This window comes from Pararge aegeria, chromosome 21, assembly GCF_905163445.1.
Source record: "Pararge aegeria chromosome 21, ilParAegt1.1, whole genome shotgun sequence".
Classification (NCBI taxonomy): Eukaryota; Metazoa; Arthropoda; class Insecta; order Lepidoptera; family Nymphalidae; genus Pararge; species Pararge aegeria.
Window position 1 is genome coordinate 2102544 of NC_053200.1, and position 131941 is coordinate 2234484.

The 131941-nt window shown below is 37.4% G+C and overlaps 6 protein-coding genes across 7 annotated transcripts in view; 3 read left to right on the top strand and 3 right to left on the bottom strand.

The window, feature by feature from the left end:
• Window positions 1-52478: 52478 nt before the first annotated feature.
• Window positions 52479-72139, bottom strand: LOC120633405 (uncharacterized protein K02A2.6-like). Its single transcript, XM_039903611.1, has 5 exons — window positions 68197-72139; window positions 56248-56417; window positions 54924-55044; window positions 53096-53312; window positions 52479-52641 (listed from the first exon to the last, which is right to left on the bottom strand). The coding sequence occupies exons 1-5, from the start codon at window positions 72137-72139 to the stop codon at window positions 52479-52481; spliced, it is 4614 nt and encodes a 1537-aa protein (XP_039759545.1).
• Window positions 72140-82571: 10432 nt separating this feature from the next.
• LOC120633265 (dolichyl-diphosphooligosaccharide--protein glycosyltransferase subunit 4) lies at window positions 82572-84807 on the bottom strand. The gene is made up of 3 exons (XM_039903443.1): window positions 84738-84807; window positions 84446-84581; window positions 82572-82673 (listed from the first exon to the last, which is right to left on the bottom strand). The coding sequence occupies exons 1-2, from the start codon at window positions 84796-84798 to the stop codon at window positions 84451-84453; spliced, it is 192 nt and encodes a 63-aa protein (XP_039759377.1). The 5' UTR covers window positions 84799-84807; the 3' UTR covers window positions 82572-82673; window positions 84446-84450.
• A 482-nt stretch (window positions 84808-85289) lies between these two features.
• Window positions 85290-87651, top strand: LOC120633373. The gene is made up of 2 exons (XM_039903576.1): window positions 85290-85522; window positions 85929-87651. The coding sequence occupies exons 1-2, from the start codon at window positions 85388-85390 to the stop codon at window positions 87378-87380; spliced, it is 1587 nt and encodes a 528-aa protein (XP_039759510.1). The 5' UTR covers window positions 85290-85387; the 3' UTR covers window positions 87381-87651.
• A 698-nt stretch (window positions 87652-88349) lies between these two features.
• LOC120633024 (nucleoporin SEH1) lies at window positions 88350-105756 on the top strand. The gene is made up of 9 exons (XM_039903056.1): window positions 88350-88542; window positions 88931-89087; window positions 89944-90097; window positions 91047-91154; window positions 91776-91889; window positions 93558-93716; window positions 95375-95535; window positions 96584-96731; window positions 105302-105756. Exons 1-8 carry the CDS (start codon window positions 88408-88410, stop codon window positions 96724-96726), a joined length of 1131 nt encoding a protein of 376 aa, XP_039758990.1. The 5' UTR covers window positions 88350-88407; the 3' UTR covers window positions 96727-96731; window positions 105302-105756.
• Window positions 97273-120088, bottom strand: LOC120633025 (serine/threonine-protein kinase MARK2-like). Its single transcript, XM_039903057.1, has 15 exons — window positions 119950-120088; window positions 118704-118912; window positions 116920-117048; window positions 115857-116029; window positions 115045-115103; window positions 114164-114293; window positions 112565-112740; window positions 104681-104832; window positions 103745-103971; window positions 102745-102850; window positions 101689-101850; window positions 100110-100309; window positions 98582-98665; window positions 97946-98006; window positions 97273-97595 (listed from the first exon to the last, which is right to left on the bottom strand). The coding sequence occupies exons 2-15, from the start codon at window positions 118836-118838 to the stop codon at window positions 97524-97526; spliced, it is 1866 nt and encodes a 621-aa protein (XP_039758991.1). The 5' UTR covers window positions 118839-118912; window positions 119950-120088; the 3' UTR covers window positions 97273-97523.
• Window positions 120089-123092: 3004 nt separating this feature from the next.
• The window catches only part of LOC120633352, a 14165-nt gene continuing 5316 nt past the window's right edge, over window positions 123093-131941 (top strand). Inside the window, exons 1-5 of one of the 2 annotated variants that reach the window (XM_039903546.1) lie at window positions 123527-123554; window positions 123677-123922; window positions 126439-126549; window positions 127481-127844; window positions 131746-131899. In XM_039903546.1, the coding sequence (XP_039759480.1) occupies window positions 126493-126549; window positions 127481-127844; window positions 131746-131899 (575 nt within the window). In that variant the 5' untranslated portion in view covers window positions 123527-123554; window positions 123677-123922; window positions 126439-126492. Of the gene's footprint in view, window positions 123255-123526; window positions 123555-123676; window positions 123923-126438; window positions 126550-127480; window positions 127845-131745; window positions 131900-131941 lie in introns of those variants that run through there. The other variant, XM_039903545.1, reaches the window with a different exon arrangement.

A 131941-nucleotide genomic window follows, 5' to 3' on the forward strand; every position in this document is an offset into this window, starting at 1 on the left:
GTCTCATGTTACGGGCGTTGTGACAAAACCCAAGCATAACGAGGGATTTCACGCGTCCAGAGTGTAGCGTGAGTTTAGGGGCGCCTAATATCAAGACAATGTACTCCTGCATTAAATATTATACTAGCATTTTGATGATTTGTATGCGAGCCTCTTGCACTTGTATGCAAGACAATTGCACTTGACTGCCAACACTTGCACTTGTATGCAGGACACTGGCACTCGCAAGCAAGGCACTTGTATTTGCACTCGACTAGCTAAATAGCAAGCATAAAATAGCATCAGTCGCAAGAGGAAGCCTTGGTTGCCCAGCATTAGTGAGTGGAATGGGGTCGTGATTGCCGCCCAGTTTAGTCTCGTGAGAGAAAAACGAAGTATCAAACCATGTTGGCCAACCTTTACTGGTTGAAGAGGCACGTTAAGAAGAAGCTAAATAGTAAATACGTTAGGAGCGTCAAAGCTTAATGAATGCGCCCATCAGTCTCAAAACTTACCAACACCAATATTTGGTTACTGCGCATGTTAACAAAGGTGGCATATTATATTAACCTAAACTTAACTGGGAAATTTATTACAAAAGCTCCAAGAAAACCTTCACCACGCAACCCAATCATAACAATTTTATTTAAAATGTTATATCCATTTCTGTTCTCCAACGACACAGTTATTTTATACAGTAACAAAATGCGCAATGTATGTAGAATACTTCGATGCGAAGTATGAAAATGAGTTTCTAAGTCATTGCCAGTACCCGCTAAATATGAAGGGTACGAAGTTTGGACAGCTCGTCTGCGCCAAGACATGCACGTAAATGCACGGAGCCGTGATGATGACACGCTGTATGAGACAAAAGATTGAGTTATGCTTCGCCTATGCATTATTAAATATCAAACTTTGTTAACACCTATATTTACGATCACTTGTGATACGTAATTACATGCTAGTGGGTATATTTGACCCATGTATTAATTTTGATCGAATTTCTAGATTGGTAAATGCAACTTTCCTCTGACTATAGTTCCCTTGCCAGCTTCTTCTAATTAGAATCTGCTTACTAGTAGAGTCACTACAAACAGGTCGATGATTTATTTGAAGAGATGACAAATCGTAGTCTATCCGCAAATGCCAAATCAATTACTTTTTAAAAATATTTATATACTTAAGTGAAGTATGTAAATACGAAATACATATGTAGTATATAAATGAAAAACATTTAGTGAAGTCAGTCGTTAAGCTGATAATGGAACGTCTCCAGAGTGTCTGTGTGTTTGCCTTATTTAAGTCGGCTCGTCGGCTTCTTCTCAGTAGAATTTGTCTTCCGACCTGTTGGTAGTGTACACAAACAAACTCACAAAAATACCTTTTTTTTATTCCTATACAAGTAAGCCTTTGACTGCAATCCAGGATGGTAGCTGGCCAAACCAGACAAAAAAGTCTGAAAAAAAAGAATTTTGAATTTTAGAATTTGATATCAGCGGATGCTGTATATACAAAAAAATTATCATTAGGGTATTTTTGACCCCGTTGCTAGTCTTTGAGTGTTATACTTTCGACCTGTCTGTTAGGAAGTCTAATATTAGTAGTACCAAGTTATGATTTATGGTTGCGAGAAAACTAATATATAAGTTACGGTGTATAACTTTCGTTTAAGTAAACCACCGAAGGTAGATTTTTTTGATATTACCTAAAAGAACTTTGGTTTTTTGTATGTTTTTGTCGACAGTTGAATGTAAGTTAAAAGAAGTTTATTGTTTATTGTTCGTTCGTTACACAAAACATGTAATAACTAAAAATAGATCAAAATATAAGTAACAACATGTGTTGTTCTAAGCTACAACCCAAAGTATGTGTACACAACTTGGAATTAAATTAAACAAAAAGTGAAGATAAAATAAAAGCTGAAACAAAACAGTAACATTATATATATACATATATTATTTTTTAAGTGTTTCTGTTTTGTTTCTGCTTTTATTTTATCTTCACTTTTTGTTTAATTTGATGAATTAATTTATTTCCCTAAAGATTTTGTGGAATAGCGCTTAAAATAATGAGCAGCAAAAATGATGGGATTTTCGTGGTCATATTTATATAATGTAAGTTAAGCTTAATTTCCTAAACTCCGCGAACAGCAGGAGAATCTGTATAGTGTATTTTATAATTACTTCAATCCGTATACGCCACACCAACCAGATACTCGACAATGTACCCTCTACCCACGTTTCGCTTCGAAACCGGAGCATCCTCAGGAGATGTCGACTATACAATGAATAATTCTTAAGTCATATTTTTTTTTTTTTAGATACAGTAAAAAAGCGTTTTAGTTCCTATTCTAAAAAGTAAACATCCTCTGATTATTTAGTTCAAAACATGTCAAGTTCAAGTCAATTCTGTAAAAGTGAAGATTATTAATTTTGAATTTTTTGAGAAATCGAACCGAGATTTCTATCGACCTCCCTGGCGCCGTGTTTAGCACTGTAGTCTTACGAGTGGAAGTTAAAAGGTTCAAAACCTGGCAGTGACAATTTGGGAATCTATATTTTCTGAACTTTCTCTGGTCGATTTTGGTAGGAATTGGCCGACGCTAGTCACCACTCTACCGGCAAAGACATGACGCCAAGTGATTTAGCGTTCTGGTACGACGAGATTGTAACCAACGACTAACTTGCAGGTGAATAAAAAAAGGTAGAAGAAAGAGGAAGAGGTAAGAGGTGTGAAAACCTCTTATAAGAAAATCATAAAAAATTAACCAAAAAAAATATATAATAATCTACACGAAGTTATCTTCGGCAATTTGGTATCGAAAAACCCTACCCTATCCTAGCTCGTAAACCCTTTCCTTGGATGCAAATAGTACGATTTTGATAAGAAAATTCATTTTGTATCGCTCATTCGCGACAAGGATGACAAAATAAAAAAAAAAGTTAATTATAAACCTAAGTACAGAAATAAAAATGTAGTTTAGTTTATAATCAGAATGGCGGAATGTACCTAACGTTATAGTGCTTATTCTTTTCGTTTTGAAAATATTCTTAAATGACGTTAAAAAATGCTCTTCTCTAAAATCTATCTTCTGACAAGTTAGGTTTAAAAAGAATAAAATTTGTTTACGCCAATTCCTTACAAGTGAACAAGTTTTTATTATTTAGTCATATTAAATACAGAACTACGGATGCTATATCATAGTAAGGAGTCTGCCATATCTCTCCTAAAACCTTAAAGAAGAACAGCCATGAAATAAAATTTAGAACAAAGTATTTAAACATAAACGGTCTTAGGCTTAGACTATCCTGTAAACTATAGTTATACGAAAATTTCGTTTGAAGTCCATCGGTGTGTGTTTTTACAGGAAAAATAAACAGATAAAACATTATATTTTTTCTTTTATAAATAAAGCTGAAATTGTTTTTACAGTGCAAGTTGAATCGCTATGCCCGCTTAAAATTGTCATTACGACTGTAGAAATAATTTTATTGCTTGCCTCCTCGCTTACTCTCAAAAACCTCATTAGTTGGAAAATGTAAGCATTTTACCTGCATTGCAGTGCAGTAATTTTAATGTAACTTGTAATAATTACGGTGGTTCTTAGAGCGAAAGGCGGCAAAATAAAATAGTGGGACGTTTTTCTTTACCGTCGGGCGTTTTGCTGACACAAATAAACTAGCTTTGTTTATAATGCCCGTTTACATTAAATTGCTTACTTAGTTATTTCATATTTTGTATTATAAAGCGGAAATCTGCCGAAAAAAAAAATACAAGCAACGAAGTAGTATGTAGTATGTGATTATTAAAAATCTGAATAATATAAGTCAAGGCAAAGTCAAAGTCAAATATTTCTAAGTCCTAAAAAAGCGACAGGAGTCATTTTATTTTACCTGTTAGGGCTGTATGAAAAAATCTATTAGCAATGGTTTACTCAAAAACTAATAGCTTTTCAGTTTCAAAGATAAGTCTCAGTGACAGTAAATAATGTACCTCTAAAGCCTACGAAATATTATTTCGGTTTTCATTTATACGTTGTATACAAACTTGTGCATATAACCGTTCTTTCTTTAAAATGCCTCTAATATAGCTATCCGTTTTATTTACACGCTGTCTTTACGTGGACTAAGTACATGGTGTTTAAAAATGCAGAACTTTTAAACCAACTCCGGAGATTTAGCAAAACATAAGAAAAATCCCGCTTTGTTTCCACACTCAGACGGCCGACTGTTTACTAATTAATGTTGCCCGCATGTTAACGTGTAGTGGCGCCATAGTTTTAAGGATATTAGGGATAATCCTTGAAAATTGTTTATGTTGGCAAAGAGCAACTGCTGAGTTTCATGCCTGCTTCTTCTCGGTAGAATCTACCTTCCAATCTGGTGGTAGAGTCAATACAAATAGAGACAATACAAATAGAGTAATAAATAGTAAATAAAATTTTAATTTTTATCTATACAATGAATAATAAGCTGAATTTGCTATAATCCGCAAAGTCAAATCCTTCTAAACTTCTATCTCATATAATCTATATTAATAATAGAAATCTATTTTAGAATAGTACCTATATTAGGGAGAATGAAGATAAGACCGTGAGCTGTCTTTTTCTTTCTTTTCTTCTCTTTTTAATTTAATTTATTTAAAAACGCTCTCCAGACAGATTTGGAAGACCATTTTTGCATTAGACAGCCCACTTTTTCAAGGAGGTAATAGTTGTCTTCATACAAAACAATATTTGAGAGCGACGGTTGGCAACTTATCGAGTATTTTGTATGGGGATAACGAGCAGCCACCGCTTAGTAACTGTTTGAAAAGTAAGTGAATAGAGCGGCAGTCAAGTATTAAAAGGGATGTTAAAGAATTAGTACGATCATGGTCGCCCTAAAGTTTTCCCGCACACTCGTCGCCTGCTGTTCCCACTTTTTATTTGTAATTACTTGATGTGTTTCAGATTGGAATTAAATCTCGTCGCCGTCCTTCGTGCACCGTGCGTCGTGGGCCGTGCGTCGTGCGTCGCACGTCGTGCGTTGTGCGTCCCTTGATTTCCCTGGCACAAATTATTGCACGCCTCATAAGCGAAGCGTTGAGGTTGTGCTCTACTCTCGACATTTCAAAAAAAGCAGTTTTCTCGAAACTGAATTGATTTTTTGTTATTTATATTGCACTTACAGGTTAATTTGAGTACACTAATATCTAGTCAAATAATTTGTCAGGCACATAAAATACATTTCAATAACAATTTTTTTGTTTAACATAGTAAATAATAACATTAAACATAATCTTTTCTGGACGTCCGTGTATGGACGGGTGTATGTGGCACCAAAATTGGTCGAAAAAATGATCGTATCGGAATATTTTTTTTTAATTATCTAAAGTAACACACGACATAATTTCTTAGTTAATATGAGCGTTCAATTCACTGTCGTTAAATTTCCATGTAATTATTGTAGCTAATATTAATTGTAACTTTCAATGTGCAATCATTATGACATTCCCGTGTCTTATTTACAAAAAATGAATAATAATTAATGTGAAAAAAAAAATTTGTAATGAGCATTGAAAGTTTCAGTTAAAAAAAATTCAATTTTATTGTGAAAAAAATGAGATTATGAGGCGTGCACTTTTGGATTTTCCAAATTTTTTTCTTTTGCTGTCGCCTTTTTTAGCCTATTACTATTATCCTTTTTTATGCTAAAAAATTTAATATGAACCGTCACAGTTTATGACTTGAATTACTAACTAGCGTTATTGACTGGATCAGTGCAAGAAAGAAATCTCTGTAGGTGTAGTCCATATACCCGCATTTTAGCAGCGTGGTGAGCCGGTGCTTTAAAGACAATTTCTCCTTTACGCTTCAAAAGTGCTTATAGTACTTTCACCAGTCAGCGTTGGTAGGCTGATGATGATATCGATATATCTAAACCAACATAGTCATAGTAACATAAAAAACACGTTGCCGTAAAAAGGCACTTACTCTTCAGCAATAAAAAATTATGAAGGCCATACGTAGTTAGCAAGTACATTAAAACTATGAACATAATAGTAGTTCAGGGAGAAAATTGTCTAGATTATTAAGAGCACTAATGCCACGGAACCCGAAAAGCTTGCGCGGCAAATTGCGGTTTTCAATATTGTGAAACTGTTATTATTATTGCACATGCTATCTCTGTTAAGGGGAGGCACTGATCTAAATTATTTTAACAATAGATATCAAAGTTCACAGCTATTCTACTAGCTTGATGCCGTGCACAGACAACAGTAAGCGTAAGTTTTATTATTAGTATAGAATATACATATCTATGCTAATAATAAAACTGTAACGGGTTGCATTATCATCAGTAATTATTAAAAGAATCGACGGTGCTCTTTAAACGATATTAAAGCCAAAACTAGGCAAATCCAGCACAGTTCCGTTGGAAGAAGAAGTGAAAGTGTTTGATAATTTTTATACATAACTGCGTCAAAGTAAACCGATTGAAATAATTATTTTGTACTGGATAGGCTTTAATGTCTCTCCTGTTCAAATTTCGTTAAGATTTCATGATTTTTTTTTTATGTAGATCACAGCACTCCTCAGAACGCTGCGTTTACCGGTGCGGGGTTGCCATCACAACACCTTTAGCTGAGACTAATGGATACCAAAATCACCTTCAAACTTCCACCCCCCCATTCGTTTACTAACTTGGGTCAATATTGCATGCCTAATATGTGGTGCTTCTATTAAGCCACAAGCAGCATTATTAAAAGAATTAATTAGACTTAGTAGCAGTACGTTGCGTAATGAATTTTGCGCGAGCGAAACCGCATGGCACATCTAGTAACAACTAAAATGTATTGCCCTTAACAACGACAAAGTTTCATGCGACGAGACTTGGCAGTACCCAGTCGTCGGGTTAATTCGCCGATTTGTCGAATATACGGCCTTTTAGCTGATCGCTGCCGCCCCGACTGTGCTTATCACTTGGAAACCATAGAGTGCGAGAGTTTAAACTCGAAGGGCAAACTCTACTTTTGTCTGTTGTGTTAATAATAATAACAGAGGTAATAGTAATAGAACTTTTGGTGGCAGAGCTCGTTCAGGGAAGTGCTACCATGTTTTTTTCTGCCTCTAAGCAACGTTGTTGCAAGGCTGTGTTCCGGTCTGAAGGGCGTGGTTGTCGGTGTGGTTACAGTCTCAAGAGGCTTAACATGTACGCCTCAGGTTGGTGGACACAGGGCAGCACGTTGCAGGACGCGTTCTTTACATGCTCTGTAAAGTGTACGTTTTGATTAAAGTCGATAGTTTTACACTTACCATCAGAGCATCTGCTTGGTCAGTTAATTATTCCTATAAAAACAATTTAAATAAAAACAATGCACAGAAGTTGCAGGCCGAGCCAGTCAGAGGCGTGCACTTCATACATACCCAAAGCACTGCCTACCCTACATTTTTTATATGACTAGGACGATTTTCGCATTTTATGCGATCTACCTGTCTTATGCATACTGTTAAACTATCGAGGAATAAGTGGCAAAGTAAAAGAAATACCAAAGTGATCTTAATGTTGTATATTTCCGCTAACACGTGTTGCCAATACTAAGGCAGGAATAGGAAAGCATTAGGACGTCGAATGTAGTACCGTGAACAAATATCAACATTTTACTCCCACTTCAATCCTAGACGTACTTACTAAACACAGACAAATTAGCAAAATATGGAATACGTACTTTGTAGGTAATGAGCATACAATCACTTTCCTCATAAGTATACATTAATATATTTGTTTCAATTAATCTATACCTATAAATCATTATCTATTTGCATAAAAATTATGATGTCTAACAATACCCTGGTTATAAACACTGTACATGCCACTGGAGTTAGTCACATATAACCACCGAGAACAACCGCTTAACGTGCTTTCCGAAGCACGGAGGAGACCATGTTTTTTTTTTAAATCTGAAACGTGGACAAAATAGCACGCAATAACTAGACATCCGTAGTAATTAAACCAAAATACAAACAAACCCTTTGCTGACCCACATTTTTTATTTATTTCATTTAATCATAAATTTCAATCTTGTTTTTTTCTGAGAGCGAATTTAAAATTTACGTTTATACCCGCGACTATCGGGTCTAATAAATCAACGCTGTCCATTCAGTGAGTTTCCGCTCGATTTCCCGCAGAAATTTATCGATATTACAATCTTTTCAGTTATCTGGTACAAAAAAATGTGAAGGTAGGAAAAAAATACCGGGAAAAAAAAAAGTTCATACATAATTATTGTGTTCGAAGTCAATTACGATGGCGGGTGTAGATAATAAATAAAGGGTTGAGAAATGAGGCTTTACGTTTTGTTATCTATGCATTTTAAAAAAAACGTACTTCTTGAACGTTGGCGTGCGGTGAACTGATAGTTATCGCCACGTAAGGAAAAAGCGTTATATGCCCTCCATACTGATGTGATAGACGTCACAGGTTTAAATTAAGGGAATGTTGGGCATTGGGCAAGACACGTTTGCTGGTTGCAACCAGAGAGATGGACTAAATAAGTGACGAAATGGGTTCCAAGCAATAAAAAGACGAAAAGGGGACACTAAAGAAAGATGTGACGTAATATTTTCCATCCGAAGTGTTGACCGGTCTGGATGGAAGAGGCTCGCGACAGAAAGCTTCGGCGAAACTTGAATTAGGCCTAAGATAAATGACGCGAATGTGAGATAGCTTTTTACGTACACGTTGTCAAAAATTGGCAAACACCTTTCATCCAGAAAAAAGTACCGTTCTTGATGTATGTACAGAAAAATATCTTTTAGAAAGGGCAACCCGAATTGATTGACAAAATCTACATTAAAGCGGGTGAAGTCGCGGGCAGAAGCTGGTTTAATTATAACTGTATGACAACTGTACTAAAACCATAATTTTTGAATGCATCCATTTTCGGATTAGACGCCAGTCCTTTGAGAGATCCAATTTATATGCAATTTGGGGTCCCTCTCCGCAGCTCGTAGGGGGTAGATTATGGGCAAATCGAGTTATACTCTCGTTATAACTGACGAATGAGATGGAATGGAGTTACGTGCGGAACCACCCGCCGGTTTATTTGAAATATGATTTAAGTTACTGCGGGGCGCATTAGGCATTCATTTGTGTTTTAATGTTTACTCTCTTTAAAAGGCAGTTAAAAAGTAACGCCATGGACAAAAATTATCAGGAGAGAGACTGGCTTGATATGCGGAAAGAAGAAAATCCTTTACGAAAATAACATTGTGTTGTTATTTATTATCGGGTTATACCTACTTTTCATTCAAAATCTCAACTGGTTTTGATAAAGTTTATTTGTTCGAATGGTGTATTAGTTGGGTGTGTTCCTAGTTATGTTTTCTGAAAATCAAATGGGTGTCAAACGAAAGGGTTTGACTAGTAGAATACTATACACTACGACAAATTTCAAATCCAAGATGGCGTCCACAAAAAGGTGTATTACATTTTTTTTCACGTTATGAGGATATGGGTATTAAATGAAAGGGCTTGACTAGCAGAATAATATACAACACCTATACAGAAAGTCGGGTATTTGTTAATTTTTCAAATTTATATACGTTTAATACTCTTTATTTCTATTTTTAAAAAGCTGCCTACCTTATTTAAAATACAACTGAAACGCTAAATTCAAATAATACACTACGACAATACACACATCGCCATCTTGCCCCAAAGTAAGCGTAGCTTGTGTTATGGCTTCTGAGATGACTGATGAATAACCAGGCACTGAAAAACGTTCATGTTCATCACACAAACATTTTCCACTTGAAAACGAACCCACGGCCTTGGACTCTGAAAGCCGGGTACGTACTGCGCCAATCGGCCGTCGAAAAATGATTTATTTACCACTCATAGTTTCAATTAATTAACGCGAAGCATAAAACCAGTAATGAATTCGTATCGAAGGGGTCCGCACTACGCAAAACGCTGATTTGATTGCACTTGTGCGCACATTGCTCCCGAAGGGATGTATGTAGGTCAGCTGAATACATCAGCCCTACGCAGGGCGAGACTACGTAATGCGCACTTTGATAACGCAGCGAGAACAGCCGAGTCGCGCGACTCTGAAGAAGTAAAAATAAACTTGTAGTGCAGTTTACTAGGCTACATAAAATTGGTTATTCATTTACTTTAGGATATAAAGTGTCTAACATAGGAAAGTGGTTTTTTTTTTTTTTTTTTGTTACTAACATTATATTTATTTATTTTAATATTTGTTTCGTGTTTAATTATTAGTATTTTATTAATTTTTATTGTTAATTTAATTTGTGCTTCTTTTTATGTTATTTTTAAAAACTGTTAAGTACACAATATATGCCTGAAATAAAATTTTATTATTATTATTATTATAAGGGTACTATTAGATCATTTTATAACAAACTAGCTGTCCCGGCGAACTTCGTACCGCGGATCTTTTTTTTTTTTTTTGATGAATTTTATATGTATTTTAATACTTATTATCCTATTCCGGTCTAAGAGGGATCCAAAAATCAAATATCATAAAAATTGGTCCAGCTATTCTTGCGTTATAAATGGTGTAACTAACACAACTTTCTTTTATATATATAGATTACCACATGAAATCCTTGATATTTATATAAAACGTAAGCTTATAGAAAAATCCTATGTTAATATTAAGGACTATATGTATGACAAAAAAGCTTGGGTATGAATTTTTCTTACTTCATAGCTAAACATTAACTCGACTGTGCAGATGGTGAAAACATAAAAAACCTAGCTAAGTTTATTGTGGGCTCTTCTTAGACCAGGGCGCATTTAGAACCCTCCTAGCTTTAGCTTAGTTTTAAGTTAACGAATGCAGTTATCACCATCACTAACATTAGTGTAACATGTTAAATGTATGAACGCTTCATAAGTGCCTGTGATAAGGTCTTCATGAATAGAACATTATTTAATTTGAATTTGAATTCTGTTCATCAGTCATTGATTAAATTATTTAATTATTATTATTATTATTATTAATTAGAATGGCCGGAAGACAATAGTCATCATCATCATCATATCAACCGATAGACGTCCACTGCTGGACATAGGTATTTTGTAGAGGTTCCAAATTCCACGGTTTTGTGCCGTTTGAATCCAGGGGCTACCTGCGACGCGCCTAATGTCGTCCGTCTTCCTCGTCGGGGGTCGACCAACGCAGCGCTTACCGGGGGCTGCCATTCCAGCACCTTGGGACCCCAATGCCCATCCCTCCTCCCAACTATTCCCCCCCCCCCTCATTGCCACTTCAGCTTCGCGACTCGTTGAGCTATGTCGGTAACTCTGGTTCTTCCACAATTCCAATATAATATAAGCCAATGGTAAAGATGACTAATTATGAAAAACTGCCACAAGATCATAGATAATATAAATAATATAAATATAATCTTTGACAATACACACATCGCCATCTAGCCCCAAAGTAAGCGTAGCTTGTGTTATGAGTACTGAGATAGCTGATGAATATTTTTATGAATATAATACACATAAATACTTATAATATACATATAAACACCCAGACACTGAAAAACAATCATGTTCATCACACAAACATTTTCCAGTTGTGGGAATCGAACCCACGGCCTAGGACTCAGAAAGCTGGGTCGCTGCCCACTGCGCCAGTCGGCCAGATGTCTATGTCCGAGGTCTGCCAACGCTGTGGTTACCCATGCGACATTGCATTTCAGCAATTTCGCTTGTCCGAGCTGTTTCCCGTCGAATGAAACTTCAACACGTTGAGCTATGTCGGCAACTCTGGTTTTTCTACAGATCTCCTTATTACATTTGGTCAAGTAGAGGTACTCCGAGCATAGCTACCTCCTGCGCCCGTCGTATTACTCTGAGTCTCCTTAAGAGACCCATAGTTAGTGACCTCGTGTTCTGCCTACTACGGATATAAAATTAAGAACCCCTCCTTACCGAAGTAATCATGAGTAGGCATCTATACTAGTATTGTTATACAATATTCATTCCATAAAGATTGCACTTTCGTGCATATTGTTCCCTAAAGGGTCGTATGTAGGTCACCTAAATACGCGAGCCCTTCGAAGGGTAAAAGATCATATTATCGACCCCCGTGAAATCAAATTGTATGTTATAACATAGTTTAAAATTATCCGGCTTAATATTTAGTTTAGGACTTCATATTAATTATTTGGATATCTGGTTTTTTTAATAGGATATTAGAAAAACTCCTTGCAGCCCATTATATTGGTCCATCATAATCTGCAGCCTATTAAAAACTCACTGCTGTGCACGGACTTCGCTTCTTACAGGAAAAACGGTTTTAGAGCATAAGCCCACCACGCGCTCCAACGCTGATTGGTGGGCTTCAACGAATATTACCACAAGTAAGAGATAATAACCAGGACCGATGGCTTTACGTGCTCTCCGAGGCAAGCTACGTGCTAACTACTATTAGAGCAAGAGGCAGTTATGGTCTATAGTGTATTATCTAGATTTATATTTGAATTACTGGCCTATTCAATATCTATGTTAATATTAAAAAATTAAAAGTATTCTCTCATTCTGAACTAGAAAATCTAGTTTCCATCTTTAAAAGCGGATTTAAAAATTGTATAATTTCACTGATTAATCACGTACGCCGCAAACATGGAGGTAATTCCAGTTTTTATAGAAATATGCGATCATTTTTATATAGAAGTTTAATTATAATGGACTTGCGCAAATGCATATGAAATGCTTCGGTATTTCTAAGTGCTATTCTGACGACCTCCCTGGTGCAGTAATGAGGGATTCGGTCTGATGAGTGGGACGGGTTCGATCTCTGACAGGAACTATTTAGAAAATTATAACGTCTGAATTTTGTCTAGTCTGGTATAGTAGGAGGCTTTGGCCACGGCTAGTTATTCAAAATTCTAAATTAATAATAATTAATAAGCACTTTTGAAACGTCAAGTCAGTCTGTTTGTAGTGACTGCCACCGGTTTCGAAGGCAGATTTCACTGAGAAGAGCCGGCAAGAAACTCAGCAGATTGCTCATTTCCAACTTACAAATACGTGCCACCAAACGTTTTACTGTACCGGATGCCATGTATAAACCGATTAGGGGATTCTTAATATTACTATTATAGTAGTTATATTAACAGCCCCCCTAACAGCCTAATTCTATGTTAGAATACTATGCCTACTCCAATGTTGGTCTATTTACCACCAGCTGAAACTGTAAACATAGGCCTACTTGTAGTAGATGAACGAAAGTTTTTTTGAATGAATGAATGAATATATATACTCTTATCGCACTCAACAAAAAGTACATATAAAAAGAAAAGCATAACCAAACAACGTACACTTTGAATGTAGTTATCAAATATCTCTTAACCACCGCACTCAAAAACAAAACACAGAAATGGTGTTTGTTGGTTTGTTTGCTTCGTTTAGCTCAAACACTACGCCGGTCTTGACGAAATTGACACAGAAGGCTTGTAACTCAGAGAAGACTGTATATGATTGATTCCAAAGCATAAAAAAAATGTTACCGATATAATAACGCGGCATAACAGCGAAACTGAGTTGCCAAAATTCTTCAAAGAAGTTTTCGTCCTGGAAACAGGTAAAGATACTTTCTAGCCCGACATATTAAGAAGTGTCCAATAAGTGATTTTTTAAAAACTGGGACAAACGTGGTTAAAGACGCAGGAAAAAGCCAGTTTAACCCTAACTAAATACCTATTATGAATGCAAAAGTGTTTTTGCGTTTTTGTTTGTTTGTTACGCCCTAACTAAGCAACCGTTCAAAATGATTATGTGTATAGACTAGATGAAAAGATGGAGAGTAACATAGACTGTACCGTGCCGTGCCGTTTGGTGACGGCATATCAGAATAAAGTTGTCACCATCCTTCTTCTTCCCGCGGGTGTCGTACGAGGCGACTAAGGGAAGATATCGAAGAATGGCCAGCGTGATCAGTGCTACTACTACCATATATTGCGATCACCAACCGGCCTGCCCAGCGTGGTGATGATGGGCAAATCCTCTAGTTGGGAGAGGCCTTTAGTCCAGCATTGTACCTTAATAGGCTAGGCCTTGATGATGTTGATGACTACTTTTTATCGGGCAAACAAATGGTTCGCAATGGATTTGTATAAAGCAGGAAGAAACGCGGACGAAGACAGCGGGCAACAGGTAGTATTTGTGTATTACACACTTAACATTCCATCATCGTACAGGTACGTCAACGGATCCTCTTTTACGGTATTGATTTCATTTTCGATATCAATAACGCTCCAATGAACAGTAACGCTTTTGAAGAATGTATTTATTTGTCTTACATAAGTCTTATATACCGTCGCATGATCCGAGAGCTGGTGGGGAATTATTAAGAAAATATGCTCTTTCAAAGTCAATTTAAAACAGTAAAGATCTATTTTAAATTGACTATAAAAAGACCCTTATATTCAAATCATCTTATGACCTTATATTTAATAGCAATTATTTGAATTGACAGTCACATGCTTACATTTCATTCATCTGTAGAGATTATATTTTTGCAGTTGACCATTTCTATTACTGTCGCATTAAAATTTTTACACATCTTTATTGCAAGTAAGCTTATTTTTTTAAGGTTGTTTAGGTATGTGTGTATCATCTACTATTTATTAATTTCATATACATCCTCTTTTATTCTAATGTAATCCTTTTTTTATCAATAATTGGTACGATAGGTACGTTGCAATATTAATTCATTGTGACGAATTTAATTATTGGTATTTTCTGAGCAAAGAGTAAATACATTACTCTTTGCTCAGAAAATACCAATAGTTAAATTCGTCACAATAAATAAATATTGCAATTAAGGTTTTTCTAACGTGAAATAAGCTTATAATATAAAAAATTTAACATGTTCTAAACTTATGCGGTACTAGGTGTTGCCCGCTACTTCATCTGCATTTGTAGTTGTTATAACATATATTAGAGTTGTGTTTTCTGGAAAAAAATAATAATTGTATCTCTAAAAATAACTGTTTATTTAGGTGTAGTAACTCGCGTTAACTTCTAAATTAATTCATATACGATTGTAATAAATTACAAAGTATTTTACTGCTCTATAAATACCCTTGATGATAAAGTAATTTTTTTATACCCTTGATGACAAGGGAATTTATTTGAATAATAATTAATACTGTGACACGAATGTTACCCACTTTTGTAACAGTCTGTCAGTTTTAACAGTTGTAACAGTTTTATTCGGTCTAGTAAAATTTTAGAACACTTAAGCTGATTTTGCGACTTAAATATGATAGGTACATTCCTTGCAGACTTTATGGTAGGTAATAATACTTGTATCATCCATAGTTTTCTCGGGGCACGCGAGAAATGGCAATTTTCATAAAAATAACCACATCTAATACATCGTGAAAGACACCGATTTAAACCATTTTTTTTGGCTAAAAAATGGTTTAAATCGGTTGGTTACCTCCCAAAACTTTCCCACCAGCTCCTTAGTTATAATAAGCATTTCATTCGACAACATTTTTTCACTACGTTTCACTTCAATTATGTGTTCAGAAACTCGTTATTCACGTTCAATGGAGACGGAACAATGAAGGAGAATTCTTATTACTATCAGAAATATCAATTATTATCAGTTAATTGGAGTCATCTGCATTCTTTTTGAACAATTGAAATAATTTTTTGAACATGACCTCAATTTTTAGTAAAATAATATGCTTTATGCTTATTTTATCATATGCCAATATCAAATAATATATATTTTAGTCTAAAAATGTGGATGAGCTAACAGAAGTATATTTGTACATCGCAATCGTTCATCATCATCGTTATGGTCACTACAGAGCATGGGCGTAGCCCACCACGCTGGTTAAGTGCACTACCTCCCGGTTGTGGTTCTAAGGTCTCTGGTTTGGATCCCCGGCAGCGAAAATTTAGGTATTTGTCATCATTATCGTCATCATGTCAACCAAAGGGCATCCACTGCTGGACATAGGTTTTTTTCAGCGAATTCTAAATAATCTAGTTTAGTGAGAGGCTTCGGATGTGGCTAGTTACCACCCTAACGACAAAGACGTGCCGCCAAGCGATTAAGCGTTCCGATAAAACGTCGCGTAGAACCTGATTAGGGGTATGACTTTAATATACTATCATACCCCAAGTTAACCCGTTACTATCTTAGTGCAGTGACGTACTAACGTGTAGTGAAATAAAAAAATTACAGGGTCGAATATAGTATCATTTACCTGATACCATACGCAGATATAAGCCATAGACCACTGCACGGGTGTTTTAAACTGCGCAATTGTAAGCTCCACGTGGAACAGTTACTTCACCTCTCGGCTCGACTTGATATTTTATATAAAAACCCAAGTCTGCCTTTTCACCGGAGATCTGCGAGGTTATGCGAGCTATGCGAGACACACGCTAGGAATTTAATTATAAAAAACATTTATGGGTTCAGTGTGACCCTCTTGCTGTTGCTAGTTACCACGTGCCGCCAAGACGCCAAGTGCGTGCGTGCGCCAAGTGAGCCACGTGCCGCCAAGCGATTAAGCGTTCCAGCACCGTAGGGTTAGCCCGTTACCACCTTAGACTGCATCGTCAAGTACAACAAGGTCGGATTGCAGACAAGGACTTAGCGTGTAGTGAAATAAAAAAACATGTACAGGGTCGAATATAGTAACATTTACCCGGTACTATACACATATATAAGTCATAGGCCGCTGCAGGGGTGTTCAAAACTGCGCAATTGCAAACTCCACGTGGAACAGTTCATTCCCCCTCTTCGGCTTGATATCTTATAAACAAACCCGAGGCTGTCGTTTTACTAGAGATTTGTATGGTTTCATGGACTATGTGACATTTTAGCTATAAATTTATAACATTTGTATAATCATACAAAACCTAAATATTACTTGCTTTATCGATGAAGGAAAACATCGTGAGGAAACCTGCATGCCTGAGAGTTCTCCATAATGTTCTCGACGGCGTATGAAGTCTCCAATCCACTCTTGGTCAGCGTGGTGGACTGGGGTCTGAATCCATCTAAATCTTATAAAGTTTGCTATATTCACAGTGCTACAGTCACAGTTTTTTTACATTGTACTTTCCGTTTTATTAGAAGTCCTTCAAAAATAAGAACATTCAACTTTTAACTACTGGAAAATGTGAATAGAATTATATTGGCCTCTTGAACATTGTTTTAGGGTTCCGTTCGAAAAATACAAAACCAAGCACTATTAATGTCACTTGATGTCTGTATATCTGAATATTGTGGATTTCTAGCACATAGACAATGTGTTACGGATTTTTTTTATTCCACTACAAGTGAGCTCTTGACTGCAATCTCACCTGGTGGCAAGTGATGATGCAGTCTAAGATGGTAGCGGGCTAACCTGTTGGAGAATGTGGTAGTAGTTCATACCCCTAATCGGTTTCTACGCAACATCGCTATCGTTGGGTGGTAACTGACCACGGCCGAAGCCTTCCACTGGACTAGACCAGGGAAAATTCAGAAATTAAAATTTAGAAGGCTACACACCCGTGTAGCCTTCTTAATGAAGGTGGTTAGTTACCGCCCTACTGACTGATCCGAGCCCCCAAGTTGTTCAACGTTTCGGTACGATGCCATGGGGAAACCGATTAGGGTTAAGGATTTTATATAACTGCCATGCCTGTAACACTCCGCCTGGACCATGAGTTTCTTTGCGGGCACCGTGGGGTGTCCCCCTATGAGCTGCGCTCTCTGATGCGTCTAGCAATCTTACACCGACATGGTAAACTCCATCCTGAGTGACCTCAAACGATTCAATACTTCTTATTAGATTATACATTTTTAGTAATAATTATTATAAGTGTGTAAATTTTATAGTTTAAATTTATCTATGTGTATAGGAAGAACAGCCTGTCGATGTATCAAATCGCAGAAGCATGACTGTACTTTTTTCAAAAATTGTACCTTACGAAACTGTTAATTATAAGCATATAAAATAAGATAATGCAAGAAAACTAAATTAATATATAAAAAAAAAAACCCTAATAAAGTAGTGGTGTGTAGTAAAATAAATAAATTTATATCGTTCTGCTGGTAAAATTATTTTCTCGCCTCTTCATTATCTAACTTCATTCTCAGATCCCTTACCCGTAAAGGTTCCAATATACAACGAGACACGATATTTTTCTGCATTGATATTTTAAGTGCTTAAACACGCAAATAACTTTGGAAACTTGAACGACCCCCCGAAAGTGACGCTGAAGTTCTAACCACTACGCTATCACCACTTTTGCTTATTCCATATGTACGGCACCCTAATAGAGCGATGCCCAACTCGCGCATTTTAATTTATTTTTATTCCGGAGCAATAAAGTTTTAAAAAAAGGTAAATGTAATCAATTTTAAAAGTGCTCGTTCGCAGTCGTGCCCGCCTGTCGTAGTTTAAAGCTTGGCGTGTCTGAGACGTACAGCGAATTTGTCGCAGCCCCTGCGTGATAAGGCGACATAAATAATTTTCGGTGTTACAATAAAATTAAGCCCGAGTTGCCACAGTGCAGAACATTGTTAGAAAATGTCTTGAATATTGTGGCTATGATTTTGAAAATCTAGGATATTTCCCGATTAAAAATACATGTCAAGAAATTACCAGCACGGGCATATAAAATGGGCAGGATACTGTAATCTCCCCGGGAAAGCATAAAAATTTACCTTTCTGACAGCAAAAGTCAAATTCAAAATTCAAAAATATTATATTCACGTAGACCTCATTACAGGCACTTATCAAGCGTTCATGCATTCAAATGTAACACTATTGTTAGTGATGGTAATAACTGCATTCGTTAACTTAAAACTAAAGCTAGGAGGGTTCTCAACGCGCCCTGGTCTAAGAAGAGCCCACAACAAACTTAGCCAGGTTTTTTTATCAACTTAACAGCTTTACCAACTCTCAGAGCACTGGCGCGCAAGTGTTAATAATATCCAAATAATATATGTAAGTGTAATAATAAACAGTGCTAAACTTCTCCTATTCCATGTTCCCGTACTTTAGCAGGTGGATACGTTAATTATATCCCTTGTCAGGGGTTATAATCGGAGGATATAATTTTTTTCTCCTGCCTGTGCTAGCCCTGCAGACTCAAAAATTATACAGGAGAAGGTTTATTAAAACCCCGCGGTATTTCCCGCGATGAATAATCCTTTACGCGTATTTTTTTTTTACACTTAATTTCACAGACTTGTTCATCGCGAGCTACACCGCGGGGAGCAGCAGATATAAATCTAATTAAGCAAGCGGAAACCATGCATTTTTCTGAGAAAAATGTAACCTAGGTGTTAATCAAGCGTATAATCTAACATAAATCAGTAAATGACGGCCGACTGGCGCAGTTGGCAGCGACCCTGCTTTCTGAGTCCAAGGCCGTGGGTTCGATTCCCACAGCTGGAAAATGTTTGTGTGATGAGCATAAGTGTTTTTCAGTGTCTGGGTGTTTATATGTATTTTCTAAGTATTTATGTATATATAATTCATAAAAATATTCATCAGTTATCTTAGTACCCATAACACAAGCTACGCTTACTTTGGGGCTAGGTGGCGATGTGTGTATTGTTGTAGTATATTTATTTATTATTATTTTAAATGTTTAATAGTTTGCGTGAAAGTGTAACCAACGCCAATACATCCATTCTACCATACATCAAAGGGGCAAAAAAGATTATTTAGATATTAATATCTCCCTCTTTCACTTAGTTTGATATGTAGATACTCCGAGCGTTGTTTGCAGTATTACTCGTAGATTTCTTTGACGAGGTTTAATGTGATGAAATATAGTCACCCTACTACTATCACTTGTAAATATACATTCCAGAATAGTCTTTATTCGTTGCACGATAAGACTTTCAACTTTCCAGGATACCGACATCCGTGCAGTTTGAAGATTTCAAACGAACAAAAAAAAGCAACATTTTCGCGTGCCTGTTTCACTTTTGCAGTATTTTCAATTTGTGTGAATTACTATTGTTTCCGTGTCTCGCTATGAAATACTTATTCAGCAGTTACTAAGTGATAAAAGATGGCTTTTAAAGTATCCGGTTAGATGGCAAAGCATAATACAAGTTGTAATAATGTATAATGACATTTTAAAACGACTCCAAAAAAATTTATGAGTTAGAGAACCATTCGGAAAATTCTGTTTTTGTATTGGATAGAAGCAGGCGTTACTTTGTGGCAATCCGTGATATATTATGAAAATTAAGCTTCATTTGCTACACTCCGCGAAAAGTAGGAGATACACTTTGTTCATTTATTGTAAACTAACATATGACATTTTGTGAACAATAACATAACTTAACCACTAATGAATGAAACGATGATCACTGTAAAAGTATGAAACTGCGTAACAGTGATCACGCCCACCTCCAAAACTTAAAATTTACCACTGTTCACTGGATATTTATCCAGAAATCTAAATACATTCAAAAAAATATTAATTGAAAAAAAATAAGATTTAAAAAAATCAATGATCAAAAGGGATACATGCAACATATTGAATCGTGTAAACACAGCATTGGAAAACAGAAGAAGAAACTTAAACATCTTAGTCGTATCACGAGTCAAAGAACTAGCTTTGTTGGTACACTGCACCACTACACTAGGTAAGCAAGTGCCGCCAACATTGAAATAAGAATTTGTCAAATAAGCAAATATTTGCGCAACATATCACAGAGCGTTCCAATCTGTAATAACAAACAGCTCATGGCAGCCTGTGTCAATATGTGGGATGTTTCTTTAGTTAGCGATGCCTCGTGCGACTACATAAAGTGCTTCTTTGTATCTGTGTTTATTTTTCTGTATTATTTATACGTAACTTATATTAGTGTCGCAGCAGGGTGCAGAATAAAAAGATGTTAAGACTAATATACATTTATTAGTCTAAGAATTACATTAATAAGTATTATAATATTAAAACTAAACTAGTGGCTAGCTATTTACCTACTTTTATTTTACGTGGTATACTGAGCTAGTAAGTTGTCATTATTTTAGTTGATAGATCCATCCATACATTCATCCTCACAAACTTTCGCATTTATATTATTAGTAGGACGGTATGCATGCATTCATCGTTTTCCCATATGCCTTGCGACTTACTGTTATTTGTGAAGAGTTATGTCCTTTATCTCCGACAATATTTATTAGATCTTCATAACAATTAGACAATACATGCTTGGTATACACTTTCAAATAAAACAAGAATCGGTTCAAATTTAACTGAGCTATGAAGTATAATTTATAAAAAAATTCAACCCATTTCCCGGAGGAAACTTATTGTTTTTCGGTATACAAAGTATCCTATATGTTGACCCAAAATATCAGCTACCATTAAACCGAATTTTATTTAAATCCGTTCAATAGTTTTCACGTGATGCCCGGACAGACAGACAGACGGACAAAACTTAAAAAAAATCTGTTTTGGACTCAGCATCTATTAGTCAAAGTCAAAGTCAAAGTCAAAAGTATCTTTATTCAAGTAGGCCCATAGGTGGCACTTTTGATGCGTACATAAGAATTACACGGTAGTGAGGTGATGGCGATAACCACATTCGTAAACTTAAAACTAAAGCTACGAGGGTTCAAAACGCGTCCTGGTCTAAGAAGCCCACAACAAACTTAGCCGGGTGTTTTTTTTTTGTTATCACCATCTCACAATGTCATTTTAAATTATTAGAAGAGCAACCTGGTTAGAGCAATAATTTACACCCAAGCTTTTTTAAAGCATCCCCCGATCAAAATTTTCGAAATATGTACAGCAATCAGTTCAGTTACAGTTTCAGTTAAAGTTACAGTTTTATTATAAGTATAGATATAGATTATTATCATATTAAAACTAAACTTATTAACTATGCTTGGCTGATTTGTGGCACGAGCTCCCTTACAATTAATTTCCATAGGAAGCATGGTAAAAAAGGTACCGCATCACGATTCAAAGCTAGTCTCCGGAATTTGCTGCGCCGACGTAACTTGAACATGATGCCATACGGTCGTATCTTGGTAAGCAGGCATACTATGTAATAAATGTAACACCGGGAGGAGGGAAATAATGACAGTGTATATATAGTCAGTACATATTTGAAAATGTAATGTACGTTCATATAAACATTTCTAAATTTAAGAAAAAATGTGACTGCAATAATTTAAACATTAGAAGTAAAAATAAAATTCATAATTCGTTTAAAGGAAATTGCATACAATTCTACAATAAACTACCAATTGACATCTTGGAGATGTCTCTTAAAAAGTTCAAAGTTTGTATTAAACGTAAGCTTATAGAAAAGTCCTATTATAGTATAAAGGACTACGTAATCGATAAAAAAGCTTGGGTGTAAATTATTGCTCTAACCAGGTTGCTCTTCTAATAATTTAAAATGACATTGTGAGATGGTGATAACAAAAAAAAACATACGGCTAAATTTGTTGTGGGCTTCTTCTTAGACCAAGACGCGTTTGGAACCCTCGTAGCTTTAGTCTTAAGTTTACGAATGTGGTTATCGCCATCATCTTACTACCGTGTTATTCTTATATACGCATCAAAAGTGCCACCTATGGGCCTACTTGAATAAAGATATTTTTGACTTTGACTTTGACTTTATCTTTGCATCGTTCGAGTCCTTGTAGGAATGCGGTGAAGCCATAATGCATTCGTATTTATCTTAAAATACCCAACAACTCAATGTCATGAGCATTGGTTATTAATCAAATATAATTTTAATTGTGTCTTGAAAACTATCTATTACCTATTGCATAATTATTAGGGTATTGTATATATGTAAAGTCCTAATAAATTTAATAAAATATCTGGCAAATATGAATTTATAGTTATCAAAAGTTTGATTATTTACCCACTTCATAAAATTACTGTAACAAAAGTGTTCTTTACTAGTGCAAAGTCGTACGCACCAACTGCGTATTTCTCCCAACATACATGAAAGCCATATTTCTAAGCTCTGAATTTCAGTGGAGTAGCTGAGTGATAGTGGAAACTTATATAAAGGGTGTTCCGAGGGTAGTTATAGCGGTAGAAAGTTATATAAAGGATGTTCCGCGGGACGGAAGCCGACGACGTCTTGGAGGGGGCTTTTGTGGAGCCCGCCATTCAATGTGACGCCATTTCGCGCTCCCCCTCGCCCGGAGAGCCTAACTTCAATTACAGATATATCTGTTAAAATATTATTTTGAAATACATTTATAAGACTACCTTTTGCTTGGGGTTTCGCTCACGTTAAGTTCGATTTTGGTCTGTAAGTTAAAATTTTATACAAATTTCAAAACCCTATTTTGACCGATCAGGGGATGAATATTCAAAAATCCTATCTTAGCCATATGTTTGCCAAATGTTTCTAGATCAGCACTGACCTATATAAATACCAGTATTAACACAAACTTGCAGTCCGTAAACAAATTGCAGCTAAAATCTTGTCCCCATTAAAAGTATTACATTCATTCTTATTCCCAGGAGAAGTTGATTTAACAATAAATAATTGTTAAGATAACAATTTTTCATCTTAACAATTATTTATTCATTGTAAAAGCAAATTAAGCTTAAAATTAAGCATAATGTTTGTAATTACTTTTCTATCGGTTAGGAAAGGAGGTTCTACCGAATGAGCCAAGACACTTTGTAGTTATTGTTTTCCAACATTAACTTTATGAAAGTGGAGCTGGCTGCTAAGCTACCTTGTCATTAAGAAACTTATCTATTGTGTTATAAGCTTTAAATATATGCATTGGTATGTTCAGTATATGGGTGAATACCTACACTTATACTGAACGCTTTCATGAGTGAAATAGTGAAATTTCGGAGGCATCGAAAACCGCGGTATGCTATAGTACTCGCACTCGTATATATCTCCAGTTAGTTTCAGAGCGCCAATAAATCTGTCGGGACGTCGCGCTCCCAACGCTGCTCGTTAACATATTTATATCTTCGTTATAAACGTAAATTAAGTCAATTTCGGCTATGTATGTATGTTTTGGGAGTTATGTGCGTTTTAAACTATTTAATACCAGACGCTTTAACGGTGAAGGAATACATACCTAGACACAACATATGACCTGCATGCTTGACAGTTCTCCATTATCTCAACTGAAGTCCACCAATCCGCACTTGGCCAGCGTGGTGAACACTTCATTCTGATACTACCCGTGACTCGTACTGGACTGGTGATGGGTTGATAATGATGATGATAATTACATATCTTTTCGGAGGTATGTGCGTTTTAAACGATTTAATATCACTTGCTATAACGATGGGGAAAATAAATATACGACGACAATATACACATCGCCATCTGGCGTAAAAGTCAAGCAAAGTAAGCGTAGTTGTGTTATGTGTACTAAGATAGTTAATGAATATTTTTTTATTAATATAATACACATAAATACTTATAATTTACAGATAAACACCCGGACACTGGAAAAATTTCATGTTGATGATATAAAAATTTTCACTTGTGGGAATCGAACCCACAGCCTTGGACTCAGAAAGTGGGTCGCTGCTCACTACGCCAACTGGCTGTCAAAATATCATGAAGAAACCTGCATGCAAAAAGGCTGTAATTGGGGTAAGAATACGTGAAAAATCCTAAAGCAGCGCTTAGGCACACTTCAATTCAATGAAGTTGCGACATCGGGGTAAAAGAACTTATACGGTCACATTTAGGCACATTTCGATATATGAGAGAGATCGATAACATACATAGAAGTAGAAATAAAGCTATGCATTACTACTAGGCACTATGTATTTATTATAAGCCATCTCTAAAACAAGGTATAAAATAAAAAAAACAAGACCAAGCTGACTGGTAATTTTGACGACGTTTTTAACCGAATTCCTTCAAAAGGGAGAAGGTGGGATGTTAATTATTTTTGTATGAATGTATGTTCAGACATGACTCCATCATTTATTGACAGATTTGCAAAATTCAAAAGGGTTTTGCATATGCAATCTCACATCGAAACTTCACGCCTGTAATCTCGAATAATGTACCCTACATTATTCATTTAGTATATCGAAATTTACTGTGAAATGGTGATAACAAAAAAAAATTTACTTAGCTAAGTTTGTTGTGGGCTCTCGTTTGGCGCGTTTGGAACCCTTGCTAGCTTTAGGTTTAAGTTGGCGAACGAAGTTATCACCATCCCCTTACAATTATGTAAACATATATGTATGAACGCTTCATAAATGCCTGTGATAGGCCTACATGAATATAGAAATTTTGAAGTTGAAGTTTGAAGTTTTGATGACCAACAATTCAATCAAAATTAGTAGTCGTTGCATATTTTTTCTCAAATGAAAGCTAATTTAGGATTTTAGAATGTAAAAGATTTACTGAAGAAATAGGATTTTTTTGTTAAAAAAAAAAATTCGAATATAAATTGTAAATTTAAAATCCGCCCGACTTTTGAAAGCGTTGATAATATTCTTTCACTCAAGCCCTTTCATTTGCGATATTGAGGAAGTTTATAAAAAAATATGTTGTGTTTCAATTTTTTTAACATATACATACGCACACACAAACACGTAAAACTTAGAACACCAAATCGTTTTTGCGTCGGGGGTTAACAAAGCTTTTCAACCTTCGTAGAACCGTAGCAGCTCTACGATCATCTACGTCAGTCTACGACATATGAAGGAATTGTAACTAAATTTAAATAACGCCCTAAAATCGGCTCAGCATTTTTCGGGAAAATGGTAGAATTTAAATGGTAAATATTTTAATTGCTTCAATTAAAAACGCATATTATTCCTAAAAGTTCGGGGATCGAGCTCCGTCTCTCAGGTAGAGAGGCCGAAGCCCTAAGCCTTGTTATGTTTTTTTATAAAAAAATTTAGTCAAACTAAGTTTCCATGACGCTTTATCAATGCGTTTGACGTGCATTATTTTGAGTGTGTGTGTGTGCTATATTTGAAACGTGTAATATGTTTGTGGATGTGCTCTAAATACGGCCAAATATATTTGACGGCCGATTGGCGCAGTTTGCAGCGACCCTGCTTTCTGATTCCAAGGCCGTGGGTTCGATTCACACTACTGGAAAATGTTTGTGTGATGGGCATGAATGTTTTTCAGTGTCTAGGTGTTTATATGTATATTATAGGTTTTAATGTATTATATTCATAAAAATATTCAACAGCTATCTTAGAACCCATAACACAAGCTGCGCTTACTTTGGGGCTAGATGGCGATGTGTGTATTGTCGTAGTATATAAAAAAAAAAAAAATACGGTATTTGCTATCACCATTTATCGAATAAAAAAATAACCACTTATGAAACAGACGATAATTTTCTGAAAGCCTTCTTCGAACGCAAATTATTGTGTTTCTTGCTTCAATTTAAAATATTAAAAGAATGTATGTAGAAGCATGAATAAAATACTCAAACGTTTTTTCATGCCTCTCTAAACTCGTTTAAAAGCCCCCTTAGCCCATATAGCGTGAATAAGGAGACGAGAAAGCCCCGCAAAGAGGCAAATGATTTCTGAAAGACGCAAGTGTTATTGGAATTAATTCCATACTTTTTAAAATGGAGGCAAGTTAACAGTGTATTGTGATTTATGACGGCCTCTTGGCGCAATGGCAGCGACCCTGCTTTCTGAGGCAATGCTGTGGCTTCGATTCCCACCACTGGAAAATGTTTGTGCGATGAACCTTAATTATCAGTGTTGTTTTGTTTATCTGTATATTCGTTTAGAAGTTGCGATGGGTATAGAAATTCTAAAAGCAAGAAAATGCCGAGGTCCGCCCGGCTGCGCATAAAACTGGAAATACAACTGGACCTTGGTAGGTTGCGCTGCAATTAGGTTCTTCGTTTTTTAAGATACTAAAACCAACCGATTTGACGCAGAAGAAGTTTCGCGGGTCAGCTAGTATTATTATAAATATATTGTAAGTATACCTTTTTCATTAAATTTGGCACGAAAGGCGTGAACTGAGTTTATTTATTGATCGCACAGCTCTTTTCTGTAGTATAAATATTGTTTCTACATCAATGTTCTGCGCTGTCAATTCAATAAAATAACTACGAATTACGGTTAATGTACGATTTTAGGCAGCTTAAGTGCAGTAGGTATTATATAATCGTAACTATAGCAATTTAATTTCGAATCCCTTTCATTATAGTTTTATAGCTCATAGCTCCACCACCATTACCCATAAACCTATAAATTGTATACAATTATCACCTTAATTGTTAAAGTTGTTAGGTATAACATCGCGTGCAGGTTAAATTTAACCCTGGAAACCTTATTCCGTAGTCGGTACGCGCTTTGCCTGTCTCTAGGCGAGTTCATAAAATATTTTATGACAGCAATAAAACTAAATACTACCTTACATTATATGGTACATTATATAAAACAGATATTATATATATTTTATTAACGACTGAGCACTTTAGCCTTTAGTTCTAGTTTGTTCAAAATTCAAAAAATTCAAAATTCATTTATTTCAAGTAGGCCTAATATAAGCACTTTTGAAACGTCAAGTCTGTCTGTTTGTAGTGACTCTACCACCGGTTCGGAAGGCAGATTCTACCGAGAAGAAGCCGGCAAGAAACTCAGCAGTTGCTCTTTCCCAACATCAAAAATTTACATTTTACATTTTAACATTCATTTTTCTATCTTGTGAGAGCGGAGCCGGATGCTTCCAAGCAACCTTGTCATTAAGAAATTTATCAATTGTTTAATAACCTCGCTGTTATAAATATGTTTTAACACATTCTTTAAACTTATGCATTGGTAGGTCCAAAATTTCCTTTGGAATCATATTATAAAAGCTTATACTCAATCCCACAAATGACTTCTGCACCTTTCGCAGACGATATGCAGATGTCACTAATTTATGACCATTTCTTGTAAGTCGACTGTTTATATCCACTGTTTGTTTATAAAGACTAATATGTTGTCTTACAAATACTATATATTATGATAGTATTCGATAGAAGCAGGCGTTACTTTGCGGAAATCCATGACATATTATGAAAATTAAGCTTAACTTGCTATACTCCGCGAAAAGCAAGAGCATCTGTATGGTGTTATATATTTACTTCAATCCTTATACTCCACATCAAACTAATCTTCGGCAATGTACCCTCTACGCACGGAGAGTGGAGTGTAAGGATTGAAGAAATTATAAATTACACCATACAGATTCTCCTGCTTTTAAAGTTAAAGTTAAGCCTACAAACCCGTATTGAAGCAGCGTGATGGGTTTATGCTTTAAAAACACTCTTTTGAGAAAGGATGCTTGTAACCAAAAGTGGAATGCTCGCAGGCTGGCAATGATAAATATGATGAAAAAATTACACGCCGGGGAAGTAGAATTACAAATGTAGTTCATAATAATCCGAACTAAAATAATTACAAGTGTGTGTTTCTTATCTATTTTAAAATCAACCAATCGATCGTGATGGAATTTTAAATAGATAAAGATAGCATTGTGGAGATAGACATAGAATACTGTCAGGAATAATAAAAACTTAAAAACAATTCTGTGTCTTAATATGAAGCCATTACCGGCCTACTACAGGGCACAATAAGAAGGCGCCGTAGTCCACCACGCTGGCACAGTGCGGATTGGTGGACTTTAGAGTCCTTCAAGAACGTTATGTAGAACTCTCAGGCATACCGGTTTCCTCACGATGTTTGCCTTTACCGTTAAAGCAAGTGGTATTTTAATAACGCACATAAATAAGAAGTGCGCGATGGAACTCGAACTCGGCCCTACGAAAGTGAAGTCGAAGTCCTACCCACTGGGCTATCACCGCTTCACAATAAATTTTAGATTGTTACTTTTTAACAAGCCTAAAAATTATTTAATATATTATTATGTTTATGTAAAATATTATACTAATACATAGGTATACTATATATTATTCAGTTTCCGTTCTCTCGCCGACAACCTCTATAATTATACTATAGTAAGCTATAATGGAGGTCTGTGAATCATTTAGATTTTTTGTGTTTATTTTTTTACCGGGATGCATATTCGTTTCATCGACTTTTAAATCACGATTCCAATGAAGTTTTCTGTCATAAAGCTGGTAGTTAATTATATTTGGCAAGTAACAAGACCACAGGAACCGACAAAAAGTAGCTTCCCGCTTTTTTAACCTTTTTCGAGAGAATGGCCTCAACATTGTCGAGGCACAATAAATCACTCCCGCCGCGACGCAGTCGGTGGCGCGGAATTCCGAACGATCGTTTCCGAGCGTTTCGACGTGTGTTGAATCTGTATTGTATTACTATAATAGGTTTTTTTTTTAAATTTAAACTGAAACGCATTTAACAATTAAAGTTTGGAAATATGCTGTTATACGTCACCGTGTTTACCTACTCGTACTTTGTAGTAAAATTTTAAAATGTATCGAATTTCTTCATCAGATTCACTCATCAGTACGAAAAACAAATAAAAATCACACATTTTTCTAATTTGAATTTGGAATTATCTTTTTTGAAATTTAAACTTTAAATGATACCAAACCCAGCCGGATGCAAATAGTGTAGCCAAAGAGATTTTATTACAAGTGCATACATACTATAATGCGAAAAGACTTTTTCCCCAACCTATTACTATCCACCAAATTAGAAGTCCCGTGTTACTGCGGATCCCTAAAAAAGTTACTTAAAGTATTACTGATATTCCCCCGCTACCAGGCGAACATAACAACACAGAAAGTCACCGAAGCATCGCCATAATAAGCGGGTTCATTACTATCGTTTGTGCGCTACATTAGTTAGTGTCATCTCATCCCCGAACAATTGGGACTTCTTAAATAGAGGGGAAATAACCAAGCTTGTGTTCGTGCACACTACAGCCTTAAATTATTTTAACCCAGAACAATGTCTCCGCTTCTAGAGCCTTCCTCCGTGGTTAAAATTACTGCCTAGCAATTTATTGATCGCGAAGCTATCGATGCGATAAGCTAATTAATAATTTATATGCGTTATAAGTAATTAAACTATCACTTGCTTCAACGGTGAGTAAAACCTCTGCATGCCTGAGAGTTATCCATAATGTTCTCAAAGGCATGTGGAGTCCACCAATCCGCACGGGCCAGCGTGGTAGACTACGGCCTCACGATATTTTCCGTCACCATTGGAACATGTGGTGTTTTAAATGCTTAAAACGCACATAACTTAGAAAAGTTAGATGTGCGCGTTGGGATTCGAACTATGCCCACTGAAAGCAATGCTTGAAGTCTAAGCTATAACCACTCATATGATAATATATTATATAAGCCCTCCAATTATTTATTTCAGAAATTTCTCCGGTCTAGTCTAGTAAGGGGCTTCGGACCTAATTACCAACAAAGACAAGCTGCTAAGTGATTTAGCGTTCCGATACGAAAAGTTGCACGTTAAACCCGAGTAGGGGATATAGGTATAACAGAACTGCCATAATCGTAACAGATTAAACCGCACTATCCAAAAGATAAAGTAGTGAGGGTTTTATTTGTAGAGGAATAAAAAAAAAGTCTCGCAGTGTGCAAAGAATCTAAAGCAAACTCCACAAGTAAACATACATATAAAAAAATATTACGAACCGAATATAAAAACTAATGCTGCGTGCATGTCAATGTGCGGTTATGCTGATTACTACGAGAAGTACCAGATTATAGCACAGATGATAAAAACTTTTATAGACCAAAGAAGTTTTGGTAAACATGTCAAGCAATAAAGAATTTGGTCCACTACCGAATTGTAATTGTTGCATGCTATTGTATTGTTCTCAGGGGAGACCCGTGCCCTGTAGAGAGCATTAATGGTTTGATGAAGATGTAGGAATCGGTGATAGCCCAGTGGGTAGGACTTCGACTTCACTATCGGGCGCAGAGTTCGAATCCCAGCTTGCACCCTTAACTTTTCTAAACAGTAAAAGAAAACATCGTGAGGAAACCTGCATGCCTGAGAGTTCTCCATAATATTCTCAAAGGCTGCCTGTGCTAACCCTCTGTTTGGTCCGTCAACAATTACTATAACACTTAGATGCTACCTAGGTTCAGTGATAACGGGCATTAGTCCTTTTTTGAAGTCGGTGAAAAATGATAATTAATACACGTAGGTACGCTAACAAAATAAAAAAAGTTCTGTTTTTTATCAAACATTAAATCGGAGCAAACAAGGATACATTGTTTCCGGTGCAATGCAAACATGTCTGCATTTCCGGTTTAATGTCAATAAAAATACGAAACTGTAAACACGAGGGTCAAACGCAATTTCAAAATGACGTGTTATCCATACGAATTTTATTGCAGCATTCATTTATTTACAACTATAGTTTGAATTGGAAAAACATTTATTTAAATTACAACTTAATATCGGATCAGCAATTTTGGAGTGATTGTATTAGTTCACTTTTATAAGTTTTAGTTTTAACTGGTATCTCCTGAATCGTACCTACTACTGATTTCATTTCATTCCGCTTGGAGCGCTGTTTATAGAAGCGAGGATGAACTTTAAAATCAGCATCATGATCAAAAAAAAGATATCATAAAAAAAATGCATTCACTAGAATAGCACAAAACATATTTTAGATTTTCTTTTTTCTTTAATTTGTTATTATTGTATGAAAATCTGTAAATGCCTCTACTACTTGGACTTTTTGGAATGCTGTTAATTTTTATGAATCAGTAAACAAAATAAAAATAATATTATCAAACCATTACCCGGCCCTCTGCAGGGCACGGGTCTCCTCTCAAAACGAGATGGTTTTGGAGATCCGTGCGTTTTATCCTCATTTTAGAATACTCAGCATCGGTAGGCTTTCATCATACCCATCCGTATAACAGGAAAATCACATAAAAATATTATGAACAAGTTAGACCATAAAACAAACTCTTTGCAATATAAACTTTCTTAATCAATCTCACAAGATTAACAAAAATTATGTGATAAGTTATTTTAACATTGTTACCTGTCTTTACCTACGGCTGTAAATATTTTATATAGGCACAATACGACAAAAAAGTTTCAACGTAGATATCTTCATAATGTCTTCTCATGTGAGTTATTTTTTTATATTTATTGAGTTTATTTCATTGATTTTTACTCTACACCTTAACAAAAATTCTGCTTAGCGGCAGAAATAAGTAGTAGAACAAACTCTGTCACAATAAGATCTAGGTACTAATACAAATATTGTTTAAACATCATTTTTGGAAACTCAGCATATGCATTTGTATATCGCGAAAAAGACTATTTCCTATCTAATATTTTGTAAAATATCTAGGTCATGCATGATTCAAATAGTTGTACTAGCTTCTGCCCGCGACTTCGTCAGCGTGGACTTCAGAATTGGGTCTAAAGCTTCGTTCGTTAACAATTTTTAATCTTACCACGGGAACTATTTAAGGAATCGGGATAAAGGTGGCCTATATTCTTTTACATTTCAAAGACTATATTAAAAATTGTATCCAAATCCGTTCAGCCGTTTTTGCGTGATTAGGTAAGAAACATCCAAACCTCCACACTTTCACATTTATAAAAATAAGTAATAATATATATTATATATTGTAATATATATATAATATATATATACTCATATATATGATTATCTAAATATCATGTAGTATTAGTCTGTAAAGTATATGTAATGTTTATCAATTATTTATTTTAAAATTGAATGTTGCACTATCCCGTTTTCCATACCAAACTTAATCAACCAATGGTTGATTGGAGGTAATCGCTTCAAGCGATAAGGCCGCCTTTGCACACATATATGTTTAATTTGTTTTCTTGCTTTATGTGCAATAAATTTCTCAAAAGACTTTCTATTTATCTATCTACTTCGACAATATTCTCACCACAAGTAGTAACAATTGATTTATTCTATAGATAATCAAAATAAAAGCAAACAAAAGTTAGGAGAGTACCTATTTGACGGCCGGTTGGTGCAGTGGGCAGCGACCCTGTCTTGCGAGTCCAAGGCCGGATCGATCTAAGTTCAATAGACAACTGGACAATGTTTGTGTGATGAACATTAATGTTTTTCAGTGTCTGCCTGTTTATCTATATTATAATAAATAATATATAAATGTATTACGACAGTACACACATCACCACCTAGCCCCAAAGTAAGCGTAGCTTGTGTTATGGGTACTAAGACAGCTGATGAATATTGTTATGAATATAATACACAGAAGTACTTATAATATACAGATAAACACCCAGATACTGAAAAACATTCATGTTCATCACACAAACATTTTCCAGTTGTGGGAATCAAACCCACGGCCACGACTCAGAAAGCAGGTTCACTGCCCACTGCGCCAGTCGGCCGTCGACATATGTATGTATATTATTCATAAAAATATTCAGTCATCTTGGAAAATAATAACTTACACAAGCTACGCTTACTTTGGGACTAGATTGCGATGTGTGTATTGTCGTAGTATATTTATTTAATAAATGTTTTAAATTTTAAATATTTTAATTTAAAAATATTTTAAACCTACAAGTTGAGCTGTTGACCCGAAAGCATGTACTCCCTCAGGTCACAGAGGGCTATCCCTCATCGGCATCACTTATCCGTCCGCTAAACGCAGCCTGACAGTTCCCTCGAAGTATTATAAAGTTTAACGTTTATTTGATGCGGCATTTTGATCCCTAAAGATAAAGTTATTAATACCTTTACCTTCTTTCTCTACCTTTGATGATAGCGTCCGATTAAGACGCCCGATTGGCGCAGTGGACAGCGACCCTGCTATCTAAGTCCAAAGCTGTGGGTTCGATTCCCATAACTGGAAAATGTTTGTTTGAAAAACATGAAAATCAATCAGTGTCTGGGTTTTTATGTGTTTAACACAAGCTACGCTTACTTTGGGGCTAGATAGCGATGTGTGTTTAATATTGTCGTAGTATATCTGTCGTAGCCAGTGGCGTCCATAGAGGGTATGCACAGGGTATGCAGAAGATATAAAATGAAGAAAATCTCCAATACGAGTTATAGGTAGGTTTTTTATAACTGGTACTGGGGATTCTCTTCATTTAATATCATCTGCATAACCTATGCACGCCACTGGACGTAGCTATAAATATAGATATATAGTTAATAGCTAGATAGTTAAATTACAAATAACGGTATCGTTCAACATGGCAGTTTTGATCTATTCGGAAATCATACACCCATCATTCTGACTGATTTGAGTTACGTAAAACTTATACTATTTTGTACGCGATAGTTCTTTCTTTGACAAGATTTTATTATAAGACACTGGTCATCAACACCAATTAATACAAACTCGACACCCCCATGTTTAACCCTTTAACTATACTTTTCTTCTTATCAGCACTAGTGTTTATGCTTCATACCCTATTGCACCGTCTTAAGCTTACGTCGTGTTTAAAAAATAGATTGTAAAATCTTGAGCCAAAAAAATGCTGTCTGACTGTGCAGTCTTTGGAGACTACAGATAGAAGTGAAAACGAAATTTCCGTATATATATGGCTCATGGGAAGCGTGCAGAGACGTCATCGTCCATGATTCTTGTTCACCAAAAATTTCATAAGTCAGGAGATTCGTAGAATCGAATGACCGACAGAGCACAGATTCGCGTAGCTTATGTGGCAATGGGCGGGGAACATAAATTCAAATTCATTTATTTCAAGTAGACACTTGGAACGTCAAGTCTGTCTGTTTGTAGCGACTCTACCACCATTATAGCTCAGAAAACCGATATATGTATATGTATCTATAACCTTTCTTGGCTCCGATTCTGTCACTAAAAACATGGGTACCGTCAGAAATAAGAAAAAGGCTTAAAATGCGTCTAGTATTGAATTTCGATTAAAACCTCATCACCTCCATTCGATTTAAGCGCTTTCCTCGCTGTGAGAATATTTTCACTCAGTTTGCTTTGACGGCTACGGGTTTTAACTGCTTCGCTCTAAATTATCTGGAAGAGACAACGAAGTATTATTTACTATAAAAGAAATGTATGACATAAGTAGGTATCTATGTTATATATTTACATATTTATATATGTTGTAGATGATTTTAAGTAGATCATATTAATAATGGGTAATGCTATTTCATGGATGTTTATATTTTATATGTATATTGTATATAAATATATTTATAAATTATTTTATTTATATATTTGTGTAATGTTTAAATCCTATCTATTGCAACACCTACCTCTTTTCTGTTTTTTCCTTTTACGCCTTTGGTTGCCCGAAAATCGCTATGTAACGATAAGGCCACCTGTAACAACTTTTTTTTTGGTGTACAATAAAAGTATATGTATAATTTTCAATTATGATAGTATTCTAGATTACAGAGGGTCTTCATCGAATACGTTATCTTTTTGTTTCTCTTATTATGCTTGTTCCTTTCCTACTCATGATCGTGTTCTCGGGGAGATCTTTGCTTCGAACAGGTTAATTGTTTACATCAGCTTCTGTCGGAGGTTAATTTGGCTATGGTATAGAATCTGCACGAGTTGGACTCTTTCGACTAATTTTATATATATACATACTTATATACTTAAACGTTTTTTTTTTAGGTATTATTATTTTTATTCGACGGCCGATTGGCGCAGTGGGCAGCGACCCTGCTTTCTGAGTCCAAGGCCGTGGGTTCGATTCCCACAACCGGAAAATGTTTGTGTGAAGAATATGAATTTTTTTTCAGTGTCTGGGTGTTTATGTGTATATTATAAGTATTTATATATATTATTCATAACAATATTCATCAGTCATATTAGTACCCATAACACAAGTTACGCTTACTTTGATACTAGATTGCGGTGTGTGTATTGTCGTAGTATATTTATTTATTTATTATTATTACACTACAAGTTAGCTCTTGACTGCAATATCACCTGGTGGTAAGTGGTTAGGCAGTCTAAAATGGTAGCGGGCTAACCTGTTAGGGAGTTGGCAGTTATATTTAACCCATACCCCTGATCTGTTTCTACGCGACATCATACTAGAACGCTAAATCCTACTAAACTAGCCACCCACCAGACCAGACCAGAGAAAATTCGGAAATAATAAATACCCAAATTCGGTAGGTGAGCTACCGGGACTCGAACCACAGACATAAAACCACAACGCTCACCGCTGCGTCAGGTAGGTCGACAAAACAAACTTTTTGTAAAACAAACAGCTACAAATAAATTGTTGCATAGTGCAATAAAGTTTTTACTATTAATTAACAATGTTATTCATACAAGAGTTATGTTTGATTTTATCGATATGTAACATAACACATACTGCTAATCAGTGGCGTGCACTTCATACATGCACAAAAGCACTGCATACCCTAATATTGATATAAAACTCGTATAGGAGGCGGATTTTTGCCATTTGATGCAATCTTCCTGCTGTATGCATACCCTGGTAAATAACTCAGTGCACGCCACTGCTGCTAATATTAATTAATAAACACTCGAAAAGCAAAACAAATAACTCAGTTTTAAAGAAGAAAATAATCCACAAAAAATCAAAATTCAAAATTCATTTATTTCAAATAGGCCTAAGCACTTTTGAAACGTCAAGTCTGTCTGTGTGTAGTGACTCAACGACCGGTTCGGAAGGCAGATTCTACCGAGAAGAAGCCGCAAGAAACTCAACAGTTGCTCTTTTCCAATATCACCAATTTACATTTTACATTTTAAAATTAATTTTTCTACCTTGTGAGAGATGAAAGCGGAGCCGGATGCTTCCAAGTAACCTTGTCCTTATGAAATTCATCAATTATATAATAACCACGCTGTAATAAATGTGTTTTAACACATTCTTTTATTTTAACTTCATAGTGGTGTACAAATAAAGAGTTCAATAAATAATAAATAAAATAACAAATGCGAAATTGAGTTTGTTCGTTTGTCCTTACTTTACGCCCTAACTAAGTAATTTTTCGACTTGATTTTTGGCATAGAATTAGTTCAAAGTACGGAGAGCAACATGGGTTACTTTTAATTCCATTTAAACAAACGGTTCCTTCGGGATTTGCCAAAACCCGTAACAAAAGCGGGCAAAAGCTAGAATGAAATAAAAAAAAAATTAAAAAAATATTACGTGTGTGCGTGTAAACTTAACGCGCGATTGAAGTGGTTTACTATTATTTATTGATGAAAGAGTAAAATCTCGTGACTCGTGACTCTCTCGACCCATTTTATAAATCGCAAGAACAGCCTTCTTATATATATATATATATATATATATCTGTATATATAAATATATAAAGCTAACCTATCTTTCGAGTTAGATCAAATTGCATTGTATTTAGCGAAAGCTTATAGAAAAGTCCTATTAAAGGATTACGTAAGCGATTTAAAAGCTTGGGTGTGAACTATTGCTCTAGCCAGGTTGCTTCTTAATATTTTCAAATAACAATATGAGATAGTGGTAACAAAAAGAACACCCTGCTAAGTTTGCTATATATCTTTATATATATATTTCTTGTGTACGTGTGTATGTCACTGAACTCCTAGACGGCTGAACCGATTTGAATGAATTTTTTTGTATACGTTTGGGTGGCACCCTGGATGGTTTAGATGCACAAATAAGCCCAACAGATGGCGCTGGGATCCGCTAGTATATATATATATATATATTTATTTATAATCACTTCTAGCGAAGCATTGTACGTGACAGTGTAAGCTTTTGTAAGCAAGCGCGCAAGTTGGCGTCGGGTTTGGCTTAAGGGCCGCATTGTTAATGCTTTATTGGCTCCCACTTCGTTCTGGCGAGGCTGGTGTTGTTTCATGTCGGACGTGAAAACAAACACGGCAAACTGGGTACCTAGTGTATAAGTAATTTGATGGACTATAGGTAACATTCAGAAAGTTACAGAAGCTTGTTTTATTATTGTACATGCCGGCCGAAGCGGTGCTACACTAAAAACAAACAGACTTGTTGTTATTACAGTGCTTTTATTGGTCTACTTACATCATCATATGCTTGACCCTGCTTGAGTTGAAGGCCGTGGGTTCGATTCCCATAATTGGAAAATGTTTGTGTGTTTTCAGTGTCTGGGTGTTTATCTGTATGTTATACACCCATAACAAGCTACGCTTACTTTGGTGCTAGATGGCGTTGTGTGTATTGTCGTAGTATTTATTATTTATCATCATATAAACCCATTACCGGCCCACTACAGGGCACGTATGACCCACAATGAAAAGGGTTTAAGGCCCTAGTCCACCACGCTGGCCCAGTGCGGATCGGTGGAATTCACACACCGTTGAGAATATTATGGAGAACTCTCAGGTATGCAAGTCGAGATGTATTCCTTCACCGTTGAAGCAAGTGATGTATAATTATTTAAAACGCACATAACTTAGAAAAGTTAGAGGTGGTGGGATGAGAACTCGAAAGTGAAGTCAAGCTCCTATCTAATGCGGTATCACTACTTTAATCAAGGATTACGTAATCGATAAAAAAGCTTGGGTATGAAGTATTGCTCTAACCAGGTTGTTCTGCTAATAATTTTAAGTGGCAATGTGAGATGGTGATAACAACAAAATCACCATGCTAAGTTTGTTCTGGGCTTGTTATTAGACCAGGGCGCATTTGGAACCCTCGTACCTTAAGCTTTAAGTTTATGATTATGGTTATCGCCAACATCTCACTACTTTGTTTGTATCTTCTTTGACGCATACTTGCTGATGCCAAATGATTCGAGCAATATCTCCCCGTCTCCCTTTCGAATGATGTCGGTGTTCATAGAAAATTTATTTAGCAGAAAGTTTTTTTTCTGGTGTTTACGGTAATTTATTATTTTCATTACAATACTCGCAATTAGCAAATTAATCGAGCAGTAACCTACCCCTCCATAATAACGACCAGATGTACGGACCAAGTCTTTACGACTACCAAATGTAACCACCCACATTAAAACAACCTACACTCTTATAAGATACAACATAAGGTTTATAATTATTTGTGGAATAGTGAACTGAGTGTACCAATAAGGTTGTTTTCAACGTATAGGCCAAAGTTATAAATGCTTATCGTTTAATGAATAATGTGCTCTATTGTGTTGTAATAAGGAGATGCGAGACGTAAATGGATATGTAAGAATGGTTTATGGGCCTGTTACAGGAGTACAGTGGACACAATGTTTAGGGGGCAGTTTGAGTGGCCGTTACACGCGTCTGTAGGTTTTATTGTGAAAAGTCAATTATGGTTTTGTCTCGTTATTTCATGTGTTAGTATACCTATAGATTAATACGTGGTCAACTAATGAAGAAAACAGAAATAAAACAGATTAAGTCACAAACAACTCTTTTATAAGAACAAAGGTGTTTATCTGTATATTATAAGTATTTATGTATATTCATCAGTCATCTTTGTACCCGTAACACAAGCTACGGTTACTTTGTGGCTAGATGCCGAGGTGTATATTGTCGTAGTATATTTATATTTATTTATATATTTATTTATAATCTGCACTTGGCCAGCGTGGTGGATACGGTCTAACTAAAAAATATGCTGTGCGAATAAAGCGACCTAATTTATGACTTGTGATTTTTATTTTAAACTTAATTTGATGATTACCTTTTATTAAGGGCCTGTTTGTAGTTTAACTAAACACAGTCATGAATATTACCTTTCGCCGGCCTGGGCATAATTTCATTTTTTTTATCCACTAGACGTTAACCCTAAACTGCAATCTGATGCAGTCTAAGATGGTAGAGGGCTTACCTGTTAGGGAGTATGGTAGTCATGCCCCTTATTGGTTTCCACGCGACATCGGATCGAAACACTAAATCGCTTAACGGCACGTCTTTGTCGGAAAAGGGAATTAAGAATTTATAAAAACCCAATTGCCTCTGCCGGAAATCGAACGTGGGACCTCCTACTTAAATTCATAGCACTCAGCATTGCGCCACGGAGGTTGTTTCTTTTAAAGCACTTTCACACACCAATATGTGGCAGACGTCCTTACGCGGCCAAAAATAAACAGGTTAGAGTCATAAAGGAGCGCTATAAAGGTGGGATAAATAGACAGCGCTAACGAGCTTGCCAGTGAGCGCATCGGATCTTCTACTCAAAGGCTTCCGATAGTAAAGAAATTGCTTCCAGATTCGAGTTCCATGCGAGTATTTTGTGACTTCTACTTATTGACCTCTATTAGTGTACGTGGTACAGTGGTGGTAGTTATGGGTACTTAGATGACTGATGAATATTTTTATGAATTATAAATACATAAATACTTAGAAAATACATATAAACACCCAGACACGGAAAAACACTTAATGCTCATCACACAAACATTTTCCAGTTGTGGGAATCGAACCCACGGCCTTGGACTCAGAAAGCAGGGTCGCTGCCATGTCCACTGCTGGCCATAGGTCTTTTGTAGGGCGTTCAAAACTCCACGATTCTGGGCCGATGTATCCAGCGGCCACTCACGACTCGTTTGGTGTCCTGGTTTGGGGTCGACCAACGCTGCGTTTATCGGTGCGGTGTTGCCACCCAAACACCTTGGAACCCCAACGTCCATCGGTTCTCCGAGCTATGTGATATAATATATTTTATTATTGTTACGTGATAGAGTGCAAAGATTCCAAATATTTACACCTGATGTATTTCTCAATTTATTTAAATAATATAAAAAGCAAACATTATTTTTATAACTACTGGTCCGATTTGAATAATTATTTCAGTGTTGGATAGCCCATTTATCAAAGAAATATATATCATCACACTAAGACTAATATAAGCATAGCACCAATGAATGATTCAAAATCGGGTTTTTTTTTCCTCTTGAGAGCTTAATAAACGAAAAAAAGTTCCAGAACATACTTCCAATGGCAGGTCAATCGTATGCCGGACTTGTAGCCGAGTTCGCTCGGCTACACACTTACCTACCACTCGTTTGACTAAAGTATCAGTTCGATGTCAATCCACTTCGCTCTCAGAGCAGACTGACACAGTCATGTCGGGCACCCGCTTTTATACAGCTTCGAAGGCCTAGACCTTGCCTGACTGGGTCCCCTGGGTCTTTGTTAATTTATAAATTATACCAGGGTACAAGCCTTTGGGAGGAGACCTCGTGTTTTGTAGTGGGCCTGTAATGGGTTGATAATGATGAGGCTGCTGTCACTTTGGTTTGGTCTCCAATTGATTGACGCCATTTTGACTCCATAGGTGGTACCCTTTATTATTAGTATAGGGGTAACACAAATGGCAAGGGTGCCATATGTGGCGATCCAAAAGGGGACAAATGACAAAAATTAAAAAGATAGGAACTCATCTCTCAATGCATCGACATTCAACTTACTTTAAAAAAAAAAAAACCGAAAAATATGATATACGACACCGGGAGGTATCTTTGCCTCTTTCGAATCCATTGCATTTGTAGGACTGAAGTGTATCGAATAAATTAAATAGTTCAAACAAACTAAAAAAAACGCTTGGTATAAAAAAACTAAACTAATTTCTACCTTTTAGTTTAGTTTATTTATGACAGCGATTTTTTTTAGTTTTTCTTGACCTATTATTTTTATTACAGCAAAATTAATCCGAAACCCATTCACCATCAAAGAGATAAATAGAGATCAAAGAGAGAAGTTAAAGATAATGGTTGGAAATTAAAATGAACATCATACCTGCCTTAGTGTCTATAGCTGAAAGTTATATAAATTAACAAAAATCTTATTTTACAAATTAAAAAAGTAACAGCTAACGCCCTCTATCATCTAGTAGCTTAATGTTTTCTGTGGAATTTGTTAGGTACGCGAACGCCATAGGTTTTTTACATTTGGGTCTAGATGGAGCTGTAGTAATTAGTAAAAAATCTTATTTTTTCTAGTGAAAATTGGAATAATCTTCTCAGATTAGTGTATTGTCATCGGTCCTCGATATGTCTACAAAGTTTGAAAGAAATCTGACGTTTCAAAGTGGGACAAAATCGAGCTCAAAGGGGTCGGTTACATACATACAGGTGAAGCTAATATAAAGCGTGTAAAAACAAACTGTCCTTGCAACACGGATTAAGCCGCGGGTAAAAAAATTTTTTAAATAAAGATTTTAATATAATATTATTTTATATATTTTAAAGTAATAATGTTTAAAGCTTTTAGTAGGGGCCGCTAGCTTAAAGACTCCTTTCGGATACAGCTCGGCGGTCTCAAGTCGGTCGAAGCTCAGCGATAATCTCTTCCTACCTCAGGGCTGGCAACATTACGTTATTATTGTAAAAAAACAGTTTTTTTTTTATCATAATAATATTAACTTGAACATTTAATATGACTTAATGGTGGTAAGAGAACAAAAGGTATGGTTTTTTTTCCTTACCTGGAACTTTATTTCCACGTACGCATTTATTAAAATTGGTAGGTATCTAGACTAGATCTAGTTTTTATTTTTTTGGTTTTTCTTTTCTTAGTTACTCATATTTTTTTTTATATTTTTTTTTATTTGTTTTTTAGCTGTTTGTGACTGTCAGTTTTGCGAACTAATTAAAAAAAAAAGACCCATTAGTGGCATTTTTTAACCTAAAATTATACATTACTTATCTTACGTGTTCATTATGAGAGACACATTGCTCCTGAATCCTAAAAAAAGGCATGGTTACTCTAAAATTAAAATATTCAATATCGAAAGAAATATGGAGGTTTTCTTAGTAGCTAAAGAAAATTTTAATTACGACTTTCTAATAGGTTCGGATTGCATTAAACATTTAAAATTGATTCAAAATGTACAAATCGTACGACGCAACAATCCAAAAGAAAGGAGAGAAAAATCAACTTATGCGTAAAGAGGTTTTTTTATACATATTTATAAGATTCACTAAGTTAGGTATAAGTCGACGATGACTATGTTGGTAGGTATGTTTCCTAATATATTATGAAAATTAAGTTTAATTAGCTATAGTCCGCGAAAAGCAGGAGAATCTGTATGGTGTAATTTATAATTTCTTCAATCCTTATACTCCACACCAAACAGATCTTGGGAAATGTACCCTCTACGCACGTTTCGCTCCGAAACCGGAGCATCCTCAGGAGATGTTGACTTTGCAATGAATAATTCTTAAGTCTAATAATAAATTAATATATAATTAATAGCGAATTAAGCTTAATTTTCATAATATATCATGGATTTCAGCAAAGTAACGCCTGCTTATATCCAATGTTTCCTAATAGATATTTCTCTTATATTTTTCCGTTTGTTTTTTGTAAGCTAATGTAGTTAACTCATGAACTTAAATTTTAACCAAACTTGCTCTGTTAAAAAAGGGTGTAAGACCAACATTTAGTAATTCTTTTTCAGTCATACGTTGCTGTTTCGTTTACGTATGTTAGTTAGAGACAGCCCTAGGGTTTTCACATTAAAAAGGCGTGTTGACTCAACAAGTCTGGCGGTATACGCCGATCGTCGGTTGCACGCTCTGACGCTACGGTATTCCGTCCCATAATGATCCTATGTTAAAATACTATCTAGGTACGCGACATGAAGCTTTGATACAAAAATTATTGAAATAAAAGACTTTACGGGACCTACTATTATCGGTTAAAGCAGTATTATTTAAAAACTACCTCGTGCCCAGAGCTTCGATCACCGTGAGTTTGTTTTTCGTTCGACCGTCTTTCGACAGTGCTTCCTCATAACTAATAAATATACTAAATAAACTATGACAATACACACATCGCCATCTAGTCCCAAAGTAAGCGTAGCTTGTGTTATGGATATTAAGACGACTGATGAATATTTTTATGAATAATATACATAAATACAGATAAACACCCAGACACTGAAATACCTTCGTGTTCATCACACAAACATTTTCCAGTAGTGGGAATATAACCCACGGCCTTGTGCTCAGAAAGCAGGTTCGCTGCAAATTGCGCCGAGTCAAACTGATAACGTTTAATATTCTACGAGGTTGACAAAAAGCCATTAACTCAAAGAAGAAGAAGAAGATATTCTACGAGAAGCGTATCATGTATAAGAGTCTAATCTTTAGGGAAATCAGATATATATATATAATTTTTTTCTTTGTTTCAACTTTAATTTTATCTTTACTTTCTGTTTAATTTAATTCCAAGTTGTGTACACATACTTTGGGTTGTAGCTTAGAACAAAACTTGTAATTACTTATATTTAGATTTACTTTTAGTTATTACCTGTTTTGTGTACCTAATAACAAAAAAAAAATTAAAAAAATACAGTGAAGATCAAACCCGGTAACTTCCACATATCCCTGCGTAAGGAAAATTCCTAAAATCCGAAAATCGTACAAGGGTCCTTTAGGACGTCAACTTTACATAATAAACAGTTAAATATTATTCTAAGTCAACATTCAGAAGCCTAAACAGAGAACATTACTTTGAAATATGGCGAGAGGAGCATTCCGTTCAAACTCCCGCTCTCAAATTTATAACCTCATAAATCACGCTTATTCATAGGTGTTTTGTACATCTGAAACTCATATTGGGAGCCCCGACTGGCCGTGTAAGGCTATTGGGAAAGTAACCTCAGAAATCTTTACACCACTGATGCCTGTTTTCATTAACGATGGACAAGACAATGCCTAATAATCTATATTTATAAAACAAAGTCGTGTTAGTTACACGATTTATAACCTGAGAAAGGATGAACGAATTTTCATTTTTTTTTTATTTGTTTGATTTCTGTTAGTCAGGAACAGGATAATAAGTATCAAAATATAATAGTTATCAATAAGAAAATATATTTAAAATCGCAACAATAATCTAGCCGTTCGTTAGAAACAAAACACAACTGACAGCGCACGTCATATTGTCTATACCTAATCGTAAAACTGTTGATGTGACCTATAGAGAGGTGCATTAATCCGGAATAAGATGAGTTATGCGTATTGTACTTTATAATGATAAAAAAATACAAGTAGTAATAATAATAATAATATGTGTTGAACTCAGGTAAAACCTCAGGTTAAAAAATGAGTAAAGTATTTTAAATTATAATTAAAAAAAAAAAACAATTAAAATATAATGAATTACCCCAAAAGATGGTTCGTACCTAAGTTATTAGCGCTTATAAAAGAAGATAGCTAGGCATACATGAATGAATATACTTTTATTGCACACCACAAAAAGTACATAAAAAAAGAAAATATAACAAATCAACGTATACAATTTGGCGGCCTTATCGCTTCATAGAGATTTCTTCCAGGCAACCAATGGCGAAGGAAAGAAATACAGAAAATAGGTAGGTGGTGCAAAGTGGGGTGCATAGAGGGTATGCACAGGGTATGCAGATAATATCAAGAAAATCTCCAGTACGACTTATTAAAAACTTAAGGGTAGGCATTTTATAATTTTTACAATGCCGATGCTTAAGTTTATATAACTAGTACTGGTGATTTTTTTAATTTTATATCATCTGCTCGCTTAGTGCTTACCCTCAATGCACGCCACTGGTGGTGCATATGTACCCATAAAATAATATCTCATTACTTAAATAAAAAATATAAAATATATAAAACAATACTTGTAACGAAATTCAAATAAAAAAAAAATAAGTACCAATACAAAAGTAATATATAATAATGATATTTACTTAAGAATATATTATAAATTAAATAAATCACATACATACAATCGATTTTCACTAGGCAACACATATAACCTAACTTGGATCATATTTCATGTATCACATTTTTATTATTTATTTAAGGATTTAAATTTTTTTCATATTTATGAAGTTTTTCACGAAACGTAGATAGTAAGTACATAGTGCGTTCCTTTTCAGCAACAGTTACAAGTATGTCTTATCAGGACTGAATAAAAAAATTTATCATCTTATTATGGACGTTCGATCCGGATAAGAAGTTGTTTTTCAGAGACGAAACTGATAGTCCCCTGGGCACTGTTTGTCTCACGACATAACCTCAATCTACGCTCTACTTTTACTGCCGCCAATTAAATAAATCCCATTTTTCCAATAGGTTCTTTATCAGCAACAGTTACGAGTGTACTGTTTTATCAGTACAGGACGTGATCTGATTACGGCGGCCGGGGGTTCGGCCAAACAATTTTACGACAGCATTTATGACTTTTTATACGCTCCGGCAAACCGTGAGAGCACACTTGCGACGGTCTCTACAAAATTCTATATTTCTTCTAATAAGCACTTTGGAAACGTCAAGTCTGTATGTCTGTAGTGACTTTACCAACGGTGCGGAAGGCAGATTCTACAGAGAAGAAGCTGGCGTGAAACTCAGCAGTTACTCTTTTCCAACATAAGAATGTTTACAAATATTTTTCCATCTTGCTAGGGATTATAACAAAGCGGTGTGCTTCTTAGAAACCTTGGCATTAAGAAACTCTTTTTTATAGTATTAATTGACGAACAAAACAGGTGGCCCACTTGGAACCACGCCCTTAATCAACGGTATCCAGTACCACGCTGTAAAAAATGTGTTTTAGCACATTGTTTAAACTTATACATTAGTCGGTCTATCATTTAAGCATCTTGAATGAATGAATGAATATACTTTTATAAAGGTTATAGCAGAATTGCGAATATCACTACCCCATAGGAACTGAGCATTTACCCGGATATCTAAGATCGATGCTATGTTTGCCTGACCCGCTAACCACTAGACCGAGGCAGCTATAGGCAGTCAAAACATTATAGGCAGAAAATATACATATGCTTATGCCACGTATAACTTGAGTACCTTCAAGGCAATATGGAACATAATTTTTCTAGGCAAGCAGGCTCCAACGTACACCTTGACCTCATCATTGCTTTTCAACAGGCATGACTGACATCAAGCGCTGGACTATCGTAATTAAAAAAAAAGTGGCGGGGTATAAAGTTTTAGAACAAAAAGTCTCCCGTCTGATCCGGCCTTACTCACTATACCAGACGGAGCCTCGTTCAAAGCTATAAATTATAATCGAAAAGAGGCAAAACCTCTCGGATCGCCAAAAACGTGGAAATTATTGCATACTCCGCCAGCGCGTCGGTGTTGCCGCGCTATATTTTATTTATACCATTTACGGGTGTTGCCAGCCATAAAAAAGTTTTAGTGGTTGTTATAAAAAGTATCCATTTTTTTGTTGTTAGAACACAACTGCTAGGTACCGTGGATGATGTATTTTATTAATATCGTAATTTTTTAGAGCGCTGTAGGTATGGTGCGAATAATATTTCCAGCGCTATTTCTATTTTTAGGTGGCATAATTTCCTTACTATAAAAATATTACATACTAGCTATTGCCCGCGACTTCGTCTGCGTTTTATTTTGTTTTTTGATGTGGCATTAAATAAAAAAAAAAAATTAAAGTATTCATTATCGCTAAATGAGGGGTTTGCTACTGTCTGCTGAGGTGTTCTGTCCTCTATCTCCAACCACATTCATCAGATCTACACAAAGTTTGGGCAAAATTAAAAACATATTATAACCTCTACAGTACAAAAATAATTACTTATATCGGTAATAATTTGTCGTAGTTATGGTGTAAAATCATCAAAAACTTTCATCCCCTCTCCCAAAGGAACCAAACTTAATGTCGGGATAAAAAGTATCCTATATTACTTCTCACACTTCCAAGAATATGTGTACAAAGTTTCATGAGGACCGGTTAAGTAGTTTTTGCGTGAATGCGTAACAAACAAACTTTCATTGACATTTATAATATCTTAAGTAGGATAGGATAGGATAGGATAGGATAGGATAGGATAGGATAGGATAGGATAGGATAGGATAGGATAGGATAGGCATAAGTATAAGTATAATAATTTTTATATATGAAGGGTAGGATTTCGACTTCACTTTCAGGGGGCCGAGTTATGTTCGGCTAAATCAGTTGTCCACTACGCTGGCCCAGAGCGGATTGCTGAACTACTCATTTCTTAACTTTCTTTGATCTGGTCTTGTGCGATGCTTCTGCCGTGGCTAATGACCACTCTACCGACAAAGACGTGCCGCCAAGCGACTAAGAGTTCGGGTAGGATGTCGCGTAGAAACCGATAACCGCGGGTTTACGATAACTCTCTTACCCCTTTCGAATCCCGGCACGCACCTCTATCTTTTTTAAGTTATGTGCGTTTAAAGTTATTAAAATAAAACTTGCTTAAACGGTGAAAGAAAACATCGTGAGGAAATCTGCACCTCTAAGAGTTCTGCATAATTTCTCAAAGGTGTGTGGAGTCCATCATTCCGCACTGGGCCAGTGTGGCGGACTACGTCCTTAACCCCTTCTCATTGTGGAAGGAGACCCGTGCCCTGTAGTGGACCGGTTATGGGTTGATGTGATGAAAATTATGATAACCCCTTAGACTGATTTCATCACTTAGATACCAGTTGAGATACTAGTAGAGGATAAAAAAATATTGCTTGCATTTATTTACTTGGTTAAGATTATCCTTAAAAGGCACCCATATATTCTAGTGTAGCCTTTCCTGGGACGGTTCAATGTTTTTGAAAAATTGACTTCTCTCCATCGTTTACGAGGGTTGGAAGGGCCGAAACTACTCGAGGCTTTTAGCGTTAAGGGCACCAACGATCATTATATGGAGAACTGAATAGAGTCCACTTTAGACGTTTTCTCTGAGAAATTCGCGGTTTTAAAACCCTTTTACGTATTAATACCAGAAAAGAATATAGAGTAGGATAGTTTTTATTTAATCCACTACAAGTTAACTCTTTTTTCTGTGATAAATAAAATAAATATCCTACGACAATACATAAATCGCCATCTACCCCAAAGTAAGTGTAGTTATGGGTACTAAGATGGCTGATGAATATTTTTATGAGTAATATACATAAAATTTTATTGCATATTGCAATAAACACACAGTGACTTAAAAACATCAACAACAACAATATCAACAACAATTTGCTATACTCCGCGAAAAGCAGGAGAATCTGTATGTTGTAATTTATAATTTCTCCAATCCTTATACTCCACACCAAACAGCTTTTCGGCAATGTTCCCTCTACGTACTTTTTGCTCTAAAACCGGAGCCTCCTCAGGACATGTTGATTTTACAATTAATAATTGTAACATCATCTTAAGACCAATAGGAGCGGATTATCAATGAAAAATGTTGCAAAAACTGGAAAAAATATTCCTTTTCCTATTCAATGCGTGCGATTATTACATCGCACGCATTGGAAGCAAGGAGCAAGGAAGTAAGTTACATCAAAATAATTAATGAAATAATTGTTCCTAATTAAATTTAAAAAAAAAGCGGATGCGGAAGAGGAATATCTATCTGGTTGACTCATACGCGGACGAAGTTGCGTGGGACCGTAATAAGTAAAAAATATCATAACTACCAATATCACATAATTTGTTGTTATATTATCATTTTTATTACAACGCCATCTAGCTTAAAAGTATTGAAACTGCTTGGTTCTATGCGAAAAGGGTTCTCTGCCTAGAGTGAACATTTGACAACTTGAGGTTCTAGTCGAATCTACAAAATCTACAAAATCTACAAAGTCAAAAATATCTTTTTACAAGCACTTTTAATGCGTACATTACATGAGAAGTACACGGTAGTGAGATGATGGCGATAACCATGTTCGTAAACTTAAAACTAAAGCTACGAGGTTTCCAAACGCGGTCTAAGAAGAAACCCACAACAAACTTAGCCGGTCGTTTTTTTTTGTTATCACCATCCCACATTATCAAAATAGAAGTACGTAGCATGACTGCACTTAGTATAATATTTATTTTATCATATTTTCATTGTAACTTTGTACTTAGTGGCTTAAAAATCAGTATTTCGGTGTATATTATGTAAAGACCAGCATAAAAATCGTGTTTATGCCACACTTGTTTTGTCGCACTTAATAGTATTTAGTAGAAACAATTTGTACAAGCAAATTTTCCGTTACTAGTTAGGCCAACAAGACTCCCCCGATAGGACCTCTGTATAACCACAGCATAAAGAAAAGATATCTCAATTGAACCACAGTATAAAGAAGTTAAGTTAAACAGAATAGTAGTTAAACGCATTTGCTATGACAATATTTAGAGGCTTTGTACACCGAAGCTGTCTTGCTGACTGGCGCAGTCGGCAGCGACCCTGCTTTCTGAGTCGTGGCCTTGGGTTCGATGCCCACAACTGGAAAATGTTTGTGTGTTTAACATAAATGTCTTTCAGGGTCTGGGCGTTTATCTGTACATTATGAGTATTTATGTGTATAATGTATTATACTCATAATAATATTCATCAGCTATCTTAGTACCCATAACACAAGCTACGCTTACTTTGGGACTAGGTGGCGATGTGTGTAATGTCGTAGTATATTTATTTATTTATTTATTTATTTATTGTATTGCAATAGTAAAAAGAAGAGACGCAGTATTTTGAAGTCTTCGGTCTTGTGGTAAATGCCGACATGGTCTAGACAGCGTCACGATAATGTATAGACTATAGAAGTTAAGAAGATCCCTTACTACTGTGTCCAAAAAGGGTCCTTCTTGCCCATACTTATCGTACGACTGCTACCGTAAGGCTAGGTGCCTTCACTGGATCTCTGTAGGTGTGATAATAGTGTAATGAACAGATGGTAACCGACGTTGTCTACACAGCGTCGCGACATTGTAGAGGCTTTATACGCATTTAATGAAGCCAAGCAGGTTGACCACCTGATGTTTAGTGGAATACTATCGACTATGAACAGTGCAACTCTTTGCATTTTGTACAAAGAAACATGGCCAAAGAATTGCCACCCTGGGCCCAGCAACATTTTTTTTTTTAAATACTACGACAATGCACAATTCGCCATCTAGCCCCAATTTCAGCGTAGCTTCTGTTATGGGTACTAAGATGACTGATGAATACTTTTTTTTTTTATAAATAATATACATAAATACTTAGAATATCATTCATGCTCATCACACAAACATTTTCCAGTAGTGGGAATCAAACCCACGACCTTGGACTCAGAAAGCAGGGTCGCCGCAATCTGCGCCAATCGGTCGTCAACCTGGGGCGTAGGTGTTAAGACTCATGTGCCTGTAGCACCGGCAACCACTTCCTGGAGTTCATAAAAGGCTTATTGGCAGAAATAAACGTTGCGGTAGTCCTTCCCCGGACGGACGAGCTCTGTCACAAAAAGCACTACTATAGAACGGTCAAAGGTCATTCGTTGGAACTCTGTATAACTATACCTACTCTGCAACATGATACAACAATAATTATTTTTCCCGTGTATTTCCAAACGGGTCAAAGTGAAAACCGCTGAGAGACTCGGCACTGGCTCCGCGCCAACACATGTGACGGTTTTAATAAAGTTTTGTGTGTAGCAGGTATTTTACATTCGTGCTATTTTATTATTATATTTTTTACTGGCATTTAATGGCTTCAGAGTATAGCTGGGGCTGCCGCGCAGTGCATCAAAAATGTTTGCGGAGAATCACGTTGATAACTTCTACGCAATCATGAGAAAAAGATCTGCATCAATGATGAGCAGAATGCGCGGAAGCTCCAACAATATTTTGAAAATAATGGGAAAATCCCTTTATGGAGCACTGGGTTGGTACTCACACACCCCACCCAAGTACTCAAGAGGGAACCTAACTTACTTAGGAGCTTCGTAATTATTTATTATTTATAGGTTTGGCCAATTTTAATTTATTATATAGTAAATAAGATAATTGTTATTGTTGTAGCTATGGATTTTTATCTGAATTAAACGTTATTATTATTATTATTACTTACCCGCGATTTTACCCAGAGTTTCTGTTTACCTATTTCCCGCCTTATAGAGGTTCCTGATCGAGTCAAGCAGTACAATAATCTTGTCCTAAGCACGGCTAGCTTATGCAGGACAAAGAAAATTTATCCCCCGATCCACTAAAAAATGGATATCATTTACTTGTCCACCAGTAACAGCACATGATAAGTTCGTGTAAACCTCAATTAAAAAGAAATAAATAGGTTCCTTTTACCGCCGACAAAAACGGTATTATTCTAGAAAATTCTAAACAACCCTAAAACTCATAATAGAAAATTATAAAGAAATTTAAAAAAAAAAGGTTCCAATTTTGCTTAAAATCCTGACAGCTCCAAAAGGATTTATTTTTTTTTCATCTTCATTAGCAAAACTACTAAATAACTAAATATAGGTTGAGGGGGCACTTCTTTACAATACTCTACGTAAAGAAGCCATGCAGTGTTGCTAAGATTATGGACAATGATTTCCCACTATCAGGTAGGATATTTACTTGGTCCGACGATTATAACAAAAATTTAAAATTCAAAATTTTATTTCAAGTAGGCCTAATTTATAAGCACTTTTGAAACGTCAAGTCAGTCTGTTTGTAGTAACTCTACCACCGGTTTGGAAGGCAGATTCCACTGAGAAGAGCCGACAAGAAACTCAGCAGATTGCTCTTTTCCAACATAATTTTATTGTTTAACAAGATTTTTTCTGTTTTGTGAGAGATGAGAGCGGAGTTAACGGTTATCTTATTCCGGTTCGGCGGTTAATAAAACTCATAGCTCCAGCATAAACTCTTTTCATAAATTATTATTACCAATATTAACTTATTTAACATATACATCTGTAAGGCAAGTCGGGCAATTGTTACAGTAGTATTCGTCGTAGACCGCTGGCACTGCGACTCTGAAGAAGTTACCACCGACGAGCGTCAAACCATACGTCGTCGCGAAGGCGACCACGTCAAAACGGTAACGTCTCACCGCCAATCTGTAAACAATTAAAGTATGGTAATCTCGTCCGTAGAGAATCGGGTAAATGCCTGTTATCACTAACGAACATAATACATATTAAACAACTAAAATAGATTCACCTTAAACAACTTCAGTACTTCAAAACAAATAAGTATTGTGCATCAGAAAACTTAGGAAGCAATCTTATTATACGTTTTGATGGAAATTAAAATCAGTAATTTGGGCGTAAAAAAGTCGAAGTATTTGCGATAAAACCGTTTGAACAAGCCTTTTTGAATTACGCAACACACTCGATTATGCCACAGACTCTCAAAGTGTGTAATTGAGAAAAAGAGAACGTAAATTGAATGAACTGGGATAGTCTTTAAGCACAACGATTCCATTTGACGAAAGACCGATATTATATAAAGAGAAGACGGCCAACCTCCAATAGCGGAGAGGCACCAGGAAAAGAAGAAGGTATCGCTCACCGTTTACGCGCTATCGCCCCAAGATCAAGCGGTCTAGTCTGCTCATAGCACAGCACTGTGCCGCGATGGTACCCCGAGCCCGGGTAGGGGTTGATCGTCATATAATCCGCTATCGTAGTCCCCGCGAGAAGCCCCGGGGTACTGGCGCAAGCGTCCACTTGCATCCAGTTGAGGTAGCTTCGTAGTACAGGAGCTTGCGCGGATGGAACGTCGGGGTCTGGAAGTACGAGAGGATCGTGCCTTGTTAATCTAGCTACTACATTACATTACGGATCATGAAGTCCTAGTATTTTTGAAGTACAACTTATTAAGGCGCGTTAAGCACATTTTGGGTAAACGAGTTGGTGCTCGCGTCATCGTCATCGAATACTTTCCATGAGCTATACGTATACTGATTGATGTATACTGATTGATGTATTTTGACGGCCGATTGGCGCAGTTTGCAGCGACCCTGTTTTCTGAGCCCAAGGCCGTGGGTTCGATTCCTACTACTGGAAAATGTTTGTGTGATGAGCATGAATGGATTTCTGTGTCTGGGTGTTTATATGTATTTTCTAAGTATTTATATATATAATTCATTAAAATACCCATCAGTCATCTTAGTACACATAACACAAGCTACTCTTACTTTGGGGCTAGATGGCGATGTGTGTATTGTCGTAGTATATTTAAAAAAAAAATTAAAAAAAAAAAAAAAAATTAATGTATAAACAAATATTTAATCAAAAGAAGCATGTTTATTTTCCCATACAAACTAACCGTAAACATTCTAAGTATTCACTTATGACAGCCCTATTTAAGTTAAAGACCGCCACGCGCGTAGTAACTAGCGACGCGTACCTACCTAACAATAAAATTATAAAAGCCTGTTAATTCTTAAAGTATCTAAAAACGTGTGGAGTGTTGAGTCAACCGTTGTTCCGATAGTCGTTTCAGTCAATGGTCTTCTCGCGAAAAGCTTCAACCAACATCTTAAGAAGCTTTCGCTTGGATGGTTTTTTTTTTATAATTTTTTAAATGTGTTGTTTTTTTATTTATATAAATAAGCATTGTTAAGAATTAACAAAAATAATGAAAATCAATAAATGACATAAACACGCGGAAACATGGAACACAGCCAGTGGCGTGCACTCCATACATGCACAAAAGCACTGCATACCCTAACATTGATATATAACTCGAATAGGAGGAGAATTGTTGCCGTTTTATGCAATTTTCCTGGTGTATGCACACCCTGGTAAGAAACCCAATGCACGCCACTGAACACAGCATTGTTACAATGCTGTTTGGCGGCAGAAATAAGCATAAGTACTTCCCCGGAGGAACTCTGTCACAAAATGCTTTACTGCTACTAGTCTACGCTCCGATCAGTGTATCAATGTTTTCTGTTACTCTATCATTCTTGATTAAATAACTCTACGAATGTTAAGACACTTACATATATTATGTAACAATTATTCATTGTAAAATCAACATCTGAGTATGCTCCGGTTTCGGAGCGAAACGTGCGAAATTGCTGAAGATCTGTTTGGTTTGGAGTATCAGGATTGGGAAAGTTGTAAATTACCATACAGATTCTCCTGCTTTTCGCGGAGTACAGCAGATTAAGCTTAATTTTCATAATATATCATGGAATTCCGCAAAGTAACGCGTGGTTGTATCCAATATCGTAGCTTTAGGTTTAAGTTGGCGAACGAAGTTATCACCATCCCCTTACAAATATGTAAACATTTATGTATGAAAGCTTCATAAGTGCCTGTGATAGGCCTACATGAATAAAGAAATTTTGAATTGAATGTAATTATGTACCTCACTCCACCATGCTTACCTATTATTATAATGGTATAGTTTACACCCGGTTTGAAGTTGAAGCCGATTTTTGGTTTCACCAACGTTTGGGTTTGTGAGATCACATCTCCTAAGCACACTTCAGCGGTGGGATAGTAGACCTGCAATCATTATACAATAATATAAGACAATGTATAAATTGAAATCCGACTTATTTATTATTATTACTAGCTTTTGCCCGCGGCTTCGCTCACGTTAAGTTTTATTTTTGATTTGTTAAATTTACTACAAAGGGTTAAAAAAAGGTCTTGCTGCTTATAGAAAAATATGAACGGAAATTACTTAGAAAATCAGAAACTTTCATATTAATTTTGATCCCCTATGAATTACGTATTTCTTTATTATAAATCGAAAACCTAAAATCAAAGTTTAATTGATGTAGCTTGAAAAATAAATTGATAAATGAAGAATTTTTTACAAACTTTCATCCCTGATGGAATTTAAAAAAATCCTTTCCTAGCGGACGCCTACGTTGTAATAACTATCTGTGTGCAAAATTTCAGCCCAATCCGTCAAGTGGTTAGAGCTGTGTGTTGATAGATCAGTCAATCAGTCAGTCAGTCAGTGACCTTTGCCTTTTATATATTTTGATAATATACAAGTTATCAGCTGCTCAATAAATATTTTACGCAAAAAGGGTAGGTTAGGTATACTTTCGAAAATTTGTGCAGTTATGCTGATAATGCGTTTGGTGAAAATAATTGGTCATATACAATTACCAATCAAGTAATCGGTGAGTACTAAAGCTAAAATGATAACTTTTAGTTTTTTAATCGATGAAGTGCGTTTGAAATAAAAAAAAATATTTTCTAAGATTACGGTGACGAAACAGAGACAACTATTGCAATAGCTTGGACATGGTAATTATTAATGATATTATCACTCGCGTTTAGATGTAATTAATGTTTTAAAAGATAAATTTTAATTAATAATATAATTAATTAATTAATATTAAATTTTTTTTTTTTTTTTTGTTTTTATTTAGATTATTGTTTTAAACGATCAGTTGATCGTTTGACACGTTGCTTGGTTTGATCTCGCTTAGTGATAATAATATCTCTTTTTGTAATTTCTGTACCAACAATTACAGCTGCGACTTCAGAAGCCACGGGTGCATTAAAGCGTCTTTCATGCTCATTCGAAGGTTTTTATCTGCTCTAATAATGACCCTGAAATCATCTGTTGTCGCACCTTCTAATGCAGATTTAAAATCTCTAATCAAACAATTATTTTCATGAAGCATAATCCGTAATTTAGTAATAATTTCCCGGTTAGTTGTCATCATCATTCATTGAACCAATGACCACATCGGGATGGATCTTGTAATCATATTTCTTATCGTAATTAAAGGCTGCTTTATTAAGATCGGTTTTAGTTCTTAACTGATTTTGTCTTAATCTTTGATCATCCAAACGTTGAGCTCGTTCGTCAGGTTTTTCGGCAGCTCTTGATGAAGACGCTCTTGATCGTAGGTCTGTAACTCGAACAACACGTTCACTATCTGTTTCATTAGCTCTCAAAGACGAAGCTCGAAGTCTGTTTGATTCTAATAGTTTTTTTTTTTTTGTTGCGGTTTTTCTGTAGTTCTTCTGGTTGCCTGTTGCTTCGTATTTCTCGTTGATCTTCCGATATTTGATTTTTTCCGTGGCATTGTAAATAATATTATTTGTGTAGCACCTGTTTTATCTATTTACATAAACAATTAATTAGTTAATTCTTTTCTATTTACAATTTAAATTAACTATTTATTATTATTAAAGTCTTGAGTATACTTACTAATTAAGAGTATTATTGACTTTCATTAAATTACACTTACAATTAAAATTACAAATCAATTTTTTTAGTACATGATCATGTTATTTAAAAATAATAATTATAAGTTATTTTTTATTTTATTGCTTTATTTTTATTTTCAATAACAAATGATATATTTGAAGTTAGCTGATTTGCTTTTTAAATAAATTATATTTTTTTGTTTACAAAAGAAGGTTAGTTATTTCTTTTATTTTCTTATTTAATATAAGTTGTAAAATAACTCATTGAATTTATTGAGAAAACATTTTATTGCATTCATTGCCGCATATAAAATTTTGAATCAGTTGATCGCTATAGAACTTAATGCATTGAAGCGCTATATGATGGTGATATTTAATAACATGGACATCATATTTACATTCTCCGTGGAAAAATACATGGTCATACCAATTTTTATGACAATCGGTTGAACGGGGCGGAAGTCGATACTTGACAGCGCCGCCTGGTGGGGAGTTACATCAATGGACATAGCATTTTCTTTTTCTCCGAGGAAAAATACATGGTCATACCAATTTTTATGACAATCGGTTGAACGGGGCGGAAGTCGATACTTGACAGCGCCGCCTGGTGGGGAGTTACATCAATGGACATAGCATGTTCGTTTTCTCCGTGGAAAAATACATGGTCATACCAATTTTTATGACAATCGGTTGAACGGGGCGGAAGTCGATACTGGACAGCGCCGCCTGGTGGGGAGTTACATCAATGGACATAGCATGTTCGTTTTCTCCGTGGAAAAATACATGGTCATACCAATTTTTATGACAATCGGTTGAACGGGGCGGAAGTCGATACTTGACAGCGCCGCCTGGTGGGGAGTTACATCAATGGGCATAGCATATAAACCTTCTCCGTGAAAAAATACATAAGCATACCATTTTTCATAATGATCGGTCAAATAGTTTCTGAGTTTATCGATGACATATATACAAACATCCTCTTTTATATATATAGATTACTGAAAAATCCTTACTAATATTATAAATGTCAATGTAAGTTTATTTGTTACGCTTTCACGCAAAAACTGCTTAACCGATCCTCATGAAACTTTGTACACATATTCTTGGATATGTTAGAAGTAATATAGATAATAATATATACTTTTTTTCCCGACATTAAGCTCGGTTCCTTTGGGAGAGGGGATGAAATTGTTTGACGATTTTACACCATAACTCCGACAAATTATTACCGATTTAAATGATTATTTTTGTATTATGGAGGTTATTATATGTGTTTAATTTTGCCCAAACTTTGTGTACATCTGATGAATGTGATTGGAGATACAGGACAGAACTCCTCAGCGGACAGCAGCAAACCCCTCATTTGGCACAGGCTTTGTGATACTGAATACTTTTAAATTTCTTTAGAACTACAACTAAATTTTATGCCACATAAAAAGAAAAATCAAACGCAGACGAAGTCGCGGGCAGCAGCTAGTTTTTAAATAAACATATACTATACTTAATATATTACGGCGTAACGAAAATCCAATCGGGTTTATCCGTACACCGGTAAACAGCATATAGTTTCTAAAATTACACTGTCTGTAAGGACACACACACAGCCCGTTTATTTGTTGAAAATCATTACCACTGTAAGCCTTTGCACCTTTTTGTAAAAGGAACAGATGGAAAAGGAACAGTTGACGGACTAACTGACTGACTGATATATCACGTTCATATACAGGTCATACCACTGGGGCTAGCAACGGCAGGAGATAAAAATTATATCCCCCTATTATATCCCCTGACAAGGTATATAATTAACGTGTCCACCTCCAGCACGGCTAGTATGGGCAGGAGACAATTATATCCCCGGGGACAAGGGATATACTTAACGTGCCCACCTGCTAAATCACTGGAACATGGAATAGGAAAAGTTTACCCCCGTTTATTATTACAAATATATTATTTGAATATTATTTCCACTTGTGCGCCAATGCCCTAAGAGTTGATAAAGCTCTCGGATGAGATAATTTTTCATCTTTTCCCCGGGGAATTGTCTCCTGCCAATGCTGCCGTGCTGGACGGATCGTGCTAAATGTTGGCATAGATATTGCTATATTAATGTAAGTGACCGTTGTTATACGGTATTAAAGTATATCGAACCAGTACAATGATTTCTTCTAGATGACGCTACAGTTGCTATAGGTATGATATAGGATCCGTAGCTGAGTCGGTAAAGCGCTCAGGCCACGATTCAAAATGTCGGGCCCACTACAAAGCACGGGTCTCCTCCCACAACCAGAAAGGGTAAAGGAGTAGTCCACCACGCTGGTCCAGTGCGGATTGGTGGACTACACACGCCTTTGAGAAGATTATGTAGAACTCTCAGACATGAAGGTTTCCTCAAGATATTTTACTTCACGGTCGAAGCAAATGATATTTTTAATTACTTAAAACGCACATGGCTTAGAAAAGTTACAGGTGCGTGCTGGGATTCGAACTCGGGCCCCCGAATGTAAAGTCGAGCTCCTACCCACTGCGCTATAACCGGAGGCCACGTTATAAATTGTAATATGCATTTTAAATTTATAAATTTAAAAAAGTAGTATGTACTTACATTAAGGAAATTTTCAGGTGCCGTAGGTATTACATCGGGAGTTAAATTGTAGGCTTTAAAAGCCGTGGGCACTTTGGAGTATTTGGTCCCCAAGACCGTATAAGCCAGTGAGATAACTATCATACAACGAATTGGTCGCATTGTATCTTGAAATTAAAAGAGAATACTTCAAAGATTTGCTTAATTATTTGCAGGGGTCACCAACCTTATTAAGCCAGCGGCTCAACAAATCAACCGATTGACGTCCACTGCTGGACATAGGTCTTTTGTAGGGCGTTCACAAACGCACGATTCTGGGCGGCTCCCCGCGACTCCCCCTTCGTCATTATGAAACTAGAAAAACCATCATCAACATCATGATATCAACCCATTACAGAGCACAGGTCTCCTCCCACAGTGATAAGGGGTTAAGGTTAAGGCCGCTGGCCCAGTGCGGATTGGTGGACTCCACACACCTTTGAGAACATTATGTACAACTCTAAAGTATGCAGGTCTCCTTTACCGTTGAAGCAAGAGATATTGTATAGGCTATTGATGAATTTAATATTTAATCCAATAATACTTACAGCAACTCGATGAGGTGTGTCTGAACTAAAAAAAATCAAACTATTTACACTTTTATTTAACTGAAACTAACATTTATAGAACGCTTAAGGCTGACTATCCACCAGAGCTGTGCGAGTATGAGAAGCTGAATTTTTTTATTGCACTCTAAGTTATATCTTGATTGCAATCTCACCTGGTTACATCCAGGTGATAATGTGGTCTAAGATGGTAACGGGTTAGGCGGTATGGCAGTTATATTAAACCTGTCACCTAACCGGTTTCTACGCGATAACGTAACTGAACGCCTAATAGCTTCGCGCCACGTCTTGGTCGGTATGGTAGTCACTACACTCAGCCAAAGCCTCCCACCAGAGCAGACCAGATGAAATTCAAAAGTTATAAATTTCCACTTAGCCCCCAATGGGAAACGAATACACCACTTGATACCACAGCACTCAACGCTGCGCCAGGAAAGTCATCAATTCAAAACAGAATACTAATTACTAACAGAAGGCCTGCGCCATACAGTAGACAAAACAGGCTCTTGAAACTCTATGACATGCTTCGGCGATTTACGCAATTAGATAATGTTCTGTGTTTGTTGAATTTTATTTATCTACTAACTTTCTCACGCGTTTTACGAGTTTGTGTGTAATTTACTTCCACCCCTTCTCCTAAAGAAACTGTGCTGAATTCCGTAATGAAAAAATTCCTAAGTCCTACCTCGTATTAAGTACTCAAAACATGCAAAGTTTCATTTGAATCCATTCTCTAGTTTCAGCGTGATGCGCGGCCAAGAGGCAGACAGGCAGATAAAACTTGTTTCACGGCACCAAGCGATTATATATATAAAGTGCCCTCCAAAAATGTTCTTAAAAAATATTTTTAATGTACGGAATTTGTCCCGTTAAAGTTTTATTATAGACAGAGATTAATGCCTTATTTTCCATAAAAAATAAGTAACTGATCTCATTTGGGTCTAGATGGCTTGTAGTAATTGTAATTAATAGTTCGAAAAAAACTAAAAAATTTTTTTTTTTTTATATTGAAAATTGGAATAATCTTCTCAAATTAGGGTATTGTCATCGGTCCTCGATACGTCTACAAAGTTTGAACGAAATCTAATCGTTCAAAGTGGGACAAAATCGAGCTCAAAGGGGTCGGTTACATACACACATACCGGTGAAGCTAATAAAGCGTGTAAAAACATAGCTTCGCTTTTTCTGGTGAGCTACCTTTGTATTTTAAATGTCTAATACCTTTGTAATCGTTGATAAAATAGACTAATTTAATAGGTTTCTAGTATAAATTTGAATATTAACGCAATTAAAACCTAAAATTTACTCCTTCGAATTATTATCACAGAAAACCTAAAATAAACTAGGTATAAAAATGATAATGTAGCAATAATTTGTGTTAATTAAGTTGAAATAATTAGGACAATAAATTAGAGTTACTATCAGGTGCGTTAAAAGACAAATATAAAATGCTTTCTACTAGTTTTTAGTTACTTTAACCAAATACCTCTGTGCGCTTCTGAGTCATACACGTTCAGTAAGTTTAGTCTATACAAATTAATAAAATGTCTATATGTAATTTCAATATACAAAAAAAAAAAATGTTTGTACACGACGGCATACAAAAATGTTCGTCCATCCAAACCAAACAAAATTTCAGAAACAGGTAGAAGATTACACAGGGAGTTTACGGAGAAACCTACCATAGGCTACTTTTTATTTCGGAAATCTAAACCTAGAGGTCGGCTGCGTGCACTTCATACAGGCACAGGAGCACTACCTACGTTAATTTTTTTACGTTACTTGTATGGAAGAAGTACTTTGGCTGCCCTGGTCAGAAACCCTGTGCAGTTGAAAGACTGTGCTTTTGACTAAATCTATTAAATATTAATATTCCATTAAAAATGACACTTATATTTAAATATGCCATTAAAACTTCATCATATCAACTCGTTACCGGCCCACTACTGGGCACAGGTCTCCTCCCACAATGAGAAGGGGTTAACCCCCACAGGCTGGTCCAGTGCGGTTTAGTGGACTCCACACACCTTAGTGAACATTATGTAGAACTCCAGGCATGCAGGTTTCCTCACGATGTTTTCCTTCACCGTTAAAGCAAGTGATATTTTAATTACTTAAAACGAAAAGTTAGAGGTGCGCTCTGGAATTCGAACTCGGCTCCCGGAAAGTGAAGTCGAGCTTCTTCTCAAAGCGCTATCACCGCTTTTATGTTTCTACACCAATTCCATTTACAATAAATAAATTTGTTGCAGTTTTAATGTGACGCAGATAATTCACACTTCTTCACCACACACCATGTTGCTGCTAAATTTAACATTAATGCTATTTATAGCAAATTGTTCTGCCGTCATCTGCGAGTATGAAACATGTTCTGACGTGGCTCAAGCATTTACTACTTTTTTCTTGGTACCCACCGTGATAAATATACCTCCGCCAAAAAAACTTTCTGTAAGTATAAACCCTTTTTAACCCATAACGCAAAAAAGACGGGGTGTTATAAGTTTGCTTTGTCTGTGGCATCATGTTTCCCAAAAGGAAGAACCGATTTTGTTTACTTTTTTAGGTTTTTTTTTAGTTTAGGTCTTAGTTATATTTGATGAAAATCGGTTCAAGATGGCCGACGCCACAAAATGGCGGATTAATCATTTTTTTCACAATTTTCTCATTACCATATCGAAAGTAACTATAAAGAAAAATAACTATAAAATATAAATATAAAAAATACCCCTAATTTTTTATATTTATATTTTATAGTTATTTTTAGTCCTTAAAGCAATATTTTCTTTCATACAACTTCACTATCGCGCTTTCTTACAGTTGTTCCTTTCACCTGTTACCTGTAAGAGATTGCTTGCAGCAAAAAGGCCGCGCAAAAACATGCAATGTTTAGCATTTTGTATTTTTTTTTATTTTTTACTATTTTATTTTAAGTATATTTTTAAATTTGTGTGCAATAATTTATTTCTTGTTCTTCTTTTTTTCTCTAAAGGTTGCCTATAGTATTATTATTGCTCTATCCCGTCAGGGGTAGTTTTCTCCGGTCTGGTCTGGTGGGAGGCTTCGGCGGTGACCCTTCCTCATTGCCCAGGGCTGATTGGTTCTCTCCACACACCTTTGAGAACATTTTAGAGAACTCTCAGGCATGCAGGTTTCCAAACGATGTTTTCCTTCACCGTTATTAGCTGTCAATCGAGTAGTCTGATGACGGACAAGGTACGGATGGGACGTGCGCCCGCACTTGCGACTGTGTAGTAGTGAGACAGTGAATTGTAAGTACTACCGGCCATTGCAATGATAATAATATTATTGCAGGTACGGTTTTCCTCGGAAATAGTAAATCTAGGTAACAAGATTCCAGCATACTCAGCCTCCATCCCTCCATACATACACTTTCATGCGGAGCCGGGTGCTTTGTACACTATTACAATACTTGGTGAGTATTTTTTGACTTACGATCACAGTTTGACCCATAACCCATCACGGCAAAGATAAATAAATAAATATACCTAGTTGGACAATACACACATCGCCATCTAGCCCCAGAGTAAGCGTGGCTTGTGTAATGGGTACTAAGATGACTGATATTGTTATGAATAATATACATATATACTTGTAGGATCGGGCGGATTTTAACTTGATCCGTCCGACATCGTGTGGGCAATTTTCAGGTATCGTGCAATAAGAACACCTTTAAATTTGACTCGCTTTGTTCGAACACTGAATTTAACTTCTTACACTGAATTTAACTAATATCGTAAAAGCAAACTTTTAAAATAATAACCACTAAGAGAAACGTAGGACAGTTCCGTGACGACGTCTTTCTGCCTTGCGTCCCAACTAATTAATAATCCCAATCTAGTCAGTAGACCCCGACACGACTCTGTCGAAGCGCGCCAAAACTGTTGATGCATGCTAGCCGCTAGCTGGCGCGTTTGCGTTTCATTTTAGTGTCCGTACTCATTTCCGGCTGCGACATACTTATAATATAGATATAAACACCCAGCCACTGAAAAACAATTATGTTTTGACGACCTGCCGGGCGCAATGGCTGTGAATCTAAGTAAGAGGTCCCGGGATCGGTTTCCGGCAGGGGCGATTTGGGAGTTTATAATTTTTTGAAGTTTCTCTGGTCTGCCATGGCTAGTTACCACTCCACCGACAAAGACGTACAGCTAGGCGATTTAGTGTTAGAATGGCGACCTCGCACCGGTAAACGCAGCATTGGTCGATCTCCAAACAGACGAGTTGCGGACGGATCCCCGCAACTCGTCTGTCCACCGTCCGCCTGTCCACCGCAAGGGCGGATCCAGCTTTGGCGCCAGGAGGGTGTCACATAGTCGTGGTCAAGTCGAGAACTTGTGATTTAATTTTGAGGACAATAGATAGAAGTAAAAAGTAGGTATTTTATTAATGTACCTAAAAAAGTTAAGTACAGTACTTACTGTACTTAACATTTTTTATTCTTTATTTTACACTGGAACCAGCTCAGGGGGTGGTCATGACCCCCATGACCCACCCCCTGGATCCGCCGTTGGTACACCGTCGGTCCATCCGATTGGAAACCAGTGGCTCAGGATCGTGGATTTGGGAATGCCTTACAAAAGACCTATATCCAGCAGTGGACGTCAATCATTTGAAATGACGATAATGATGATGAGGAATCATGATATAAATTTATTAAAGTGATATAAAACCATTTACTCATTAAAGTTTTAAAAGATTTATTTTGTTCTTTAGACGCCGATTTTCCAGGCATCGCACCTATTGACGCTCAAAAGGTCCACGCACTGATAGTAAACTCCCCAGGCAATGATCTCGTTCAGGCCGATTACCTCACCTCCTACTATCCTGCCATACCGTACCCTGGTACTGGCTACCACAGATATGTGATCCTGTTATTTAAACAAAGTGCGCTAATAGATATTACACGTCCGGAATTACAAAAGTAAGTTACTTCGTTCTGCAGGTATTTTGCGTACAACAGTCACTCTCACCACGGTGAAAAAAGAGGTTGACTAGGGTATCACTGTTGCACACTCGTCATCCACTTCTAGCCACCTACAGCCCGCTCACAACTTCCCCAACACACAGTCGACCGCGAAAAGCGGATATAGATGTGCTTACAGAATTTTCGAAAGCAAGAAATAACCACAATGGCAGTAACGAGTTAGGCTCGACCGAATAGTGGCTAGCGGTATTAGTGTTGTGACTTCTTCGATACAGAACGGTTGTGTTCAAATATATGAAGACTTGAGCTCCTAATCTATCTATATATATATAAAAGAAAGTTGTGTTAGTTACACCATTTATAACTCAAGAACGGGTGGACCAATTTTTTTATGATATTTGATTTTTTTGATTCCTCTTAGACCGGAATAGGATAATAAGTTTTAAAAAAATAATATTCATCAAAAAAAAAAAAAGGTACGCGGTACGAAGTTCGCCGGGACAGCTAGTTATGAATAGAATAGGATAGTATAGAATATCTCTATGTGCAAAATACAGATCTTGAAGCTGTTACATATTTAAAAAAAAAGGTTATAGATAGTGTTTTGCCAAACGTGGCGTGCAGTATCTTAACATCATTATATCAACGAATTACCGGACCACTGTAGGCACGGGTCTCCTACCAGAATGAGAAGGGTTAAGGCCGCAGTCCACTACGCTGGCCCAGTGCGTATTGATGGACTCCACACGCCTTTGAGAACATAATGGAGAACGCTCAGGTGTAGGTTTCCTCACGATGTTTTCCTTCACTGTTGAAGCAAATGATATTTTGTTTGCTAACGCATACAATTTAGAAAAGTTAGAGGATTCAAACCCAGAAAACCGAACGTGAACCAAAGCACTAGGCTATTTCCGCTTTCAAATCTAAACAATAATATATATAGAATATAAACTAAATAGAATATAATAGAATATAACAGTAAAAAATTATTGAATAGTAAGATTAGAATGCGATTAAAATCAAGAATGTCAAAAGCATATAGCATTCAAGCTTAATATATCTATAGAAAAGTTTAATATTTTAGTTGGCATAACATTTATTTCTGAAACCGCTTTTTAAAGTTATTTTTTTTATATTTTTTTTACAGTCTACCTTTAAACCTCACAAACTTCTCCATCAAAGACTTCGCCTGTAGGTACGGACTCGGAGATTCCATCGCTGGCAACTTTTACTTATCGCAGACGATCGTGTGCGACCAGGACGAAGATATTTCTAGAGCATGTACACTGGGATAGTATATTTTATAAAAAATATTGAAACACATTTTACATTGTTGTCATTTGTGTGATGTGCAGTGACGGCAGATCAAAACACAGCTGTCACCACCCCCACTTTTTTAACTGGTATCGTACAACGCGGCTATGGGAATATAATCTGTTATATTAACGGCAATCAGCGTCCTGTGTCCTGCTACTATCATCTTCTGCGATCACTAACCCGTCTGGCCAGCGTGGTGGTTATGGGTAGACCCTAATCTTAGGAGAAGCCCTTAGTTCAGCAGTATGCTATTATACTGCTACTACCAGTGGTGTGTATAGAGGGTATGCACAGGGTATGCAGATATTATAAATAAACTAGCGTACCCAGCCCGCTTCGCCGGGCTAGATTTTGCTTTATTTTATTTAAACAATAAACTTACATCATTAAATTTTTAATTTAAGTCTCATAATATATTAAATCATTTATTTCTCTCCGTATTCATTCTCTTCTATTCTCTTCTCGAGCGGGTGAAGATCATTATCTACATCCATGTACACCCAACAATAGAATATCATCATAGTAAATAAAAGCTGTATTTGACAGTTTGACAGTTCAAAAAGGAGTGCTCCGATCGTCACCAAACTTTACAGGATTACTCGCCAGGTCAATCCGGAGATTCCCTGAAAGTTTCATTGAAATCGGTCCAGTCCAGTTTCGGAGCCTATACGGAACATACCCACACACTTTTTCTTTTATATATATAGATATAAAAATACTATGACAATACACACATCGTCTAGCCCCAAAGTAAGCTTAGCTTGTGATATGGGTACTAAGATGACTGAAGAATATTTTTATGTATAATATACATAAATACTTATAAAATATATATAAACACCCAGGCACTGAAAAACATTAATGTTCATCACACAAACATTTTCCAGTTGTGGGAATCGAAACCACGGCCTTGACTCAGAAAGCAGGGTCGCTGCCCACTGGGCTAGTCGGATGATATAAAATGGAGTAAATCTCCAGTAAGAGTTATAAAAAACTTAAGGCATTGTAAGAGTTATAGAAAGCCTACCCTTGAGTATTTATAACTCGTACTGGCGATTTTCTTTATTTTATATCATCTGCATACCCTGTGCATTCCCTCTATACACGCCACTAGCCGCTACAAATGATGTAAGACGCACTGATAGACGCAGGATAATAATTAAGAAAATACAGAATCCTCGTTCAGCCATTATTGCATGCAGTGCATTGTGTCCAAAAACAGAGAAAAGTGAAGTAAGACGTCACTTCACACCTTTTCACTGCCACATCAGCTTCGCTCCTCGCAATACTATGTATATTTACTCTAGTTCTAAGGATCTCAGCGAGAATGCTATTTTTGACGTGACAACGTCTTATAATTCGATGGAGCTGGCTGCACGCACGAAAAAACGTGACGTATGCGGCGTTACCTCTGAGGCGTTCCATTCAAGGCTTGAAGTGCAAGCGAGAGCGCGGAACGAGCGACAAAGAGGCACAGTCGGCCTCCGCGTTCGACATCTGTCTCTCTCCTACTTGAGTGAGCGATGCTTCCGCGTGGACAGCTTCTGTACAATAATACATTTACATGTTTTCGGCAAGGATGAACTGCAGTGAAAAGTGAATGTTGTGTCAATTGTTTATAGCAACGATAATATCAATCAAACAAATTGTTGTGTATTAAAACCACGAGATCCAGATACTGAACTGATTTATTGGTCACTTATACTGACATACCCACATGGTGCAGTCATTACAAAACTACCTACATATTTCATACACATCATTGTCCCCCTCTTATATAAATAATATACATGATCTTATATAAATAATATACATGATGATTACTTAGACTAACATTATGATTATTAGATACACATAATTTTGATTAGTAAGTGATTATACGGTACACAATACGGAATAGGTATACAAATAACACAATTAGATTTCTATCACAGTCTACTAGACATTATAATAACATAATAGAAGCTACTCTTTTCTTTTTATCTTTTTAACACATTCTAGTGCAGCTTCCCGACGCGGACGCATACTATCCTCAGTTTCTTCCAGCCCAGGAAGTTTAGTTTCTTCACATTCCACACTATTAGAAACTAAACCTCCTCCAATATCAGCCAAACCAACTTCCAATTGTTCTGTTTCCACAGGCTTATTAGTCATTGAGCTGGGAGTATCTTCACCAATAGGAGCCACTAGAGCTAGCGAATGCCGAGACTTGCGTTTGTCTGTTAGGATTTGATCGATATGGCGTTTCTGTATCCGGCCATCCTTAGCCTTAACTACATAGGACACAGGACTTTTACGCTCTAGTACTTCACCCTCCGCCCATTTAGAACTATTTCTAGCATAATCCCGTATGAGCACCGCGTCGCCGGGCCGCGCCTCGCGCAACGCGTGCGGCGGCGCGGTGCGGCGCTCGGCCGCCTGCTGCGCGGCGCGCACGCGCTCGGCGGCGTCGGGCCGCAGTAGGTCGAGGCGGCCGCGCAGCCGCCGACCGAACATAGCCACGGCGGGCTCTCGCCCCGTGGTGCTGTGCTCCGTATTTCGATACGTAAAAAGAAATCTACTGAGCGCAGTTAAGTCATCCATTTTCTCAACAACAGCTTTTTTAAGAACTCTTTTTATAGTACGTACCGAATTTTCAGCGGCCCCGTTACTACTAGGGTGATATGGGGCTATGAGGTTATGTTTGATACCGTTTTGTTTAAGATACAAACCGAACTCCGCTGACGACATCGGCGGGCCATTGTCACTTTGTATAATTTTTGGGAGCCCGAACCTAGCGAATAGTTGCCTCAAACGACCTATAACGACTGCTGCGGATATGGTCTGCAACTTTTCGACCTCGATCCATTTGGAATGAGCATCTACGATAACTAAGTAATACGTGTTATTGAACGGTCCCAAGAAGTCGATATTCAAACGCGACCACGGCTCGGCGGGCCAGGGCCACGAGTGCAGCGGCGCGGCGGGCGGCGCGGGGCGCTGCGACACGCACGCCGTGCACTGCGCCGACACGCGCTCAATGTCGGCGTCTAAGCCGTCCCAGTACACATAGTTACGAGCGATTTGTTTCATTTTAACTATACCGGGATGTCCGTCGTGTATCTCTTTTAGTACCATCTGGCGTAACTTTTTAGGAATTATCATTCTATACCCCCAAATTAAACAACCTTGATCGATATATAAATTATCTTTTCTATTAAAATAAGGTTTTTCCAATTCAGATGTAACTTTAGTCGGCCAACCGAACATTACGTAGCCGTAGATTCTACTTAATAAAGGATCTTTCGCGATCTCAGTCTTGATTTCTTTAAAACTGACAGGAAAATTTTCTTGAATAAAATTAAGATAGCTACATCTTTCCGTCTCGCTCTTGACTCGACCGCTAGTCGAGCTCAAGGGGAGTCGAGAGAGCGCATCGGCCTGGCAGTTTTCAATAGACCTAACGAACTCAATTTCGAAATCGTACGCACATAATTTGACCGCGTATCTCTGTAAGCGACTCGCCGCAGTCAACGGGATGCCCCGATTCTTCCCAAATATGTAACTCAGAGCGCGGTGATCGCTGCGCAAAATGAAATGCCGCCCGTATAGGTACTGGTGGTGTTTCGTCACACCGAACACAATGGCGAGCGCTTCCTTATCTATTTGCGCATAGTTGCGCTCCGCGGGCGCGAGCGTGCGGGACGCGCAGCACACCGGCCGCTCGGCGCCGTCCGCGCCGCGCTGCAGCAGCACTGCGCCCAAGCCGTACGGGCTACTGTCGACCGCCAGTATGAGCGGCAGGTTCGGGTCGTAATGCGCCAGCACCGGGGAACTACTCAATACCTTTTTTATCTTAATAAAGGCGTTCATACACTTTTCATCCCAATTCCACTTTACATTTTTTTTTAAAAGGTTATACATCGGATTTAAAATATCACTCATATTTTTACAAAACTTTGCATAAAAGTTAACTAAGCCCATGAAGCTTTTTAATTGTGATACATTAGTTGGAGGCGGTGCTGCAACAATAGCTTCAATTTTTTTATCGTCTGTATGCAAACCGAATTTATCTATTTTATAGCCCAAATAAGTAACGCTGTCTTTAAAAAATTTACATTTAGACCAATTTATTCTTAAACCATTTTCTTTCAGTCGTTGTAACACCGCCTTTAAATTACTTAAATGTGTGCTTTTATCTTTACCCGTTACACAAATATCGTCAGCAAATACTGCCGTTGAGGGCAATCCGCTCAACGTTTCTTCCATAATTTTCTGAAAATTTTCAGGTATACATTTGATGCCAAAAGGAACGCGCCTATAAACAAAAGTGCCCATGTGAGTCGTGATTGCCGTCATCGGTTGTGATTCGTCTTCTAGAACACACTGCTGAAAAGCATTAGACAGATCGAGCTTAGTGTACTGCTCACCTCCACCCAGTGCGGCGAATAGGTCCTCGATCCGAGGCAGCGGGTAATGAAAATCTTTAAGACGCGGATTTAAAGTGATTTTATAATCACCACAAATACGAATCGAACCATTTGATTTGACAACCGGGACTATAGGTGTCCCGTAGTCAGATCTGTCTACTTTGTAAATAACACCCTCCCGCTGTAAGCGATCGAGTTCGCGCGCAACCGGCTCCCGAAGTGCTAGCGGCAGCGCACGCGCCTTAACAAACACAGGCGTGTCGTCTTTTAAACGCAAACGGAATCGCGATTTAAAAGTGCCTAGCCCCTCCGCAAACACTTCGGGATATTCCTCTTTTAGGCTAAGAGCAATAGAGTCTTCACTACACAAATTATGACATTGAATAACAGATAACTTTAATTCTTTTATCCAAGCTCTGCCCATGAGAGGAGGGCCCCCATTTGGTACAACGTGCAACTTTAATTTGGCAGATTTGGTACCGCATACCACATCGACTAAAATGTAACCGATCGTCTCTATAATATCACCAGTGTAAGACTTTAATATTAAAGTTTTACTTTGAATGGGAAAAATACTAAAGAATTTGTTGTAGTATTGTTGCGATATGGCTGAAATTTTGCTGCCCGTATCAATTTCAAATTTGTGGCTTGCGTTGTTAATATTCAAAAGAGCATAATAGGGGCCCTCATCTCCACCGCTAATTATATTATAAAAGTGACAATCATTCTCGCTTTCGGAACTGGAATTATTAAAATAAATCTGACCTCTATTTTGTTTTACTCTCGCACTCACTTCACTTCTTTTTTGCATTTCACACATTGCCTTTAAATGGCCTTTTTGGCCGCACAAATCACATGAATGATATCGATAGCGACACCTCCCCGGATGACCCTTGCCGCAGCGCGCACAGGCCCGACGGCCCGCCACGCCGTTGCCGCTGCCGCCGCCCGCCACCTGCGAGCCGCGCACGGGGCCCACCCGGTGTAGGCCGTCGTCGTTGAACGCGCCGTCCGAGAGTGCGCGCGCGCCCGGAGCGACCGTAGCGCATGCCGTGGTCGCATGCCGCTCCGCCGCCTCCAGCGCCAACGCTAACTCCACCGCGCGACGATAATCAATATTCTTTTCCGCAAAAAGCCTCGAACGCATCTCCTCGCTGATTAATCCCGAGACAAACTGATCTCTTAGATTAATTTCAAGCTGTGCCCCGAAACTGCACGTCTTAGCAAGATGTTTTAAATTCTGTAGGTAAACTTTGACGCCTTCGCCTTGCTGTTGCTTTCTCTGCCGGAAAATATGTCTTTCAGCTATCTCGGATTGCTCGGGTTCCAAATGATCTTTTACTAACTTTACTAACTCGTCGAATGTTTTATCTTCAGGATGCACAGGAGAACACAAATCACACATTAACGCGTAACAATCCGCACCAACTAAAGTGACCAACGTGGCCACGTGTAGGTTACGTTCGATGTTGTTTAGCGCGATAAATTGTATAACGCGCCGCACGTACGCGTCCCAATCTTGTGTACCGACATGAAAACTCTCCACTTTACCGAGTGGCATTGTTATTTTAACAATTTAACGTGGATTTCCGAATTATTAGACACTCGTCGCCAATGTTGTGTATTAAAACCACGAGATCCAGATACTGAACTGATTTATTGGTCACTTATACTGACATACCCACATGGTGCAGTCATTACAAAACTACCTACATATTTCATACACATCACAAATAAAATTAAAATTTTCTTTTGAAAATGCAACCATTTCATCAGTATTTTCTTACGACGTTGTCACGTTTAACTATCGTCAGTAAGCCGACTTTACAGACAACCAATTTTTTTTTATATTAATAATTGACGGACCGAGCAGATGGCCCACCTGATGATAAGTGGAAAACATGCAAGGAGCACGTCCTGCAACATGCCGCCATGTGTCCATCAGTTTGAGACGTAGGTTTAAGTCATGTGCCGCTAATAACAACGGCAACCACGGCCTTCAGGCCGGAACACAGAATTGCAATAATGCTGCTTAGCGGCAGAAATACGCATGGCGAAAGTACTTCCCCGGACGAACTCTACTATTACTAAAACTAGCTGACCCGTGCAACTTCGTCTCCACCAAATCGGTTATTACCGGAAAGTACGAATAAAATGACATTTTCTAAAAATGAATCCTAGCTAGATCTATTTATCGCCCCCGAAACCCCCTGTATATTTATTTAATTTCATGAATATCGTTGGAGCCGATTTCGTGATTCCAATTATAAATATATACAAGAATTGCTCGTTTAAAGATATAAGATATATACTAGCTGACCCGAGTAACTTCGTTGCACCAAATCGGTTATTACCGGAAAACACAAATAAAATGTCATTTCCTAAAAATGAATTCTAACTAGATCGATTTATCGCCCCCGAAACCCCCTGTATATTCATGAAAATCGTTGGAGCCGATTCCGAGATTCCAATTATATATATACAAGAATTGCTCGTTTAAAGATATAAGATAAGATAAGATATATGTAAGACTACTGACACTACCATTATAACTCATTATAAAGGAGAATGCCGGACGTAGTATGGGATTTGGTTTCACATAGTACTTATAAGGTGCCTTCTTGTAATTTATCTCAACCCTTCTAGGGTTTAATAATTACAATACATTACCAAAAACATTAAAACTCTAGTTCGCCGGATTTAAGAGTTAAATGCAAATGAATTTCATGAATTAAGGTTATTTTTTACACATGCGATTATTGTACCTACCTGTTGATGGTACTGTTCTCAATATATTAGTACCACTAATCTATTTCATTAAAAGAATTTTTTAACCGTCGAAGTTAAGGCTTGTGATTTGAGAGGTTTTTTTAAAAAACTAAACTTAATTTTTGATACCAATTTAAATGAGGCACCAAACGAAACCGTGTTCCGGCATTCTCCTTTTAGTTTACAGTCTTAAAAAAGTTTAAATGTACGCCGAATAGTATTAGAAGTCGCATTTCATATAAATGTAACCTCGACTTAATTCTGAAGAGAACTGTGTAAGAAATACTTTTGACAAGAAGCGAAGGCGGTCTTATATATATATATATAAGACCGCCTTTGCGCATCTTATATATATATATTTATTTATTGTTTTGTTATTTCTTGTTTTCGCTTTTAATTTGTGCAATAAAGACTTTATCTATCTATCTATCTATCTATCATCTACTTATTTTCTTTTTTATACCACTACAAGTTAGCCCTTGACTGCAATTTCACCTGATGGTAAGTAATGATCCAGTCTAAGATGGTAGCGAGCTAACCTGTTAGGGAGTACGGTAGTCATACCCCTAATCGGTTTCTACGCGAAATCGGACCGGAACACTAAACCGCTTAGCGACACGTTGTTGTCGCCTTCTTCAATAAAATAATTCTTCAACGACCTTTTTTAATAACAGATACTTCACTTTCATTTCTTTAGTTATTATTGAAAGTGAAGTTGATCCCATAATCGCGCTGATGCTCGGAGAAAATTGCTTTCACATAAAGCACAAACAGAATTTCCAAAACATATTTGACAGGTTACCAAGAAAATACCTCATAAATATATAATTTTGTTAAATATTTTATGAACACACCAACTTGTAGGAGTCGTAGGTTATTTTATTTATCTTTCTTTCTTTCTCACTTCACAAGAATAAACTAAAATATTTACAACCCAAAATGGCTACATATCTACTAATAAAAATAATTACCAAAAATATCATCATCTGTGAAGCGAAAACGCCGCCAAATTGTATACTTGTTTTGTTACACATTTCTTTTTTTATTGTCTTTTTGTTGTGTGCAGTAAAAGTATAAAGTAAATAAAGTATTCATTCATTGTTTCATTTAATAATTCATTCATCATGTTAAAGAATATGGGGATAGGACTTTGCATAATACTAGTTTTCACTTATTATATTTGACATATAATCGAGAGACATATACAGACTTTCCCCCTACAATTACTTGATACAGAATGAACGCTTGAGAAGGTAATGCTTCCACTTTTATACGGCTCAGGTACCGTTTACATTGTTGACAACAAAACGAACCAATAATAATATTTTACGATATTAGTTTCCGGTAAGTTATTTCACGAAATAAATTGTTATTATTCTATTTGGAAAACATTAAATATATAGACAAGTATTATTACGAATTATATAAAGCAAAATAGAACTATTAAAGCAATTCTATATTAATGAATCTTGTAGTGACGTCACAACATGTTTATGACGTAGCGTAGGTATCAGCCAGGGGCTAGCCAGCCGCCCCACTACAGGGCACGGGTCTCATCTTAGAAAGAAAATAGTTGAAGCAGTAATCCACCACGCTGGCCAAATGCAAATTGGTAGACTTCACGTGCCTTTGAGAAAATTATGGAGAACTATCGTTTATAGATTTTCTGACGATGATTTCCAACACCAATAAAGCAAGTTGTATCTAATTGCTTGAATTAAAAAAGCACATAAATCCGGATATCCGATGCCTTCCGGTGATCGTGTAAACCACTCTACAAAAAACATATATCCTATGTGTTGACCCGGAATATCAGATACCACTATACCAAATTTTATTTAAATCCGTTCAGTACTTTTCACGTGATGCCCGAACAGACAGACGGACAGACAAAAATTAAATAGACATCTGTTCTGGACTCAGTATCGATTATAAAGCATCACCCGGTCATAATTTTCAAAATATATTAAAAAGAAATCTTTCAGTTACAGTTTTATTATATGTATAGATAGGCACTTCTCATAAGCTCCTCTGTCCCCGTTTTACACTCTGTGAGCATTTTTTTTACCCTTCAATGAACAACCAAAAACTAAACACATGCTTAAGCATTTTCTACCAGCCAATTATTTTGGTGCCAAACATAAAAAGAATAACGAAAACCCGAAAATATTTTTACTTTCTAGAGCAAATAAAAGCGTATGACAATAACTTTCTTTTTTTTTTTCACCACAAGCTAGCCCTTGACAGCATCCCACGTGGTGGTAAGTGATGATGCAGTCTAAGATGGTAGCGGGCTAACCTGTTAGGGAGTATGGTAGTTATACGCGAAATCGAACGAATCTTAATCGCGTCTTCGTCCTCGGTATTTACTTTTATTCCACCATTCAAGTAATATTAAAACACGAAGATGCAAGTATACACTGGGCCGCCATTTTGTGTGCAGTTAAAAAGTTCGGAATTAGGTGTTTTGTAAGGTCTAGATCGCGGCTTCTCTAATTTCCCACGAGGCGGCTCACCGCGATCCGCAAACTGTGACTATAAACAACCCAGCGGAACATAGAGTAATACCACTTCCAAGTTTGTTCAGCCTAAGGAAAATACTTTATTGAAATGAAAACTTTAAGACGCGGTAGGGAATTGTTTTATAATTAGATTTTTTTTTTTTCAAACGCTGAAATATAAAAGGCAAATGATAAAGAAATCATTAACAGATTTTGTATAAAGTAACTTTGTAAAGTAATATATGTGCCTCGAATTTGACAGTTAGGCAGGTATTGAGTACTTACTTACCTTCTAAACTATTCATTTACGAGTAATTTAATAAAGACCATCCTATCTGATCTTATCTCAAAATTCTGATCGGAATATGTTAGGCATAATGTACTTTCACATTCATCATACCGGCCCACTACAGGACACGGGTCTCTACCCATAATGAGGAGTTAAGGCCTTAGTCCACCACGCTGGCCTAGTGCGGTTTGGTGGACTTCACACCTATGAGAACAATAAATGAATAATTAATGAATAAATATATTATGACAATTCATACATCACCACCTAGCCCCAAAGTAAGCTTCTTTATGAATAATATACATAAATACTTATAATATACAGATAAACATCTCATGTTCATCGCACAAACATTGTCCAGTTGTGGGAATCGAACCCACGGCCTTGGACTCAGAAAGCAGGGTCGCTGCCCACTGCGCCAATCGGCCGAGATTATAGAGAACTCTCAGGCATGCAGGTTTCCTCACGATGTTTTCCGTCAACGTTGAAGCGTGTGATATTTTAATTGTTTAAAAACACACATAACTTGGAAAAGTTAGAGGTACTTGCTGGGAGCTCGGCCCCCGAAAGTTATGTCGAAGTCCTACGAACTGGGCTATCACTCGTTTCACATTAGACGGAGGTATTTACTTCGCACTTTTGCGTTAACTATAACAACGACTCAGTTAAAAACGCGGGCATTATAGTAGATATTATGAGGACCGTAGGGGATAGACCGTTCGATTTAGCAATAAACCCCAATCGCCTTTTTTGCATACATTTGCCAGCTTTGGACAGTAAATATATTTAATATCTATATTTACTGTGCTTTTACTAATTCTCCGCTGCCCGTCCCATCTGTCAGTCCATGCGCCTGTCAGCGGGATGTATCCCAGGAGCCGAATGGCATTCTTAGTATCTACCAGACCGAAATTCGGAAATTGGCGGTGATTCAGTCCCGTGCCTCGGAGAGCACGTTAAGCTGCCATCCCATTGGACGATGAGAGTGTGGGAATAGAGATTGCACCTGTGTTTCCGCACACACTTTTGCATTATAATATCACCCGCGTATTATGAAAATCTCTCTGGAGATTTATTTATTTATTTATTTATACTCTTTATTTGTACACCACTCAAGCAAAGAAACAAGACAAAAAAAGAACAAACACATGAAGAATGAAGCAGGATACAAAAGGCGGCCTTATCGCTAAGTAGCGATCTCTGCCAGGCAACCTTAGGATTAGGAAAACTAAAAAGAAAACAAATAGGTGGGGTACACTATTTAGTACATACATACAAATATCTACATACTAATACATAAACCAGACTACACAAATAAAAAAAAATTAAAAATACTATTGATAAATATAAAAAAATAAATATACTAATACATATCCTAATATACCATAAATACTTCAATACGAGTTTGAGTAGATAAATAAATAATAATAAATAATAATAGTCGTCTTTACTGAGCGAGATAATGAGCCTTAACAGCATTTTTAAATATGCCCAATGACTTCGACTGTCTTATGATCAATGGGAGTGCATTCCACAATTCAGTAGCTTTGACAGTGAACGAATGCTTATAAAACTTCGTTTTGTGGAACGGCATGCTCAAAGTCAGCGCACGACTCGATCTAAGTTCCGACTGCACTCCAAGAAATTTAAACTTCTCCTTAAGATAAGAAGGAGTCTTAGGATTAAATAACACACAGTACAGAAGTGAAAGTACATGAAGATCCCGGCGACGGCGGATAGGGAGCCACTTAAGCTTCTGACGAAATTCAGATACATGGTCATATTTGCGTAATCCAAATATGAACCGAATAGCTAGATTTTGAAGACGCTCAAGTTTGTTAAGATAGTCCTCGGTCAAATTAAGATAGCTTGCGTCCGCATAGTCGAGAATAGAGAGAAAAAGAGAATGTGCTAACATAACTTTAGTCGGGATTGGAAGAATGGATCGCAGACGGCACAGCGACCTAAAAGTGCCAAAAGTCCTTCTACTCAAATCCCTGACTTGCACAGACCACGATAACTCTTTATCAAGATGCAAGCCAAGGTCCTTTACAGAGGCACAAAACGGAATTGTGACACCATTAAAATCAACACTAGGTAGATTTCCCCAATCAACCCTTGACCGCATACCAGGGCTTCCAATAATAATAGCCTGAGATTTTGCTGGATTAACCTTAAGTCCATACTGCCTGCTCCACTCAAAAATTTCATTAAGATCGGTGTTAATAGCAGCAACAGTAGAACCAAGGTTATCAAGGGTTGAATGGCGATAGATTTGGATATCATCTGCATACATGTGATAGAGAGAAGAGATACGTTTGGAAATTGAATTAATAAAAATAGCAAAGAGTAAGGGAGATAACACGCCGCCCTGAGGTACCCCGGCCGCAACATCACACCAGGATGAAGAGGTCTCCTCAATCCGAATGCGTTGCCGACGACCAAACAGGTAACTCCGAAACCAATCTATCACCGATGGAGATATGTTAATGGAGCGCAGGATACTCAACAAGATATCATAATCAACTGAGTTAAAGGCATTACTGAAGTCTAGCAGTATCAGTACTGTGAGTTCCTTATTATCCATCGCCCACCGAATATCATCAGTTACTTTTACTAGCGCTGTGACTGTACTATGACCAGCACGAAAGCCGGATTGCAAGGGACTGAGAAGTAAGTTTTTATTAAGGAAAAGATGGAATTGTTCGTAAACTAGCTTCTCAAGAACTTTAGAAAGGAACGGTAAAATAGAAATGGGACGGAAATCAGAGAAAGAAACAGGATTGGCCTTTTTAGGCAGAGGGGTGACTTGACCATATGGCCATATGGCCGAATTCCCTCAGGGAAACAATTTTGTATTTGTATAAACAGTACAAGAGAGTGGGTCCAATGCAATTTAGCGTCACCGTGTCAACACTCCCAGTGCTCTGACCACATTGGATGAAAATTAGATGCCTTGCTCATATGCTAATGTGCGACCGAAATATCCAGTTTTAGAGCCTGGCTATATATTGAGATTCTTAACTGGCAAATGGTAGATTGCATGATGAATAAAATTTTTGACTAAAAATAATTCTGCGTTCATATATTCCACACTTTGCAAAACTCTAAATTAGTCGATTAATCGGTTTATTCCACTCTGTTCCCCTGCTCTGTCCGCTCAAGGGGTGGTTTAAAATGTTTACAAAAACATTGTTTGTCTATATTATTTAAGTGTTTGCACCTATAATTTTACTCTGTTTGTTTTATTCATTTCATCGATTTTTTTTTTTTTTTTACAAATCATACTTTACACAAAAAGAAGTGTACTTATAACATTATAAGACAAGTTACAAAGAGTTGTAGCCAGTAGTCTTGAAAAAAGGCTTACGGTAAATCCTTAAAAGTCGAGCAACAAGTAAAAAACTAGAAAGAACGCCTACGGAAACTGAATAGCACGGACGAGCCGGAGAAGAATAGCGTTTAAAAGTTTCTAAAGGTGAGCTATCAGAATTTGTAATAAAATCGCTATTAGAAATAGGTGCTTTCGGTACGTGAAAAATCTCTTTTAGGACAGTGGAATTTTCGGGCGAGTATGTAAGTAAGAGAAAACGTATAGATCCGTGCGTTAACGTGTCCATTGTAACGGGCATTCCGTTGTTGGAATAATGCCATTAATTAAACATGGCCCGTGTCCTTTGTGCGTCCCTCGGGGCTACTTTTAGTTGGGAATTTCAAATTGTTCAGTAAGATGTCACGATTCCGATTCCTCCTTGTTTGGAACTATATTGGGTAGGGTAGGGTAGGCAGGGTTGACACTGTATACGGAACGGAAAATTGGGCCAGACATATCAAAGTTAATTATTTTTTAAGGATTCATCCAAAGTAATCATTATCAATTAGCATGAGATATTCTTCTCCATTGGAAAGGAATAAAATGTTATCTTCTTTCACAGTAATTTTATCCTCACTCCGAACATGGGCGCACGGATGGAAATAACATAGATGTAATATTTAACGGGGAAAAACTTCACCTTTTACCCGTTGTCTTACTTTGGCAGGGGACAAGTAGATACCTAAATTGTATCCCTTGTCAGAGAAAATATTCGGGAGATAAAAAAATTGTCTCCTTTGCAGGCTGTCCAACATCGCTTAAAGCATTGTTATTTTAATATTTTTGAATTTTTGCGTCAGAATTCGGTATAATCTATTTTTCATTGTCGTTAAGTATAATAATCCCTAGTACGTCCAGGTAAGTATAACAAATAAACTGCTTTGTTAAAATAGTACCTACCTGAGTACCGCTGTCCGCTTTAGTAATCGCCTAACTTTAGCGGGCCTACTAATTCGATTTTTGAGTTACCATTAATTTACATTTGTTTACATTACATTCATTTACATTTTTATTTGTAATTGATGATGAAATTAATGTCATGCAACTAATTTAAAACTATAAAACATATAGCTACCTACGTATCATCAATCTTTCCTCGCCATAAGGATTACAGTCAGATAATCTAGTGCTTCGATAATCGCCCCCCGAAGCCGAATGAAGCAGACCGCCCTATAAATTATACTGAAGGGCAATAAAACCGGTAATAAAAAGCAATCTTACCGCGATTACCGGTTATTCACTATTTAACCTAGTACACGAAAAATACTTTATAATACACTGCTCGAACGAATACGTGGGGATATGCGTAGTGGATAGGAACTCGACTTCACTTTCGGGGGACCGAGTTCGAATCCCAGCAAGCACCTCTAGCTTTTCGTGCGTTTCAAATACTTAGAATATCAATTGCTGCAACGGTGAAGGAAAACATCGTGAGGAAACGTGCAGGTCTGTTCCATAGTGTTCTCAAAAGTATGATAAAAAATTGTGTGATGATCTCTACAAAAATTTTTCAGTGTGGGACCAGCCGTGACACGGCTGCACAGACTGCCAAAATTTTTTTTTTTTTTTTGAGAACAGAAGGAGCGCGGTGCCGCCACGTAGGTACCCTCGAGGTGACCCTGGCCTGAACCCTTCTCATTTTGAGAGGACATCCGTGAACTGTAGTTGGCCGATAATCGGCTGATGGTGATTATTTTTATCTATGACAGGGTCCGATATATTATCTAGCTAAAGCTATATTTTCATAGTGGGATTTAAAAAAGAATAGTGGGTAATTGAAAATAATTCAAAGACAAAATGGCTAAAACACGCAAACATTTATTTAAACTGTATACGGCTACTAAGTATGTAGTACTATTAAGACGGCCTATTGGCGCAGTGGGCGCACTGCTTTCTGAGTCCAAGGCTGTGGGTTCCATTCCCAGGACGGAAAATGTTTGAGTGATGAACATGAATGTTTATATAAGTATTTATGTATATTATTCATAAAAAATATTCATCAGTCATCTTAGCGTGGCTTTTGAGTAGATACAGAACACAAGCTACGCTTACTTTAGCTAGGCGGCGTTGTGTGTATTGTCTTAGTATGTGTATTTATTTATGTATACAGAATATATTGTTTTAAATAAATGTATCTGTTTGTTTCGAGCCCTTAGTCAATAAGCATTGATGGAATGAGAGCCGTAGCTTAGTAGTAAAGTGCTCGGGCTGCTTTTAATCCTGCCGGTTCCGAAATGTATAAGTGCATTTTAAATTTATGAAAAGACAAAGCAGCAGACAAAGCAAGCAACACCTTCACTAAGAAGTTTTCGAAATAAAAAGCAGTCTATGGTACTCATTGTGTAATCCTCTACCAGCCTCTGAAATTCCCTTCAAAAAGGTCCAGGCATTTCGGAAATTAACAGAGGCAGGCCGATATTACATTACATTGGGTACATACACACTTTTATTATATGTACACATTAGGTAAAGCCTGACCAGACCAAAGAACCTGGTCTGGGAACGCTTTCTTTTGCATGGCAATACATTTGACGGTGTAAGTGTACGGAATTTTTATCCGCAATATGGAGGTTTTTGGGATTTTTCTTTTTTATTACACTAAACTTAAACACACACACGCATACACATAACCACACACACACATACACAGGCGTTCCAGTCAGCGTGCTATTCTCACTTAACCGTTAGGAGTTCAACACACCTTTAAAAGTTTCCTTTGTTAAACACTATATATTATCTCAATGATTGAATGTTGAATGTTTGGGAAGGCACTGGCCCCTAAGATACGGGATTGATTTTAGAATCTTCGGCACGTGACCGGAGTTAGGAAATTGGCGGTGTCAGAGGTGAGCCCTCCGTGCTTCAGAGGGCACGTAAAGCCATCGGTCCCGATTATTATCACTTAATTGTGGTACTAGTTATTAAAGCCCACCAAGCCACATTGGAGCAGTGTGGTAGATCTATGCTCAAAAACTTATCTCCAGTGTGAGGCAGGTTTTTTTATTTTTCTGGCCAGACTTTAACTGAGTATATTTCACTTTCTAGGCATTTAAAACACAAATTAGGTTTATCTTAATTTATTAACATCTTAATTTATTATACACTTAGCAGAAGTTGTACATTATTTATAACCCAAAATAAGTAAGTTCTTCTGGAATTGCACCTGCAACAAAAACATGTTTTTCATTGATAAATCAATTTGCCGGCCTCCCTGGTCCAGTGGTTAGTGATGTCAACTTAAACAGGTTAGGTCTCAGATTCCGGAAGATTTGGGAATCTATTAAATTTGGATTTTCCTAGTCTGGTGGGAGGCTTGGACCATAACTAGCAAGTGCCTGCAAGTAGGTTTTTAGCGTTCTGACAAAGTGAAAAATCAAATCAAATACAGAAATCTACCAGTATGAGTTTTATATGAATGCTATAACAATAACAGCACAGCTAGCATAGACAGGAGATAACTATCTCTCCGGGGAAAGGATAAAAATGTATCTTCTCCCACAGCTTTATCAACTCTCCGAGCACTGGCGCACCAGTGGAAATAATATTCAAATAATATCAAGTCAAGTCAAGTCAAATATTTCTTTATTCAAATAAGCACATAGATGGCACTTTCGATGCGTTATTATATACAAAATGTGTACACAGCAGTGAGTAGTGATGGCGATAACTACAATCGTAAACTTAAAACTAAAGCTACGAGGGTTCCAATCGCGCCCTGGTCTAAGAAGAAGCCCACAACAAACTTAGCCGGGTGTTTTTTTTGTTATCACCATCTCACATTGTCATTAGAAAATATTTAAGAAGCAACCTGGTTAGAGCAATTGTTTACACCCAAGCTTTTTTATCGTTTACATAATCCTTTATACTATAATAGGACTTTTCTATAAGCTTTCGCTTAATACAAACTTTGTACACAAACAACAAATCTGTGTAATTATAAACGTGGGTAAAATTCTCCTGTTCCATGTTCCCGTGCTTTAGCGGGTGGGCACGTTAATTATATCCCTTGTCAGGGGATAGGGGATATAATTTTCGTCTCCTGCCTGTGCTAGCCGTGCAGGTAAGCCCTCTATCATCTTAATCTGCATCATCAGTAACCACAACGGGAGATTGCAGTCAACTCATAGTTGCATACAAAAAAGACCCTTCAAACAATGACAAACAATAGAGAAAAACTACCTGTGATTTGTGAAATACAATTTTTTTTATTCCTCCAGTAGGTATACAGTGTTGAATAAAAAATACCAGATAGCTTTCGGCATTGTAGTTGCCGTCAATAAAACTGACTACTTTATGTTCACTGTTGCTAATTTACTTTACAGAGAAGTAACAAGAAGTGTATGTATATAAAATATTGAATATTAGATATTTTACAAACTGTTGAGTTAAAAAAAGAGGTTAGTTTTAATGTAAACAACTAGAGGTTGAGAGCCATCTGGTAATTTTTATTGACCCCTGTATAAACTTTTAGTCAATAATTTTAGGAAGGAGAACAAATTGGACTTAACACCATTTTATTTAAAAAAAATCTGGTCCTGCTCTAAATAACCAAGTACTTTGGTGGTTTACAAATAGGCCAACAGATGGCACTTTTTATGTGTAAGGTCCAAGAAGCCCACACCAACATTATTAATTGTGGAATGAGACTCTCAAATGCAAAGTCATTTACAGAATGCTACCAATATAATGTTTATAAACCCACCATTGAACCCAAGTAAATTGATAGGTCTAAAATTATCAATCTTTCAATCCTTTAACATAGCAAAAAGAATAGAACTACATAATGACCTGCCATTTTAGTTTGGTTTGGGAATAACAATAATAAACTAAAAATACTAATAAATCTCCAAACCCATTGTTTTGAGCGCACACAAAGGTACATGACTGTTTATGGCAGATTCCAAATTTTTACATTAAAAAAAACATGATTCTCACCATATTTATTTTGAACTGTTTGCGTTGATGTAGTGATAAAGTATGACCAGTAAGAAAATCGAAACACCCAGAATGTTCGAAAACACAGCCAGCTGGACGTCAGTAATCATTATTATTTCTTTATTCCTTTGACAACCTGAAAATAATAGTACAAAATCTTCGTCAGCCGGTTTGAATGTTTAAAAGGTAATATCCTACTATAAGGGCATGTATGCTCCAAAAATTAAAGCACACGTTAATGGCTCCAATTTATTTAAACTATAATAGTAAAAATATTATAAAAACAACTTACAATTGAATAGAAATTCGTAATGCCGCAAGTACACGTCACGTAAATAAAAGACAATTGACATTAACACAGACTATCAGATTGTCAGATATGATTGACCTTTGGTTATCATAATTATTTATTATCTATTTTTTTTTAAACCATTTTTTGAGCCCTGATATTAACAAATTAACAATTTAGCAATCCATCTTTAGCAAAGAAGTGCTAAAGGATCTAAGTTACTGAAATATTATTTTCATTTAAGGATCATCTATCAAGTTTGCCTCAACCTTGCTTGGTGTATTGTGAAGTACAGGGCAGTCATTGAAACTGGTATTTCTTTATTACAAAAGGGATAAGTTTTAATGAATGGAAAGTTATCTTGTATCTGTGAAATGAACATTACGTGCTAAAGTACTAAAAGAGAAGGTAATCACTACGTTTTTTTTTAGTTTAGTTTTAATTGTACCCTAAAAACTGATGCTCATCGTTATTTTTATTTTTAGTTAGTAGTAAGAATTTAATCTGTGATTAATCTGTTCTATAGTCTGTACTCTGTGGTTGAAATTTTTGGAACGAACCTACTAGGAAATTGCAAGAAATTTAAAAACAAACAGACTAGAAAATAATTAGTCAATTTAAATTTAAAAGATAAATTAATTACAATTTTGAAAATGTATTTATCTTCCGTTAGTTCACGTTTACTAATTCACGACGTTAACAGTTGGGATTTAAAGTTTAGTAACGGGTGTTACGATGGCCTAATGAGAGATGTTTCATGGAGCGACGACAGTAAATACATTTTACAGGTAATGTTTTACCAAAATAGTTAGTTCCTAGAACATTCAGTATAAGATAAAACTTGCGGTGCTAGCTTCGGTTCCGGCATAGCTTTAGTTTTATGTTAATGAATGCAGTTATCACCATCACTACTAACATTAGTAGTAACATGTTAAATGTATGAACGCTTCATAAGTGCCAGTGATATGGTCTACATAAATAAAACATCTCAATTTGAATTTGGTGATGGACTAGTTGGGATTTTAGCTTCACTTACGGGGGGATTAAGTTCAAACCCTCGCACGCACCTCTAACTTTTCCGGAGATATGAGTGTTTTATAAGAATTTAAATACCACAAATATTACAAATTGATGAAATAAAATATTAATTGAATACTTTTAACTGTTTTTTTAAAGGAACAATCTTGCTTACAGGTAAATTCTGTAGGCCTTGTAGAAATATTATGTCCAACAGATCATGATGTCAGAAGCTTACAACATATTCCAATAAAGGACACCTGGTCAGCAAGCTTCCACAGAGATGGTCACCACCATGTTGCAGTTGGCACAAAAAGTGGAAATGTTAAAATTTGGGACACGAAACATAAAACAATAACTAAAGCGTTTCCAACACTGTCTCATCCATCCTGTGTAAACATCCTAAGTTACAATGCCAAAAACACAAGCCTGGCCGCTACAATGTCAAATGGAGATACAGTTATCTATGGCCTAATTTCAAATATCCCAGTTCAAAGAGTTAAACTAACATGTTCTAAAAGTATTTCCGCTATGAAGTTTCACCATGAGTCACAGTCTTTACTTGGTCTTGCAACAGAAGAAGGTCATGTTATACTCAGAGATGTAAACACAAATCATGATAAAGCATTCTTTGAAAATATTCACGCATCACCAGTCAGCGACTTTGCTTTCTCACTTATAAACAAAGATGTGATGCTATCTAGTGGCTATGACAAAATTATACAAGTTTATGATATTAAACTACAGAATGTTGTCTCAACAGTAAAGACATCACATACTCTAACATCTATAGCCATGAATAAAGATAACCAAGTTGCACTGGGAAGTAAGAATTGTGATGTTCTTGTATATGATCTTAGAGATTTAAGCAGACCATTAAAAATTCTGAAGGGACATGATCAAAGTGTCAGCAAAGTAGCTTTTCAGCCCACAAGAAAGAAGTTAGTACCAACTGACATAAGCCTCAGAGAAGAAATGGACCCAATATCTGTTCCTAAAGTAAAAACACCTGCTACTGAAAGATCATCAGACATATTTTTCATGAATGATACACCTCCAAACAATAATATAAATGTCTCCAATTCTCGAGATAACAGAGCTAATCAAAGCTCATTTCTTATTGGTCTCAATAAATCAAATAATTTTGATATTGACTTAGATTTTGATTTTGATAGAAAAAGTGACAAACATGAACTAAGATTCGATTCAGAAAGAAATATGAATAAGATTTCAACTCCAGTGAATAAAAGTGCAGGTGAAAATTTTGTCATTCCTTCACCTCTTTTTATTCCCAATAGTATCCAAGATGATAATAAAGCTCTGAATGGTAATTTTACGAATATAAAGCCATCTGGTGACATACATGCAACAAACAATGATATGACGGACACAAAAGTAGTTAATGAATTGAAAGATTTCATTTCAGATGTTGCAGATGATAACAGAAACTACTTCCTCCATATCATGATGGCTTTAACAAAACAAAAGTTATATTTAGAAAAACAGTTAAACACATTAAATCAGAAAGTTCACAATTTGGAACAAAACCAAAATTCTTTGGTTGAAGCTAATAGAATGCTTACTCTTCAAGTAGAACAATTAAAAACTCAGCAAAATAATGTACAATAAACAAATAATTAAAATACCTACAAAATAAATGAACTGTCAAAATATATATAGCGTACCCACTTAGGTAGGTGGAATACCTCTAAGCTTTAAAATATTGTTAATGTTTTAGAATATAATATTTTTTTGTAATTAATAATTGTTTCATGGTGCATTTCTATTTTAGTGCCTATTTATTAAACCTAATTAATTATAATTCTATGTGTTTTGTGCCATAGTAGTTTAAAATTTATTTTATGACAAAATTGTAATGATTTTATTAAAATAGTAATATGAAAATAATTATCTGTTGTTGTTGTTTTAGTTGATAACTTTGTTACTACAAAGAGGTGTATTTAACGCCTACATTTTTATCAAAACTAAATTGAAAATAGGTAAGCATTTTTTTTCATTTTTGTAAAAATGTTACGAACAAATTATCCAATCCATCCCAATAAAAAAGGCCCATTTATAATGGGTGACCGCAGGGTAATAGTTGTTAAAAGTGTATTTGTTGTTGTATACTCCTTGCCAAACGTGGAGCGCCGGAAGAGGCGCGTGGCACGGGACACCAAATATTAATAATATTATCTAAGTATGTAAAAACGTTTCAGCCCACCGAAAATAATGAAAATACTTGACAACTATCCAGGCATCTTCAAATCTCCCTGCTTGAGGATTACTAAATGTACAAGACGAACGTAGATATTGCTAATGTACCTGTCTTGTACGTATTTAATACTACCTACATATTACATTTACACAGTCATATGTACTAACATACTAGTCGTGCCCTGCGATTTCTCCCGTGTCAACTATCTACGGGTTGCCACTGGATTGTGGCTCGTTGCAGCGTAATGCCTAATATGTACTTACAAGGTACACCTAAATGATTGTCATTTGTAGCTCTTGCCTTATCTGTGGGCTAGAATTAGAACCCAGAGCCGTTAAGCCAGAATAAAAAAATAAATGTCATTCCTAAATTGTCACAATTCGTATTACTCGCTTTGCAGGCGGTTTCATACATTGTCGTTTTAATTAAGGCGTAAATATGAGTGAATTATCATCAACAAACCTATTTGAATCCCAAACAATTATCGCTGATCACAAAGACCTTATCCACGATGTGGCTTACGACTTCTACGGCGAAAGAATGGCCACTTGTTCTAGTGATCAGTATGTTAAGGTAGGTTAAGCTTTCAGTCGTTCAAACCATGTTTTGGCTAACAATTTAGGAACGTTTATCTAGTCTGGTCAGTTCGGCTGTTTGGTGGAGCGATCAGGCCAGACTAGTTAGTTCAAAATAGTGGCAATGTGATAACTACCAATGCACTGTTTTCCAACACCACATTTATTGTTTAGCGATTTGATTTGAATAAGTAAGTGTATGTGTACACCCCTCAATTACCAGGAAACCTTCATGCCCCAGAGTTCTCCATACTGTTTTAAGATTGGGAAGTCTCTTGCGCTTGGCTACCCTAAACCATTCTCATCCTGAGAGGAGACCAGTGCCCTGTACTGAGCCAGTAATGGGTTATTAGTGAAATTAATGATCACCAAATTCTTAATGTCAGGTGTGGGATGCCGATGGACAGGATGGTTGGAGGCTCACAGCTAGCTGGAAAGCGCATCATGGCTCAGTATGGAAGGTGACATGGGCACATCCTGAGTTTGGCCAAGTCCTTGCCACTTGTTCCTTTGATAGAACTGCCGCAATTTGGGAGGAAGTTGGTAAGTTTACAAAAACATTATTATGCTTAGTATTAATGGCCTGTGCTTAGGCAGGAGACACAAATATATCCTCTGATTTTATACCCCAATAAGTGATAAAATTAACGTTTCCCCTGCCAAAGCACGGAAACAGGGAATATGTGGATATTATTCCCACATTTGAGGCAATGCTTGGAGTGTTGATAATAATATGGGAAAGGTTAAATATTTTATCCTTATCAAGCAGAACAAATTGTCTCCTGCCCATACTAGCTGAGCTGATGCAAAAGAAGTGGGCTTTGCTATTTTTATTCAATTACCTAAGTTACAAAGATATTTAAGCCCAATGATAAAAAGCAATTTGTCAGGGCCAGTGTCTCTGCTGTTGTGTAATTTATATACCTTGTGATAACAACATACAAGTGTATATTGGGAGATACTCTTGGCATAAGCATGTTTAGGAAACACTTTAATCCTTCTGATCCTACATTGGGCATTTTCAGTTTAATTTTGCACAATAAAATAAGTCAATTGCCCCAGCAACTGTGTGGATCTGATTTGATTTTTGCATTTGTGGCCATACTTAAGGGTGGTTTTCTCATCATGGTTTCCATTCAAGGAGACGTTTGCACTAAGAGTTTTTTATCCATCTAAGACAAGCTACTTGTCTTGCTTTATCTGCAACTTTGCTTTGATCTCTACCAGCAATGGCATGAGACTTTTTTATGGCTTATAAATGCCATATACAGTCAAGTTTTCTTACATTTCTAAACATTGTTATACTAAAAAGTAAAAAAAGATTGTTTACATAAGATGACGAGAAGTTTGAAAAATTGAGTTCTTAGTTGGGCCCTTCATAAGCTGTTGCATCCTCTAGGAGACACAACTGCATCTGGGTCAGAGAAGGGTCTCCGCACATGGGTAAAGAGGTCCAATCTCGTGGACTCCAGAACTTCAGTCACAGATGTCAAGTTTGGTCCTAAACATTTAGGGCTACTTCTTGTCACATGTTCTGCTGATGGTATTATAAGGTAAATTCCTTTTCTTTGTTTCTTTTTTTTTATTGTACTACAAGTTAGCCCTTGACTGCAATCCCACCTGCTGGTAAGTGATGATGCCGTCTAAGATGGCAATGGGCTAACCTGTTTAAGGGTATGGCAGTTATATTAAATCCATAACCCCCAATCAGTTTTTTTCACGACATTGTACTGGAACACTGAATTGCTTAGCGACACGTTTTTGTCTGTAGAGTGGTAACTAGCCACGCTCAAATTCTCACACCAAACAAACTTGATAGTCTTGTATTTTTTAGGGAGCATTTAAATTTCAAATAAATTACAAAACATAGCTTAAACTTGAAACTCCCCAGCCCTCTTAAAATATGAAACCTACCTACAATACATCCATTTTTATTTTTTTGTATTATATGCATTTCCGTACCAATCATTTCATTGTGGGTTTATATACTTGCTTTGCTTGCACAATGAACTATACTATACTAGAAAATAATAAAATTTTATTATAAAAAACCAGAAAATATTATTTAAGGCACTCTGTAAATTCCACAACTACTCCACAATTAAATCATCTTACTCACATCCTGGGGTAGCTGGAAGAGATCTCTTAGAGAGATAAGCTTTCCTTTGTACACTTCATGTGTTATGTTCACAACTACAATTTATGGCACATAAAGATTAAATAAATAAATGGTTTTTTTGGAGATGAATTATTTGGGATTTTTATCCAACATGGATATGACAGCCCCATGATCGATTAAATAACTTAGATAACAAAACTTAATTATTAAAAAAGTTTCTGTAAAAAAGTTTTCTAAAAAAGTTTTTAAACTGTATTTCAAAATGGTAAATTATTCACTGTACTATGGAAATCATTCTCATTTAACACAATAACTATTTCAAACTGTATTTCCAAAAAGGTTATAATAATTTTGATCTGCTCTACTGTTTTTAATTTTTTTAGGATATATGAAGCACCAGATGTAATGAATTTAGCTCAATGGACTCTCCAACATGAAATACCCACTAAAGTGTCAATCAGTTGTCTATCGTGGAATCCTTCTTTATCAAGGTATGATTATATGTATTATATCAAAGAGTGAAGTGTGGTGACGGCAGATCTGAATCCAGCTGTCACCATCCTCCTCATCCCGGATGTTGTACGAGGAGCCCGAAGGGAATATAATGGAAATGGGCTGTAGCATCATCTGTGCTACTGGTACTGTTATCACCAAACCGTTTGCCTAGTGTGGTGATTATAGCAAACCCTTTTGTTGGAAGAGGTCTTTAGCCCAGATAGTACAGTTAAAGGCTATTGGTATAAAACAGTATAACAAGTCTCAAAGCTGAAGTGGAAATGGGCGGGGATCATGTCTCGGAGTACCGATGGACGTTGGGGATCCAAGGTGGTGGAATGGCTACCACGCACGGGTAAACGCAGCGTTGGTCGGTCCCCAATGAGGTGGACAGACGACATCAAACGAGTCGCCGGGAGCCGCTGGAAACAAGCGACCGAGGTCCGTGGATTTGGGAACCAAAACTTAAAAGGACACGTATATACATACAAAGTATAACTTGTCACGTTTATTTACCATTTCCGAAGCATCTATTTGTGGCAAATGCACATCCTGTGCCATACAAAATCTAATAGAAACAGTATGTTAGTTTTAATCCTTGTTCCATTCTATTCCAGGAGTAACTCAAACCCGCCCATGTTGGCGGTTGGAAGCGACGAACCCAACATAGCAAGCGCTACGGGCACGCAGAGCGACAAAGTAGCTTGCAATGAAAAGGTCTTTATTTATGAGTAAGTTCTGTGTAGAACTCAGCGATATTATTTATTTATTGCATACATATATTAATAGCACACAATACTGAAAGTATAGGCGTAGGCATATGAACATGAAGTGCGGTCAGGGCGTTGCAACATTGTCGAAATTATTTCGAGATTATTAGCAGGGTTTTTAACTAAAGAAATTTCGTGTACGTCAGGAAAAAGAAAAATAAACCTGTTACATTTGTTGTTTGTAAAAATGCATCAAACTGCCAATCCTGACTCAGAAGACTAGAATGACGCTTTGTGCAACTCTGCACTGATTGATGAATTATCTAGACGCGACCATCTTAAAATCGCCACACTGATGGTGCCTTAACTAGGTCCTCACTGTTTGCAAAGATTGGGTATATCAGTCATATAAGGGCACACGAAACCCTTTTAACAATGCAACAGTTAACCGTAGCCGAAACATTAAATATATATAAATAAATAAAATAAATAAATATATTACGACAGTACACACATCGCCATCTAGTCGTAGCTTGTGTTATGGGTACTAAGATAACTGATGGATATTTTTTATGAATAATATACATGAATACTTATAATATATAGATAAACACCCAGACACTGAAAAACATTAATGTTCATCACACAAATCTTGTCCAGTTGTGGGAATCGAACCCACGGCCTTTGACTCAGAAAGCAGGGTCGCTGCCCAATGCGCCAATCGGCCGTCGTATATATATATTTATCTATATAATTATATATATATATATATATAATTATATATATATATATATATATATATATATAATTCCTAGCCGTTTCTGCAAATATAAGATCATTATTAATATACATATACATATATACAACGTGTAAATGAAAACCGAAATAATATTTATTTATTTATTAATACTTAAGAGGCTTTAGAGGTACATTATATACTGTCTCTGAGACTTATGTATGAAACTGAAACGCTAATAGTTTTTGAGTCAAGCATTGCCATACTTTTAACTGAATGAAATCAGATACAGCCCTAACATCACATGCAAAAGTAAAATCATAGGTACGCGTCGCGTAGCGTAGGTACTATGCACGTGTCGGTGTTATACCTTCAATAGGGTTGCCATAAGTAAACATTGAGAATGTTTTGATTTAATATTCATACAGGGTGATTCCTTATGAAATGTACTTATGCACTCTTCAACAGTATTTCGTAATTACGTTACACGTTGTATATATAATATCCTTACCCGTCAAATATAGATATTAGATATTTGCCGAGGAACATATTATCATTAAAATGTGTTCCATAATAAAATTAGTTACGGCCGATTGGCGCAGTTTGCAGCGACCCTGCTTTCTGAGACCAAGGCCGTGGGTTCGATTTCCACAACAGGAAATTGTTTGTGTGATGAGCATGAATGTTTTCAGTGTCTGGGTTATATGTATATTATTCATAAAAATATTCATCAGCTATCTCAGTACCCATAACACAAGCTACACTTACTTTGGGGCTAGATGGCGATGTGTGCGTTGTCGTAGTATATAAATTATTTATAAATTTATTATTTATTGTAGGGATAACCAAATTGCACTGTCCTACTTGCGTGCAGCGGTTCTCTTTGACTCTTTTGAAATAATTTTAAGATGAGTGTTGACAAAATATTAAATTTTATGACTTGGTAAATGTAGATACAGTGAATCGTCAAGACGTTGGACCAGAACAGAGTGTCTCTCTTCCGTGGTGGAACCTGTCAATGACTTGGCCTTTGCACCCAACCTGGGACGCTCCTTCCATCTCCTTGCAGTGGCCACCAAAGATGTGAGGATCATCAAAATTGAACCTTTGCCGTGAGTTACTCTTTGTTTACTTTTGATAAGATAATGGCTAGGAGGTATCTATGCAACATGTAGAGTCTTATAAAAGACGAATGAAGTGTATCGAAAATGCACCTGTAATGAACATGAGCTGTGTATCTCTAAAAATAAATATATTTTTTAATTATTTCCTCATAACTATATATTTTTTTATTTTTATTTTATTATTTATTAACTATATATTGCTTGAATAAAAATTACGAGCACATCTGTTAAAATGCTAAGCAATTTAATAAAATATCTGGCATAGATCAATATAATTAAAGTTATCCAAAGTTTAATTATTTACCCACTTTATATAATTACTGTAACACTTTCTTTTTTTATTACACTCCTTTTTACAAAGGCCTCTCCCAGGACAGGTTTTTATAAATATATTTAAAAGTGTTGAAATTTGATGAAATATTATTTAACATGCTGTGCGGTGATGGCAAAATGGACTTCTGTTCTCACCACCTAGTCAATTAATAAATAGTAAAGGAATTTAACGGGGAACAGCAAACTCTGTGTTACTACTGGTATGGAATGGAATTTTAGGCAACCTTCCCGTAAGGAGAGGCCTTAGATCCAGCAGTGGACAGTTTCAGTACATATATATATATAGTGGGCCGGTTGAGTTGGTATGATGAATCATCTTCAATATATATATATAAACTAGTAGCTGTTGCCCGCGACTTCGTCTGTGTTTAATTTTGTTTTTTGATGTGGCATTCAATTTAGTTGTAGTTCTAAAAAAATTTAAGTAGTTAGTATCGCTAAGCCTTAAATGAGGGGTTTGCTGAGGAGTTTTCTATCTACAACCGAAGTTTAGGCAAAATGAAACACATTATAACTTTTATAGTACAAAAATAATTATTTAAATCGGTTATAATTTGTCGGAGTTATGGTGTAAAATCGTCAAACAATTTCATCCCCTCTCCCAAAGGAAGCGAGCTTAGTGTCGGGATAAAAAGTATTCTATATTAATTCTAACACTTCCAAGAATATGTGTACAAGTTTCATGAGGATTGGTTAAGTAGTTTTTGCGTGAAAGCGTAACAAACAAACTTACATTGACATTTATAATATTAGTAGGGATAACAGTCTATTGATAATTCATCATACGAACCCTACCAGCCCACTTCAGGGCACGGGCCTCCCACAGTGAGAAGGTTTAGACAGTGGACTTTACACCTTACGGCCTTTGAGAACTTTCTGGAGAACTCTCAGGCATGCAGATTTCCTCACAATGTTTTCCTTCAACGTTGAAGCAAGTGATATTTTAATCGCACATAACTTTGATAAGTTAGAATTGCGTTCAAAGTCAAAGTCAAAAATATCTTTATTCAAGTAGGCCCATAGGTGGCACTTTTGATGCGTACATAATAATTACACGGTAGTGAGATGATGGCGATAACCACATTCGTAAACTTAAAACTAAAGCTACGAGGGTTCCAAACGCGTCCTGGTCTAAGAAGAAGCCCACAACGAACTTAGCCGGGTGTTTTTTTTTGTTATCACCATCTCACAATGTCATTTTAAAATATTAGTTCTGGGATTCGAACTTCGCCTCCTGAAAGTGAAGCCGAAGTCCAAACTAGGCTATGACCGCTTCATTGATGAGTACATAGAACATAATTGTTGGTATGCAGCGAGACGTCTAGTACATCAAACGGCGGCACGGTGCGGTTCAAGTCGGAGGTGATGGCCGCGTTCGAGGACCACTGCTCGTGCGTGTGGCGCGTCTCGTGGAACGTCACCGGCACACTGCTCGCGTCCTCGGGCGATGACTGCTGCGTGCGCTTGTGGAAGAGTGAGTATCCAGCGGGGTTAGTGGGAGCTCTGAGTGCCTAGTGTGAGGTTGGTATTTAATTGATCGCCAGAAAGTTAATCACGATTTGTATGGAAGCGAGAAGCGCCATCTAGTGACAATACTGGGAAACAGTAGTGTCCTTAGTGCCTAGTGTGAGGTTTGTATCTATTCGATCGCCAGAAAGTTAACTACGTATTGTATGGAAGCGAAGAAACGCCATCTAGTTACAATACAGGGAAACAGTAGTGTCCTCAGGCGAAAACTGCTGTGTGCGCTTATGGTAGAAGTGTAAATGGGAGCCCCGAGTGCCTAGTGTGAGGTTTGTATCTATTCGATCGCCAGAAATTTAACTACGATTTGTATGGAAGCGAGAAGCGCCATCTAGTGACAATACTGGGAAACAATAGTGTCCTTTGGCGACGACTGTTGCGCGCGCTTGGGGAAGAAGCAGTATCCAGCGGTGTTAATGGGAGCCTTATTATATATAATATGTATATATAATGAGTTAAAAAAAGACTAATTCGCTATTGTTGTGGGGAGTGAGTTGTGAAAAAATATATAATCCGCCATTTTGTAGCGCCGGACATCTTGGAACGATATTCATCAAACATCCCCCACTTATTCACCTTTCAAACAAAATAAAATCATGATCGGTATGAATATAGAGCTACGATGCCGAAACCACACAAACACACAGACTTGTTAAACGTATAACGTAATTTTTCTTTAGGGGTTAAAAAAACATAATAGTATATTGTTAACATAATAGTTTGACGGCCGATTGGCGCAGTGGGCAGCGACCTGCTTTCTGAGTCCAAGACCGTGGGTTCGATTCCCACAACTGGACAATATTTGTGTGATGAACATGAATGTTTTTCAGTGTCTAGGCATTTATCTATATATTATAAGTATTTATGTATATTATTCATCAGTTATCTTAGTACCCATAACACAAGCTATGCTTACTTTGGGACAAGATGGCGATGTGTGTATCGTCGTAGTATATTTATTTATTTATTTATTTATTATTTATATATCTTATTTCCAGTGCAATACATGAACCAGTGGAAGTGCGTGGCGGTGTTCAAGAGCGACTCCACGGCCGGCGAGTCAGCCGCACCTCAGCGGGCACACACCACGTACACGCGGCTGGCGGCCATGGCCAACCCCGCGCACATGCCGTACCACTGACGTCGGTGAGCGCATGACCTTTAGCTACCACTACCACAACAGTAACTTAGAGGAAAATGCAACTTATGTTCGCGGTTTTAAAGCTCATATTTGAGAACAATGAGGATAATTCTCCCAGCGATCTTTATGCATAAAAAAAGCAGTAGTATAGAACTTGCGACTCTAGGAATTAGGTAAATTAGATTTATTTTACTTTCACGCAATAGTGCGTAAATAAACATAACTGACTCTGCTCGTCCGTTAATCTACGAACTAAGCGCTTTATCCTCTAAGCTACGGTTCTCATACCGCCATTTTATCAGCCTTATAGCGACGGGTAAAAAGGCATATATATATTTATTTCGTCATTGGCGGTATGAGAACCGTAGCTTAAGTGGTAAAGCGTTCAGGCAGAGATTGTTTATTTATTGTTGAGTCGCAGGTTCAAATCCTGTCTGTTCCGAAATTTGACATATCCTACAAATATAGGTAAATAAATACTGATAAATAATATATAAAACACTTTTAATATTAGTTTCATAGACACTCGTATGTTATATGCTGCGTTTGTATTACATGTTCTTCAGTACTTTCATGCGATATAAAAAGATTCGTAAATAACTTGATGATATTTTGTAAAAAAATAATAGTAATATTATGATAACAAAACAGTCGACAAATGAGCCTCGGGCAATTCAGTGGAATAATTTTATTCGCTTAAAATTAACAAGTGGGCTCAAAGAATTTAAACATGTATATACTTAAAAAAAATAAGCTCTTCGAAAATGGTTATATTTAGTTGTGAAAGTTGATGATGATCATTTCAACGGCGTCCGCCGCATCCTTTGCAAGTGCACCTCGCGGGTAGATCTGGTGGTGTACCATCCGACCTGGAAACATATATATTTTCTCTCTGGCAATCGTGGCCTATACGCTTTACCACTAAGCTACCGTAGCTTAGTGTTGTCTCACACCGCCGATACTGAAATGAATATATGCCCTTTTTTTCAGTACAATAGCAACTGTAGGGCCATTTAGTAGGGAACATGGTAGATTACAAGCTCAACTATAAAGAAGGGTCAAATGCCAACGGAAACTAATGCCAACCGTCATACATAGGAAGGTTGCGTTTTTCGGTCACCAACGAAGTTCTTGGCACTCTTAAACTAAAGATCGTGGACTAAGAATATACAAACGCTCAACACGGCCAAAAGATGCTATATAAAATCTAAATGCTTACCGGCATCGCCCTTTCACTCTTGCAATGACTGTTCGATGAGGAATGAGGACTCGCGATGTTACTAGGAAAAAATAATAATTGGATAACATAACACATTAATGAATAAATAGAGGTACAAAATGTTTACCGCACTCTGGGTTTCTGTTCAGATAAACTAACGTTAATCTTCAAACGACGTCAAACGTCTTTTATCCGGTATTTAGAAAATCAAATTTTGCGGTTTGGCATCGCACTACTATTTTGGCTACTCAACTTTCACAATAATTGTGAGGCGTCTTGGAAAATTAGAAAAAATAGTTTTTTAAAATTTTTGAGCATTCCTTATCAAACACTCTAAAACATCAACATTTAACAGCTCCTAAAACAAATAAATAAAAAACAAAAAATAGAGGCTCGATGGACCTAGAGTCCCCGAATAGTAAAACACGGCGCTATTAAAACACTGAACGTAAGGAAATATCAAATCCCTATAAAATACCATACGACCATCTTTTAGAAGTAAATTTAATATATATTTAGAAACTATAAAGAACTAAGAAGAAGAAGAATTTAAGCTACCGACAGTGCTTAACTATAGAGCTAAATGAGCGGCATAGTCGAGTTGGCGACAAAGCTCTTTAAAAAATGTATAGTTACCCCAAAGAAGCTCGCTTTATTGTAGTCGCGTTGCTTTGTAGCAGAATACGGGCAGACGTTGTGGCAGACACTCCGGTACGCCAACTGACAAGAAAAGCATCTGAAAAGTTATCTAGATTGGCAGTTGTAAAAGAAATGTTGCCCGTGGAAATGGAAGGCACTGTTTAGTTTAATTTAGAGATATATTTATAACAGCTATTCAAATGTATAAAACCTCAGACCTCCCATAATACTTTCTCCACGCCTCCCCGCAGGATGATTACGTATCTCGCGACAGGCGTTAATCTTGCAATCACTGCTGTCAAACGTCACTTTTCCATACAATAAATAAACAAAAGTGACGTGAGACGCTTGTCGCGAGTTACGTAAGCGGTCTGTTGAGGATTCCTATCTGGCTCGTCCAGATTGGCTTTCCTCACTAGCTTGTTGCACCGCTAAGTGCCATTTACTGCGGAGTTGGTAAGTTGCCGATGTTAAGTAACCTGGCCTCTATATATTCTCTTAGGTAACAAGTATTTTCGGTACGACATCTCCAGCCCTCCTATTTTGGTCTCGCCTCGGCTCCACCGGCCTGTTGAGGCAGCTGTTCCTAGGCGGCTCGTCCAGGTTCGCTGTCCTCACCAGCTTGTTGCACCGCTAAATGTCAGTTACTTCTGTTAAGGAACGTTCGCCGATGCCGAGTAGCGTGGCCTCTAGACATTTTCCTATGCAAATACTAATCTCGGTAGGCCATCCCTGACCGTAGTTACGAGTACGTTGATCTGTAGAGACAGCTGTTAGACAGCGGCTAGGTAAGGCAGTCACCTATGTAACAACTAACCTCGGTAGGCTATTCCTGACCGTAGCTGTGCTGGCCTGCAAAGGCAATTGTTCCTAAGTTAGACAGTTACTTATATAAAAATTAACCACTGTAGGTTATCCCTGACCATAGCTACGCTGGACTGTAAAGGCAGTTGTTCCTAGGTTTAGACAGTTACTTATGTAACAATTAACCACTGTAGGTTATCCCTGACTATAGCTACGCTGGACTGTAAAGGCAGTTATTCCTAGGTTTAGACAGTTACTTATGTAACAATTAACCACTGTAGGTTATCCCTGACCATAGCTACGTTGGCACGTTGGCCTCTCGTCGATCTATCTACATAAAGCTGTTACTAGATTAGAAAGTCTCCTATGTAACGACCAAACACGGCAGGCCATTCCTGATCGTGCTACGCTGGCATGTAAAGGCAGTTGTTCCTAGGTTAGACAGTTACTTATGTAACAATCAATCACGGTAGGCCATCCCTGGCCGTAGCTACGCTGGCTTTTACACGCAGCTGTTCCTAGGTTAGACAGTCACTTATGTAACAACTAACCTCGGTAGGCCATCCCTGACCGTAGCTACGCTGGCCTTCAGAGGCAGCTGTTCCTAGGTTAGTTACCTATGTAATAACCAATCTCTATAGGCAATCCATGACCGTAGCTACGCTGGCCTGTAGAGCTGTTCCTAGGTTAGACCGTCTCTTACTTAGTTAAGTAAGTTTACCTCGGTATACCATCTCCGGCCCTCCTATAATTCTCACGCCTCGCCTCCACCGGCCTGTTGTGGCAGCTGTTCTTAAGTGGTTCGTCCACGTTCGCTTTCCTCACTAGCTTACTTCGCCGCTTAGCGTCAGTCACTTCCGAGTTGGAATGTTCGTCAATACTGGGAAGCCTGGGGTCTAGGCAGTCTCCATTGTCGTAAACCTGTTTAACATTAAAATTCACTTCGAAAAAAAATCTTTTATTATTACTCACTCTCTCTCTTTATATTTATTACTAACTGTTACGCACGCCAAGTAATTAGTTTCATGTGCTAAATTTCGGTACTTTTATTTCATCATCATCATCATCATCACATCAACCGATAGACGTCCACTGCTGGACATAGGTCTTTTGTAGGGAGTTCCAAGTTCCACGATTCTGAGCCGCTTGGATCCAACGGCTACCTGCGACGCGCTTAATGTCGTCTGTCCACCTCGTTGGGGGTCGACCAACGCTGCGCTTACCAGTACGGGGCTGCCATTCCAGCACCTTGGGACCCCAACGTCCATCCTTTCTCCGAACTATGTGCCCGGCCCATTGCCACTTAAGCTTCGCGACTCGTTGAGCTATGTCGGTAACTTTGGTTCTTCTACGAATCTCCACATTTCTGATTCGATCGCGTAGAGATACTCCGAGCATAGCTCTCTCCATCGCCCGCTGAGTGACTCTAAGCCTTCTTATGAGGCCCATAGTTAACGACCATGTTTCAGAGCCATAGGTCATCACTGGCAACACGCACTGTTCGAAGACTTTCGTCTTCAGGCACTGAGGGATTTCTGACGAAAAGATGGCACGGAGTTTCCCGAACGCTGCCCATCCGAGTTGGATTCGGCGGTTCACCTCCTTCTCGAAATTGGACCTACCTAACTGGATCGTGTGTCCTAGGTATACGTATTCGTCAACAATTTCGAGTGCAGTGTTCTCAACGATTACTGGTTGAAGCGGAACATGAGCATTAGACATAATCTTCGTCTTGCTCATGTTCATTCGTAGGCCAACCTGTTGAGAAGCTCTGCTGAGGCCATCGAGCATCGTATTTAGGTCTCCCAGAGTCTCTGCCATTATGACTACATCGTCGGCAAACCGAAGTTGAGTGATGTACTCGCCGTTAATGTTGATGCCAAGTCCGTTCCATTCCAGAAGCTTAAAGACGTCCTCCAACGCAGCGGTAAATAGTTTCGGGGAGATAACATCTCCCTGTCGCACGCCTCGCTGCAATTGGATTGGTCTCGTAGTCTGATCCTGTATACGAACTGACATAGTGGCGTTTTTGTACAAACACTGCAACACTTGGATATACCGGTAGTCAATTCGGCATCTCTGCAGTGACCTAAACACAGCCCAAGTTTCCACCGAATCAAAGGCTTTTTCATAGTCCACAAACGCTAAGCAAAGTGGCCGGTTATACTCTTCAGTCTTCTGTATAACCTGCCGCAGCGTATGAATGTGGTCTATGGTACTAAAGCCCTTACGGAAACCGGCTTGTTCGGGAGGCTGGAAGTCATCAAAGCTTTAATTGTAATATGAAGCAATGAAAGTACCTTAAAAACTGGTTTGCTTAAACCGTATACGCTCAAGGGTCTGCTCGGAGGGACCCTCGGACTTTTCAGCGTGCTGTCACTCAGTACGCTCTTAGCTTCAGTGTTCTGCAGTGGGATGTACCGCTGCTGTATCGACTGCGTGTCGATTTTCTGCGTGACTATCTTCACATATATGGAAATATATATTCATTATTTAGAATCCCTATCTAGTAAGCGTTCCGGTACGTATGCGACATCGTGCGAATGCTTATTATAGGTGGAAGTGTGTTAATAAGTGTTACCACGAAAGAGTGTCCATTTTGTGGCTTAGATTTTGGGAGCGTGAAGATAACATTATGTATTTATACTTTTTTGGGCTTCGGCCGCTTTAAAGTCAAACTCAAAGTCAAAAGTCAAAGACTTTATTCAAGTAGGCCCATAGTTGGCACTTTTGATGCGTACATGAGAATTAAACCGTAGTGAACGGTAGTAAAGGCTTCGGCCATAGCAAGTTCCCACCCTACCTACAAAGAGGTGCCGCTAAGCGAGTTATATGATTTTTTTTTTTATGAAAGGAACGCTTCCTTTATAAAACACTGCCCAAAATTTTTAACATTTTCAATTTACCTCTAACCAGTACGGCTAGCATGCGTACCTCAAGATAATTATAAATAATAATAATAAATATACTACGACAATACACACATCGCCTTCTAGCCCCAAAGTAAGCGTAGCTTGTGTTATGGGTACTAAGATGACTGATGAATATTTTTATGAATTATATATAAATAAATACTTAGAAAATACATATAAACACCCAGACACTGAAAAACACTTAATGCTCATCACACAAACATTTTCCAGTTGTGGGAATCGAACCCACGGACTTGGACTCAGAAAGCAGGGACGCTGCCCACTGCGCCAGTCGGCCGTCAATTATCTCTACCTGTTACTCGTATTTTTCTATAGCGATTAGCGATTGACGAAATAATGTGTAATTATTTTTCCTCGCGGCGCGCATGCTATGGTATGCTACTGGTAGAACTACAACTGTGCTTAGGCTAATAAACGTCTTACCATTTTGGGTATCGTTGGCTTGGTGGGCTCCGGTATCCCGTCGTTCTGCCTTATCCGCGCCGAGATGTAGCTGTGGTGACTTGCGGCTGGGATGCTTACTCTGCTACTGGTATAAAATCGAATTGTTAAAAGTTTTTCAATATTTTTTTACATAGTCGAAACGAGTCGCCGCGAGCCGCATGGCGGACAAAATCCGCGGAATTTGTAACTCCTTAAAAATTATCCATGTCCAGCTGTGGGCGTCTAACCTTTTTTTATGTTGTTGATGACATTTCATTAGAAACAGCAGTATATTAAAATACTAAGTAGTCATTTGAATCCACCGAATCGCTTGTTAGTTATAAAAGTTTTGCTGTAAGTTCAGCGCGAAGTAAAAATTTACACTGCTGTGTGTAATGCGTGCTGAGTCTTTGAAGTAACCGACGATGCCTTAAGGCATGAGTCGACAGCGACTTAATTCTTGAATTCCGCTATGACATGCCCGCTCCCGCTTGCTCGCTCGTTTCATGAAAGTGAATCAACGTGGCGGAGGCGTCCTTTTTGTAATTGATTCGTCGGAGTACGCTAGCACCTGGAGGTAGCTTTAGAGGTTGTGCAAGCCGCCGATAATCTAAATTTACACAGACAAGACCGCACTTTATTTTGGCAACAAGCTCTTTGTTCTTGCTCGTTTTACCTAGGGATGGCAAGGTACTAGGTGAGGTTCGCACACCACAGCAGATCCGCCTCAATCCGGAGCCAACTGCATGTCTAGGTTCTATGGCGTTACTACAATTTACCTTGACGTCCCTAAGATAAGAATTTATAATATTAATATAAGAATTTATAATATAATATTATTCTGAAATAAAAGCTTGATAATATTAAATTGCTTTAAGTAAACCTCTGGCTTGGTGGCTCTAGACATTGTACGCGTCCGCAATGATCGAATTTAACATGGATGAATCGTAGAATCACGTTGTGCTCGCTCGCTTGTTTCACAAAATATAACCAATCCAACCTGGTGGAGGCGTCCTCCTCGTACTTGGCGCGGTATGCCGGCGGGGTGAGCGGGCGTGGCTCGAGCGCGCTGGACCACAGCAGCTCGGCGCCGGAGGACGCTTGCAACTGGTGCAGGTGGCTCTTGATGTTGTACATGCCGGCCACTGAGCCGAAGGGGTCCGCCTTGATGTGGGCCACCACGTCCATCACCGGCTGGCCACAACGCTCCGACAGTTCTCTGTATATCTGAAGGACCAAAAACTACCCATAACCAGCGGCGTCCACTAGATATTCTAGCAGAGTAGGTTACCGTTAGGAGTTTCGAAATCCCTGCATAATATTATGTTTAGCAGGGATTCTCACAATCTTAAGGATCACCAAATGGATAACAAATTAAACCACCGTAGAAATAATTTCATTTATTCCATCCCCAAAGCTAAGTATGTATGGTATTGAGTTATAAACTTGCACAGCGTCACATACAGAATCAGTTATATAGACTAGCCTGATATCTCGGGTAACCTTATAATCCTTTCGATCGAATGTTTAGTCGGTACTATACATTCGATCGAGAGGTATACAAGTACATCAGTGGTTCCTTACGCAAAGTGTCAAAATAAAGGTATTAGGCTCCGACAGCTGATTCCTGCATTCTAGTTTCTAGGATACCTTGGTTGGTCTTGGAATCGGTGGTGAGCGCCGGTTCGTCGATCTTTCTTGTGTACTCCACTTGCCTCCAACAGCTATTAAATTACTGCATTATAAGATGTGGAAAGATTGAACCTTTCTGTTGGTGTTGGGATCGAAGGCTAGCAGTAGGTGCGTCCTCATTTTCATGTCGGGCCGGTTGTTTCTGCGGTGTGTCGCTGCTTCCTCAATGTTCATGCGAAGCTCCACTTTAGGCTTCAAAAGCTGCTAAATTCCTGCATTTTACGATCTAGGAAAAGGGTGATACCTCTCTGTTGGTCTTGGGATCTAGGGCGACAAGTGGGTGTGTCTTCATCTTCATGCCGGGGCGTTTGATCCAGCGGTGTAGCGCCGCATCCTCGATCTTCATGCGAAGCTCCACTTTAGGCTCCAACAGCTGCTGGATGAATGTCTTGCATTCTAAAAGCAATCGCACACCCAATAATACATAGCTACCACGAACCGTGCCCAACACGTTCACAATCGTCCGTCAACTGCTGTATCCAAGCGGCTTCCTGAATCCACCTAGGATTTATAAAACATGCTGAAAGCATCTAGCCAGTACAACTTCAGCACATTGGCTGTTAAGCTGGAATAGTGTGCACATCAGCACCAAGGCAAATCTCATAGCCGGATGGCCCAGGCCATGAGGTAGATAATAAGGACTGACATAGAATAAGTAATTGTTACAAACACAAAAAATTCCTAACATAGTTTACTAAGTAAATAGTTACTAACAAAATAATTATATATTTCATTGCTTTATTTAGAATAGCACATAACTCCGAAAAGTTCGAAGTGGGGATCGAGCTCGCTCGTCTTGAAAGGCAAGCTTCCGGAAGCCTTACCCACTATGCTATCAGAGCTAACAAATCATTTTTTGTTCCAGGCTTCACCGGTTGGGCGAACCAACTTGCAGGGAAAGTGTCAAAATGTTTGTCAGCATAGACTGAAAAGATCATTGAATCCAAATGAACCGTGTAATGTGATACTTTCTTTTTAACTTGGTATTTCTAATCAGTTTTAAACACGTTAAAATTAGCGGGTTCTATCGTCAAATGAATTGTTTAATTTAAGTTATTAAGTACTCATCGTTCGCCTATAACTTAGACCTCGCGTTGAAGGCAAATGACCTTCACACACTATTTATTCAAGACCGACTCGACTCTAATTAAAATAATGAAATGTGAGCTTTATGTTACCATCTCTATTGTCAACACTTAATCGGCCCACTACAGAGCACGCGTCTCCTACCACAATGAGAAAGGGTTAAGGCCGTAGTCCACCACGCTGGCCCAGTGCGTATTGGTGGACTCCATACACCTTTGAGATTATGTAGATCTCTCAGGCATGCAGGTTTCCTTACGATGTTTTCCTTCACCGTTGAAGCAAGTGATATTTTAATTACTTAAAACGCACACAACTTAAAAAAATTAGAGGTGCTTGCTGGGATTCGAACTCGGCACCTGGAAAGTGAAATCGGAGCTCCTACCCAATGCGCTATCACCGCTTTGATGTGCTATATGTGAAGTAATTTAATTGTGAGCTGTGGGTTGTTGTTTAAATTAAAATATTTCTGATTAAAATTCAGTTAGTAAATTCATCAAGTCCTAAACCTAGTAAGTTAAGTGTAAGTAAGTTTAATGTAGAATATTTCATAATTGTGTTAAAATAAATTGCATTTTCGTAAATTTTTTTGTCGTTATTTTTAACCCGGGCTAAGATAGGCCAGGAGGGTTACAGGTTGGGATGGGAAAGTCTTGACGTAACTTAGATAACCATTGAAATCGCTGGCGAATCGTATAAGTATTGCATTTCTCGGGGTGCTCCAGCTTGAAAAGGTGTGCTAATTGCATAAACAACGAAAAACTGAAAAAAAATGCAAAAATCGCGTTTTTTTCCGGAAACAATCGCGTATATCTCGATAAATATGCATTTTAGAGAAAAAATGTATACTTATAAATTTGTTCGTTATGAAATTTCCTATAAGATAGAGTTTGTCCGATATCCATAAATTTGCAATTCTCGCTGCAAAATGCTCGAAAGTGCGAAAAAAGTAGGTCAAAAACAAGGTCATTTTAAATTGTTTATTGAACAATGAAAAAATTCTTCAATCACGCTATAAATTTCAAGAAAAGTACTTGGTTCCAATACAAATCGAACGCCGTAAGAGCGGTTACGATCGGGCTGATAGTTTTTGCATAATTCTATTGTTAATTAAGCTACCTTGAAAAAAAGACCTTTTTTAAAATTTTGTGCCAGGCTCAAAGTTATGAATCTTTTTTTGCGCCCCCGCTTTCACACCTTCTTGGACCCTTAAACTATCATACGCAATTGTTATCTTAACCATTTTTCAATTTTTAACAACTTTTTGAGCGGTTTTAAAAAGTTGAAAATTTTTGGCTTTTAAATAAATAAGCCTGTGAAGCGGGATTTGCGAGTGTGAAAAAATCGAAAGGTAGGGAAAAATAGTACTCGGAGAGACGCTTCTTTTAAAAAAAAAATCATCCAATTTGGTCCGTTAGATGTTGAGATATTACATTCCAAAGTTGGGAAGGGTTTGCGGCGTAACGGTTAATGATGTAACAATACATTTTATACCAATCGATACGTTTTTCCGAGATCTTTTCCTATGTGCTTTAAAAAATGACATAGGATGTGTGCATCACGCGCAAAAATTAGCATCAACATAATGTAGTGCGCGCTCGGAGGCGCGCTCGGGCCGGAAGTAGGAGGGGTGGGGATAGAGTGCGAAACTTGAAACGGGCGCTTCAAAATCGGCGCGCTCGCTTCAGGGTGACTTATCTCGGCTTCTACTGCACCGATTTTGACCATTTTTTTTTTAAACTGGGGTACAAGAAGGAGATAAATTCAATTTTCGTAGTTGCGTTTATCAATTTTTATAAATAAACAATCTGTATTCGATTTTCATAAACATGCATTTTTAAATGTTGCTAAAAATTAATGCTAATCGTGATATCATTATTGGGCACACATTGTACCTTGTAAAATAGTATTAAATTGAAAAATTTATGCGGAATAATGATATAAATTAATTTTATTGTTATTGAATTACTATAATACATTGAATAACAGAAGATAAGGTATAAATAATTGTAAAATATTGACATTTCCATTACATTTACATAAACTATAGTATTTATTTATTAAAAAATTGATTTATTACGTTAATTTTTGTTTTTTACACGTTTTTACACGGAATTTCGTCGTTGCTGTCTTCGTTGTCGGAAACGCAATCTTCATCTAACATATTTCTTTCTACATCGAATTGAACATCATTTTCCCTCTCATCGACATCGCTGCTATCTTCTATATCTATATTATCTAATACATTTTTTTCGCAATTTTTACATGTTTGACCGTGGCATCCTGCGCAATAATCGGAACATTGTAATCCGTGTTTGACACAGCTGCAAGATTTTGTGCAACCTTTAGTACATTTACAACTGATGTCCCGAAGTATATTGTCAGGGACTAGTAAGTCAGTTGTATATGTTGGTTGTAATTTATTATCTCTAACACTCCAACCCCACTGTGTCGGGTCTAACGAATTACCGAGCCATTGTTGCACTTGATAGTATGCCCTGAACGTATGTTGCTTTGCAGCTAATTCAGTTGGCGGAAGCATAGCTAAGTTAAAAGCTTTCTTCGTAGAGCTACTTTTAAAACATAAATATCTAAGTTCATTTAATTGTAAATTACAAGATTTCGTACCGCCATACATAGCTGCAATGATTTTTTTGCCAGCGTTTTCAATTTCTTCTGCAGTTGCATTTGTTTTATTAAAAATTAAAGCTTCTTCATTTAAGCTTGTATTTTTTTCTAATAATTTTATAATTTTAGCTTTGCCTTGTTTAAAAAAAGCAGATGTAGTATCACATCCAGTGAACGCGTGAATAAAAGCTACCAGATTTTTTACATTTTCGCCGATAAAAGATGTAGAATTGTAAAGCCTTTCAGCTGTTTTTCCTCTACTTGGTTTTAAAAAGTAAATTTTCTTATCTTCAGCTGCTCGTTGTGAAAAAATAACTAAAACATCTATATCTTCAGCTACAATAATAGCTGGCTTTTCGTCGGTTGCAACATTTATAGCGGTTTCAACAATTACAGTGTCAGCGTCTTCTCCAGCTTGTTTAGTGTGAAATCCCGCGGCTTCCAATTTTTCTCGTAAATATAAAATAAATCGATTTTTGTTGCGATCATTCGATAAAAACTTTTCTTGCGATGTTGTTGCGGTCATGGATAAATCAAATTGTATTTCTGCGCATAAATTTCTAGCCTGTCGACGTAATCGTTCTGCACCTTTTGTACTACTTTTTAAATTTTCAGGGTAACCATCAAATATAATAAAGCTATTAGCGGCGAAATATTTAGTTACATAAGTTACATATCGATCAAGAATAACTTCAAAAGTTTCTTTTTGTGGCCACACAACCTTATGCAACAAAAATCCTCCATCAATTACATGACAAGAATTATCTAACGATGGCTCTAAAGCAACCTGAATACAAGATATAAAAGATCTTGGACGAGTAGCTGCTATGATACAGTGAGCAATAGAAGTTACTTTAGTTTGATAATTTGAATCGGAAGTTTTGTTCTTGAGGATTATTTCGTCCAATAATACTTTTAAAGTTTCTGGTATATCGGAGTCCGCTTTTTCGAGAAAACAGTCTGGGGCAGGATACTGATTAGTATCATAAAATTTTGAGCGCATATCTTCTAGTATTATTTTTGCAGCTGTTTGAACTACTCTAAGACGCTCTAATTTTTCGTCACGGTTTTTGTTTTTATACCAATTTTCAGTTAAAATTTTACCACACGTGTTAGTGAATGATATAATAGGCCCTTCTTTAGAAGAATGTATGACAATCTCATCGCCAAATGTTTTAGTTAATTTTTTTTTCAAATATTGCATATCGGGCCACGTTTCCCCGTCGAAATTGGCAAGTATCGCTTTTAAACTAAATTGACATTCCATTTTTTTGGAAAGAATGTACTCACAAACAAATTTGGCAGCTTTAGATGCGTCTGTATCTAGACCTTGAGATGACTCTCTTCTTGTTATAAATAAATTTTTGTTGCACGCGTCATGATATCTTGCGCCGACAGCCGTTAAATCTCTGATACTACTTATTCTGTTAATAACTTCGATGCACATTCTATTGGAAGATTTTTTAAAATTTTCTATAAGATTGTCTCTAGTCGCATTTGTATGCACTAATCGAACAATTTTTCGCCTATTTGCAGGGTATTTTTTTTGTTTTTCAATAAAATCATCGGACGCATCTTCTCCGCATATGAAACACAGACTAGCAAAATTGAAACTTTCCGTAGAACGCGTGTCGTGCAAACTTTCATTCAAATGTCCTAATCTACGTAAGTAAGCTGCGATTTTAGTTTCATTAGTATAATTTTTTGAACAATTCTCGTGTATAGTTATAGAATTAGACTTTCTTAATGTTAAATATTTGTTATCCTGTCTTCTCAAACTTGCTTGAATGTAATTCTTCATGCCTTCCTTTGGAATCGTTCGTAAATTTTCATTCAAAATCTCGTCGCAGATAATGCAAATTTTATCCTCTTGCTCCATTGTTAAAATCTAAATGTTGCGATAAATTCGGTTAAGTAAATATGTGACTGTGTATGTAACGTAACTTAAATTATGTACTTACAGATTTTTAAATTTTCACTTGAAGAATTTACACTCAATACAATGTTGGATACTTTTCGGCTTCAAAACTCCTTACAGAACTCGATGTTGCACTATTGGGCACACTTTGAAAACTGACGACCTTCTTCGAATTTTTCTCTGCTCGGCCGTCCTCGGCTTGCTACCTGCGATCCTTTTGAAAAGAACCCCTAACGGTTCCTGCTGCCTATGTATACAAAGAGACTCGACAGCGGCAGCTCACACAGAAACACACACAATTATACACTTTGATTTGAAATATATATTTGTTTGTAGTTGTAGCCACAATAATACCTCGGCAACCGTTTAGTTGTTGCTTCGATGGATACTGCTTCCAAACTGACTTACGTATCGACGTATACGATATTTATACCACTGTCAGGGTAAGGCTAATTCAGGTGGCGAGGGGTGGGACAGGGGTGGGCCTAATGAGGGCCTGTCTAGACACCTCGAGACACTGTCCGTCTAAAGTCCATGTAGACACCTGGAGACTGTCTAGACACCGCATAATTTACTTTAATCTTGTGTCTTGGTGCATGGTTAATAGCTAAGATAATAAATTAAGGGATAAGGTCATTTAAAAGCAATTACGATTTACAATGCCAAAGGCAGGCACAAACTTGTACAGATTATCCGACGTGAGTAGATATTAGCGTAGACAGGAGAATAGTAGCAAACAATAAAAAAGTTTAAGCATGAAATTTTTCAATTTAATACTATTTTACAAGGTACAATGTGTGCCCAATAATGATATCACGATTAGCATTAATTTTTAGCAACATTTAAAAATGCATGTTTATGAAAATCGAATACAGATTGTTTATTTATAAAAATTGATAAACGCAACTACGAAAATTGAATTTATCTCCTTCTTGTACCCCAGTTTAAAAAAAAAATGGTCAAAATCGGTGCAGTAGAAGCCGAGATAAGTCACCCTGAAGCGAGCGCGCCGATTTTGAAGCGCCCGTTTCAAGTTTCGCACTCTATCCCCACCCCTCCTACTTCCGGCCCGAGCGCGCACTACATTATGTTTATGCTAATTTTTGCGCGTGATGCACACATCCTATGTCATTTTTTAAAGCACATAGGAAAAGATCTCGGAAAAACGTATCGATTGGTATAAAATTTATTGTTACATCATTAACCGTTACGCCGCAAACCCTTCCCAACTTTGGAATGTAATATCTCAACATCTAACGGACCAAATTGGATGATTTTTTTTTAAAAGAAGCGTCTCTCCGAGTACTATTTTTCCCTACCTTTCGATTTTTTCACACTCGCAAATCCCGCTTCACAGGCTTATTTATTTAAAAGCCAAAAATTTTCAACTTTTTAAAACCGCTCAAAAAGTTGTTAAAAATTGAAAAATGGTTAAGATAACAATTGCGTATGATAGTTTAAGGGTCCAAGAAGGTGTGAAAGCGGGGGCGCAAAAAAAGATTCATAACTTTGAGCCTGGCACAAAATTTTAAAAAAGGTCTTTTTTTCAAGGTAGCTTAATTAACAATAGAATTATGCAAAAACTATCAGCCCGATCGTAACCGCTCTTACGGCGTTCGATTTGTATTGGAACCAAGTACTTTTCTTGAAATTTATAGCGTGATTGAAGAATTTTTTCATTGTTCAATAAACAATTTAAAATGACCTTGTTTTTGACCTACTTTTTTCGCACTTTCGAGCATTTTGCAGCGAGAATTGCAAATTTATGGATATCGGACCAACTCTATCTTATAGGAAATTTCATAACGAACAAATTTATAAGTATACATTTTTTCTCTAAAATGCATATTTATCGAGATATACGCGATTGTTTCCGGAAAAAAACGCGATTTTTGCATTTTTTTTCAGTTTTTCGTTGTTTATGCAATTAGCACACCTTTTCAAGCTGGAGCACCCCGAGAAATGCAATACTTATACGATTCGCCAGCGATTTCAATGGTTATCTAAGTTACGTCAAGACTTTCCCATATCTGAAAGATTTTCCCGTAATTCTCCTGGCCTAAGAATAGTTTAACTAAAGGCGGTTAATGTCGTGTTATCGCTTTCGCACAATATACCTCTTTGATCAATATCGAAGAATTAAATAACATACGGCGTGCGTTCGCACCACGTGGACTACTGTACTAACAACGCAGGATTTCCTACTGCAGAGGGTAGGTCATTGAAATCTTTGTGCCAATTTATTTTTAGCACAAAGAAAATATCATCTTCATCATTTCAACCAATGGACGTCCACTGCTGGACATAGGTTATTTGTAGGGAGTTCCACAATCCACTGTCCTGGGCCTGATGTCATCTGTCCACCTACGCTGCGTTTACCGGTCGCCGTTCCAGCACCTTAAGTCCCCAACGTAACGTCCATCAGTTCAATGAAATTATTATTGTTAAAATATAAAATCGAAATGTCTTAATACTGTGCTAAGAGAAAAACAATGTTACCCGCCGAGTGAGACGCGAGCGCGAATCGCTGCTTGCGCGTGAAGCCGCGAGCGATGGCGGCGCGCAACTGTGGCCGCGACGCGCCCTCGCCCGCTCCCCCCGCGCCCGCCGCACCCGCCACGCCCTGCCCCGCGAACGGCAACCCGCCCGTCACCATGCCGTACACAATCACGCCTCTGCGACACGCGGAAACAACAACTAAAGCCCTCTTCCACATTCCTGTAGCCCTAGTACAATATTTGCTCGCTGCAAAAGAGTTTGTAGGACTAATATACATATTTTATATATTTTTCTTCCTCGTTTATAGGGGGATGGTTTTCCACTTACCATCAGGTGTGCCATCTGCTTGACCCGTCAAATTCAAAATTTCTTTATTCATGTAGGCCTATCACAGGCACTTATGAAGCGTTCATAAATACGAGTATATGTTTACATAATTGTAAAGGGATGGTGATAACTTCGTTCGCCAACTTAAACTTAAAGCTACGAGGTTTCCAAACCCGCCCTGGTCTAAGAAGAGCCCACAACAAACTTAGCCGGGTATTTTTTTTTTGTTATCACCATCCCTCAGTAAATTTTATTTTATAATATAAGCCAGGGCAAATCACACCCAAGCTTTTTTATCGTTTAAGTAATCCTTAATAATATAATAGGATTTTTTTTTTCGATTGTCGACTATCGATATAAAAAAAAATACACGATTGTAGCTGGACGTGAGAAGTGCGGCGAATCAAACTATATATGGTCAAAGTAAAATGGACTAATGTTGCATTTTGGAGTCTCTACTCGACTGGTAGCGAGAAAATCTTGTACTACGGAGTCGTTTTCTAGTAAGGAAATACTTGAACTTTGGAGTAAAATGGATCTTATAAGCATTGAATTAAAGCTCAAATTAACCTACAAATTTTTAGCTCGGGCTTTGGACTGAACGTTTGAAAAACAAAAATCAGAAGAACAGGGTCTGCGACTCTAAAACGAGTACTCTACATTGTACTAGGACTACAGTATTCACAAAGAGTACTTACTGTGAAGTCCGAATACCCAGATCGTTCGCCTCGCAAACCACCGAAGCGCACGGCGTGCGCAGTACCCCGCCTTACTTCCCACGTCCCACTATACTCGTGTCTATTTTTTATATCGATAAGATAGTTTACGGACACAGCAGATGCCCCGCCTGATATTAAGTGAAAAACCATCGCCTATTAACAAGGCAGAGCTAAGCAGAGCTGCAACGAACTCGTCCTGCAAAATGCCGCCCTGTGTGCATAAACCTGAGATGTAGGAGTTAAGCCTCATGTGCCTGTAACTACACTGGCAACCAAGCCCTTCAGACCGGAACACAGCACAGCACAGCAACAATGCTAAATCGCGGTAGAAATAACCATGGCGGTAGTACTTCTCCGGACGAGCTCTGTCTCAAAATGCTTTACTGCTATTTATAAATTATTAAAATGCATATAAAAATTTCGGAACCAACAGGATTTCTACTTAAGCGCTTTACGACTAAGCTACAGCTATCATTCCACCAGTGCCGAAATTAATATATGCCCTTAGTAATATTGCACTTCCTTTTTTTTTGTCTTAGAGCATAGCACTAACATGCTCCACAGATCGACCTCGGGCCCGTACCGGCGGCCGTCCACGAAAAGCTCGGGCGCCGCGTACTCCAGCGAACCGCACGGCGTGCGCAGAGCGCCGCCCGCACTCCACACGTTCGACAAGCCGAAATCTATAATAGGAATTAAGACGATGGTTTATACAATAATAACTAGTGGACTCGGCAAACGTCGTCCCTGCCTGGTAAAGCAGCGCCGCTTTCCGGGTCCAATGGTATTTTCAATTCACGAACCTTTTAGTAAAAAAAAAATTTCATCAAAAACGGTCCAGCTGCTTGGAAGGAGGTTACTGACAAACACACATACAGATAAATTAGATATGCCATTTTCGTTTTATAGTATTTCTCTTATTGTGTAACCTTCGCATAGAACTTCCACGAATATTTCAAGACTTAAATTAGCCAAATCGACCGTTCTCAAGTTTTAGGGAGACTTAACGAACAGCAATTCATTTTTATATCGTGGATTTTGGAACTTCCTACAAAAGACCTATGCATATGTAGCAGTGAACGTCAATCGGTTGGTGATGATTTTACAAAAAAAAAATATAAAGAGGAAATATGGGAATACATTTGTATGGAGAATCCCGCCTGTACCTACTATCCTCTCAACAAAGCCCAAGAAAGCAGCTCTCTACTCTTCCAATATCTGCACTCCTAGTACCTAAGTACCAGTCACCGATCCTTGAAACCGAACATCGTCGTCGATACCAATAGCGCGTAACTGACATTGATAAATACCGCGTAAATACCTACCTAAGTACACTTCTGCTAGTTTTAAGAGCACAAGAAAAGAAGTAGTTTGTAGAGGTGCGAACTTATCTACCAACTGTTAAATACTCAAGGTCTTGAGAGTGAGACTTACCAACAATTTTGATGAATTGTTTTGTACTATCCAGCATAATGTTTTCCATCTTCAGGTCCCTGGAAAGTTTTAGTCTTTCAGTAAACTAGAAAATAAAAATGTACGTAGACTAGTTTTCATTTGTCTTGCAATAATATCTAGATACTGGATATCTAGATATGCGGAGTATAAAGATTGAAGAAACTATAAATTACACCATACTGATTCTCCTGCGTTACGCGGAGTAGAGCAAATTAAGCTTGAACTAGATATTTAGGTGTAACAAAAATTGATATTTTTTACTAGCTGTGCCCAGCAGTGCTACTCGTGTTGTATAAGACTGCACGTAATTGCAATTAAACATGGGAATTTGAGGTTTGTCCAGGACCAAAACTAGCCAATGCAATTCTCCGTCCTTTCAACTATCTGTATGCCAAAAAAAAAGTCGATTGGAACTTCGAGTCTCACCGTGACTCGTTGCGAATTTTTTACACACCGAGTCACACTGTCCATTGGGTGCGACTCGTTGGAAACCGTAATGAACAAAATAGTTGTAACGAGTAACAGTCACACTTATTTATTTGGAAATTATTCCACGAATATGGATCGACGATTCCTATCACAAGTTGTGCCTTTATGACGAAGCTATTTGGTGTGGTGTGAGGACTTACTGGAAGGACAAAGATACAAACACATATTCCCATAAGTAATTTAAGTTAAAAAATTATTGTCATAACGACGATTACTATAGAATCTCCACAGACGATTTAGGCCGTAGTCTACCAAGCTGGCCAAGTGCGGAACGGTGGCTCATAATCACTAGCTAGTCATACCTGTGCACGACGCCCCGGCAATGCATGTGTCGCACGGCGGAAACGAGTTGCGCGGCCAGCGCGCGTGCGCGTGGCTCGGGCAGGCCACGTGCCGAGCCGCGCGCCTGTAGCACGTGCGAGCAAAGGTCGCCGCCGCCCGCCGCCTCCATCACCACGTACAGCCGCGGCCCGTGCTGCGCAGAGAGGATACCAACTAACGAGTTTAACACAACACTATTGCTACGTCATCATTAACACATGACTGGCCCACTACAGTGCACTGGTCACCTCTCAGATGCTAAATGGTTTCCTGGCCAAGTGCGAAATTGTACCTATACAAAATTAAGACCATAATGAAACCGTGTACGCGACTAAAACGTGTCACTCGAACAGGCGATTAGTCACCTCACTCCATTTAGCAGTTGACAGTAATTATTTTACCTCTAATGTTCTAAACGTTATCCATTAAATGGGAAAAATGTTTGTGAGCTAGCATCATTCCGCGGCTGTGAAGTGAGATGTGCTCGGCACTCTTTCACTGTGTTTGGACACCAAGCAATGCATGCAATAATGGCTGAATGAGGGTTCTGTATGCTTTTAATTCTGTGGGTTCCTACTAGTGGCAACGAAAGATTGTTAGACTTTATTGTTCTGGTATGCTGGTACCCTACTGATGGATAGAAACTCTCGCACTGGCACTTAGGGTGGTTGAAAGATGCTATATAAGTACAACGTGTATCCGAATTACGAAATACTGTTGAAGGGTAATTAAGTACTTGTGAAAATATGAAATCAAAAGAAGTATATTTATTTTTCTATACAAACTAATTCAAAACATTCGAAATTTTTACTTATGACAACCCTATTGAAATTAAAAGACCGACACGCGCTTAGTACCTACGCTACACGACGCGTACCTAATAAAGTGACAGGAGTCACTTGATTTCAATTTTGCAAATTAAAAAATTTGAATTTTTTTTTGTGAAGTAATATTTCAGTTTTCATTAACACGTAGGTATATGGACGTCGTGTACTACGCGCAAGTTAATTTAAGGGCGTCCAACAAGTTTGGACACTACAGTACCATCATAGTTTCGTACAGCGCTGCGATACAAGGGTGTCGCAGCTTCGCCATTACCCGCGGCTCCCTGTGCAGGTTTCGGCGTGCATACTCCTCCTTGATGCACGTCAGATCTATTATTTTGATTGCCACCTGCGATACAAATGGTGAATTATCAAAAGTAGCCTACAACCGTCCACTACTGGACAAAAGGCCTCCCCAAACGGGAGGGTTTGTAACTGGGCAGACGGGTCATCGCAGTAGATGGTAAGAGCCAAGTTGATAAGTAGCCTAGTTAGGGCATGAAGAAAGGCGGATACACTCTTTTGCATTTATAAAGTAAGGATGGTAGGTATGTGTTCTTGATGTACAATGAATGAAATGAATACACTTTTATTGTACACCAAAGAAACAAAAAGTAGTTACAAAGATATAAATACAAATCAAGAGAGTACAATTTGGTGGCCTTATCGCTACATAGCGATTTCTTCCAGGCAACCAATGGCGTAAAAGGAAAAAACATCAACATTTAACATCCCCAATTAGTATGAAATACATAAATAATTCAAATTACACACTTAAAATGATTCGCTTCAGCGTTGTTCGGCTGAAATGAATCTCGGAGAACGCATGCTATCTGGAGCGTTTCTACCAGCAAGTACACTGGCGTAAATTTTGTGCGAGTGTCTTGCAGTTATTTTTTTTCATTAATAATTGATCGCCCACCTTCAAGGCATCACTTCGCAGGAACAATTACTACCGAGGCGTTTGTGTTAAGACTCATTTTGTCTGGTGGGAGGCTTTGGCCGTGACTAGTTACCACCCTGCTGACAAAGACGTGCCGCTAAGCGATTTAGTGTTCCGGTGCGATGTCGCGTAGAACCCGATAAGGGTATGACTACCATACTCAACAGGTAAACCCGCTACGATATCAGACTGCATCATCACTTAGGTGAGATTGCAGTCAAGGGCTAACTGGTAGTAGAAAAAAAAAATGCCTGCAATTACACCGGCAACTGGTCTGACCTGACTCATCATAATCAATCAATTACCGGCCCACTACAGTGTTTTGTCAGAGTGAGGAGGGTCTAGGCCGTAGTCCGCCACGAGCCAACACCAGTTTGAAAAAAGAACACCCGGCTAAGTTTGTTGGGGGCTTCTTCTTAGACCAAGGCGCGTTGGGAACCCTCGTAGCTTTAGTTTCAAGTTTACGATTGTAGTTATCGCCATCACTACTCACTGTTATGTACACATTTTGTATACAATCAACGCATCAAAAGCGCCATCTATGTGCCTATTTGAATAAAGAAATATTTGACTTTGACTTTTGACTGGTCAACGCTGGCTTAGTAGGGATTGGTAGCTTGACACACCTTTGAGAACGTTATGGAGAACTCGATAAACACGATGTTATTAAAATCTATATATATAAAAGAGAAAGTGTGTGGGTATGTCCTGTATAGGCTCCGAAACGGCTGGACCGATTTCAATTAAACTTCCAGGGAATCTCCGGATTGACCTGGCGAGTAATCCTGTATAGATTGGTGACGATCGGAGCACTCCTATTTTTGAACTGTCAAACTGTCAAATACACCTTTTATTAACTATGATGATATTATATTGTTAGGTATACATGGGTGTAGATAATGATCTTCACCCGCTCGAGAAGAGAATAGAAGAGAACGAATAATATATTATGAGGTTTAAATTGAAAATTTAATGATTTAAGTTTATTGTTTCAATAAAATAAAGCAAAATCTAGCCCGGCGAAGCGGGCTGGGTACGCTAGTAAGATATAAAAGGCAAACCTTTTTCCCTATAACTCTGTGCGTAGCTTCCTCCACCCGCGCAAAATGTCCCTTGCCCAGCACTTTCCCGGTCATCAAGTAATTGCCCACGCTGTACACTTGCCCCTTGCTGCGTGTTATACTACCCATTTTCATACTATCGCTCAAAAGCTAAACGGACATTCGCAGAGGCGGTTTGTAAAAGCGGAAAGTTTGTAGTTTGCAGTTAGCTAATAGAAATTGATCTGCTTATTTTATTTATTATCACGCTTTGATTCGCTTGACTTGTATCTATGTTTAAAGGGATCTTATAAAATTTTCACCCACTTCCCAACGAATACATTTCCATTGCTATTGTTGAAACATTAAATTACTTTCCAACTGGCTCTGTAATTGCATCAACGTGCAAAAAGAGAAAATCAAACTTTACGCGCCAAATTTTCGAACTATTGCTTTTTTTATATAAGCATTATTATGTAGCGAACGGGCAAAGATAACAATGATCAAGCTCTAGAGATGATAGGCCAAAAGCAAAAGATATAATGCCCTACGATAGATGGTATTTTAAAAATAATTCACACACCCATTTATTCGCACACACATACACGCGTAAATACGATATAAATAATTACAATTAGATTAGATTAGATGATGATTAGGTGTTCATATTTTGTCTACTTTTCTCTTAAAACTGTACCTAATAAGTAATTTGGAATTATAATCATTTTCCTAAATGGAGTATTAGTGATATTTTTATGGTGGTATCATAATACCCCATCGTAGTAACTTTGAACTTAGATCATTTGAAACTGGTAAGACATTCAGATTTTGCAGTACCTACAGTTAAATTCGCTATAAGACTGATAAAAAAGGCATATACGTATTAATTAATTTCGGCATTGGTGGTATGAGAAGTGTAGCTTAACTTTATGAATATTTAAAATTTGATATATAAAAAGGCATATACTAATTTAGGAGATAATTTAGTAGGAGAGCCGTAGCTTGTGGTCAGAAGAGCTTAGCCCGCGATTGCCTGAGTCGCAGGTTCAACCTGTCCGTTCCGAAATTTTTATATGCATTCTAAATTTATAAAGATTATTATTTCCTACAACTGTAGGTAAGGTACTGATAAAAATTATAAAATAATTAAAGCTGGTAATTCAAGAAAAAAATAGAGAGTTGAAAGGGTATTCTATGGTAACTGGCAGGGACACTACCTACAGGTTGTCTATAGGTATATCACAAACATTCCGCTTTCACTAGGTACCTCCTCAAATATTACCACCAGCTCACCGGCTAGGTACTTCACCCCTAATTTCGAAGCATTATGCACTTAAAATTCACGTTGCGCGAAAATAATACAATTCACAATAATTACAAAATTGATGCTTCGCTAACGTCATGGATACTGTCGTTTGTTTGATGTTCGAAATTGGAACGTTTTCGCGCTTGACATTTAGTGACACTATTTTTAATCACCAGCATTTATTGGCTCTTGATTGGCGCCATTCAATTTAATCCGACATCTTTTTTTTCTCTCTCAACATTGATTCAAAATGTTACTACTAATTCTCAACGTCAATAGGAAACTGAAAAGTAAAGTGTTCCAACAACACATTTACTGAATATTGCCACTGAAATTCCGAGCTAGCAGATTACCTAACGATGAAATTAGAATATCCACACGAGATCCAAGGTCACTAATATATCTGGAACTGTAAGAATGTTGAAAGGTGAGTTTGCCGTTGGAGCCGGACAGCCCTGGCGTGGAGACTGTTGTAGCAGTCGTCACATTACCTAACTAGATGGAGACATAAGATCATGTATCGCGTTAGCGAAGTTTTCAGTTATTATCACCATATTATGTACAACTTCCAAAGATGAACGGTCGGAGCTCGGTCCTCGAACACAGAATACAAAATCGAAGGAAAATCTACCTTTTGCTGCTCGTGCACATTAACATAAACCGTACACCGTGTACAAGTAAGGATGTGTCTAACGCCCTCCAGCTTGATGGAATTGACAATATGAAATTCTTTCTCATTCACCCGCTTCCCGGAGGAATACAAGATGACAAAGTGCATGGTGCTATTTTAATGACATAGTCAAGCAGTGGACGTCCGCAGAATGAAATGATGATTCTAAACTCATTTTCGGAAGGTCACTATAACCCGACAGGCACTATAAGTTAATATATATCAATGGAAAAACCATTTATGTAGTAGGTTAACCTACCTCAAAATGGTTGCCGAGACATGGAAACCTAACACAGACAAAATTATAGACCCTTTTAAGCCTATTAATGTCCCACTGATGAGCACAGGACTCCTCTTTCATACGAGGGAGAGAGTGTTGTTAGTGCATAGACCCACCAGCTGCTCCAATGCGGGTCGGTGCGCTTCAACGTCTAAGTACTATCACAAGTTATTGATAATAAACCAGCTTAACGTGCTCTCCGAGGCACGGGGACTGGTAGAGACGTTGCACAAGAGCGGTGGTTGAGTTCTTCGGAATAAATGGCAGAGCAACACTTCGTAGGACATGCAAGGAACATATCCTGCAAAATGCCTTCCTGCGTCCATCAACCCGAGGCGTAGGTGTTAAGCCTCATATGCCTGTAATTCCACCGATACCCGCGCCCTTCAGACCGGAACACAGCATTGCAACAATGCTGCTTAGCGGCAGTAAAAAAATCGCTTGATGGAACTTTTTTTTTTCTCAACGTTCCTCCCAAAGTGCTGACTTTAGAATTAATGTAGATGAATAAGATAAATAAACGAACGCATAAGTCGCGTCTCCTTTTAAAAAAACTGCTAAACTGTCAAATGATCTAACTTAAAGAGGATATTGAACACTAAGTTCGGTGCAATAACAGTAATGGTATCTTTTGTCACATCTACGTTCCTTCAAGTAGGTCAGTCCAAAATACCTAGTGAGTGTAAGTAAGTATCGACAATACACACATCGCTATCTAGCCACAAAGTAGGCGTAGCTTCTTAGGATTCTTCTAGTCGACAAGTGGAAAATGGTACAAAATAAGTACTCAAAAAATGAGATACTGCTCTTAAAATTATATGCGATAGCTCAATGGATCCGGAATGACGCCTAGAAAATTGTGCCAAAAGCGTGTGCACATAAAAAAATGCAAAAGTTATAAACAATTGAAGATAAACAAAAAATGGCATTTAGTTTTTTGGCAATATTTCATAAACTATTAATATTTAAGAATTTTCAATCTGAAAGAGGAGGAAATTTCCAATAAAATAACTCCCAACTCTCGGAACTCGATCGCCATTATTTACAATTTAAATTTAATGCTGAAAATAGGTCTGCGCGCGACATTTTTAGATTGCGCGCTCTGTATCAAAAGCGAGTACGGCACGTTACTTAATTTATTTAAGGTATTGGATTTTTTTTTATGGTGTGTTCTGAACACTATAAATAATTTATTGCCGTTGCCGACTCTGTAAGCTTTTTAATGTCTGTTAAAGAAAACCCCTTTCGCAGCAAATCACGATTTCCCACTATCTTAAAAATCCGGGAGGCTCTGCTCTTGCAATCAAAAAGGACTTTCCATCTTACTGGTTTGGATTCCAAGCCACTCGGATATCTGTGTACTCTTGCCAAAACATATATGGACAGATCCTGGAAACATTTTTGGAATTATTTCAAAACGGTTACGGGTAAGACTTACGCTTCCATCCAACTAATCCACATACCTACCAACATACCTAGACAACCCTGGGTTTGTCACTATCGGAGTACAAATCGCTGGATCACATCGACAATTTCCTGTTTGCGTCTTGCCATGCTTGGACAATTGTTCATCTGGACAAACTCCGTATAAGGGACAACTCTATCTGTGAGTGTGGCTTGGATGAGGTGACTATACTCATATTATTTTAACTGTCCCAAACTTACCTATCCCCCGTTTGAGTGTTAAATGTTTGTTAATGTTTGTTTTCAGTCCTTATTGCAGATTTTAATGTAAATACATATAAGATAGTAAGTAATAAAATTAAAGTAAATACATATAAGATAGTAAGTAATAAAATTAAAGTATAATGTATATAAAGTTTCATGTTATAGCATATTCATATTTGTGTTGTATACATTCAAAATTAATTTTTAATAGTTTTACCGATCACCGGCACGAAGGAGTCGTGTCTTCTCCATCTACAAGACATTCCAGCGTAGTACCTTGTGGCACAGACAAAAGCCATAAACAATGTAATGTAGTTCTGTGTCAAATTGACAGCCATAGTTTATACCTGTTGAATGTGTCAAACTGTCAACAAGTTTAAATTTCAAACTCAATACTTATTCAAAATTAACTTTTCATTAGTTTCACCGATCAATCTCCTTCGTGCCTTCTTCATCTACAAGACATTGGCGAAGCACCTTGTGCCCAGTTGGCACAGACAAAAGCCATAAACAAGAATTGAATTGAAACTCAATACTAAAAAACTTAAAAACTTTTAATTTATTCCGTGAAGTTGAAGTTTCAAGGTTTAAAGTTTTTTATCGGTACTGAAGTGGTGTTAAGCTAATATTACTACTTAATATTTACTGGTAAGCACTCTTAATTTAATGAATGACTGTTGATTTTTATACACAGTTATTTGTTGAAGGTAAATACCTAAGACACGAGAGGCTTGACGACCTCTCTGACGCAGTGATGAGCGCTGTGTGTTTTTAAATGGAAGGTGCCTGGTTCTATTCCTGGTTGGGGCAATTTGGAAATTTATAATTTCATAATTTAAAAACCCACATAATACTTTAAGCATGTAATGTAAATCTACATAATTTGTAAATTAAAAAATTGTGTGATAGTTTAAAAATTATGAAAATAGGTCCAGAATCAGTGGAAATGTAGGTATGTGATGTGTGTAGCTCTTGTTTGATAGCTGTGTTTTACTGTTTAAGGGGTTATCATTTATGAGCTTGTTTCTAAGGTCAACCTTTATTTCAATCATTGATAATCTTTGTTACAGTAATTTTGTAATATGGGAAAATATTTAAACTGATAACTAAAACTTGATATGTGCCAGATATTTAAATAAATTCTAATTTAATAAGTATATAGTTTAGAAATGTTACGTGTACATATACTCAGAGAGTATTTAAGACAAGAAACAAGAAATTTTTTATGGTGTTTATTGTGTCTCGGAAATTGGTCTTGCTGTCTGGTGACCCAAAAGCTGGCACTTATTCGGCCCAAAGGCTAAGTGTAGCAAATAGTAAGTACAACACAGGTTATACTCACATGTGTAATGTGGTAAACAATACTGTAAACACTACACAGCAGAATATACAACGTGCCAAAGCATCGCCACACCAACAATCGTGTTCACTCTCCGCCTATAGGTGTTTCACATCAATATATTTAATTATTGTAAGCTTTTTAAATAAAGAAAGCTTTTTTTAATCTATTTTTAAGGGACTTTTATAGGTTGCCTGTATGACAGCCCAATCATTACACACAATATGAATCCTAAATAAACATAAATCTTAAACTACAACAATTTGAGAGAATCACCGACGAATCTATAAAGTTTTGTTGCTAAAATGCTCAATGGTTTGCTAATAATAGAGTTAAAAATGCCAATGGTCATAAAATTCATATTTAGTTTATAGGTTAGTGTTTCTCACAAGCTGTGATTTAAAAAAATGTGTATGCTGTGATTGGGAGAATCAACTTTCCTCACTAGATATTTGAACTTGCCTAAGTAAGCTTTTGAAAGTCTTTTAATGAGATAGAGTAGGTAAGTGATAAGTGAAGTGAAATAAAAATGGTGATAAGGTTTTATAGATAGCGTAAAGTATTGTACAATACAACTGTCACTGAGTAGATAAAATTGTACCCATTTGTGTGTATACATATTTTGTACCTACTGTGATGTTCAAGGTTTGTATGACAGAGACATACTGCTTGGGGTAGTATGGCTGCCAATAACAGTTTAGTCTGCTCCTTTTTTAGACTGCATCATCTCTTATCATCCGCTGATATTGCATTCAAGTACTGAAATATAAAACATGGCAATTTCCCTTTTTAAAAAAACCACTACAATTACTGGGTCCAATGAGACTTGACTTGTGTTAAAAAGTTATATATGCCCCAGGTAAAATCCACTCATTTCCTGCCTGGACCCATAACGTACATTGCCTCGACTTGGCTTGGGGTTCCAGCTGAAAATCAGCGCTGCATTCTCATCTCATCAAGCAGTGTAGCATAATGCTGTGCTGGAACCTTTTAATAGGTTGTGCCACACTAGTACACAGGTAGCATTGGCAGTTAGAGTTACTTGTGTCGGCAGGATGTACCTGTCAGGTTTTTATTCCTCGTCACCCTACACATGATCCCTTGGTGGTGCTAACATTGTCATATGTTAGGCTTCGACCGGGGCCAAAGTTACCACCCTGCGAGCAAAGCCGTGGTAGCCCAGGAGCTCAACTTACCCTTCGGGGGACTGAGTTTGAATCCCGGCACCTTTAACTTTTTTAAGTTATGTGCGATTTAAGAAACTAAATATCACTTGCTTCAACGGTAAAGGAAAACGTAGTTAGGAAACCGGCATGCCTGAGAGTTCTGCATAACGTTCTCAAAGGTGTGTGGAGTCCACCAATCCGCGTGGTGGACCACGGCCTCTTAAACCCTTCTCAGTGTGTGAGGAGCCCGGGCCCTGTAGTGGGCCGATAATGGGTTGATATGATGATGACGATGAGCAAAGCTGCGAATGTTCGTCGCGTTCCGGAGCGGTGCTCGTAGCAGCCGGCATTGCGTTTTTTGTGCACGACAGGATCCTGATTGAGGTAGCGTCTTCATTAGAGATCTCGATCTGGAATCTAGCGGGATCCGAAGAACGGGTATCCGCTGGCCGACCGCAGTTTGTACGGGGCCCAATTAGTAGGTTCGCCTCCTATGAAAGGCTGCCGCGCCAATTAGCAAAAAACCGTCTGATGGCTTCCATTGTGACGGTTGGCGACCGAAGAGAAGATGGCAATTTCCAGGGGGGTTCGGGCGTCCCGGCATTTTCCGGTCGAGCTCTTTGTCAGTGTGGATACTTAGTCTATTGAGGAGTCTATAAGCACAGCGCCTCGTACAACTGCCATTCCCTGGATATTCACCCCTTATCTTTAAAACAAGAGTTAATAGGCATCTCCTAGGCAAGCGCGTTCCATCTTAGGCCAAATCTACACTAGAAGCAGACGTTATATTGTTATAATCCATGATATATTATGAAAATTAAAATTAAGTTGCTATACTCCGCGAAAAGCAGGAGAATATGTGTGGTGTAATTTATAATTTCTTCAATCCTTATACCTTATACGCCACACCAAACAGATCTTCGGAAATGGGCCCTCTACGCTCAGTTTAGGAGGTGTTAAATGTAAAGTCAACATCTCCTGAGGGTGATCCGGTTACGGAGCGAAACGTGGGTAGAGGGTACATTGCCGAATATCTGTTTGGTGTGGAGTATAAGGATTGAAGAAATTATAAATTACACCGCACAGGTTCTCCTGCTTTTCGCGGAGTATAGCACATTAAGTTTAATTTTCATAACAAGTTTAAACTTTCCATCAGGTGAGATTGCGGTCAAGCTCGTCTATTATAGGTAAAAAATATAATAGTTTTGTGTTCAATAACCGGAGGCGTTGAGTGGCATCTTAGGTGCATAACTTTAAAACATTGTAGTGTGTGGCTTATTTTAGGTAGTAATAAAGATATCGAAATAAATTAATAATTTATTTGCAGGTTATTTGTATACAAAACACACATTTTTAAATTATTATAAATAAAACAAGGAGCATGACAGAGCCAGACCTAAAGTTTGATGAACCAAAAGTTTCCACAGAAAATGCTCAAGTAAGTGAAAACCTATCTAATCTAATAAACCATATTTTGTACGTAGCCTCATAAAAAAATCCTGGAGCAAATACCAAATTTATCAATTTAAACCAGACTACCAAATTTATAATTTTAACTACACATACATATTTAGCGGAACCCAAAAATAAGGTTTGATCAGTATCCTATTAGGTTGCTGGCTGGTTTATACGTCATTTAATTTAAAAAGAAATATTTTCAAATTAAGAAAACAACTGAACATCACATTTTATGCAATTGTTTTAATTTTATTCAAATACACCTTATCTTTAGCGTACTTCGAGTAAGTATTTTCGTTTGGTACTTGCTGAAAAGAAAAGTTAAGTCCAGAATTCCAGCTCCTGCCAACTTGGGTGAACTGCTAATCGCCGTAGTTGAGGAATGGCGGAGTCTATCCCAGGAGACCATCGATAACATCATTCTCAGTATGCCTAGACGGGTAGAAACTTTAATAAGAGCACGCGGAGGAAATACGCGATATTAATCACTATTTTTCTAATTTAATTAATTGTTATTTTAATATTAATTTTCACTTTTCCCGGTTACATGAAAAGTTCCATAGTGTACCATTTTTCACAAATAGCATTTACTCTTCTCATCTGTTCTTAATGTGATCTCATTTGAAGTAAAACAAATGAAACTTTAAATAACAAAAGAAGTGTAAGAAGTAGATTTTAAAATAAAACCATATTTTTTTAATTATGGACCCTTTTTTGTGTTCCGCTAAATATGCCGGTGTGTATAGTTGCCCGCGTTCATCGTTAGCGCTTGATACCGTTTTTTAACAAAAATCTGAATCAAAAGGATTTCCTTCAATAAGTATTTCCTCGAAGTTTAGTGTAAAACACGATTTTAAAAAAAAATATAAAATCACCAAATATCAACCAAAAACTTATTTTTTTCGTTTTAGATATACCTGAGCAAAAAAGGAAAATTTTCTGCAATCGCAGAAACGGGTATACTTTGTGAAAATAACACTGAAAACGAATTTGACTACGACCAATTTAATAACGTAATTTATTATACTACACAATCTTATTACTCTACGATGGTATCTGAAAATGGATCCAATAATCTAAGTCATGTACACGAGGAAGATACTCTAAAAAAATTCTTGGCTCTAGCAGAAGAGATTGAGGGCAAAACACAACTGTTTTGTGAGCTCGAGTATTTGAACAGGAAAATTCCAGTGGACAATACGAAAAATGTTGATTTGAAACTGATTAACCAAAGTCTTATTCTTAAAAGTTCATATGTTGACAGTGGAATTTTCAGTAAGTATAATACTGCCATATTATGTATTTTAACAATTATTCATTGTAAGGTCAACATCTCCTTAGGATGTTCTGGTTTCGGAGCGAAACGTGCGTAGAGGGTACATTGCCGAAGATCTGTTTGGTGTGAAGTATAAGGATTGAAGAAATTATAAATAACACCATAACAGATTCTCCTGCTTTCAAAAGTGCTTGTATTAGGCCTACTTGAAATAAATGAATTTTGAATTTTGAATTTTTGAATTCTGCTTTTCGCAAATTAAGCTTTATTTTCATAGTATACAAATTCACGTACCTGCGATTCGTTTTATGTCGTTGACCAACGCTGCGTTTACGGGGTCGCCATTACAACAACTTGGGACCCCTCCGTCCAACGGTTCTCCGAGCTATGTGTCCTGCTCATTGCCACTTCAGCTTCGCGACTCGTTGAGCTATGTCGGTAACTCTAGTTCTACTTACTACGCATCTCCTTATTTGATCACGTATTTGATCACTCCTAACATGGCTCTTTTCATCGGTCTGAGCCTTCTTATGCGGCCCTTAGTTAGCGACCACGTTGCAGATCCGTAAGTCATCACTATACAATGACCTATAAATACTACAACTACGCACTAGTAATTGTATAGTATACCAAATAAGTATTATAATAAAAGGGTTTCAGTATCGCACGCGCGGCCAAGATACTGAATACAGACAGACAGACAAAAATGAAAAAACTACAGTTTTGGCGTCAGTATCGATTATTATTATTATTATTACTCTTTATTTGTACACCACATGAAGTAAAAGAATTTTAAAAGAAAACAGAAACGTAAAAATGGAAGCAGAATACAAAAGGCGGCCTTGTCGATTAGTAGCGATCTCTGCCAGGCAACCTTAGAATTAGGAAAAATAAAGAGGAGAACAAACTGCAGATGGTACGAAATATAACATATATAAGAGTACATACGAGTAACTAAATACTAATATACACAAATGCAAATAACTATATTCTTCTTCTTAGGGTGCCGTCTTTTTACGAAGGTTGGCAATAATTAGGGCTAGGGTAAATATTCTCTACTTGGACACCGCTGCTCTAAATAATGATTTGGTGCTCTTTCCAAACCACTGTCGTAGGTTTTTGAGCCAAGAAATTCTTCTCCGGCCAGGCCTACTGCTGCCTGCCACTTTACCGTGTGTGATAAGTTGAAGAAGTTCATACTTTTTGGTGTTCCGCATCACATGACCAAAATATTCTAATTTTCTTCTTTGAATTGTAAAGAGTACCTCTGGAACCTTAGCCATTCTCTGCAATACATTGCTATTCCGTACACGATCTGTCTAAGATATTCTTAATATACGTCTGTATAGTGTACACCCACATCTCGAACGCTTCCAGTTTACTGGACATGATCTCTGTTAGAGTCCAAGCTTCTACGCCATATACGCCGCTGTTCGAAGAGCAATGCTGAGGTTTCGGTCACAGGGAACTTTTTTCAGTCTAGAAAAGGCGTTGCGTTCTTGCTCTATTCTGCACCGTATTAGAAGACTACGATCCCCTATGTCGTCAACCATTGTGCCTAGATATCTCAATTTGGATACCCGTTTAAGAACCTGACCATTAAGGTACAAAGAATTGATTAGCTCAGGTGTTCGGCTAATTTCCACGAACTTCGTCTTTTTGGTGTTGATGTTAATACCATACTCAGCACTAACGGAAGCTACAGAATTGACTATGTTTTTAAGCCCTTCAAGACTATCCGCGATTAATATGGTATCATCTGCGTATCTGATGTTATTTAACGCCTTACCATTCATTGATTGATTGATATGCCGTCTGAAATGTTATCGCTTCCGAAAATATAGCTTCAGCATACAAATTGAATAGTAAGGGTGATAAAATGCAGCCTTGTCTTACGGCTCTTTCTATATCGATGTAAGAAGACAATGATGATGTTCTTGATAGTAATTCTGCTGTGAATTACTTTCAAGAACAGCTTCAAAACATGGCTCATGAGTGATATAGTGCGATAATCACTACATTTCTTGGGATTTTTGTTTTTTGGTAAGGTGATAAATGTTGATTTGAGCCAAACGGATGGAATAATACCATAGAGTCATAAATAGCATTGAAGAGCTTCACGAGATAATCTAGGTTAAACTCCTCAATTTCCTTAGAAATCTCAACTGGTATCTCATCGGGACCAGCAGCTTTCCTGGTTTTTGCAGTTTTAATGGCATGATAGATTTCACCCCTGATAATGGCTGGTTCCGCGTCTTTACAAATGAACACATCGACCAGATCACACCGCGTATCATAAAAGAGTTCTTTTACATATTGTTCCCAATTTACTACTATGTCATTCGTGCAGGTTGTGTAGTTTCCATCATTATTAAGAACAGTGGTTTGGGAACGTCCTTGCTGTTAGGGGCTATAAACACTTTAATCTCACAGTAAATTAATATTAAGCTATGAAGTTAGAGCATTTCACACCCAAACTTTTTCATCGTTTAAGTAATCCTGAACATTATAATAAGACTTTTCTGTAAGCTTACGTTTTATATAAACTTTGAACTTTTTGTGAGACATTTTCACCGACACCGATTTCATTCGGTAATTTGTTATAAAATAATATGCAATTGCCATTGAATCGGCGTCCATAACTCCCAAACTTTTTGTCTTTTGGACTTTTTGACTTCGGGCGGGAGATGGGGGAGGGCCCCCATCCCCCAATCACACGAGATTTTTCAAAATGTTGGTTTCAAAATTGAGCTATTTGGTATAAAGCAAATATGGTGGTTTGACAGTCAGTAAATGTATAACGTCGAAGAATGTTTTTTTTTTCTTTAGAACGTATTAGTGCACGTTGATCTTCAATCTTAAGCATGTACAATCTGGATTAAATGGACCAATATAGTATATTTTTTTTTGTTTCAATCCAAAAAAAGATTGCGTGATATTTGCCGATACATCCCCTTTCACCAAAGTAAGATTAGATGAGATTTGACTCGACCCCTCCCCCCTTAAACATCTCACTTATGGACGCCCCCTTTTAATATATTTAATTAAAGAAGTATATTGTCTTAAACACGAGCTCTTTTCAATGAATTATCGAAAAGGGTTATCGAGTCTACCTACCTACCGAGGTGATCCTAGAGCGGGCAGTTACCTTGGCTAACGAATTAGTTTGGCCACCCAAAGGGGCAATGCTGCCAGCATCTTAGGAACTGTGCCTCGCTGCGGTGGTTTCGAAGACGTTTTAGATTCTATTAAGTTTTACATAGTGTACGCTACGCGTATACAACCCGTTCTTACCGCTCACTTAAACTTACTTCATTCCATTCTTTCCCTACCATTACTCGAAATCTGGTCTAGCCAATAGCAGAGCTCGCGTTACGAGTGTACTGGTTGTACACGTATGCCCATTGGCCCCGGCCGATAGTGAGTTGCAACGAACTACCGACGCGAACGCCGTTAATGCTTCTATCCGAGCAAATAGAAGCATTAATGTTCTAATATAACCAATATCCAACAACCAAGTTAATTCGACACTGTGGAGTTTAGTGGTGTGTGTGAGACGAGTAAAACCCAACATCAGCTAAGGGAAACGTTGCATCCAGACGGCATTGCGTCTCCTCCTTTCAAATCAGCGGCGAACTAGCCAACGGGAACGCCTCGGTACAACCGGTAAGTCTGCAGCCGGTGGAACATCAGCCTAACGATCGTGTTTCAAACCCAGTGTCATCACCGGATCTCAACGACAAGATCCTTGTGGTCACACATAGTTTATTTTAGGTTATATTTATGAAACAAATATTTTAAAGAATAACTAAATTTAGATCTTTGTCTTAGATAATATAACCTAATAAAGGTTGAATTTCGACCAGTGGGCGACCACTAGTAATTATAGATTTGTTTCAGCACCCCACAATAAGATATTCGTCCTCAGCAACACTCCACTTTTTCACTTGGGCCTCTTCGCATACGTCCCGCCATCTAGCCGCTGTACCATCGTGTGTACGAAGACGACGGTGGCGGTGTGCACTCTGTTTGTCGAACTCTGCAATGCCGCTGAGTGAGTCTTTTTTTCAGTGTATTGGCAAAGTTTTTCTTTCTT

Bases quoted from the DNA above. Each gene is read 5' to 3' on its own strand.
- LOC120633405 (XM_039903611.1), bottom strand. From the start codon at position 72,139: ATGCCACTCGGTAAAGTGGAGAGTTTTCATGTCGGTACACAAGATTGG. The intron at 53,313-54,923 runs GTAAGCATGGTG...TCGTACTTCCAG, and splicing joins CTATACCATTATAATAATAG to ACCCCGACGTTCCATCCGCG. The intron at 52,642-53,095 runs GTGAGCGATACC...AATTGTTTACAG, and splicing joins GGGGCGATAGCGCGTAAACG to ATTGGCGGTGAGACGTTACC.
- LOC120633265 (XM_039903443.1), bottom strand. From the start codon at position 84,798: ATGTCAATTGTCTTTTATTTACGTGACGTGTACTTGCGGCATTACGAA. The intron at 84,582-84,737 runs GTAAGTTGTTTT...TATTATTTTCAG, and splicing joins TTACGAATTTCTATTCAATT to GTTGTCAAAGGAATAAAGAA.
- LOC120633373 (XM_039903576.1), top strand. From the start codon at position 85,388: ATGTATTTATCTTCCGTTAGTTCACGTTTACTAATTCACGACGTTAAC. The intron at 85,523-85,928 runs GTAATGTTTTAC...TCTTGCTTACAG, and splicing joins ACAGTAAATACATTTTACAG to GTAAATTCTGTAGGCCTTGT.
- LOC120633024 (XM_039903056.1), top strand. From the start codon at position 88,408: ATGAGTGAATTATCATCAACAAACCTATTTGAATCCCAAACAATTATC. The intron at 90,098-91,046 runs GTAAATTCCTTT...TAATTTTTTTAG, and splicing joins TCTGCTGATGGTATTATAAG to GATATATGAAGCACCAGATG. The intron at 91,890-93,557 runs GTAAGTTCTGTG...TGGTAAATGTAG, and splicing joins GAAAAGGTCTTTATTTATGA to ATACAGTGAATCGTCAAGAC.
- LOC120633025 (XM_039903057.1), bottom strand. From the start codon at position 118,838: ATGAAAATGGGTAGTATAACACGCAGCAAGGGGCAAGTGTACAGCGTG. The intron at 98,666-100,109 runs GTAAACTTACTT...TTTTCTTGTCAG, and splicing joins GCCGGAGATGGTATACCGAG to TTGGCGTACCGGAGTGTCTG. The intron at 97,596-97,945 runs GTAAGCATTTAG...ATATGTTTCCAG, and splicing joins AGAGTGAAAGGGCGATGCCG to GTCGGATGGTACACCACCAG.